Source organism: Haemaphysalis longicornis, unplaced genomic scaffold, assembly GCF_048455015.1.
Source record: "Haemaphysalis longicornis isolate Haplotype H1 unplaced genomic scaffold, Haemaphysalis longicornis Haplotype H1 scaffold_12, whole genome shotgun sequence".
In the NCBI taxonomy this organism is placed as follows: Eukaryota; Metazoa; Arthropoda; class Arachnida; order Ixodida; family Ixodidae; genus Haemaphysalis; species Haemaphysalis longicornis.
In genome coordinates this window covers 64,533,498-64,640,255 of record NW_027526225.1, presented here as the reverse complement: position 1 = coordinate 64,640,255, position 106,758 = coordinate 64,533,498, and the positions used below count along the sequence as shown (strand labels likewise).

At 46.1% G+C, this 106,758-nt stretch overlaps 3 protein-coding genes across 3 annotated transcripts; 1 reads left to right on the top strand and 2 right to left on the bottom strand.

Moving 5' to 3' along the window:
* Positions 1-5,959: 5,959 nt before the first annotated feature.
* Positions 5,960-38,596, bottom strand: LOC144162773 (PP2C-like domain-containing protein CG9801). Its single transcript, XM_077693428.1, has 8 exons — positions 37,940-38,596; positions 26,591-26,818; positions 24,799-24,887; positions 23,899-24,036; positions 21,544-21,725; positions 18,805-19,006; positions 15,582-15,883; positions 5,960-12,229 (listed from the first exon to the last, which is right to left on the bottom strand). The coding sequence occupies exons 1-8, from the start codon at positions 38,077-38,079 to the stop codon at positions 11,807-11,809; spliced, it is 1,704 nt and encodes a 567-aa protein (XP_077549554.1). The 5' UTR covers positions 38,080-38,596; the 3' UTR covers positions 5,960-11,806.
* A 207-nt stretch (positions 38,597-38,803) lies between these two features.
* Positions 38,804-43,686, top strand: LOC144162774 (poly(A)-specific ribonuclease PNLDC1-like). The gene is made up of 3 exons (XM_077693429.1): positions 38,804-40,258; positions 40,923-41,117; positions 43,166-43,686. Exons 1-3 carry the CDS (start codon positions 39,326-39,328, stop codon positions 43,613-43,615), a joined length of 1,578 nt encoding a protein of 525 aa, XP_077549555.1. The 5' UTR covers positions 38,804-39,325; the 3' UTR covers positions 43,616-43,686.
* Positions 43,687-46,580: 2,894 nt separating this feature from the next.
* Positions 46,581-105,258, bottom strand: LOC144162772 (ubiquitin-protein ligase E3C). Its single transcript, XM_077693427.1, has 20 exons — positions 104,693-105,258; positions 101,822-101,875; positions 97,561-97,635; positions 93,342-93,455; positions 88,177-88,283; positions 85,192-85,438; positions 83,578-83,721; positions 81,483-81,674; positions 78,929-79,272; positions 75,913-76,064; positions 69,062-69,231; positions 63,895-64,002; positions 62,433-62,505; positions 56,235-56,329; positions 53,993-54,203; positions 51,456-51,640; positions 50,393-50,578; positions 49,436-49,594; positions 48,310-48,567; positions 46,581-47,003 (listed from the first exon to the last, which is right to left on the bottom strand). Exons 1-20 carry the CDS (start codon positions 104,756-104,758, stop codon positions 46,833-46,835), a joined length of 3,111 nt encoding a protein of 1,036 aa, XP_077549553.1. The 5' UTR covers positions 104,759-105,258; the 3' UTR covers positions 46,581-46,832.
* Between the last annotated feature and the right edge of the window lie 1,500 nt (positions 105,259-106,758).

Sequence of the window (106,758 nt, the reverse complement as noted above, 5' to 3'; positions counted from 1 at the left end):
CGGGCGCGAACGCCGTTGCCGCGCAGCTGGACGCGGCTATGGAAAGTGTGCGCGTGCGCTCCAAACCCTCTGACCCCATAGTCTTGGTTGGCGACTTCAACGTTGACGTGCGCAAGAAGAGTGGCGAGTGGCTGGTCGAGTACATGCAGACCAGGCACGCTATGCATTGTCTCTCTGCCGGCTTCGACACGTGCCCCATTACCATTCACGGGAGTTGCATTGATCTGGTCTTTACGCGAAACTGTGACGCGCGTATGCTTTTCAAAGACCATTTGACCGTGCACTTTAGCGATCACAAGGCAGTGATTGTGGCCGTCAGGTACAACGATAACACAAACAGGTGCTGATGAATAAATGATTACGTTCACACTCTCGTCATTAATTACGCCATTACTCGCAACACACTCATCGGTGCACCCAATGCATTCGCATTTCTGCACGATTCCCTTCGGGGAGGTGCGGGGGAATTTTTTTTAATTTGGCCATGGCACGCGTAGCCCGCAACCTTGAACGGGACACTGCGGCTCGTTTTGCTATATACGCTGACGGCCTTGAGCTGACCCCAGAGAAGACAGAATTTCTCCTGGTCCAGGGCCAGCACCAACCGCCCGCCAACATGCATCATACTAGCTATCATATCTATCATGCATCATACTATCGGCGACACACCCATTGCCTCACACTGTGGCCATATGCGTCTACTAGGTGTTCCCCTCGCCAGCCACAACAGTGCTCGGCAGCTGCGCAAAAATTGGAAATCAATGCTGCGCCTAATCTCTCGCCTTTCCAACAAATTTGGCGGCGCTAATCAATCGGCGTGTCTCACACTCTCAAGGGCAGTAGCCGTCGGTCGTCTGACCTATGGCGCTCTGGCTTATGACCTCTCTTCGGTTCACAAAAAGCACTTAGCGGTGCTTTCCCGGGTCATGCTTCGTACGATCACCGGACTTCCGAGGCATACTCGCATTGACGCTCTTGAACGGGCTGCCCCGGTCCCCCCGATGGAAGAACTCCTTGCGGAAGCCGTACAACAACACCGGCTTTGGCTAACTCTAACACAACAGGGGACTGCACACTGTGCGTGGGACGAACGTGTACCTCCAGTACTTCCATCGGCCTCACCACCCCCTCCCCCTTGGTTAAGCCTGCCTGTTACAGTTGCTCACCACGAACCGGAATTCCGCGTTCCCGTCGTACTGCTCGTGAAAAGGCCCTTCAGCGTGTCCTCGCAGCGAAATTGCCGGACGAGGTCGATATTTTTACAGGTGCTAGCCTCTCCCCTTCCCATATGGGTCTGGCCTGGTGCTGCCCAGCTCGACCAGACCTGGACGGCTCCCTCACACGTCACGCTTTTAACTCGTCCCCCCCTGGAAGCGGAACTCCAGAGCATCCTTAGCACACTGGATCATTTGGCCTTCACTACTGCGAATCCGCCACCTCCACGCATCCGCATTCTCACAGACTCTCACCAAGCCCTCCAAGAGCTGCGCAAGCCCTTCACCGATCATCCAACAGTGCACTGAATCCAACACATGACCACCATTCTGGCCGGTAATGGGATCACTACCCATTTGGCATGGGTGCCGGGTCACACGGATCCGGACGGGGGCAACCAGGCTGCACATGATGCAGCACCGGAGCGTCTCGATAGTACACCTCCCCTGGTTGACAACGCATCGCCCTCCTCCCCCTGCCCTCGCCTTCAACTTGATCACGCACGCCAGGTACGGAAGTGCCGTCTTTCTTCCGTTACCCCTCCTGGCTACCTGGCTGTGGCTCCCCCGATGCCTCGCTCTGCGGAAGTATTCGTCAACAAAGCTAGGGCCAATGCAGCTCTCACACCCCACATCTCTAGAAAATAGATTTACCCAACGGGGTCCCCACCTCCTTACTGTCCCCACTGCCGGATGACCGTATTCGCCACCCTTGAAGACTTAATCTGGTGCTGTTCTGTGTTTTCACTGTACCGACCTATCCTCAACAATGCTATGCCTCCCGATGCCTCAGAAGATGACCCTCCATTTGAAGATCCCAATTTTATCAGAGCCCTTGGGCTGTTTGGCGTAGAGAGTGGTCTGTCAAGATTAGTGTAGACCGGGGCCTACTCCGGTCGTGAAAATCCCATAATGGAAGATCTTAACCTTAGCCTGGCCTCCGCGGCCTGAAGGGAAACCCTGTGCGGTCTTCATGGGCGCATCTCTGTAACTGGGCTACTCCTCCCTTTCCCCTCCTTACCCTACCCCTACTTTGGCCGCATGGCCTCCCCTCAATCAATAAAGGACAACAACAACAACCTCCACGGGAACGACATGCATCATGTATTTTCCCATTTCACTGCAAATGTCGTCGAAAGATGGCATTCTTCTGTCACCCCTACAATGTCAATGCTATCTTCTCTTTCCCTCCTGCCTCGCTCCTCCGAGGCTTGCTCAAGTCGATTCAATTTTTTAGTTTTCTACTGCTAGCAGGCCACCTATTGGAATTTTTTTTTTTACTGTTGGATTTGGATTGCTGCCATGAGGTCTAGGCTCGGGTGTGAGCACTTTATGTATTTTTGGGCCAAAATGCTGCTTTCAACGCCTATTTTTATTTAATAACGCAAAAATCAAGCACAAATCTATTTTCAATTAAAAGAACACATCTAGTACCACTTGAGCATTTATGTTTTGGCTCAAATGTGCCTAATGTTTTCTTTCTGGCTAACAATGTTGACCGGTATGAAGTGTGGTACCAGATGTAGTGGCTTGGAAGGGTTGGCCTATATTGACTTCTTATTGCATAATTTTTCGAACTTGTAAAAAATGCGCTGGCAGTGGCGAGGAGGAAAATTGTTGGTATAGGTCGGCGGAGATGATCTGCTGGATCCTACCTGCATACAGCTCGGCTATAAAAATTTGGGTGGAAGGAATGAACTACCGTAAAATACCAATCAAGTTCCCCCACCCATGCAAGCGGCCCCCTCCCATAATCAGAGTATTTCGAGTTTCGAGCCCAGGACCACTTCTGACTGCACTCTTGTCACACCATATGCCATTTAAGAGAACACAGCCTTCTGCACACACTCGCCATTTTGTTATTGCTATCTGACAGTGCCAACTGTGTTTGCGATTTCATCACAACGGTGTTTCGTGACATGCATTAGTATTGAGATGGGAAGAAAGTTGGAGTCGTGGAACGGCATCGCCACGCCGGAAAGAAACATTCACGCGAAATCTTGCCACTTCGGATTAGATCGAAAGAGGATATGCGAGCGGGACAAAAAGTACGAGACCTTGCCGCAGCGGAACTTTGGCAAGGCTAAGCTTTGGGGAAAGCTGAACAACGGAGTGCCGGTGTTCAGTGAAGAAGTGGATGGCACTCTTTTTAATTTCTGTGAATGAGAAAAAAGTGCAGGGCGTGCTGTAACAGGCTTCTGTCTGACGAGGCTGTTTATATACCACACAGCTTGCAGCTCACAAGTTTTGTTCCATTGAGCCAGTACATGAAGCGATAGAAACAGCGGTTTGGCATTAAAGTGCGTCGTGTAACTAAGCCAGAGGACACCGGAAGATTTCTTGGAGGCACCAAAGGCCTTTCGAGTGCACCTTGCCCAATATCTCAGTAATGGACCAGACGATGGTTAGATCGTCTTAGACTGCCTTAGATGGTTAGAATGGATTCTCTGTATAACAGGACCAACAACAAGAGAGGCTTCACGGTCTTCTTCGTCTTCATTAAAAATGTGTTTCTCTCCAATGCACTGCATTTATTTTTTCTTTTTCTGAGAGGGGGAGTAAGGGTAATTAAGATTTCTGCACCACCAGTTTAAATTACGGGGCAGATCCAGACAAGGGCGCCTTCTTCGAAATTCCCTGAACTATTTCCTTGGTATTTTACGTTAGGGCATCGCAAGACAGAAACTGCTGGAGGTCAATTGAAGAAGACATTGTCCCTCAATGTTGCTCATTTTCCCTATCATATCGATGTCCGCTGGAAGTGCATCTTAGGGTTTGCTCCGTTCCTGTTTTCCGTGCTCCTGCTCATGTGCTGGACGTATTTGGTGTTCTAACGTGTGGACGGGAATCAATGAAAATCAGCGAAGTTAAAGCGGTTCATTTGTGACAGCCCTTCTGATGTGCTTCCTTTACTGCACTTCCACATTTAATGACAGCATTAGCTGAAGCTTATAGCATATTGCACTGCGGTTTTGGCTATGACATCTGCATGTAAACATCTCATGTGCAGACAATATGGCTGCCATTAATTAACTCGATGGACTAACAAATAGTGAACACTGCTCACAAAATTTGTTTTGTTTTGTTAGGAAAACTTGCTAAAATATGTATTTGTAAGTGAGCTTGTTTCGTGATACTATTATTTGACTGAACACAACAGTATCAGTGTTAAAATTGGCAACCGAGCATTTGCAGTTTGATAGACAAATATATTGTCACCATTATTGCACCAATTGGTGCAATAATGGTGACAATATTAATGTGTTTCTTATGCATTTTGCACATTTTAGCTCTTCCCAGTGTCGTTTAAAAAGGGACGCTGAACTTTCCTCACCGCAGCGCAAAGACGGAAACAACGAAATGATTTCCACTGAGATCCTTCACCAACCTACTGCACCCAAGAAGGCAATGCTTACAAAGACTGTATCAACAGGTGGTCCACCGGTTTTGGATTGGCCTGTGCTGCAAAGCACCAGTACCTTCCCACCAACAGCTGATGCTCCAAAACAACAAAACAGATGATTCGCTTAGGCGTGGTGCCTGAAGTGATAAAGCTCACAATCAGAAAAAGAGGTCTGGTAAGGAATTGAGCACATATCGATCCCTGTCAAAGTAGAGTTAGCTAAAGTACTTACCCAATGCGTTTAATAGCTTAAGGCCAAGTAAACTACTCAAGTGAGCTTGCTACAACAATATTCCAGTACAAAACAACTGTAACAAGTGAAATTATGTGATAATATATGACAGCATTCATACAGATATGCCACTTGCCCCAGAACTCCACGGTGCTCCACCATTAACCCAAGCAAAAGCTGTGGCGACCCAAGAGCTTAAAGGGGCCCTGCAGACAAAGCACAAGTTTGGTTTATTCGAAAGATTGCCTCGTTAGAATCATACTGACACCACTTTTAACGCACACTTCGCTCAAATAAGCTTATATAATTATAAAAAAAAGGAACGGCCATGCGACCAACCAGCTCATTTCCCGCAACAGAACCTATGATGTCATATGTGCCAGCTGTGCGATTGGCTGAGGCCGGCAAACGCAAACGCAAATTAGGCACAACTCATAAGCTTGCCGAATGAGCTATTTGCGCTTAAATGTTCATCTTACAGCAGTAAGATGCAGTAAATATTCATCTTACAGCAGTAAGAATGGTGGGGTAAACTATGAAAGTTACAAAAATACACGCAAACATAGAAGTACCAATGCGCACTGCTGTTGGTACTGGGCGCACTATACTTTTTTTAGCTGCACAGCAGCTTGCAGCTTTTAAATTGTGTTACACGACACTGGCCTGGTGTAAGCAACGTTGTCTTACGTGACCAAGTTTGTCAAGCATACCCCATGTTTCACGAAACGATTACTTTTTACTGAAACAAAAACAAGCCAGGAGCAAATATTGTCAAAAACAAAGCAACCGCGGACAACGGTTCGCGTGCCTGACTATGGTAGCGCCATCTGGGAGGACTGCCAATAAGCAAGGTTACAGGGCCTAATGACGTACTGGAAATTCATTTGAATACCCGCACTTGTGACTTCATGGCAGACGTCACCAAACACATAATCTGGCGGGAGAATCAAAATTTTAACCTAAAATGATTTCATTCTCACTGAATAGGGCATCGTTTGCTGATGGACAAGCGCTGGGGGCGCTATAAAACACGAAATCTTTCGAATAAAACAGACTTGTGTTTTGTCTGCATGGTCCCTTTAAAAGCGACGAGTGAGAACACAAACCAGGTTTTTTTAAAAGAAATCACGCTTGCTCTTTTAATTCAGCTGTGGAAGTCAAAAGCACAAGCACAGGAATTCAAGCCACTTCGTTACCTCGGGGAAAATCAGCACAGGGTTATCACACGAGGGGGGGCCACAACAAACTGTACACGCGCATAGAACTTCCTCTGTTGCTTTCTCCTCTTCCGCTCAAAAACCAGCACAACGCATCATCACAGCTCAAACGTTTTTTCCATGTCTCACAAAAACATTACTCACATCCTCTGTCTGGGTAGCCTCAGGGTTAATAGTTCTCTTTCTATGATTGCTCTATCAACGGTACCTCATGCTGAGACTAGCAGTTTGAGATGTCCACGGGAGAGCTCCACTGGAGCGCTCCATTGTAGAGCTCCATTGGAGAGCTCCATTGCAGAGCTCCACTGGAGGGCTCCATTGGAGATCTCCCCTGGAGAGCTCCACTGCAGAGCTCCATTGGAAAGTTCCACTGGAGAGCTCCACTGGAGAGCTTCATTGCAGAGCTCCATTGCAGAGCTCTATTGGAGAGCTTCATTGCAGAGCTTCATTGCAGAGCTCCATTGCAGAGCTCTATCGGAGAGCTCTATTTCAGGGCTCTTTTACGATAATAGAACTTTCCCTTCGCGTTCCACAATACAGCAATTTGATAGCCTCAATGGCATGTTAATATCGGCGGGAACACAGCCTATACACAGAAGTGTAACTCAAAGTAAAATACAGCATTTAAACGGAATGAACAGTTAACTGGTGCGTCTTGGCACAAGGTACCATTAAAACAGCTCACCACTTGTAGCATGAAAACTAGCAAGAGCATCACAAGAACAGGTCGTACATGTTAGCAGCGTGGAATGTGCACGTAAACACCGAGTTGGGCAACAAAACAAGGCAGTATATGGAGCTGAACAAGCAAAACAAAAGGTGAAATCAGGCAGATAAAGATATGCATTCGACAAAAAATATATCTGTATTAGCAAGCCTCTCTAATGGCAAACAAACGAACAAAAAAAGCAAGATTCACTGCGTCTTGCACGTTGAATCATCTAACAGCAATAACTAAACAATCCAACCGTATGTATATTTATATATGTATATTGCATACGTAAAAGCAAGCTGTAGTGAAATGTCGCAAAAAACATGGGCTGCATCCAGTGCGAATATGTAAATGAGTAGCGTTTGTAATAAGAGTGCAAAGACTCTGTCAAACTTCATTGCAAAGGAGTAAACGGCAGAAAAATTTACTGCTTGAGACATGCTTGCATAAAAGACAGTGCTAAGAAAAAAAATGAAAACAATGCAGTGGCTCAATTCAAACCAATTTCTAGACTCCGTGAGATATGCATAAATATACTGCTGCAAATAATACATCTTGATAAGAAGCTGAATGGTAATGTCAGTCACACTCGACTACTTGAAGGCAAAGTCAAATGCAAACATCTACACTGGTATCTTTGGCATTTGCCTTTGGTCTTGCTGGCAGTCAACATTCATGGCTGAAGCAGACTTTTGTTTGCATGAGATACAAGTTTACAGCAGCTGTCAGCAAACAAAGGCTCCTAAACGTTCCTTGTATAATAAGAATGTCTAGTGTTCTTAAAGGTCTCATTTGTGGAATTTCATTTTAAACGCAACTTTTTTACCCCGGAGTCTGCCAAATGAACTCTATGTAGGCGCTTACAGAGATGTGGTTGGCCTCTTTCTTGCCATGTATCAGCATATTCTACACCGTTTATCTATCATGAAAATGTGCTTTTTCTGCTTTGTGGAGCCGTTTTTGCTAAATATGGGTCGAACGGACAGAAAAATTGGCTTTACTGAAACGAATAAACTAGTACCTCCCACCATGTTCACACTGACAGAGTGCTAGGTTTCCTCTTAATGAACTTTACAATAGCATAAAGGAAGTAAGTCGTGTTTCTAGAAAGTTCCGCAAAGCCTCCCAACACAACATCGGTCGAGAATCAATGACCTCGGGCAAGAAATGCAAATGTTGTTAATGCCGATAGGCAGTGTTCTTTGCTTGTTGGCCAAAGTTCTGCACAAGTGCACGTCGAGTATTTTATACAGGGTGCACAGATTGCAGCTGGTAACACAAACTGTGTGTTCGACTCAGAAATGACAGCCAGTTGCAAGTGAATGTGGTCTCAGTAACTGCCTCCATGAACTAGTCACATAGTCGCAGAAGAATATAGTCACTGTGCATGTAAAAGTCATCAGATGGCATAAGACATGACAGAGCAGAATTGACAGGGTAGCATTATGACAGAGCAGAATTACGACAGATCAGAATTGACAGGACAGAATTACAACAGAGCAGAATTGACAGAGCAAAATTACGAAAGTGCACAAGTGGCTTGTCATCTGCATTTGCGGGTACCTGACAGCAGTGCAAAAACGCCACTAGTCAAGGAACATGAAGCGACGCCACTGTCTTGAGCTAGCCACGAAAGTCAGGTGCCCTTTGCTTCACGTAGATTGAATTGAATCGTTGGCACAGTATTTTCTTTTTCCCATTAGTGATCCCTGCCTCGTAATAGCCTTGTGGTTACGAAAGAAAATGTGCCCAGTGTCTACGGGCTTTTGCCAAATTGAAGTAGATCACACTTAAGCTATCACTTTTGCTAAACAAACCCTTTTGGGTAATGACACATTCGCAAAAACAAGAAAGTTTAGAACACCTATACATTTTAACCAAATTATAGGAAGCCACATTTCATTTAATACTGCGGCTATAAACAAGAACTTGCATACTTCTTACAGCAGCGCATGCGTTCAATACAAGCCATATAACATAACGCAGCAAAGACATCTCAACAACAAGAATTTACCACAAGGTGCTCATTTCGGCAATTAACAAAACTTTCAGGCGGCAATACCATGCCATGTGTTATCTTAAACAGCACTTAACAGATAAAACATTTCGTCTGGAATAAAAATTAACTATTGTATTCCACTCATTGCAGACACAGCAAAACTTCTTAGCAAAAATTCTTTATAGCAATTTAGCTCAGACAGTTCAATATTCCATTTTAAAAACAGATTCACGAAATAAAACGCACTATGGATCAAATCCCCACAACAGATTTCGCAAAAGGCTTGCTACTTTTCCAATTTGAAAAAAAAACAAGGACGGCTGCACCAAATAACACCAAAAAGCAATCTAGTAAAAGACTGTTTGCCTTATGTGATATTCCAAGCTTGTTTCCCACCTCAAATTTAAGTGAATCAGATAGGTTTGACCCATACAGTGCAAAAAATGGCATAAAAGATAGCACAAGGGTAGGCAGACAGAAAACTTCACAAATTTGACAAAGTGCAGAAAAAGAATTATCCAGTTCTAACGAGATCTCTCCCTACATATCGTGGTATAAATCAGCTGCATAATGCTCGCGAAGTGCGCGAAATTCAAAGAAAATGTGCTTCTGAAGCAAGGCCTACTAGGCTTTGCGCTGCAATGAAGTAAGCCTGGCTCTTAATGAATGTGCTTTCTGCAAGTGGTACTAGGTCTTGCCATCATACTAACACGCAGAGTCTTTTGTGTCAACACCAACAGTATTTAGCAGAGACCACGTTTCTGAATGTTTTCTACGCATACCACACACACACCACACACAGACACACACACACACACACACACACAAATAAACATTGAAGGGAGATTTTTATTAGTCTGAAGAAAAAAATCAGTGAAATGCTGATGAGAAAAAAATCAAAGTGGATGGAAACACAGAAAGAGTAAGGAAAAGTACAGCCTTCCGTCCAACAATAAAAATGGTTGTCAACAAACTCACGTGCAGCGCTAAAATACGCTCAAAAAGCTAACATGGAAGTCGAGAATGACAACGTACCATCGCAACGCAGATTGACGATGATTCTGGGGTAAAAAGAACACAAAAACGCGCACACCCACACTCTTCAAATCGTAAGGGTAGGCCCAAAGTAAAACTTTCCAAAACAAATTAGGCTGCCCATGGGAGTCGCCAAGTGCACTACGGACGGATCACAAGTGAATGACACGTAATAACCTCGCAAAGAGGGTTTTGCGACATGCATGAAATGAGAATCGCTTAAGACCAGGCTTGGTTGAACTACGAACTGTGCAAAGTGCTACTGCATTCTAAAAGGGGCACATGAAAAACAGCTGCGCTAACCGCGTGCAAAATAAACCTGCTCCACAACCAGCTTTTCGTTCATTGGCACCTTGGGAAACGCTTGCGCAGCTAAAGCACTTGAATGAATGACCTTCGACTGTACAGAGTGTACTAACGCACGACCCAAACAACCAAGCAGCTGCTAACTGACACGCACCTTCCAACCTGTTTATCATTTCTCGAAACCACACTCCACAGCACCCTGTCTACCTACAAGTGAAGTAGTGAATAGGGGAAGGGGGTCTGTGAGCTACGAAACACAGTAAGACTTTGAATAGGTGAGAGCACATCACTAAGACACGTTATTATGCTAGATTGCTGCTTAGAAGGGAGGGCGTGAGCGACGTCAAGAGCTGAATACCCACAAAAGGGAGGTGGTGTCTCTGTGGGTATGTGTCTGAAACCTTATGAGTACACTATGGTTGGCACAGTTATTTGATTAATTAAAATGCGCCGATGTAGCTAAAAGTCGACATGTGACGGCACTGACACTTTTATGGGGATAAAAATGGTCCATCAGGAGCCTGTGCACCTCCCTCTAAGCTGTCATCCGTCGCTCAATTAGATCGGCAAACTAGCGGGCATAACTGCGATCTTAAGACCTAATAGAGAATGAAATGAAAGATGCTCCATTTGACTTTCCGTTACGACACACTCGAAATCATCCGCTATTCATCTAAAGTGCAGAATCCATTTGTACGATATCCACTGGTAGCCACATGCTAGTGCTGCATTTTTAAAGAGTGCTCAGCTCACGTGCAAGTGGCTTTTTTCCTCTGAGAGCAGGCTACAAAATAACTACGCTGTGTTTTTGCACTAAACTTGTACTTGTTCCACATATCTGCGATTTCCTGCCTACTTGGTATGGCAAGAACAAAACTGCCTGCACCACTAGCAATGGCCAGGGCTGTCTCAAGTGCAATATACAGAAGTGGAAAATGTTTAGTACTGCTTTACAGAGCACCAACACTGTTTTCCTTGTGCATCTCTCTTTGCGAGCATTTAAACCAAGCTTACACGCACACTGGACCAATAGACACTGGCGCAAGCAATAGGCTGCTTTTTCTTGTTTACTTATCTTATGACCAACCAGAAATGCAGTGGTTGCACGATGGGTTGACAGCAACTGCTCAGATTGTCTCATACTGTACCACTATCCATTTCTGGTAATGTTGCATTACAGCAACATCAAGCACCGCACCCGCGCACTATCTCATAAAACCCAAGTCTGCTTCCATCCGAACCACCCCGCGGGGTTCAAATCCACAAAAGTTTGCATTCCAAACAACAAAGGTGTCCTCAAAAGTGGAGCCACAGAACAACGTTCGCACTCTACGTTCTCGAGTCACCCCATAAAACCAGAAGAGACTATCCCGAGGACGTGACCTTCTTGTACACAGCCACTAAGATACTGTGGGCAACGAAAAATGAAACAGAAAAGAAGGGTGAAGCGGGTGCCAGGCTCCTCTAAGGTGGTCCAAGCCTAAAGGTCGATTCTCGTCAAAAGGCTGACTACAACACTCCGGAGAGAGGGTCAGTTGTCGAAGGAGATGACAAGATCGGCTGTGACAAGGGCAACCACTAGCAGGCGACGGGGACAACCAACCGTAAAGCAACAGATGAGGAGGTTGCCGTATCAGAATGCCAACCCCTTCACTGAGCACACAAGCGGACGATGTGGATACGATAGCTCAGATTGTTGTCTCGTAAGGCAGGTTGTCCGGATAGTCCTCTTGTTGGCTCGGCGTGGTCGGAACATTCCGGTTCGCGCGGTCCTCACGGCCATCGTAGACGTCAGTGCCGACGCCGCCACCCTTTTGCCTCCAGCGGCTGGTGTCGGCTACGACTTGTGGTCTCCTGCCGCCCACTTGGTAAGCGACGAGAGAGGCGTGGTCGAGCTTACCGGGCACCATGGCGAGTCGGGGACCCGCGCGGTGGCGCCGCTTGCGAGCCTCTTCGCCCGGCGCGGCGTCGGCAGCGTAGAGCTCGGGGTCTTCGAGTATGCGTCGCTTGGCCGCCGTCAGCTTGGTGGCGAAGTCCACCATCCGCTCACAGAGGTCTTCGGCCGAGCTGCACGCACCGTCGCCCTGGTACAAGCCTTGCTGGAGGAGATCCTGCACAGAAAATTTTTTAACTCATGAAAGAAAGAAAACGCGCAACGAACTTTCCATTTTCATTGCCTTGTGAACTTTTATTTAAAAATATATATATATATATATATATATATATATATATATATATATATATAGGGAGCAATAAAACTAGGAAAATGGTAGGGAACACAATAAAAAAAAATTTCTTATATACATACATATAATATATATATTTATATACAAAAGTGGCAATATATAAATAATTTAACGTTAAAACTGTCTCCCAATGGAGCTGATATAAGCTTTATCCTTCCTTAATGCCCAGAAGTGCAGTCAAACTTCACCTTAGGGTGCCACTCCGTGAGCTGCGAGCTGCTTGCTACAGGAGTATTATTTCGCCGGCTTTCCTGGACTACCTATCTAAGAACTGGACATGCCCATTTACCATGGTTAGAGCGGAGTTTCAGGGCCCCTTTAAATGTTCATGATTATATTTTTGCCTTTAAAAGTAAACCTAGTATTTTTCCTTTTCAATTCACTGCTGCTTTGCCGCATCTGTATTCTTGGAGTTGTTACGGGAACACAAATTCACTCCAATTAACTTGTTTGTCCTTCAAGACAACTGCATCATCTTTAGCTTCGTGGCAATATTATTGTTATACATTTAATGTTTGAGTGCCAAAAAATTAAAGGTATAATAACATTATATTCAAATAAAAAGTCTTTACGACGACTACTACTACTATGTACTACATTTATTGTTTTAGAAAAACATCTACATATAACATGTCACTAAATAAATAAAACCACTCACAACAATGTACTATTACTGAGTGAAACAAATAAAATAAGATTAAATAATGTATTAACAGAATACTTGTAATAAAGGAAAACTGTTTTATTCTCAAATAATTTGATGTATTTTGATGCCTATTGTTTTTAATATACTGCTTTAACTACATATTAACTAAATCTCGATGATACGAATCTCGTGGGACCGCAAAAAATATCCATATCATCCGAAATTCGTATGAACCAACACAGACCAAAAAATTGAGCACTAAAAAAAGTTTTCGTTTATTTCTTTTCTTACTTTCACATGTCGTTTTTCTGCTTTTTTTAAGCCTCCACGTCGCTGAGAGGTCCTTTCTAGACTTTCATATCCTCACTCGCAGTGCCCAAGCTCACTACAGGAATGTTTTTTCCCGCGATTCAAGTGCATCGGCGTTGCGCGTGCGATATTTTCATGCTCGCGTCGGCGATTACACTGCTGCGGCTGCCTGCGCCTCGGTCAGAAAATGACGCACGACGTGCGTGGCAGTGGGAGGAGCCTGAAGACTTGCGCCAATGGGAAGGCGTGTGCCTCGGGGCGGCAGTTTCGAAGTGCTCGAGACAGCCAACTGGCTCCACCGGAGATGTTTAGGCTTAGCACTCCGGCAGATATTTCATGGGCGCTTTCACTAGCGGTGCGGATGATGTACCGTTTTCGCCCGCATTATCAGCTCCTTTACCGCACAAGCAACTTCGTGTGTGCCTTGAGCGGCATTTAAAGAGCGATTAGAAGCGGTTGATCGAGCGCCCCGCACCAATTCGCGACCGAAGCCGCCGCCATGTTGCCGCGGCCGGCCGCGCCCCGCGCAGCGTGCGGGTGGTTTCACGGCGCCGTCAGTGCGCCCGTGGAGTGTGTGGCTCGGTTCCGCGAGCAGAGAACAACAGCCACGCTGGTCGTGGAGAAAAAGCGACAAAGAGGGGAGACAGAGCCCGTACGTCGCCGTCGCTTGCTCGCTCGGCAGTCGGGCGCCTCGCCAGCTCGTTCACATCATCCGCCTGGCCGCACAGGCCCGTTCGTAAAAGCCGAAATTTTTCCCATCGCAAACAATGAAATTTCACCGGGACTTATCAGAAATTCGTATCAGAATCGTATCATCGAGATTCCAGTGTAGATCCAAGGCTACTCTACGAATTATGTAGCTCCACCATTGTTATTATTATAACTACAATTATCTACAGTTATGCCTGGCTATAACAGCCTTCTGCCAACAGCAATATGGGCTAGACAGCGGGCAGTAATGCTGACATTACTGTGCGGATCAATGCTGACCAGGTGAAAGCTGGGGAAAAAAAAAAACAAAAAAAACGTGGAGGATATTGAAGCCCGCTCATGTGCAACGTAAGTCCGTTTATGTGCAGCGTGTTAAAGACATATTAGTAGAAATTAAGAAGAATTGGGCGTGGACAGTGCATGTAATGCGAAGACAAGGTAACCGTCGGTCATTAGGGGTAACAGAGTGGATCCCTAGTGAAGGCAAGCGTGGCAGGGGGCAGCACAAAGTTAGGAGGGCAGGTGAGATCAACAAGTTTGCAGGGATAAATTGATCGCAGTTGACCGGGATAATTGGAGATCCATGGAGAGAGGCCTTTGCCCTGCAGTGAACGTAGACAGGCGAATGATGATGACCATCATTATGTGTAACGATGCAAAATCAAGTGCACTGCATGGTGCTTGCGAAAGTTGTGTGCGATTTGATCACACACATTGAGGCCAAGCAGCCAAGGTATGACGAAGTTTCATTTCTGTTTATGCAATGCGTCCTTCAGAGTCCTGCAAGAGGTCATTGCTGGCCTAATATCAGGCCAGCACATACTCTTGCCAGCCGATCTACTGACCACTGAGCCACTATGTGTGACGTTAGGCTTAACGTCAGGCCGGCACATGCCCACATCCCATCGCCCTGCCGTGCCGCCAACAGTTCGCTGGACTCTTTACCAATGATGATGCCGTTGCCTGTAACATTAAGCCTTACGTCCCACTGGCAGATACTTGATTCCCTCCTTTCTGCTACGGCAGAGAATTGGGTCTTGCTATGGGGCCACATGACACGTCACGACCAATGGACCGGCACATACCGCAACCAATGGGGAACCCTTTTGCTGCTCACACCATTTTCAAAAAATCCAAATTTGTAGGGTTACCACACTGAAGCTACACCTGGGCGATGAGGCGCGCCATAGTGGAAGGCTCCAGATTAATTTTGACCTCCTGGGGCTCACTCAGGCGTTTTCACTTTCCGCCTCCATCTGAAAAGTGGCCACCGCAGCCGCGAATCGAACCCGCGTCCTCAAGCTCAGCGCACGATGCCTTGACCACTGCCACACTGCGGTGGGTCGCCGACACCGTTTTGTCGCTCCATGAGCCCCCTGTGCTTCCACATGAAATCTGCGACTCGCTAACCCTTGTGTAAACAAGATGGCAAACAAGCAAATTGTAAAAATGAAAAGAGCTGAGCATATGTGATGATAAAGCAGCTTGTTGCCCTGTTTTGTTTCCTCGGGCTTTGAAGTCATGTTGCCCATGCACCACCCTCAGCCTCACCTGCATCCGCAGCAGGGTCAGCGCGTGCCTCTGGTGCGCCTCGACCTCGGGGAGGGGAGGGAGCGGCTGCTGCTGCTGGGCGTTTGCGCCCTCCTTCCGGCCGCGCTTGGCGATGGCGAACTTGCCCACGACGGGGTCGAAGTTGTCCGAGATGCCGTCCGAGGTGAGGAAGATGATGTCCCCCGGCTGGGCCACCGTCATCGAGACGGTCAGGTTGTTCAGCTCCGGGTTCTGGCCGTCCACGGGGCCCAGGGCACCCAGGGCGTCCCGCATGTCTCGCATCGAGTGGATGTCGTGAGACCCTGAAGCGTTTGGTGAAAGTTCGTCAAGGCTCAATAAAATAGTTGTTTGGGCAAGTTGGCACACTCGAGGGGCTTAAAAATAGTGGTGTGCGAATACTCAAATATTCGAATATGAATCAAATAGTACTTCCGCAAATAATTCAATTCGCTAATCAAATACCCACTATTCCATTTTTCGAACAGTCGAGTGGAATTTCCCAACATTCCCTAGCGTTGCGATAGCAAGAGATGTTGGCGCACGCTAACGCACTGCTGCTACACCATCTGCTCAGCAAGTTTCATCCAAATCGTGCTGTCGCCGTGCGTGCCTTGTAGAGGCTGTAAATTTTATCCCGCCTCATGGAGTAATCTGCAATTGCGTTCACAAGACCTTTTTTTCGAGCCATTGCCATCGACTCTGGCCGCCATTTTGAATTCTGCAACCGGATGTTTACATGTTAGGCCAGCTTCCGGTAAAGACCACTGCTGTTTTGACAGCGCTTTAGTTAATTTAAAATCAAAAGCGGTTCTGGCCGTTTTTAAGGCATTTGGTATATGGTTACCGCATTTTACTGGCTTTATAGACCACAGTGGATAGCGCAGGCTTGTCCACGGCGACTGTAAGGCGAGCTCTCCTACCGCTACGTATTATTCACGCTTCACGCTGCCCATGTGCTTCCGAAGAAGTGCCTCATCGTGGTCCGTGATTGTGGTTGTGCCGTGTTCTCGCATCCGATTGTTCATGCCTACAAAGTGCTCGCTTCCGAGTTACGAGGTGCTCAGTGATGGAAGCGGCATTTTACTTCTCGGAGCAGCTGTTGGAGCAGGCAAAATTCCAGTTTGGAGCAGATGCCAAAATACTATGCTTCAATACAGGTATAATAAGGGTGGATATAACTCACAAGAAAACCGTTAAAGTTTTTAATATTTATTATGTACCATACTGCATGTAAAAACCACCGATCAAATGCAGTAGGCACATCATTTCAAAAATTAGAACTAGATCTCTGTTGCCTTCAACTTTTGGATAAAAATACTTGAGATACATCACTAAACTGTCCTAGTTTTAAAACGTACCCACTTGCAGCCAAAAACTAAAACAGGGTAAACACAATTAGAGCAAAAGCCACAAAACCACAGTCATCTTTACGTCACGTTTTAAAAAAACTGAACATTTTAACTTTTAACTTCCGGGTTCGTCTGTATATGTAGTTCGGGTACACCACAACAACGTTGGAGTTGGACTGATGCAGCATGCAATAGAAAATGATTGCAGAAAAACATCTTGAAAAAGACAAAGCCGAATAAGACTAACTCTACAATGTTAACAATGTTAACACACCACAAGGAACCGTTCATATGTTCTTTGTGACAAACATGGCAATGCCCCAGGGCGGCCGTAAAGCCATAAAGAAAGCCATGGACGATCACAGATAACGAAGGCCATGTCTACAGATGCCCAGACACATCGCAGCAAACTCAGTTTACAAGCGGGTTTGACTTTGATGTTTAAATAACGGTGACACTAGACACAAGCTTATTGTCAGTTTCGGTTTTGCACCAGAGAGTTAGAAGTGCTACCACATGCTTTCGAAATGCCCCTTCGGCGCACGTTTGGAGCAAAAATCCCTTAAAACAACCATTTGGAGCAGCATGGAGCAGAAGTTTCGTCTTGGAGCAGTTTGGAGCAATCGGAGCAGCACTTCCATCACTGGGTGCTGTATAGTAGTTACCTATGATGGCAGTACAGCAACTCCAGTGCAAGTCTTTTTTTTTTTTTTTTTTTTCTCTCCAAATGTGTATCGTGCCCACTCTGGATTGCAGGAGTACTGCCGATACGAGTTGAAAAGAGCGTTCTACGGGTTGAAAAAGAAACTTATGTCTCCGGAGCATGCGATGTAGCTTGTGCTTTTGCACAAAAGCATATGAAAAATCAAGGCCTGTAAAAAAAAATTGGATTTGATATTCGATTCAGTATTCGGCTTTTTTTTTTCTGAATTCGATTCGATACTCGATTCGAAAGTTACAATTGGGCATTCGTACACCCTTATTTAAAAGCACTGCAGAGAAAATAGGAGACACACATAGTGCACCGAAGAGAAAAAAAAAAGAAAGAAAGAAATAGAGACACAAAGAGGAGTTTGCAGCAATTTTTTGCAAACTCAGGCCCAGGGTAGATGACCTTCATCCTGGCTGCGCTCATTGCTCTACTCCTCTCAAGTGATTAATAACTGATTATGAGGTTTAACGTGCTGACGCAATTTAGGCGATGAGGCGCGCCGTAGTGGAGGGCTTCGGATTAATTTTGACCCCCTGGGGATCTTTAACATGCGCCGAAATCTCGAACACACGGGCGATTTCGCCTTTTCGCCTCCATCAGAAAACCGGCCGCCGCGACCTCGAGTTAATAACATATGGAGGGATAAAATGAAGAACATCAGTGGAATGGAAAGTGGAATCATGATCACTCTGTTCCGCTCCCAAATAATGTGAGCAGTAGATTGATTAGTGTGTTGACGAATAGAATGAGCAGTTTATTGCATAGTTTATGAGTATGCCCTTCAGTTGTCCTTACATTAAATTTCTCATCAATTCCTTCTAAACAGCATTTAACTCTGACTCCCCCCCCCCCCCCCCCCCTTTATTTTTTGTAATTGTTCTCTGGGATTTACAAAAGTCCACACAGACTCAAACAGGATGATGCAGTAGGGTCCAAAAGCCGTCTCAGCGGGAAGGCACATGAAAAGCAAAGCTGATTCATGTGCCTTGCAATGGACCACCCACGTAGGACAATGCAACAGATCACTCAAAAGTATTTAGAAGGTTCAAAACAAGCTGCTGTGATCCGACGCAAACTCTTCTCATTACCAACAGCTTCAAACGCATTCTTTTATTTTATTTACGCATGCACACGTCGTTGAGCAGGCCACGTCACGACTTACCAAGTGTAATCTCACGGACACCGTGCTGCTGGCTGTACACATACGCGAGGCTGTCGCCAACGTTGCACACACACACGACGTACTGGTCCGAACCGCGGAGTTGAACCGCCACGGCCGCACACAGTGTTGTGAGCATGCCCTGCTCCTGCAGGATCAGGCTGTGCGCTGCTTGGAACGAGCGCAGCAGGCACACAAAGACCTCCTACGAGACGAGAAAAAGATGGAACCAAGACCATAAAGCTCTGCTCTCTAAGCTCACGGAATTGTGAGTGAAGGCCTGAAAACAACTGAGTACAGTATAACACTGCTAAAGTATGTGGTCGTGGTCGTTTGATTTTATTCCTTGGCAGTGACCAAAGGTTGTGTGCTTTCAAATATATTAAAATAAGGTGTGCCTATACATATACACACACACACTTCAAGTATTATCGCATCAAGCCCCAATCCAGACCAGCACAGTGCCTTTCAAGTTCAAACAGGGTGGCCAACTGAGCCAGTTGGCGCAAGGTATTAACAAAATGAGTTGAAAGTCAGCGCCGGTCTTGCTCCTTTTCGCCTTTTTCTGTCTCCGTTGTTTTGCACTGTTCCCCCCCATGCCTTTAAGAGGGGAACAACTTTGCTTAATTTTCAAGTGAACTCTGTGACACTTGTCAGACTTGCTGCTATTTTCCCACTGCTTTCAAATATGTCATAATTTTTCGAGTCAGTCAATTAGTTGCCAAGATAACTAGAGACAATTAGCCATTTTTTGAGGAACAATAGACAAAGCAGTGTTAGTCATAAAACTGTAATCTCTCTAATGTCCAATACTATATATTCTCTCTATATATATTGCCCAACAATACTCTCTATTTTCCAACAATAGGATGAGCAGTTTTTTGATGCACTGCATGGAACTAATTTTGCAGCTAATTAAACTTTGGTGGCACCAGTGGCAAGAAACCATTCTGAATGCCCATTTCAAACACCCAAGTTTAATGAGCTGTAAACTTAGTTCCAAGTGGTGCATCAAAAAACAGCTACTCTTATTGCATTCACCAGGATTCATAGTATTGGCATATAGAGATTACAGTGTTATGGCTAACACTGCTTTGTCTATTGTTCCTCCAAAATGATTAATAATCTCTAATTAACTTGGGAACTAATTGACTGACTCGAAAAAGTATGGCATATTTGAAATCAGTGGAAAAACAGCAGTAATATGGACAAGTTTCACAGAGTTTACTTAAAAATTAAACGTTTTAGGAGCAGTGTCCTCAAACTCTGTGAAACTTGCATTCTTGCTGCTTTTCGCCCACTGATTTCAAATATGCCATTATGTTTGGAGTAAGTCAATTAGTTTCTAAGATAAACAGAGATTATTATTTTTGGAGGAACAATAGACAAAACAGTGTTGGCCAGATAAACAGAGATTATTAACTACCGTAATTACCCGATTCTAACGCGCCCCCGATTCTAACGCGCACCCGATTTTCCTGGCAAAAAAAACGAAAAAACTTGCACCTCCGATTGTAACGCGCACGGAACTTTGTGAGCAAGAAAAACGAATGCGAGAGAAACGGGCGATTTATTTCTCGAAGTAATCTCACTCATCCTACTCCTCGTCGCTCTCCGCTGACCACAATATCTCGGCCTTGGTGCTGTCAAGTGCATTCGCGATGCCACACTTCTGAACGAACGTTCAACCATGGTCGATGGGATTGTGGCCCACGCCTCGCACGCCCATCCCGAGAGCTTCTCCAGAGGTGCACGCTTCAGCCGATCGCTCGTTTTGAACGCGTGAGAGCCGCTGCTGCCATTGCTGTTATCAAGCGCACAAGTGGAACGATTTGACGATTTGTGTGAACGCCGATAGAAAAGCCTAGGCACCTGTGCTTCCTGCGTCCGAAAAATTGTTGCTAAAAGCTTTGGCGCCATCTTGAGATGGCGATGGCGATGGGTGGGACGAAATTTCCGCTGTTTCTGCAGTTTCGGTTTCGCATCCGATTCTAACGCGCATGTGATTTTTTTTTTACCTATTTTTCCGGAAAAAAAGTGCGCAGTAGAATCGGGTAATTACGGTATTTTTGGAGGAACAATAGACAAAACAGCGTTGGCCATAGCACTGTAATCTTTACATTTTTCAATACTGTGAACACTGGTGAATGCAATAAGAGAAGGAAGCGGTTTTTTGATGCATTGCTCGGAACTAATTTTACAGCTCATTAAACTCTGGTGGCACCAGTGGCAAGGAACCATTTTGAATGCCCATTTCAAACATCCAAGTTTAATGAGCTGTAAATTTAGTTCCAGCGGTGCATCAAGAAACCAATTTTCTTACTGCACTTACCAGGGTTCATAGTATTTGAAAATGTAAAGATTACAGTGCTATGGCCAACACTGTTTTGTCTATTGTTCCTTCAAAAATAGTTAATAATCTCTGTTTGACATAGAAACTAATTGACCAACTGAAAAAAATAATGGGATATTTGAAATCAGTGGGGGGAAAAGCAGCAAGACTGACAAGTTTCACAGAGTTTACTTAAAAATTAGAAGAAACTGTTTCAAGAGCAGTAAACAAGGGAGCCGTAGTGCTTCCGAAATGTCATTTGTACATTTTGACTTTGGTCAGTGAATAGCAAACCATTTCAGGCCCCCCTTAAGTTCGCCCTACAACAGGAGGGTGCCACTATCGAGGCAACAAGGACGCACTTGCGCTCTTCTTTTCCTGGCCCTGGCAGCACCCCAAAGAAGACCCACCTGAGTGGTGTCGATGGTGCCGCCTTCGCGATAGAGTGCCCGGTTGAGGTAGTCCACGCACCCGTGCACCGCACATCGCGCCGCTAGGCACGACTTGTCGCCCCAGTTGACGCCGTCGGCCAGCGCCAACACGGCGCTGTTCTCCCGGACGCAGATCGCAAAGGAGTCCGCAATCGGTTCCCCTGAAAACCGTGAATGGGACGCAAACAAAAATGATTGATTAGACCCTACAGTGAGAATGTGGAGGACTCGAACGTAAACGCCCGAGCCTTGTTCTGCATTTGCTATGCGGAGTGGCTGGCAAGTCTTGAAAGCACAATCCCCTTGCCAAAAGTGAAACATCGTCATGCCAGCCAACTCAAGCCTGTGATTTTCTTTGCTTCGGCTAAATGGAGGTGCCCCGAGGAAAGCCGTAAAGTCATAGCCGTAGAGGAAAAGCAGGGCTATGACACCTTGAAGCAATTTCTCGGGACAAGAGGGCATGGCCTATGGTCAATTCAGGCTATTCTTCATAATTACCGCAGTTTCCAGATCATGATGCTAGACTTGCCTTTCGCTAATAAAAACAGCGGCACTTCCATGCGCATAAGCACAGGCAGTTCCATCACAAAGGCTCATGAGGCATTACTGTTATAGTGCACGAGCATGAGCGTAGCAAGTTCTGGATTTTGGAGAGTGCCTTTACAAAACAAAAGTAAAGGAAACCAAGGTATCACCACCCCATGTTGTAAGTCCAATTCAATTCTATGATAAAATGTCAGTGATTCCTTTAAATAAAACGTTACAAAGTTTACATCGAAAGTTTGCAGCCCCCACCAACAAATAACAGTACAGCAATGCTTTTCGGTTGAAAGGGTGAAGTACTCATCGAAGATTTCGCTGCACTAGTTCCGGAAGTGCTTTAATCTCAGTCGTTGCACCTTATCGTGATTCACAGGCAGCGCTCGAAAGTATAGAGGGAGCTCACAACATTTTCCGCACTCCTACAAAAAACGTGTAGATGTAGAAAAAAATTAAAATAAAGCCGTTCCACTCAATGTGAAAGCTGTCAGAAGTGCAAAGCACTGATTCGCCATAATGGGCTGCCACACCGTTATCCGCTCACTGCTACCACCCAATGCAATTCAAATTTCCCGCCTTCACTGTGCTTCCGCACCCCCAGCCTGAAACTGCGTCAGCAGGAATCCTGTTCTTTTTGTGCTTGCTTTTCCTCCCGCATGTGCCGGCATTGCACTGCCACCTTTTTTTCACTTGCTATCGTAAAACCCAGCCCAACGAGCGTTCCCAACTAAATGAATGCGGGCGCTGCCCCGGTTAATTACGTACATTGCCTCAAATGTACCTGCAGTTTTCTTTGCGCTAAACAACGGTGAGATGTATGACAAGCGCCAGCGGTTCATAAACTGCTTGGCTTTCGAGGCCTCTGGGTTACGCCGCGACGACGGAATGCCATGAGGCTCTACTTGGGTCCAGCGAGCAAGCTACGACGACAAGGCGCTGCCCTAAAGTGCTCTGCACCTAAAAATATCTTAGCCACTCCACCCTGCAATGGTGGTTGACCAGCAAAGCTTTTCAGCACACAACACAGAGGTGACACAGAATTTAGGTAAAAGCGACGAGGAACTTCGATTTGTTTTTAAGAAAGACATACACACACTTTTATTTTGACTCTACTTGTTTTAAAAGATGGCACCTATTTATAACTTATCTACCTAAAATGAATATCCCAGTGACGAGATGTATAAGCTTGAAGACTAAGTCATGTTTTGATCTTGAAAATGGCACCTATTATTAACTAATCCCTTCAAGATGCATATCCAAAATGACGAGATGGGTACACTTGTAGTCCAAGTAATTTTTTTAACGGTGTGTTCCCTTGGTGGTGACTGCATGGGATGTTCGCTTCCCAACGCTTTGTGCCATAGAACACCTCGCACTTCAAAATTACGTGGATCCTTGGGAATTCTTGTTCTCGTACATGACAAATACGCGGTAGACTAGCCATATAAGCTTCGCTTTAAAAAAGCGTAAGGGTTGTTCCGCACGAAAGTGGCATCGGCACTGACCTGATATGGCCTAGAATGTGAAGGCTAAACAAAACAGTCAACTCATAACAGAACTTGTCCTGTGGTTATTCTTCTGTCTGTCTCATCTGTCGCGCAGCAGTTACGTAGTTACAAAGAGTTAACTCATAGCTGCCCATATGATCCCGTTAGAATTCGCATGCTAAGTACCAAGTAATCATCAGTGAACGAACAGCAACAGTTGACAGTTCCTAGTTCAACTCGAGGTTATTACAGCAGTATCTTAAAAAAAACTGAAGAATACACACCAGAACAGCATAACCATGCATACCTGCATTTTCTTTGGTGACGGGATGACACTCGTAAAGTGTCGTGGCGATGCCGTAAGCGAACTCCGCCGGTTGACACCAGTTGGAGACGCCGGCTACCTCTTCGGTAGCTGTCTCAGCTTCTTCACCAGTTACGCAAGCTGAATAGCAGAAAAGAGAAATTGTGGTAAGCCTACCAAAAGTGTGCAGTAATCAACAGCAGTGCTTTCTTGAAAGGTGCTGTATGGAGTATATTAAGGGGGCATATGTCCTCCAATTTTTATCATCATAACCATAAAAATAAATGTTCTTGGTTTAAGGCCAGGCAAAACTATTTTTTCTGGTTCCCACCTGGCAAGCCCAAACTTCAAATGGTCTTAAGTTTTACTACAGACCAGACAGAATGATACTGTTAGTCTTATTGCACTCCTTGATTTGTGTACAGTTCACTGGTACCTTGTTCAGCTGCATCACACGAACAGTTTTTTCACAAAAGCTGTCAAAAAATCAAATATAGAAATACAAATAATTTGAATGTAGTCGTTTCACACAAAAATAGATTTTATATCTACAATCAAAATTAAAAACTACATATGTCCTCCAATTTTTATCCAACTGTAAAAATAAAGTTTTTGATCGAAGACCCATGTTCCCCCTTAACCGCGGCTTTTTGGGGGACAATCCTCCCATGGCAACAGCCAACAGGCTAAGAAAGCAAGTGTGTAGTTCAGTCATTCAACATGGCAAACGTGCAGTCGTAAGATTTACCTGTCCGCACAGTTAATGCCACAAAACATGGCTCATGCTCTAAAAATACTCACCAGGCATCGCTTTAATTTCCAGCAGATAGAGATTACACAAATGGGTGCAACAACTTTTGACATTACACAGGAAACCCGTTTGTGCACTTCTGTTCTGCTTACCTGTGTCTGCAACTCTTGGACCTTCAGTTTTGGATGAAAGGCAGGTTGGCGCTTTGGCTTTAGGCGTTCCACCGCTCCTATCGAGATACCTGCGTAGGAAATGGAACCTGTCAGTCCACTTGTGTCCCCACAAGTTTCAGCGTAACAGATTTACTAAATGGTGTGGCCGTCTTTGTTACATGGGCAGAAGGTGCTATGAAGCCAAGGTTTTTTGAGATTAAATGCTTTCATCTTAATGCCAAACAGCTCAGATTATCAGGATGTTTCCCTGATAATCAATAAAAGTTGCCAACAGAGTTGGTTTATCAGTTTGTTCTATCAAAGTAGGTAGTAACAAAGTTTGCTCTTATAAGGTTGGCTCGAACAAAGTTGGTTCAATGTTACGCAAACCTAGCAAATGCTTTCGAAAATCCACGTTAGCATAGGTGCAATGAACATCTACGCTCACGCTAACCCTTTGAAGTCATCTAACTGTACTTCTAGTCAATGATTAACATTTCCCAGCAGCCCAACAAGACCTAATAGCCCGTCAATTAAGTTGTGAAAAGAGCGCAATTTCTGATGAATGATTGTACGCTGTAGCTTCACTATCAACTTCTCTTTACTCCTGAGAAAAGGCAGCACCATGGTGGAGACAAAAAAAATTTTCATCTCGATGTTTTACATGCTAATTTACGGGGAGACATGGCTCTTAAAATTTCTTTTTAATTTTTAAGTAAACTCTGTGAAACTTGTCAGTCTTGCTGCTTTTTTCCGCTGACTTCAAATGTTTCATTACTTTTTTAGTAAGTCAATTAGTTACCAAGATAATTAGAGATAATTAGTTATCTTTGGAGGAACAATAGACAAAACAGTGTTAGTCATAAAACTGTAATCTTTATATTTTCCAGACGCTGGTGAGTGCAATAAGAGAATCGTTTTTTTGATGCACTGCGTGGAACTAATTTTACAGCTCTTTAAACTTTGGTGTTTCAAATGGGCATTCGAAATGGTTCCTTGCCACTGGTGCCACCAAAGTTGAATGAACTGAAAAATCAGTTCCAAGCGGTGAATCAGGAAACCAATTCTCTTACTGCACTCCCCGGGGTTCATAGTATTGGAAAATATGGAGATTACGGTTTTACGACTCATACTGCTTTGTCTATTGTTCCTCCAAAAATGACTAATTATCTCTAATTATCTTGGCAACTAGTTCGCTGACTCAAAAAATATTGGCGCATTTGAAATCAGTGGGAAAAAAAAGCAGCAAGGCTAACAAGTTTCACAGAGTTTACTTAACAATTACAGGAAGCTGTTTTAAGAGCAGTGTCCCCCCTTAAGGCACGAAAACACCTTGCCACGACTTCCACCCCGCTAGTCGCATTTACTGAAGGTTGGCTAATGATTTCACAGACAGTGAAGACAGACTTCAGAAATAAAAAACACCTGGCCTGACTTCCGGCAAAACAGCTGTCAACTTCAAGAGCAAGTTCTAATGTGAAAGACTGTCCTTTATTGTAAGGCGTGATCAGAATACTGGTCGTCACCATTAAAAGTGCTTTGAGAGGCACCTGGAAAGAGCGTCACTGAAGACTCATTGAAAAAGAAAACACGCTGTAAATAAGCTATTTTACCTTGTGGGTGCTAGAGGGCCCAAATAATGGCTGAATGGACCAGTAGTCAGACAGGGAACTATACACATGACCAGAAAGGGTTAACCTATTTCGAAATAAGAAGAGGAACTGGAGGTTAATAGCACATTTTCCTGGAAATCCATGTCCACAGAACGCAACACTACAAAGCAACATCTCACCTGGACGCGAGATTCTCATTGCTGCCGCAGAGGGAGTCGTCGTCAATGAAGTCGACCTGGTCGGTGACCGTGAGGGCTCGCATCGGTCCCCGGTTGACCTGCGTCAGACCGCCCGACGGCCCCGTGTACGCCGCCAGAATGCGCTTGGAAAGCGGCGCCACATCCCGGTTGGGGAGGTCGTAGCACGACTTGGAGTGCACAATTTCCGGCTGCTTGGGTAGGCCTTCCCTGTAATCATCATCATCATAATCATAATAATTGTCATCACCCAAACCTTTCGTCTACAGCTAAAAAGAAGACTCCACAGAAGCAGCAGTATTCGGGGAAAGGTTTCGGACTTGCGAAACTCATACTTACCCAACCGTCAGCAATGTGTATATCTAGACGTCCACAAGTCACCTATTTCTTTCGCGAAAGGTGTGCCGCAGGGAAGCATTTTGGAGCCCTTGCTCTTTAACGTGTATATCAACGACATAACAAAAATAGGTACAACTGTAAAATTTATTATGTACGCAGACGACAGCACTATACTTATTTCCGGTCCTGATGTCAACAATTTAGTTGCGATATGTAACAATGTGCTTCGGAAGCTATCCATTTGGTCACAGTCGAATCAACTTAGCATTAATTTCAATAAGACTAAAGTAGCTGTATTCAGATATAAAAATAAAGTGCGCTTAACATGCAAAGTAACATAATTTATGAGGATAAAGTTATTGGCATAGTAGACGAACACAAGATTCTAGGCGTTACATTTTCTTCACACCTAGGTTGGGATACACACATAGTTAACCTTTGTAATAAACTGTCCTCAGACACCAAAGTATTATTACGATGCCGGGATTTCCTTCCCACACAAGTCAACCTGCAAATTTACACTGCATTATTTGCATCGCATGTTAACTATTGTAGCCTTGTGTGGGCTACGACAAATAAGAAAAATTAAATAAGAATTCCGCAGTTGCAAAAGAAAATGGTACGAAACATTGCCAATATTCCGTATTTGGCATCAACACAAACTGCTTTCTAAAAATATAGCATCAAAGTAAGCCACTAGTACAGGTTTGGTATTTTAAGTGCATTTGTTTTGCTTTTGCATCAAACGCCCTAAAAAGCGTTTTTATTTCACTCTCATCCCTAACAGCAAGGGATGCTGAATCACGCACGTGCAGCACAGAACAATGGGCAGTGCCACAATTCCGCACTAATTATAAATATCAGGCTCTGCACTTCAACATTCCCACCACTCTAAATGAACACAGACATACAGGTCACTTTTCCCACAAACAGTTGCAGCAATACTTCGTAAACTTGTAGTTTCCATCACTGTTACAATCATTGTTGATGTTTTGTATTTATGTGCTATTGCTGTTGTTTCATGTCTTCCTGTGTGTAGAACTGTCTTTTTGTGTTAATTTGTACGAATTGTGAATTTTGATACCGTAATTCTTGTATAACTTTTTGAATTCAGCTTACTGTGTTTTATAACTACGTACCAAGGATGTACTCTTTCATTTGCTTTTGTTACGAGTGATTCTTTTTCTTTGTCCCTGCCAACCCTAGAGAAAATGTTGCTGGTCCTTGCTGGCCACTGCTGGTCCCAGTTGGGACCAGATGGGACCAGCAGCGCCCAGCTGAGAATTTGGCCATAAACCAGCAGGGACCAGCAACCATTTTCTCTAGGGAAGTGAGGGTAGGGTTTCTTCTGGGCCACTGCCAAGCTGTCTTCAGCAGCTTTTAGCCAGGACGACCTTCCAGTTTCTTCTGGAGAAAATAAAGATTATCTTATCTTACCTTACTTCCGAAGATTAAACAGGAATGTTAAAAAAAAATACCGACGAGAGTTTTTTTAGCTGCTATTTTGTGCTCCTTGTCTACGCAATATATGATAAGGTTGTTTCTTGTGTTCCCCTTTTCCAGTTCATCTACTTCGTTTAGAGTCACTTGACACCTTTTTTGATGCCAGCAATGGTTGATTTTAAGCGTCAGAAGTCATAGTGCAGGAAAGCGTTTAGGGCTGCATGGTTTTTTTTCCCCCACTTGTGGCATTTTCTGCATTAGTAAGCCACTGCTGCTGTCACAGTGCAGTAGTTGTATTCACTGCACAGTAACCCACTAACAGAGGTCAGCTTGTTTCTATTCTTTGGTGTCCCCTTAACGCCAGCAAGAAATTCAGATTAGGAAGGAGTTTCGCAGAAATGTGGCGACACGATCTGTCTTAAAGAGTGTTTGATTAATCTTCAGCCAGGATTAAACTTCACCAATGTGCCCATCTCTCCGATATCAAAATGCAGGGATGGGCAATTTTGCTTAACATGCTGCATTAAGGTTACACCTATATCAGTACATTGCATTCGCTGTAAACGAATAAATTTCCCGCTGAAAATTTTCCAAGCTTTACAAGAGTTGCTAAGAACCTGAATCGCTTACTTTGAAAAGCAACAGCCTAAAAAAATTCCGAGACATCACTTAGTAGCCAAATTCCCCTGTTCCAGCAAAGTTGCACTTTGAATAGAAAAACCAGCTTCAACCAGAGCCTACCACAACCGCCAACGGCTTAAAAACGGAAACCAAGTCGTCGTTGGAAGGATGCCGGCGCGACGGTCCAACTAACCATTTCCTTTTCAGCACTCTTTGAAAAGCAGCCACCTCGGAAGAAAATGGCAAGGTCGTTTGTCACGCTTCGATGATCTGGGGGGCTCGAAAAAGGCGGCCGTGAGAAAGGCAGTTCCACAAGCACAGACTGAGGGCCTAAAAATGGCGACAAAAAAGCACGGCGCAACTTTGACAATTTCACTATGGGACGCAAGACTCCCTCTTCAAATTCAGGCCAGAGGGAACGACTAAAAACAAAAACCCACTTTCTAGATTTCACATATGACATAACTTAGTCCCCAAGCTGTTTGGTCCCCAGAAACCTACGTGTCAGTGAAGAGGTTTCGGCCCTCAATAGTGAGTCTACGGGGTAAATGCCGCTGACAATAAAAAGTTGACACTGCATCAAAGCTGGAATTTATTTGCCACATAGATTAACACATATGTTCCAAGGCACTTGATTATGACATTGTTTTATCCCCCGGCAAAAACTAAAAAGAAAGAAGGAAAATATGAGGCCATGAGCAGCAACACAATGATATCCAACAATGCTGGGTCACCAAAAAAAAACGTGAATGTTATTGCTCATAACTATATGTATTGAAAATTTCAATATATGTATATGAAGCTATGCAATTCAATAGCTCTCAATAAACGAGCTTTACTGTAAATTGGCTTGTACTGTGGCTCACAACATTTCTAAGGTTAGCATTCCAGGCTTTTCCAGTTTCATGCCATGCTACGTTTATTCGAAGAAAACTTTTCAATAGCCGAATTTAACTCTCATAATCAGCCGCAGTTTTCCGTACTTCCTTCCAAGTGCAGCCTTACTCACACCTGCTCACACTCGTAGGCAAAGAACTCCTTTCTTGCATACATCCAAAAAAATTCCGGAACGGTCTTAGAACATGACATGTGCATACGGGGTTGTGAGTGGAAGTTCACCCCACCCCCCTTTTTTTACCTACACCTGTTCAGGGTCATAACCATTATATATTTTAAAGAGAGGTGTGTGTTGAAGGTAGTTCAGTTCCCCCTCCCCTTCACCTGAACACCTGTTCAGAGTCCTAACCACTCCTTCAACAAAAAGACTGACCTAAACATTCCTGCAGACAGATGCCAGGCTCCATGCGCCTATCTGAGCTGCCAGACAATAGGTTGCTTGTTTCCTGGCAAATGGTTTCAAGGTTTCACTTTACAGTTCCCTTCCAACCACACCTATTCAACTTTCTTCCATCTGAGCCGAACACCCTAGTGTGGGGGATCGGGTAGCCATTGTTTTCAAAACAGGCAATGCCTTTGTGCAGTTGGCAGGAGCTTTAAGGCCGCTGCTGGGCGTTGCTGCTGTGTCTGGCACAAAGCCCCAGCTCCTACTGAGCTGTCGCTGATCGATTATTGATCACTTGGCAAGGAGCATCCTCACGCGCTGCTGAGCTATCATTTAAAAACTAAAGCAACAATATGAGAGATGCGATTTCACCACAAGGGGAAACACCCGAACATGCTTTCTGCTAGCCTTTTTTTTAACCAAGCAAAATTCTCCGTACAAAGTGAAAATGCAGTGACGACAAAGCTTGGAAGTAATTTGTAACCAAGAACAAATATGCCGCCAAGGTGAATAATTTCATCACAACAAAATTCTGCTGGTTTTGGTGGCAACTTGCTTCAAAGCAGGTTCTGCTTGCAAAGACTTCAAAGCAATTGCCAAAACATAGTTGCAAACGTGAGATAGAATTCCCAGATGCCCTTTACAGCAAATACCACCCTCACACAGCTCATCACTACACTGCAGCAGCTTTCAGCTGTGCTTTGGCAAAAAAAAGACGCATCTAAGATGCCGAGACTGTGCGAGTTTTGACAGCCTTTTTTTTTGTTTTGCTATTAGCAGTTCTTTGGAATACATTACCCGAGTCATATTCCTTGTATCGTGTATGCGGCTGAATAATATTTGCATTGACATGAGCAAAACCTCAACGAGTTTCTGAATTTCTAAAAGACATTATTAAAAAGAAACGATTTGTTCTTAATTTGCGATATTGGAAGTGGTGTCACAGTTTTTCAGTCCGAATTAAAAAAAAACAAACAATAAAACCAAAAACTAAGGCTTGCACTTATGTGCGCCCACACAGTTCCATATATGCAGTGTCGTGGTTTAAGATACAAGCTCACACAAAAAAACCCATAGCTCATGTTACGAAGAACTGGGGCTGGGTTACCATACAGTGTGGCAGACTGACGACAGGTGGAACATCTAATTAGCAAATGAATTTTTAGGAAGGGAGGTCAGCAGTAGAGGAAGATGAAAAACTTCAGGAAAATATGACACGAAAATTCGAGGAGGGCAAAAAAAAAAAAAAAAACGATTCGAACTCAGTTTTGGAGCTGTTGCAAGTCTACATATCGTTTCTGCACATAGAATAGCTGTATCCATGCATAAATAAACCTCTGCCTAGTGCTGCCGATGCCAATCAAGACTTGAATTCTACTGGGCGCCGGAAGATAACCAGCGGGGTTGATTTCCCGCGGAATCTCTTGCAATTGGCTAGAGCGAAAACACCACCAAGACTGCGTGACATCAAGCAGATCCCGCGGGGAATCAACCCCACCGGAATTACGGCGCCCAGCAGAATTCGGCACCAGAAAACCACGTTCTACTCAACCGTCTAACCGGCAATAATGCCAGTCCCTGCCTAGCCGTCTTTGCTGTGCGACTCAAATGTCATGATGAGAGGCAAAGGCTGCCCACGTCGCACACACAGCTGTTCGTGCCAGCACATGGCAACCGCACAGCTGCTGCACCTGTTTGCAGGCGACACGCAACAATTCCCGCTCGTTTACCCGTCACACGTAGCAAGCTGCGACCAGGCTACGCGTCCTTTCTTTTTAATAAACCTTCCGGGGCTGTGCTTCAACTTCCCATGCACGCTAAATAAAAGCCTGCTGTGCGCTGTCATGATTAATCTTTTAATAGAATCGCTCGGTTTGCTATACAATGGGGGAAGATCGTAGACCAGGAAATTCCATCTTATTCCTTTTGTCATTTGAACACGATTTTTAGCAGTGTAATTTTACAGTGAATCTTATAGTTCTAGTTATCTCACTGCAAGAAATTATTTGAGGCACAAAAACCACAGCACTTGCTGCGAATTTCAGCATCGGCTGAAATTCGCTTCGTTTAAAATTATAGGTTGATTGAAGCTGATTGATTCATTGAAATTGTTGGTTTTTGCAACAATAGGTTGCGATCATTTTACCAGCTGTTAATCGAGTTTTGGCTGGTATTCCCTTGTTGGGTATGTGTTACTCATGTATGTAAGTACAGTGATGGGCAAATGTGAATGTGAGTGGAACACAAAGCATGTCAAAATTGCTTAACACCCTACATGTAGGCAACAACCTGTGCAAGAGTGCCAGCTGATGATGGCAAATGACTTCTCGTTCCAGCTTTCCTCTCTCTCTCTATCTATCTATCTCTCTCTCTTTTTTTTTGCAGAAAAACTGGTGCGTTGCAGAATCAGGGTTTGGGGCATTTTTTCCTTCGTACATTATAAAAAGATTTTTGCGGCCACCACGTATCTAAACATTTCCATTTCTCTAACCTTACGATTACAATAACTGTGCACACAGTAGTAAATAAAACATGGCACAGGCATTCAAGCATGGTAATGCTGTACCACGTTTCATAAGTCAGTTTTGCATGCAATACTAACAGACATACACAACTTTAAGGTTTCAAAGCAGTATATCGCCGAAAAACTTCAATCCAAATAAAAAGGAGAATGCAAACCCAAAGCCAAAAAATTTCAAATTAGAAAGGCTACCTCTTAAAGTACTGCGATCTAGGTTGGACAGCAAGTATTGGTACCCGACAGATAGCAAGATAACGGACATATTCATTGACTGTGTTGCCGATATTGTTTCCTTTGCGACGAAGCAAGAGGTTCGGCTAATGGAATGTTGGCTGTTCACTATCTTTGACTAATAACTTTGAACTGAATTTTCTGAGCTGTTCTTGTGCAAATCATGGCACATAGACCCCAACACAAAAACAGCACAATATGAGACTGGCGTCTTACAAAGCCAACAATACTGCTTATTGAGAGGTGAGTGAAGTTTACTTGTTGCAATTTCAAATTACAGAAAGGCTTTTGACGCAGCAGAAACCCCTCCAGTAATGGAAACATTGAGAGAACAGGAAGAAAGGCGTACACAGTGCTCTTGGAGGACGCCAAAAGAAAGGTGTTCAGATCCCTATTAGTAAAGGTGTCAGATGTGGTGACACCACCTCACCCAAAATCAGTTACATCATGTCTAGAAGGAGCTTGATTGGAAGTAGCCAGGGATGAGAGTAGACGGAAAATATTTCAGCCACCCGAGATTAGCAGATGACATCATGTTCAGTGGTTCTTCAGGATACTCCAAGAGCTGCTCAAAGGATTCAAGGATTCAGGATTCAGAGGATACTTCAGGAGCTGCACTCAGAAATCCTTGTCATAGGATTAATGGAAGTAGTGTTAAATAGACGTGAAGAAAGTGCCCCCTTCAACTTAGCCAATTAAATACTAGGAGACGTGGAGTAATAAAACTAACTTGGGCAAGTTGTGAGTGCCGATTTATATACTACGAAAAGGAAATCAGGCGTAGAATCACTAAAGGGCTGGAGCAAGCATTCAGCAAGCATTCTAAAGTAATTAAAAGTAGGTTACCTCTTTCACTAAAAGAATGGTGTACAACCAACGCATACTGCCAGCGATGACTCAGGGGCAGAAACTTTGGACTTACTCAGCAGCACACTTACCGAAAACGTGGGTCTGCTCAACGGGCCATGGAGCGAATAATGGCAGGAGTAGCACTTAGGGACAGGAAACGAGCTTCCTGGATCAGGGAATAAACTCAAGTAGATGATATCAGAGTTCAAATAAAGAAAAAGAAATGGACTTGGGCTGGCCATGGAGTGAGACGAACCGACTACCAGTGGACAATTAGGGTAACAGAGTGGATACCAAGAGATAAGTCTATAAGAAGGGGAAGGCCAATAACTCAATGGAGGAATGAAATAGCAAAATTCGGGGGTAAATTGCGGACCCGAGTAGCGCAGAACAGGAGCGGATGGAGGTCAATGGGAGAGGCCTTCGTCTTGTGGTGGACATGAATAGGGTGATAAGAGATGCTCTAATCTGTACAAGAATTAACCCAAGAATTTAATGACACATTGTGCAATACCTCGCAAAGTGCCAAGCTTACGCCATTACTACACAGTCAAAGCCTGATCCACCAATATTAATAAACCCCGAACACAAGATGTGCATTGGTTTCTACCTGCCAAAACTTTATCATCAGTTCAGGACACGCCCCCAAACCATAATCCGTAAAACCACTTTTTAGCCTTAATAAAGCAATGCTTTGAGGTGGCGTAGGTATGCATTTATGCCCTGTCTTTCCCCGTGCTCCATCTACTGTTTTGACGCCAGAAAAAAAAAAGCATCCATTTTAATTCAGCCCCAGCCTTTCACCGAGCTCTGGAAGTACAGTCACAAGTCACAAAAGTATAATTTAACGTACTGTGAGCGTGTAAATTGATACAGATGTCAATATTAATCATGAAAAAGCTAAAAAAAAATTTTGACGTCTGAGGTAGCATTAAACTAAGCTGCGAACCAGGGTGACACACCTTCAGCTTTTTCACAAAAAAGCAACAAGTGCTTTATAGTTTACATCTCTCGAGACTCAGAAATAAATGCAGGCTCAAGACTTTTGCTGAACAATTCAGGCAAGAGATCACGCTAGTTGAATAGAATGAGAAGGAGTTTGTTATACTTAATTATAAGATAAGAAATTATTAACAGATGACAATTTCACAGAAACATAAATATTAATGCTAAATTATTTATTACAATATGTCAAACTGTTTTAATGTAAGGTTCTCCATGGCTTGCCCCTATGAACCAAACACTAGCCAAAACAAATTTCTTCATAAAGATGCCCGAGATTTGTTAATATCGTACTGAAGAAAAGTGTGGTCCTTTGCAGGGCCACATTTGCTCTTTTTTGTGCACAACACCTCATGCCAAACATTCCACTTTTCTTAACTAAGGGTGCTCTTTGCCCTTAGTCAGCCTTGCACCATAAAAATCCAATCATAATCATCACTTTTCGTAACTTCCATGCTGCACGGAGACTTCCTTGGAGATACGGTGCAAGCGACCAGCAAGGTCTGGCAAGGGCCTTATCCAGACAATGTGCGTTTGGGCATCCATGTCAAACAGCCAGCGACTGTCAAGGAGAGATTACAAGCCAAGGATTCTCAAGTCAGTATCTCCACTCCCAACCCCCCCCCTGCTCAAGCTACGTCCATTGCACTCTTCACAGATCTAGGTTGGACAGCAAGTATTGGTACCCGACAGACAGCAAGATAACAGACATATTTATCGACTGTGTTGCCGATATTGTTGCCTTTGCGGCAAAGCAAGAGGTTCAGCTAACGGAATGTTGGCTGTTTCACTTATCTAGTTCCCAATGAATGAATTGCTTTGGCTTCTTTCGACTGCTCCTTCACGCTAGTGCAGCAGAAGATGTGTGTTCCTCAAAGACTGCTTGAACTCACCGTTTGCGAATTTTGCCCTAGGCTTTATAAAAACTTCACTCTGCCCCACATTAAAAATTCTTCTGAAGGTTAGAGCATTAGTCTGTGTTGGTATAACACTTGAAATGCACGAAAATATATGGTTCCAGGGGATATTTTTTTCTTCTTATTTATGGAAGTGCCAAGACCTCAAAAAGGCACTGCTTCCCGCACAGCACATGCTAAAGCCTAGCCTTACTATTGGCGGTGAGATCTTTGAGTGGCGCCCCCTGGCTTTGACGTCAGCTTAGGGATTCGCGCCGCTGTCGTCTGCTACACTCCGCTTGTGAGAGGCAACAGTGCCTGGGCTAGAAATCGCCCGCTTCGTTGCTGTAGTGCGTTAAAAAGCGTATTTCTAGCGACTCAGTTATTTTACCAGCTTCTGACGCATCTGAATAATTTGAAGCTGCATCACCCACAAGTTTGCAATACACGAAGAGATAGAGAACAACTTTCTTCAGAGTATCAGTCAGAAGATCGTGTGTAAGTCGTCCTTTCTTGCTTATTCGCGAGGATCAGTGATCAGAGCTTCTCGATAAGTATTCAAAATGTGTAGGCTTTCCTGCAGTATTTTTGAGATGCTCTATTAAGACTCAACAGTCTAATACTACGTACCAATCAGCGGCCTCTACACGCTCATCGCACAGCAGGAAATAAAGCGGCTTTCATCTGTTTCTTTCGTTGTTGTCTTGTATCGGATTAATTTTTCGTGCTTTTTTTTTCTGCCCAACGCATTAATTTTTCTGCGCCGTCACCAACTTCTTATTAGGAGGTTTCGGGATGTTTGGGAGCCTCACAAAGGTCGTGTGGATATTTCCTTCATTTTGTATGGCATACATTCCCTTCTTCACAAATTGGCTTTCATTACGGCTGCGTACAAGAAGGTGCATATCCGCAGCGTGCTTTGTTTATTCACATGCAAATACAATGAGAAGGTTTGTGCTACGCCACCGCGATCGCGCCCTAAACAACGTGGTTTCTCCCGTAGCGGTATCCAAAACTATACTTTAATTGACACCATGAGCTAGTGTATGCGATTTTAAGCCTATTATTATGATAAAAAGTTACCCACACGCCAATTATGGTGCGGACAAGCATCAGACGTTGACCGAGCGCAAAGAAACAGCAGGGAGAGTGATCCTGAGTGAAGCAGACGACAAATGCGAGAATCCCTAAGCTGACGTCACGGAGGCGCGCTTCGCAGCGCCGCCTGTGTTCGCGCTCACCGCCAATTAGGTACACAGCTTGAAAATAGCCATTACTAAACAGCTTTACATACAGCTCGAATTTTTGTTCGAGCTCAAACACAGAACAAAAAGAAGGTACCATAAATACTTTTTACAACAAACTCGCCTCATTAGAAGAAAAGCCGCTCTATTCGAAGTGTGCCATGGTCCCCACTAGAGCACTAGAAGTCAATCATATCCGTTTAGAACGGTCTTGCTTACAACGTTTTTGTCACACGGAATTCGTTATAACGAATTTACTGCAACTAACGGAAAAAAGTGTGAATGTATTAAAAGTGACGGAAAAGTAGAGCGCCAAAACGAATTAACTGCCAGCTTTTCTTCCGGCGATAATACCAAATGCAAAACACGTTCATGCAAGACTTCATTCATTCGTTCGCGTTGGCAGTTGTGTCACGTATTTCGTTGGAAAAGTACGTCGTGGGGCACCGTGAATGCAAGCTAACGGTCGCGGTGGTCACGCGCGCAGCGCGGAATACCGATTGTTTTCTTGAGAAACCGCTCCTTGGAATTTGAGATACCCTCGCACTTTGTCCAAGATCGGTACAGAGGGAGAAAAAAAGAAAAAAAAAGCTCGCGCGTATGATGCGTCAGGCGCGCCATCCGCTTTAAGCGGCTGTTCCGGGTTGGGGGCCGTTATATCGGTTAATACGGACACCGCCACCGCGCGCGGGCGAGGTTTTCGACCCCGGCGCAAAAGAGATGTCGCACCATCAGCGCCTTTTAAGCCCCGCCGCCCCCACGACAACTCAACGCGCAGTCGAGATCACAATTGGTGCGCCGCAGCGGCGCGCTAAAAGGCGGCCACCACCACGGTCGCGAGAGACCAGACTGGTTTCCAACAACAACGTTTGTTTACACAGGGCGCCGTCCATTCACACTCACCCGTTGAGATATCGCTGCATGAATGTGGCCGTCGCCGAGGTCGGCGACGGGCACTCGGGCTTGGGATCGGCGCCCGTGCGCTCCGTGCCCGTCGACAACTGGCGTAAGAAGTCGGCCAGTTTGTCCCGTAGGGTCGGCATGTTTGTCGGCCTGCCCACACGCTCGCGGCGCAGTCGCCTTGCCCTGTGAGCGCCGCTCCAGTCGGTGTCAACCACGATGCAGGGCTAGCTGAGCCTCAGCCAGCGGCACGCATCTCGTGGGCGCAGCGAGCTTCACGCCCCGAGCGCGCACACTCACGACCACAAAAGCCGCTGCAGAGCGGTGGTGAAACGGTGGTTCGCCCAGCGAGCGGCCGCACACACCACGACGCTAAGCGAGCACGCACGCACACTCGGGAGAGGATAAACGACAGCGCGCACGGCGCGCACTCGAGAAAGACGACGGCGCTGCTTCCCTCCTCCTCATCACAACCACGGCCACTTGCCGACGAGCTACGCGGGCGCTTTATGCTTGCTTCGGTACCCTCCGTCGCATTGAAGCACAATCAGAATAGACAGGGAACTCAGGCAAGTTGGGCAAGTGTGCCTGGACGACTGAAGACACTGAGACCATGGAGGAAAGAAGCCGAGACTGATGCTACCGTTAGCTTTTACCTGTCATACGGAACGGGCGCAACGCTGTCTTTTGATTGTAGTTCTTGTGTTAGCCACCAGGTTTGACACTTAAAGGGCTTCAAACAAAGTTTGTAGCGCGGTAAGACAACCAAAACCAAACTCTGGCGAATTTTGGGTGGACAAGTAGTGCCATCACTTAAAAGTTCTTTTTATTATTTTCTTTAAAAGAAGTACATTAGTGACGTTATCTGTGCTGGTCCGCGCTTGTTTCCGACTGACTAAACTTGCGCGACCCCAGAACTCATGCCAAAACTGCCAAAGCCATGTCAAAACTTCTTGATCCGCACTCGGAGTGCGATTAGTGGCAGTGTTTGAAACGTTCGTTCTGTGAGTCACTCGTTTCAAGGTTTCAGCCATTTCAGCATTCATTACCCTCTCTGCGGATTCCTTGAACCAGGTGACGATCAGATGTCACAGTACGCGGCTATCGCCCTCTCTTTTCTACATAAAGAAATAACACCTTTGCATCTCGCTCAACGTCGCCGTGGTAGACGCAGCTCCAGGCCCTCTCACACAAATATGCCGGCGCCCATGTGTCACGTGCGCGAACTCCCAAGACGTGCGATTTTCAAAGCGTGAAGCGCTCGAACGCCCGCTGGCAGCATACTTGTCGCAGATTATTTGGTTTTAAAGCATTTGCACCAGCCTAGATTACTTGCGCAGCTTCAGCGAGCCGTGTGATGAGAGACGCTGTGATCGACCAAGGCTCGACATGAGTGAAGTCACGACGTCCAACTTCGAACGCCTGTGCCCCGAGATCGAGGCTGCAATCGCGGGTGCCGCCTTCATTGCTGTCGACACAGAGTTTACGGGCCTCGTACGCGAACCTGAAGCAACGCCTAGCCTTTTCGACAGCGCCGAAGACCGCTACAACAAGCTGCGTCAGAGCGTCTCCAGCTACATCATATGTCAAGTGGGGATCTGCACGTTCACCCCTGTAAGTGGAAAGAGCTTGTACAAAGCGCAGGCTTTCAGCGTCTATCTCTGCCCGCGTTCCTTCGGAAACGTCGACCCGCAGTTCAGCGTGCAAGCGTCTTCGGTGGAATTTTTGTGCCAGTACGGCTTTGATTTCAACAAGTGCTTCTACAAAGGCGTCCCGTACACGGACAGGTCTTGCCGTAGGGCACTGGACGCCTATTTGAGGAAGGAGCAAAGCCGGGATAAGCCGCAGTTGGCGGAGATCTACGATCGCGTCCGTCGATGGCTGGACAACAACAACCGCTCGGAAGGCGGCGGCAAGTCGCTGATCCTGGTGCCACCCGAAGGCCTGGCAGTACCTCTGGTAATGGCGGACCTGAGAGCTCGTTTCCCGGCTGTCGAATTCGACATGCGCGTCGAAGGTTTGCACCTGACCCTAGCTGACGACGTCGGACGGGCCGAACACAGTGACGAGGCCAGTAAAGGGCGCGAGCCAAGCGAGGAGGAGCTACGCAATTCCCTGCTGGGTTTCAGCCGCTGCTTTGAAGCACTGGTTGCGAGCGGCAAGCCGCTAGTGGGCCACAATGTGCTGATGGACCTGCTGCTTTTTTACCACCAGTTCTGCGAGCCCTTGCCCAAGTCGTACGCTAAGCTGAAAACTGCACTCAGCACGCTGTTTCCAGAGGTGTACGACACAAAGCACATAGCTCTGGAAATGCGGCAACAGGTACGTGGCCGCTGGGTGCACAGGACATAATAATGCAGCTCTTCCATTCTGGAGGCCAACATTGGTGTTTAGTACGCCTTTTCAAACGTTAAAAATTATTTGTCAAAAGTTTTCAATGTGGTATGTGTGTCCCAAGCTAAGCGCGGTCTTTCGCAAGGACAGGATCCAACCCCCAATTCAGTTCTCTTGCATTATTAGGAAGGAGTCATGATGATACATTGTGACATAGGTGAGGGCAGATTTTGCGGTGGGCCGTATTCTATAATAAGGGGGCGAAAAATAGCGGGCTAGTGTCGCTGGCAGCCAAAGAATGCATAACGCCTTTATTAGAAAAGGGTGAAAAAATTTGGGGATGACCACACGCAGGGGAGCTGTGGATTTCACATCAAATGGCAGTGGTGGTGGTGGTGATGATGCTCCACAGTAAATCACACCTAATCAGGGCATTGGTTACTAATCATGGTAAAGAAAAACATTTTCAGCTTGCTACAGAGTACATCATTAGCAGCTAAGGCTGTAAAAACAGCAATTGGCCGTGACAAATACTGGCATCTTTCACTCTCCTCTCAGTATCATAGAAGGAAACACTTCACACCGAAAGATGCATTCGTGGCCCGCGCGTGAACGTGGTCCTAACAGCTGCCTCTGCATGTGTGATGTGCAGGTTCAACCCTGGCTTAAGAACTACCTGGAGGCTGGGGACCTGTTCTCCCTGCACAAGGCTATGTGCGAGCTGCCGATGCCCTTTGCACCCCATGCAGAGGGCACACCGAAGGGTTTGCGAGCGCACGAGGCCGGATGTGACGCCTATGCGGCCGGCTTTGTCTTCCTGCGACTGGCCCACATAGCCGCTCACCAGGTAACTACTGTCGCTAGCGCTACAGTCTGTGCTAGTTGATGTTAAAGGGGGTTGCTCAATTGGCACGATCCTGGTAGTAGTGTGGCAGTACAGGCTAGTTGGTGCCACATGTGGTACCAACTAGCCCATAGTGCGACAGGTGGTTCGGGCCAGCTGGCACTAGAGGTGGGTGTTTAACAGGCATAACCTGGCAGTAATGTGTCAGTCTGGGCCAGTTGGTACCAGATGTGGTACCAACTAGCTTGTAGTGCGACTGGTGATTTGGGCTACCTGGAACTAGATGTGGGTGTTCAACAGGCATAACATAACAGTAATGTGTCAGTCTGGACCAGCTGGCACCAGATGTGGTGTTAACTAGCCCAGTAGTGCATTAGTGCAATAGGTGGTATGGGCTAGTTGGCACGAGAGGTGATTAATCATCACTAGGGCCCCACTCTGTGCTAGTTTGTACTAAGGGTGGTTGCTCACAGCAGTAGTATGGCAGTCTTGGCCAATCCGTACCAGATGTGGTATCACTAGCCCACTGGTGCGACGATCTGTCCAAGCTAGCTGGCATCAGAAGCCGTCGCTAAGGGGTACAGTTACAAAGGGAATGGTTGCACACAACGGGATCAACTGCAGGCCTGTCGTGCACGTCCGTCAACTCGTTAATTGTTTGTGTAACGTTAAACTGCAAAGTTTCCTTCTAGGTTGTTGTACCAGAGTTCTTCGATATATTGAAATTACAAACGCTGTGTCTATGTGCCAGCCGATGTCACTTTAAGCAGTCCACTAAAGTGATGTCCGGCTGGATTATCTTGCCTAACACCACGTACGGCACTGCTTCGCTGTCCCCAACATTTTTAGATTGCCTAACCTAGAAACATTGACTTTCCTTAACCTAACCTAATCTGATCAAACAAACAGAACCAATCATTGAAAGCTTTTAAAACTGAGTAATAATGTAATCGAAGGAAATAATCATTGGAACAACAAAAACTAAAAACTAAAATAAAAATCATTCAAGTAGTGGATTCAAACTTCGACCCTTGGGATCAAGAGGCCAAGACGTCACTGCTACACAATCACGGCAGATAATCCACAGTGCGCTTGCCCTGCCCTAAAGATACGAATGCTGACGGACATTCCAGAAGCTGCATGCAGCACTGTGGAGGCTGCATTGTTGTCAAAAGTCCGCCCACTGAGGGCGCCCAACTCACTGAAGGAAGCGACAAAAGGCACTGGGGCCTTGCGGTTCTCCCTGCCCAGGGGGGCAGACAGAAATGTCCTTTTGAGGCCCCCTTCGCGGTGAGTTAGGCATCCTCTGTAGGTGGACTGTTGACAACGATGTAGCCTCCACATTGCTGCATGCAGCTTCTGGAACGAAGTATAGATGGTATTTACTGAAAAGTTTAGCTGTTAATTGGCAATTGACAGCTTGGCAACATTGGAGATGGCCATGGACATGGCTGAAGCACCGCGGACATGGCACGGCTTGTGCCAAAGTGCATGCAGGCCGCAGAAAAAAAACACACCGGTGTGCGTCGTCTGCTCCGTTTCAACTCCATTGTCAACGGTGGTGTCAACAGATATGTTATTAATCGCACTCACATAGGAGTTGAGGCATTACTTTGCGTTCGGTGGGGTAGAGTTCCAAACGTCCAACACACATCATGTGCTTAGCACGGACAAGTACCGCCGTTCCGCGGAGCCCGACAAACCAGTAACAGCGCACTCACATGGTTGCCTGCATGCTTGCCTTGCCAGTGAATAAAACCTATAGACACTGCAATTCTTACAACTCCCTGTATGGCCCATGTCAGACATGACCTTAGATTTCGGTCATTACTGATTGGCCTGCTACCTGTCATAAGTCTTGATGTTGGGCTAGTTGGGTACGAATATTTAGCACTTCAAAAACAGCGCAGAGACGAGTTTGTCACTTCTTCCGTCCTTGTCTCTGCGCTGTTTTTGAAGTGCTGTGTGTCGGTGGGGAGTTGTACCATGTAGCAGGGAACTCACCAAAACCCAATGCCACTGTGTTGCGTTTGCTGCCTTCCGCTCCCCAGCTTTCGGAAGTTCCAGCTCCGACGCTGCAACCCGTGAGCTGGCCCCACCTGCACACGTCCATACGGCCGTTTGTCAACCGCATCAACATGATCCGCGCCCAGTGCCACCACGTCAGCCTCCACGGTCCGGATACTGTGTCGGAGGCCAGGCCTCCATGGATGTGCGTCCGCTCAACCGGACGCAGTGAGGGCGAGATTCGGGGCGTGCTGGCGCGGTGCGGAGTGGTCGACGTGCGCTACCTCTTCCCCGGCTGTCTCCTTGTCGCCACGGGGAACTTCACATGTGCCCGAGACATCGTGGACGCCTTCGACGAAGACCCCGCTGTCAGGGTCTTGAAGTACAGCCGGCTGAAACACGATCCCGGCATGCGCAAGTGGCTGTGGGCGGGTGCGTTTCTGGGACTGGCGATGAGTGCTGGGTGCGCCTTGCAGTTGGCACCGATGCTGTGATTTCAATTAACGTTGTGTGCTTATCTTGCGTTATTTATTTCAGAGAAATAAAGCTCTTAGATCACGTTTTATTGGCTGCGTTTGCTGCTCGGTTGCCTCTCTACATTGAGGGCAAAAATACATGCCTTTGCTGGAACATCTTACAGTCACCTGCTGTTTATAAAAAAATCCACCCCACCATATACCTCGGCATATGGCACATGCAAATGCAGAAAATGGCCAGTAATATCTACTGTAGGCAATCGATTGCTAGATGTAGCTGGTGGGTCAGTAAAACATGTTGCTGGGCGAGTGAGTTCACGTTTCAGAAATAAGATTTAGCACAGCGAAAGACACAGACGGTGAAAAGGATGGGACGGGCGATCTGGTGGGCCATCTGGCATTACGGAAACAAAACCGTTTGGGCTTTTACATGCTAACACGTGTCTATGCAGGGGATTGGCCCAGAATTAACAACAGCTGCATGCACTGCGCTAGGAATTGTGCCTTGTTTCCTTGCCTGTTTTATTCGGATGTGTATTTCTACCTTCCTTGTGCTTGAGGACTTTCTTAGAAAAAAGTGATGTGCGATTTTTTTACGGCGTACAGTATAGCCTACTTATAGCAAAGCCAGTTTTAACGAAATTCTGCCTATAAAAAACAAATCTTCGTTTTCCATTACCATTTGTATACATATATTTTATGTTCAGATATAACGAAAAACATATATAATGAACTAATGTTAGTTTACCAATGTGTTTGTTATAAACGGGCTAGGCTGTAGTAGCTGTTAGTGACACTTTGGGGAAGGTCATTTCAACTGAGTCCTGATTACTCTATCCCATCATGCACCACGGCACCGCATGATGGCTCATCCCCACTTAAAGGCCAACTGCAACCAAATTTTCGCCAACAAAGAATGATGTAATCTAATAGTACTGTATTTTCGCTTGTGTTACCCACTCTTGCATATAATCCGCACCCCCACTTTCAGCCCGCCGGAAAAGAAGCAAAAAATCCTTGTGTATTGCCCACACATTTGATAAAGGAAAGGTTGCCCCAAAGCTGCTGCTCAAGCAACACATCACATACTGTGTAGACTGAAAAAGCATATATTTAGCAATTAGAACACACTGACTGCAAGGTAAAAGTCACAATTCACTATTAAAATTCAGTTGTTAGAGTACACTCGCTCTTGTTCTTTCTTCCTTGTCCTTGTATGCTTTACTCAATCGTTGCCATGGAAAGCTTAGTCAGTGTTACTGCATAGGAGCTTCGCAGCACAATGTGCATTGCCGTGGAGCTACAATAAAGGAAAAACCCCGCCCACGTATTATCCGCACCCCTACATTGCCACTGAAATTTTCGCATTTTTTGGTGCGGGTTATACACGCGAAAATATGGTATACAAAAAAGAGTGCTAACTGCAAAACACTGCATTTCAAACAAGAATGTGGGTTACGCAAATGGCTCACGAAGTTTGGTGTTTTTGGAACTGAAACTGAAAGAAAAGGGGTCTGTTACCGGCGGCCGGACGTGACATAGGTGATGGAACGAAAGCGGGCATGCAAGTACTGGCGGCCGCTCACAGCAGCCTCCAAATGCGTATGGTTGCGTCGCGTTTTGCGCTGTTATTTCCACAGAACCTCCGCTAACATTTTGCCTTGGCTCATGAAGTTAAGCGCAGTTCCGACTGTGGTGCTATCAGCCGACACAAAATGACTGTCAGCAGTTATTCTTGCCTTAGCATACTTGCTGGAGTAGCAATCTTGGTCACTGTGAATAGAAAAAGCAGGCCCGGATTTTCAAAGCTGTTTGCTTGTATGATATTGAAAATAAGCTGCCCAACCAGGAAAAAAGGGATTGGCCATGCGACTCAATAGCTCACTTCTCGCACTAGAACCTACGACGTCATATGCACAGCCGTGCGATTGGCCGAGGCTGGCAAAAGCAAACGCAAGTTAGGCAGGGCTCCGCATGTAGAACGAGCTATTTTTGCTTAAGTGTAATGCGTATTCATTTTATAGCAGTAAGAATTGTGGGGTGAAACAATGGAAGTTACGAATAGAAGTGCCGATGCGCATTGCTGTTGGTACCATGTGCACTGTTATAGCTGCACAGCAGTGCGGCGCTTTGGGGTTGTCTCAGATGACACTGGCCCATTGGCGTAAGCAACAGTGTCTTACGTGACCCTGTTTGTCGAACCTACCCCATGTTTCACGAAACGATTACTACCTACCGTAACAAATAAAGCCAAGTGCAAATACGGTCAAAAACAAAGCAAAGGCGAATAGCGCTGGGTAGCAGTATGGTGGCGCCATCCAGGAGGACTGACGGGAAGCAAAGCTCTGCAATCCACTGCAGAGTCTAATGACGCACTTGAAGTTCGTTTGAATACCCGTCCTTGAGACTTCATGGTAGACGTCGTGAAACACGATTCGGCAGAGAATCAAAATTTTAACCTGAATTGATTATATTTCCAGTGAATAAAGCATCACTTGCTGCCGGAAAAGTGCTGAAGCACTATAAAATACCAAATCTTTCCAATAAAACAAACCTGTATTTTGTCTGCATGGGTACTTCCCAATGGGTAAAGTGCGCAAGGAACAAAAAGAACAATGGGAGGAATGTGGAAGGCTTGAGAAATGACAGTGAAAGAAATTGATGAATTAAATACACTGCTAAACAGCAACCAACTGTCGTAGATGCAATTCGGCTTATATATGGTGTGGTTCTCGTCGATTAAAACTGTTCTGAACCACTCAGGTGTTCTGCGAACGTCACTATCGGCTGAACTCATTTTTGAATGAAACTGATTGATTTCAAGACTTTTGCACATGGAGAACGGCTTCTGTCCATCTTTGGCCAATCCCCCCTTGGTACGTCCCTCGAAAAGCTAGTTTTCAGAGCGGCGTCCGACACGATTGTAAGGAATCGTGCCACCAACACAACTGATCCCAAACAAACAGAAATGATCACTCAGAAATGCATATTTCGTAAATCTTTATTTCATTTTTGTATACTTCACCGTCTCGCGTAATGCACAAACAGCTTTTCCAAGGCTCTCGGTCCGCCATCACGCAATCGCCGACCCTATATCACAAGTTGGGACGACACCGCTCCCAACAATGTCCACGTTTTGAATGCATGGGTGACTGCTCGCACGGGTTTCAGTGGCGCACTGCCAAAAGGCCGCCAGTCTAGTTGCGCGCATCGCATATGGACCCCTGTGGCACCGTTAGCTGAGCTCGAAGCCGGCGCCAGATTCGATGGCGTAGAGCAGCTTCTCGCGCAACTGTGTCTCATCTTTGATCTCCGGCAGCTTGAGCAGGTTCATGCACGTCGAAGCCGTTGGGAGCCGGCCCGGCTCTGGACCCGCTGAGTGGATGCAAAACTGGGGCACCAGGTCCTGGCAATGGGACAGAAGGCAGTGTTTATTGAGGGAACCATGACGAAGTAAAACTCTGTTGTGGTTGAAAAGTCAAGCAGCTTACCGTATTTTCGCGCGTATAACTCGCACCAAAAATGGGAAAATTTCGGTGGCAAAGTATGCGTGCGGATTATACGTGGGGTTTTTAGTGCAGCTTCACGGCAATGCGTGTTGTGCCGGGAAGCTCCTACGCGGTGGTAACACTGACTAAGCCTTCCATGGCAGCGACTGCGCAAAACATACAAGGGCAAAGAAAAAACAAGCACAAGCGCACTCTAAAATTTTATTAGTGAATTGTGACTTTTGCCTTGCAGTCGTCAGTGTATTCTACTTGCTAAATATACGCTTTTTCTGTCTACACAGTATGTAATGTGTTGCTTGAGCAGTAGCTTTGGTGCAGCCTTTCCTGTATTAAATGTGCGGGCAATACGCGAAGATTTTTTTTTTCTTTTCCGGCGGGCTGAAAGTGGGGGTGCGGATTATATGCAGGGGCGGGTTATACGCGCGAAAATACGGTACACCTCACTCAATTTTTTTGCTCCATGGAGAACGATGCTGCTGTCACTGAGAAAGGAGATTTTAAGGGGGGAGGGACATGCCTGTTAAAACAGTTTCTTTTAACCTTTAAGTAAACTCTGTGAAACTTATCAGTCTTTGTGCATTTTTCTCACTGATTTAAAATATGCTATTATTTTTTGAGTCAGTCAATTAGTTCCCAAGATAATTAGAGATAATTAGTCATTTTTCAAGGAACAATAGACAAAACAGTGTTGTTCATAAAACCGTAATCTTTATATTTTCCAATACTAGGAACCCTGGCGAACGCAATAACAGAATCGGTTTTTTATGCATTGCTAGGAACTAATCTTACAGCTCATTAAACGGTGTTTGAAATGGGCATTCAAAATGGTTCCTTGCCACTGGTGCCCCACCAATGTTTAATGAGCTGTGAAATTAGTTCCAAGGGATGCAGCGAAAAAATGTTTCGAATATTGCATCCACCAGGGTTTATAGCATTGGAAAATATAGAGATTACAGTTTTATGACCAACACTGTTCTGTCTATTGTTCCTCCAAAAATGGCTAATTATCTTTAATTATCTTGGGAACTAATTTACCAACCGAAAAAATAATGGCATATGCGAATCTGAGGGAAAAAAACAGCAAGACTGACAAGTTTCACAAACTGTACTTGAAAATTAAAGAAGTTGTTTTAAGATCAGTGTCCCCCTTCAAAGCCCGAAGTCTGAAATTTTGAACCGTGTGCCCCTCCCCCTGGTGCGCACCTTGAAGCCCAGCAGGGGTGGCCGGGAGCAGCTGGTGACAAACTTGAGCAGCAGGCGGCGCTGTCGCTCGTCGAATCCGGCCAGCACCTTCCAGAAGGCGAGGATCACCGGGTGCTCGGGCGAGTAGCCGCCCTCGTAGTGGGTGTGCTCCCTCAGGTCGTCCACGTCCACCGGGCTCTGGGCGCCCGACACCAGCACCTGCAGCTCGTGGGGGGCGAACAGCCGCAGCCAGTGGCCCGGCAGGAGCTCCTCCATGCCCTGCATGGGTCGCCCGTGACCCGTCATCATCACACTCCCTCAGAACATGCGGCAAATTAGTAATTACCCAACAACAAACACTGATTGTGATGCGCACTGTCTTATTATGTATATCATCGTCGTCATCCGCACCATCATCATCATCATCACTTTGAAAGGGGCCATGCAGACAAAACACAAGTTTGGATCATTCGAAAGATTTCGAAAGGAATTTCAGAATGTCCAGGTAAGTGCCACTGCTGTCCTTTGCAATACGCAAAACAAACCATAAAATTGTGCGTGCGTGCATGCATGTGCATCAGTTCCACTCTGCCAGTATTTTATTCATCTGACCCCTCCACTAATTTCGATTGATTGATTGATGGGATTAAGGCGTTGAGGCAGTGCAAGCGATGAGGCGCGCCGTAGTGGAGGGCTCCGGATTAATTTTGACCACCTGGGGATCTTTAACGTGCGCCGAAATCTCGTACTCCACTCCACCAATTTCCAAAGCCTGTTCACCACTCCTACGACTTCACAAGGCAGGGAAAGTACTAGGGAGCCCAGCTTCCTAAAAAAGAAAGCCTGAAAAGGAGTATCCCCACAGGCTGATATACAGATGTACAGATGATGTACAGATGCTGATGTACAGATGTACAGATGATATGCTATAATGACGATGATGTACAGGGCACATGGCACATTCCAGGATGAAACAGTGTGCTGCCAATTAGTGCCAACAGAGCTAATGGGTGGCACACTGTTTCAGAAAGCTGTAGTGGCACTACCACCAGTACTTGGTGCTTGCTACTACAGCTCTTACTACACTATAGTCCAGTAGGTACTCTGTGCTACCGCAGCCTCAGGCGGGAATCACACGAGTCGTCACCTTGCGGAAGGCGAGGCACTGCTGCCGAAGCTGAGTGTTGAGCAGGTGGTCGGCCAAGAGGTGCATGTACTCGATCCGGTTCTCCCCCGTCACCGCTATCGACGACCCGCCGGGCTTCAGCTCCTCCACTTCGCTGTGGCCTAGCTGGCTGGTCACCACCTGCAAAGGGGCGATGACAACACCAGGCCAAATGATTGCCAACACATTCTAACTAACACAGGTTTGTTGGCACAGAAGCTTCTGACAGACTCATAAATGAAACTTTGCGACTCGTGCTATAATTCTTCGAGGCAAAGGGATGCACTGATGCTCATATCGCTACATGTCATCACCATTAGCTTGCTGATTGTGATTATTGTAAACACACAACTGTGACTCGTGGCTAAAACCTATGCTCGTATAATCACTGCCTGTAATCATCATTACCTTGCTGATGTGGTGATGATACCATTGTAAGCAAACAGACAGGACACTTGTTCGATACTGACGCTCGTATAATCGTTGCCTGTCTCATCATTATTAGCTTGCTGATATACTGAAGGCGATTATTGTAAACACATCTGCGACTTGCGCTGGATACAGATGCTTGTACAATCACTGTCTGCCATCATCATTATCTTGCTGATGTACGAATGATGACTACTGTAAAAAAAATTTGCGACTTGTGCCTTACTCATGCTATGCAAGGAATAACTGACATTTGCATCATCTTTAAAACCATCATCATCAGTGATGATACACCATAACGTGTTACTTATGATCAAAAAGGCACAGAGCCCGTGGGAAGTCCTAAAACTACTTACATAAAAACTGGCTGCGTGCATACGGACAGATGGAGACATTTCCTCCACTGCTTCGTTCCACCAAAAACTCCGCTAAGTTAAAATATCACGAACAGCACGAAGCAACAAGGGTAACCAACCAAGCCACAAAGTGAACAGACGAGAGCGATCTTACCGTGAAGTCGAGGTTGAGGTCAGTGACGTTGCCGTGATACGTCTTGAGGAAGAAGAGGTTTCGGTAGACGAGCGGGTCCAGCGACGCCAAGTGGTGAAGGTCGAGGTCGCCACGACCGGGTGCCACCCACTTGGCAAGGAAGAAGTGTGCCAGGGGCAACTCCACCAACATTCCCTCGTAGAGAGCCTGCATACCAGTGGGACAAGGAGCATGCACATGAATTCCGGCCAGTGCATTTGCCATTACTTTTTCTTTTAGCGACGATGGGGTGCAATCTCCCATGCTGGCTTTGCGCGTATATCCCTTTTTAATTGCAGAGCACTTTAGGGGCTCGCCATGTTGTCGTAGCTCGCTCACTGGACCCAAGTAGAGCCACGCGGCGTTCCGGCGGTGCGGCGTAATCCAGAGGCTTCAAAAGCCAAATGGTTTATATAGCCATAAGCGTTTGAAACTTGTGAACCGCTGGCGCTTGTTATACATCTCCCCGTTGTTTAGCGCAAAGAAAACTGTAGGTACATTCGAGGGAAAATATACGTAACTAACCGGCAGCGCCTGCGTTCATTTGGTTAGGAACGCTCGTTGGGTTGGTTTTTACGACAGTAAGCAAAAAAAAAGTGGCAGTGCAACGCCGGCACGTGCGGGAGGAAAAGCAAGCACAAAAAGAACAGAACTCCCGCTGGCACAGTTTCAGGCAGGGGGCACGCGAGCACAGCGAAGGCGGGAAATTTGAATTGCATTGGGTGGTAGCAGCGAGCGGATAACGGCGCTACAGCCCATTAGGGCAAATCACTTTCTCTGCACTTCCGACAGCTTTCACATTGATTGGAACAGCTTTAATTTTTTTTATCATCTTAGTGCAATCCCTGTTAGTTGAGCTTCTGGTCGCAACATTCCAGTACAAAAGCACTGTACCAACCTACCAACCTGATTTCACCTCTGCTCGTATCAAGCCTCCCAGCTAGCCGAGTATGTGTTGCTTCGAGAACCAAACAAGCCTTGCTAGGTTAATGAAAGGTCCAAGCGTCGACTCCCAAGCAATACCACTGAGAAACTGCCTTCTCACCTTGGCAAGTAGGCGGCCCACGAAGCCATAGTGACGTGTTGCCTGGCCAGAATCGTAGCCCGGCACACGGCCAACGGCCGGGTTCGGGTAGAGGCGCCGGTCGTGCATGCACTGGAACAGGCCTCGGTTCGGGTCAAAGGCTGTCTTCATCAGTTCGGCTAGGAACTCGCGCAACAGGCCGCCCCCTGAAAAGAGTGGAGGCAAACGAGGGGATTGGCAAACATGAGGGATAGGCAAAGAATGAAGGGGGGGGATCGACAAATGGAGATTGACTGTCTAGTTTGTACATCTGTAGCAAAAAACCCAAGCTGGCAGGGTCAGAGACCGATTTTTTGCGAGAGGAACCGACTCGTCTCAAATCTGCTTGAATTGAATGTAACTGAAAGTTAGTCGGGTGAAGGTTTCTAGCCTGGAAGCATGTTTGACAAACCTGGCTGCCGAGAACCACCCCTACTATACTCAGTTACAACTCAAGAACAGCACCACCTCATGTAGTGTATCACTCCGCCAAAGCGCCGGACCCGTGACGTCGGTGCGCCTGCATTTTGAAAGGGGTTTGCTATGAATGCATGATATCGTCTGCCTTGTCTCACGCAGTTTGTTTGTCGTCACTGGAGTCGTTTATAAGCATATTAAGTCCAAAAAATCACGGGAACGGCTCACACCATGTTCAAAATATTCCCAGTAACGCCCTACTTGCGCCGCGCGGAGAAACATCCGGCTACAGTGATAAGGCACAGCGGCAACTTTTGGTGCCGTTCTTAAGTTGTCACCGAGTATAGCACCACCTACTTGTTTGCTTAGAACATTCCTTCTATTCTCTTGAATATCTGCTGCTATGGCTCTGTTCTACCTCAGTGGCGTAGGAGCAGAGTCATGGGTTTGAGTCCCAATGATTCAATTTTTTTCCACAAAGACCAGCCGTCCTCTTTTAACTGCAACATGTTCTCCTAGGTCATTTCTACTCATTCTTTTCAAAAATAGGAATAATTTGGTATCTTTTGAATTGGTTTAGCGTACCAACTCATTTATTGGTCCTGTGATTCTCGTACTGCTGAGTCCAGGGATGTGGGTTCGGTTCCAGCTGCAGTGGCCACTTTGTAGATGGAGGTGAACAGCAAAAATGCCCGCGTGTTGCGATTTCGGCGCATGTTAAAGATCCCAGTGCGGCCAAAAGGAATCTGGAGCCCCCCACTGCAGCACACCTGATAGCCCACGTATAGCTTCGGTGTGTTAAACCCCCACAATATTAAAAAAAACTAAAGTCGTTCCACTCAACGTGAAAGCTGCCAGAAGTGCAGAGCAGTGATTCGCCATAATGGGCTGTAGTGCCATTATCCGCTCACTGCTACCACCCGATGCAATTCAAATTTCCCGCCTTCGCAGTGCTCGCGCGCCCCCTGCCTGAAACTGCACCAGCAGGAGTTTTGTTCTTTTTGTGCTTGCTTTTCCTCCTGCACGTGCCGGTATTGCACCAACACTTTTTTTCGCTAACATGAAAACCAACCCAACCAGCGTTCCTAACTAAATGAACGCAGGTGCTGCCGGTTAATTGCATATATTTTGCCTCAAATGTACCTGCAGTTTTCTTTGCACTAAACAACAGGGAGATGTACGACAAGCGCCAGCGGTTTACCAGTTTCAAACGCTTAACTCTTTCAGGACCGCTCCATAGGCCATCGATCGCATATGATCGATGGTTTCGCGAGCCTGCAGAATACAAATTTTCGCTCGATTGGAACACCTAGCGACACCTAGGAGATAGTTTGAAAACTGGAGTTTTCTCTTTTGTGAATTTTCTTTTTTTATCGCCAGGTGGCAACGCATCAGATATTTTATTCTGACGGGCAGTGGTTTCGAATGTAAACAAACGTGGCGTCATACCCACGCGAGCGCGATAAGAAATCCGCCTCGTCTCGTCTCGCATATCTTCGCCTTCTACTCTGGATTTTAACGATGAGAGTGGCAGTGAAGAGTCGGAATGCGGCTTTAGAGATAGGATTTCAGCTCGAGTGAGGATTCAGGTGTCGATCAGCCTGGAACATCAAATCGCGCTCAAAGGTGGGTGTTGGTTTCGGATTCAATTGGCTCTGGAGTAGATATGTGCGCTCGAAATATGTTCTGGCTGGTTTATATTTGTTCGCTAGGGTGTTCACTACCTATGCTGGTGATCTCCTGCCACCAGCGCAGAAACGGATCAAGTTTTCGCCGAGACAAGAGCCCGGCGTGTACCTGGGCGACAACGTAGCCATGGCCCTAGTGCCAAAGAGATACAGTTAAGGCTGAAAGTTGGGCAAGTTGGTGTTGATTTAGATGCATATTACCAGCGAAAAAACAGACAGGGACGAGGAAAGAAGCAGACGGGACACTCGCTAGACTTCAACTGAAAAGTTTACACAAGAAACATGTAATATATGAAAATGCCAATAGACAAGGATTATAGACCTTGTCTGAGAGGAACCAACTCATGTCAAATGTGCCTCCTGAATAGAATGTAATTGAACGGCAGAGGCTTTGCACATGCCCCCCTCCCTCACCGTCTACGCCGGCCTCCTCCAGCCCGGCCACGTTGACGAGCTGGACACGCAGGCGCAGCTTGAGGTTGGGCTCATCGGCGAGCTTCTCGAAGGCGTCCTCGTAGATGTAGTCCCTCCGCACGAGCACCTCGATCTGGGGGCCAAGCAGGAAGTGACCCTGCTCCCCCCTGTGGTTCTCGGACTTGTCTCGCGCTATCAGGCTTTGCAGCACCTAGAAGAGAAGCGGAGGGAACACGAGGGAGGGTTACCCAGTGGGGAGATAGACATACAGTCTACGCCCGTTACAATGGACTGGGGGGACATGGCCCTTAAAACTATTTCTTTTAATTTTTAAGTAAACTCTGTGAAACTTGTCACTGTTGCTGCTTTCCCCCCCACTGATTTCAAATATGGCATTATTTTTTTTAGTTGATCAATTAGTTCCCGAGATAATTAGAGGTAATTAACCATTTTTTGAGGAACAATAGACAAAGCAGTGTTGGTCATAAAACTGTAATCACTACATTTTCCAACACTATGAACCCTGGTGAGTGCAGCAAGAGAATCAGTTTTTTGATGCATCGCTTGGAACTGATTTCAAAGCTCATTAAACTTCGGTGTTTTAAATGGGCACTCAAAATGGTTCCTTGCCACTGGTGCCACCAAGGTTTAATGAGCTGTAAAATTAGTTGCAAGTGATTCATCAAAAAACTGATTCTCTTATTGCACTCACCAGGGTTCATATTGTCGGAAAATGTAAAGGTTAGTTTTATGACCAACACTGCTCTGTCTATTGTTCCTCCAAAAATGGTTAATTACCTTAATTATCTTGGGAACTAATTTAACAACTAAAAATATGCCATATTTGAAATCAGTGGGGAAAAGCAGCAAGACTGCCATGTTTCACGTAATTTACTTCAAAATTAAAAAAGTTTTTTTTAAGATCTGGAAAACAATGTCCGCTGCAGCCGAAACATGCAGTATCTGACCGGGGGAAAGGGGAGGGGGGGGGGGGGCGTATATGAGCGCAAAAGTGGGTAGTTTGACCGGAACTTGGAAAAGGCATAGCACAAGCGATCAAGTGTGTAAAGATGCATGATAAGCTCAGAAAATAAAGCAAGAATATAGCTAGGAGCAATTATTAACTGGCTCTAAAAATCAGTCGTGGCCATCAGAATTAGCTAGGCTTTTTTAAATCTTTTCGCGACGAGGCAGGTTTACCCGAAACCGTTCGTCAAGCAAATCGGATCACTGCCTGACGTTCCCTCCAAGGCAGCTTCCACAGTTTTTATGATTTTAGACTGGTCATTGAGACAGCTGATACAAAATCATCTGATGGACAGCTGTGAAGTCGAAAGTTAGACCAGACTGCGCACGGCCACCGGCAGATTGCATACAATAGATGGGAACCAACCCCCCTACTTGAGGCATTTCTTACCTTTTTCACCGAACGGGATGAGAAAAAGACCGAACTTTACTGAACCCGAGTTTTTTATTACATAAAAAAGCTGTGGTGAGGGCAGACTCGACTCCAGGTGCACCACTTCGCGCATTCAATAACACTGTTGTTCAATCTCACTGGAGTCGCGTTTATCGGCAGTGGCCTTGTTCTTGACGGCCAAGCGGACCGTCTGCTTAGATAGGCCTGTACTTTTGGCTATGTCGGCCTGCTTTACGCCACGTTCGACAGCGTTAATTTTGCTTAGTTTATACGACAGTGAAATCAGCTACCCTATCACTCATGTCGCTAGACAGAAAAAAAATAAATAAATAAAAAACCAAGGCCACTGGCACTTGCTTGGCTGCACCAACGACCTGGCTGCTAACAATGTTGCCAGGCATAAAAGTTTTCTTGTCAAACTATACAAAGGAAGTGCATTACGGGTTGCGGCACTGTGGAAGTCCACTTTCAACATTCAGTCAAAATGATTTTCGCCTAAAATTTAGTAGGTTGTAGCCGATAGTCTGCTATAGCCGGGTTCGTTGTGAGCGGAGTGGACTCCACTTAAAATGCGTGGGGTCCAAAAAAACCAACAGAAATGGTCTGCTGTAACTGGAAGTTCGTTGTTGCCGGATTCGCTGCAATGAGCGTAGACTGTATAGGGAGGGAAATACAGAATGTTGTATTGTTCGTTAGCTTCCTAATGGGCAAATGAAGCTCTCCAGAGATCCACAAGCTTTGTAGTCTAGAATTGCACAAAATGCAATCAATGAAGGTGCCTTTTTCCATTCAACATGCTGTAGATTGAAACAGCACACTTACCCTGACGCGAACTGGGAATGGGACGGCAAAAGGCATCTCCTGGAGGATGGCCGCGCAGCGAAGCTCTGTTGTTGCGAGTGGAGGCCCACCTTCCTCTGCAGAAGCCGCAGGCATGCAATCAATTAATCGAATAAAATGAATCGGCCAATGTGATCGCCCTTTGACTCAAGCCATGCATTGGGCAGAAGTGACATTACTGGATGATAAATTGATCGATTAAAAAAAATGACAGTACAGTAGAACCTCGTTACAAGAGACACTGTAACAAGAGACACTTGGTTATAAGAGACACTTGAATTAAAGCAGTTTGGTTGGTTTTCCTATGTTCGCCATGTTAGCAACATTGCATACAAGAGACCTTGGTTACAAGAGACGTTTTTTTGGTTCCCTTGAGTGTCTCTTGTAACGAGGTTTTACTGTAGCAAGAAAAATCGCCGTCCGAGCATTTACAGTTTCAGTGCAGTACTCTGTGACATAGGTTCACTCTTGATTGTGCTCAAGGTCTACAAATCCTGTATGTCCTGCATTAAATAACCATTTTTACGTACCACGCACTTGATGTTTGAAATCAGTCCCTGCACGAGACAGTATAAGCAGTCATTTAAGACTTGATGAGGCCTTAACGTGCAACAGAAGAACAACAAATTGTGCCTTTAAAAAAAACAGCGCCTTGTCTTGTCAATCTTTCTTTCGTCCCATTTAAGCGCTGTTGTTCTCTGTCAAGTATGTACCAACAAGCCCACGCTACCACGCCTTTTTAAAGTGTGTCATGGCTTCTGAGCTGAGTTGAACCCTTAGGAAGCAACTAAACAAAAATAAAAACTTAATGGAACGAAGTTGTTATTTCATATGCTCAGAGACCTTTAAAAGCAGCAAGTTCACAGCCAATTTGCAAGCAACTTAAGCGCAACTATTTCTCCTAAAATTTTAGCTGCCTTATGCGCAACAAGTCTTTCTGAAATTTTGGCTGCCTTTGAATTTGAACAGCCGGCTTTATTCCAACGTAAAAATGAAGGAAGCTCACACTAACGCGTCAGACTTGAAGGTAGTGAAGCTGTATGCAACCTTCAAGACCATCACGACAGTTTAGGTCCACGATTGCAGTCGATTTGCTCTTTTCTTTGCTGCCGCAACGACCTTTACTCCATCATTGTTGCTATAAGTGTGAGCTTCTTTCATTTGTTTTGGAAGTGATAATCATTGGACATCACATTGGAGGAGCGTACGCCATGACATGTCTTTCTCTTTCTGAGCAAGTGTTGCCGTGACTACGGCGACCACTGGAGTTTTTTTGGCCAGACTTGGCCGATTTCCCCAAGTGAGTACCGTATTTATCCGAATCTAAGCCAATAGTTTTTTTGAAATACTGATATATCAAACTCCAGGGTCGGCTTGGATTTGAGGATTTTGAAACACGCGCCAATTTCCAAGTGGAATTGGGGGAAGTGGCGCGCAGCTAGCGCCACCCAGAAAATAAAGTATTGTAGCCATTACTAGACGAGCCAGTAGCCACTTAAAGGCCAACTGCACTCAAATTTCACCTCGGCCAAATTTGTTTTTAATGCGTAGTAAGTACCCCCAAATAAGCTGAGACACAAGTGGTAGCCCCGTGAAACGCCTCGTTAATCAGTCAGAAGCGTTTAAAAAGGCTCCGCCGCAGACCACTCTGCACCTGCCGGCGGATCGCGTAAACAGCCATGACGCGCCTGTGACGTTCCAGCCTACGGTGGCTTTTTCCTCTGGCCAGCCACGCAGCGGGAGAACCGGTCGAGCTCTGCTGCCCCGTGCGCGCGTCGAGCTTGCGCGCACACATTCTCCCGAACTGGTGACCGTCCGGCCGCTCGCTGGACGGCTGCGACGTCACTGCAATGGCCGCGCTCTCCTCGGTTTCGGTTTCAAAATCGCCGACTTTTGCTGGCCGCTTGCGGCGTCCACGTGCGTATTTCAGCTGTTATATTTTGCATGTTGCTTTCTTTTTAAGCAGACTATACGGAAATAGGGTTTTCAAGAAGTCGAAATTTTGAGTGCAGTTGGCCTTTAACTCTTTCACGACGGCGCCATAGGCGATCGGAAGCCGGCGTCCGATGATTTTAAATCTCCCGCAAAATCTGAAACCCGCGCTCCACAGAAAACTATCGCCATCTGGTGTGTTCATTGGCAACTTCTCTTTCAATTTCGGTTTCGTTTGTTTGTGTGTCTCGTGTGGTGGCGGCGTAGCAAGAGAAATTTGAACCAAAGGGGGAGGGGAGGAGGAGGAAAAACGGCATGGGGTTCGCGCCGCGCTCCACACAGTCGGACTGCTGTAGCAAGCACTTCGGCAGCTCCTGCTGTCGATTTTTCTGATTCCAGCAACAGTGAGGGATCAAGCAATGATGTGGGATCGTCAGATTTCAGTTAGGAAGACGAAGCTCCGGTTCAGGTGCCTCGCACTTCAACAAGCGCTGGCAGGTAATTTCGTTGTGACTCCACGCTGTATTTATAAACAAAACGTGCTTCTTATCTGACGACTGCGGTTTTGATTTTGTGTTTAGGGTCTCGAGAACGTACGGCCGGGATATTTTGCCAAATGCACCGTGCCGTATCGCGCTATCACCTTCAAGATAACCTTGCGCTCGTGTCAGATTAGCGCTGCAGGGTTCAGGTGCGACGCTTGTCGAGAGCGCTGGATTTTTTTTTCTTGTTTTTTACCACCGAACTGATAAGGATTTTGTGCGAAGACACAAAAGAGTATACAGTAATTACCTGATTCTAACGCGCACCCAATTTTCCTGACAAAAAACCGAAAAAGCTTGCACCTCCGATTGTAACGCGGACGGAACTGTGTGAGCAAGAACAACGAATGCGATAGAAACGGGTGATTTATTTCCCGAAGTAACCTCACTCATCTCACTCCTCAACGCTCTTCGCTGACCACAACATCTCGTCCTCGGTGTCGTCAAGCACGTTTGCGATGCCACACTTCTGAACGAACGTGCAACCAATTTCGATGGGATCGTGGCCCACGCCTCACACGCCCATCCCGCGAGCTTCTCCAGAGGCGCACGCTTCAGCCGAGCGCTCGTTTTGAACACGTGAGAGCCCCTGCTGCCATTGCTGTTATCAAGCGCGCAAGTGGAACGATTTGACTATTTGTGTGAACGCCGATAGAAAAGCCTCGGCGCCTATGCTTCCTGCGTGCGAAAAATCGTTGCTAAAAGCTTCAGCGCCATCTTGAAATGGCGATGGTGATGGGTGGGACGAAATTTTCGCTGTTTCGGTTTCGGTTTCGTATCCGATTCTAACGCGCATGTGATTTTTCGACCTATTTTTCCGGAAAAAAAGTGCGCGTTAGAATCAGGTAAGTACGGTACTTGGATGCACATTTTACAAAGACTCACTCACCCTTGAGTGCCCTCGCGGCGTGGCACAGCCGTCAGTTGCGCTAGGTTGACGGGCCCTCAAAAATCCAAAACTTGGTTTACACTGTTGATTTATATATTGAATCATAGCCATTGAACGTAGGAACAATTTGTATATCTTAAAATACCTGAAATAATTTTTAGTCTCGGTAAAAGTGCCGATTTGTGTTTTTCGTATACTTTTCTTGGGGGCTTTTTTTCTGATTACTTGACAAATAAACTGTAAGTAATTGTACCTTTAACAAAACTGCTGCTTTGTGTTTGGAAGAGCAATCTATAAGCTACAATTTCATGCATAGCAAGGCTACGTGTGTCCAGTAGCTCAAGAGAAAAAAAAACATTTTGTGGAAGCACTTAAAATCGGCCGTTTTTCCGCCGTAACGAAAGAGTTAAGGGGCCATAGCTGGGGGCGATGCCGCCATTTTGAACTGTGCGGATAGTGGCCTCGGTGCGGCGTGGCGTTTGGTTTTGACAGCGCAATGGCACCAAACAAGCGGTGCCATTATAGTGCCGCTTTTAAAAGAAAAGTTATTTTAGCCGCGGAGTTGTCGTCGAACGTTCAAGCCGGGCGGGACTTTGCGTGGATGAAAAAAATGTCCTTCATTGGAGGACACAACGGGAGAGGATATTTGCATGCGCCGCAACGAGGATGGCATTCAGAGGCTAGCAGCGACGATGACTCAGAATGAGCACCGCATCTTCATGTTCAATAAACGTGTTTTCTTTTTGTGAACGCTGACCTCGCCTTTTTGTTCGGCCTGCATTCAAGGCAAGTATTTTTTTTTTTTTTTTTCGTGGCTTCGGACTTTTGGGGGTCGGCTTAGAATCCGGGCCGGCCTAGATTCGAGTAAATATGGAATGCTTGGCTGGGTGGTCGCCACAAGGCACGCACGCACGAGCGCTCGGCATTTTCTTGTTTTTTTAACTGCCAGGCGGTTGCTGCGAGGCACGCGCTCACATACGTTCAGCATTTTCTTGCTGTTTTTAGCAGCGGAGACGAAAAATAACAGTTTGCTATAAACAGCTTTGCTGTTTAAAAATACAAAAATATTATTCAGCCATAAGTACACAATTCCATTTAAGCACACTTGGGTAGCCATATTCCATACTGATTACTAAGTGCATTGCTTCAGCGAAATTATTTTTGTTATGTATCATGGACTCAGCAAGCAATAAGCGAAACCAGAGATGGCACGTACAGTCCCGCCATTTCAAAAAATATGCAACACTCCTGACAATACCACCCAAGGTAGCTACAATGACGAAAACAGACTTGGCTGCAAATATTTTAACTTCAAGGTAACAATTTCTAGTTGGCTTAATGGGGGACACTGGTCTTAAGGACAGAAAATTTGCCAAAAAATCGATTCTCTGTGTTAATTTTACTTGCAGTCTACAAGTCCCCAAGAATGTACCTGCAAAATATCATACGTGTATCTTAAGTATTCACAAAGCTGTTACCCTTTGAAGTCACCTAAATGACCATTTTTGCCGATGTTTACAACATATTTTTTCCCCACATGGTCAGCTGTCGGGTACAATATCTTGGGATGTACTGGTTTGATTAGCATCATTTTTGCTGCACTCAAAAGCTTATGAACTGAACAGTGCGATAGAACCACAAAAGTATAGAATTTGTTTTTTGGCACAAGATTTTATGCAGTTAGTTTCACAAAAACATTGGATATTTATGACCTGACCTTTATGAAGTTTACAGCGTTTGCAGAAACAAGGCTAAAATTACTCCTGTGGTATAGTTGCACTCCCTGGTCCTTCTAGAGAACAAAGGCAGGATTAAAGCTACTGGAGTATTTCATAGGTAGATAATGAAAAAATTGCCTGAAACAGAGTGGCATAACATGTTGCACAACTCTAAAGTTACACCTCATTGACAAAAACTGACTTCATATTTGTGCTCAGGATGTTAAAATACACTAATGAGTAAATCTTAAACACATAGGTTAAAAAATAACAAAAATGCCTTCAATACCAGTGTTCCCCCTTAAACACCGATCAATTACTGTGAGCATGCAGACTTAATTTAAGTACTTTTCACAGTATTCACCGTTTTTTTAATACACCTCATCGAAATACGTGGCATGCAGCAAAACTGACATCCAAGCTATTTTTGTCCGGAATGATTACGTGACAAGAGCATCAGACTTGTTTAAAAATTATCCCAGCTTAGCATCGTGAACGCTGATGTTACCAGCGAGGCGGGCCTTGGATTCTCTAATCGCAAGGCTGCAAAAGTATAGAATTTGAGCAAGAACTCCATAGAACTCCTCAGAGCCAGCAGATAGATTCCCATTTATGCCAATTCATTTTTGCCGTGTTCCACTGCTCGCGCCATCTACTGGCACTGTTTGTTTCTTTTAAACTTGGAACACTGCTACGAGGGTTGGCCGCAAGCACTTTTTGTTTTTTCGCGGCATTTTTTTATTTTCTATCGCAAAAATCAAGCAAGCATGTATTTTTAATTAAAAGAATGATGCGAATATCACATGTATTGATGCCTTGCCTCAAATATGGCTAATGTTTTCTTTTTGTTCAACAATGTTGACAAGTATAAAGATAGCCACCAGATTTAGTAGTTTATAGACGCTTTGCTTATATAAGCGTCTCGTTCAAGCATACTTTTAACTTTCTCACTCGGCTATGCCCTCTCCACATCGCTGCAGCCACATTGCCACATTTCGTCACATGAAAGAGAGCCTCAACCAAGAGCAGCTTCGCGTTTAAACAGAGTATTTCATGTGCCCGCAAAAACTAGATTCCCGTGAGGAGGGCCATGACGCACCGAGCTGTTTCCTGGACATTGCAGGAGCCCCGCACGTACGTAGTCGTGGAGTTTCCAGGCTCCAGTCTGCCACCTAGCAAGAAAGGGTTTTCACAGGAAGCTCAGTGAAAAACAGCTGCTCAGTGCGCAAGCCTCAATGAATGAATACGCAGTACTAGTGCACTTAAAGGGGCCATGCAGACAAAACACAAGTCGGTTTTACTCGAAAGATTTCGCGTTTCATAGTGCCCCTAGCACTTGTCCGGCAGAAAATGATGGCATATTCACTGAGAAATTATTCAATTTAGGTTAAAATTATGATTCTCCCCCCAAATTGTGTGTTTTCGTACCGTCAGCAATGAAGTCAGAAGGGCTGATATTCAAACGAACTTCCAGTGTGTCATTAGGCTCTGCAGCCTTGCTTGGTGTCCGTCTTCCTAGATGGCGCTGCCATACTCAGCTGCGAACTGTTGGCCGCCGTTGCTTTGTTTTTGACTATATTTGCACCTGGCTTGTTTTTGTTACTGTAGAGTGTAATCATTTCATGAAACCTGGGGTATCCTCGACAAACAGGGTCACGTAAGACAATGTCGCTTACGCCAATTGACCATTGTTGCGTAAAACAACTTCAAAGCGGTGGAGTGCTGTGTAGCTAAAACAAGACTAGTGCGCCCAGTACCAACAGCAGTGCACATCGGTACTTCTATGCTTACGTGTACTTTCGCAAATTTTATTGTTTACCCCACCATTCTTACTGCTGTAAAATGAATGTGCATTACGTTTAGGCAAAAAAAACTCGTTCGGCGAGCCTGTAAGCCCTGCCTAATTTGCATTTGCTTTTGCCGGTGTCAGCCAATCGCACAGCTGGGCTGATATGACATCATAGGTTCTGTTGCAAGAAATGAGCTAGTGGGTCGCATGGCCATTCCCTTTTTTCTTAATTATGTAGCTCATCTGAGTGAAGTGAGCGTTGAAAGTGGTGTCAGTGCGATTCTACCCAGTCAGTCTTTCGAATGAACCAAACTTGTGTTTTCTCCGCATGACCCCTTTAGAACATAATCCTGGTCACATATCTCCTAATACCATGTTGGTAATAAAACAGGCTGTTGATGATATGCATTCATATCCTGCTACAACGAAATAACCATTGTTCGCATTAACAATATTTGCATATTACACTGCACTGGGAAAAAGAAAAAGCCATCGCATTAAACTGGAATCGCGAAAGAAATTGACATACGTCGCATTTTGCTTGTCTAGTAGCAAATGCGGTTGGGGAATTGCAATCATTGAAAAGGTCCACGGGCACACCGAAAGCTTCGTAAAAATGCGTTCAGAGCATGCTGCTATAATCATTTGAATCCAGTAAAACTTCACGCAGTGAGCAAACAACTTGGGTGGCTGCTAACGAAAGTCCAGCCATAAGAAATGCAGCTGGTTGCTTGTAGGCACAAGAAAGGCGGCTGTGCGGAGGGACGATTACCCGGTCAGGAGAGATGTGTGCTGTGCGAGGCGAGACCCAGTGGCCCTCCGGACAAAAGGAGCGCCGGGAATCTCGAGCGTACAGTTGCCGGAGTAATGACACCACGCACTGCGTGACAAAAAGAGATACAAATTAAAGCTGTTCCATTCAATGTGAAAGCTGTGCGAAGTGCAGAGCAGTGATTTTCCATAATGAGCTGTAGCGCCATTATCCACTCACTGCCACCACCCAGTGCAATTCAAATTTCCCGCCTTCGCAGTGCTCGCGCACCCTGTGCTGAGACCGTGCCAGCGGGAGTTCTGTTCTTTTTGTGCTTGCTTTTCCTCCCGCACGTGGCGGCGTTGCACTGCCGCTTTTTTTCGCTAAAAACCAACCCAACGAGCGTTCCTAACTAAATGAACGCAGGTGCTGCCGGTTAGTTACGTATATTTTGCCTAAATGTACCTACAGTTTGCACTAAACAACAAGGAGATGTATGAGAAGCACCAGCGGTTCATGAGTTTCGAAAGCTTATTACTTATAAACTGCTTGGCTTTCGAAGCCTCTGTGGGACTCCGCGATGACAGCCGCTACGACGGAACGCCGTGCGGCTCTACTTGGGTCTGGCGAGCGAGCTACGCCAACAAGGCGAGCCCCTAAAGTGCTCTGCACTTAAAAGAGGAGGACGGGTTGTCATTGGGGGAGACCGAAACAGCACTCGCTCGGGCGCCCAATAAAGTCATGGCATTGGGCACACCACAGCCCTCTCTTGTGAGTCACCAAAAGCACATGGTGCGCGCGGTGCGCGTGGTGTGCTTTCGGAAGAAGCTCGCTAGTTCATGGCCATTTAATGGTAACTCACTACCATAATTCTTGCGCCGTGGTCGCGACATTGCGCATGAACAGTGCGATGAGGTCGTGGTAGGGCATCGGCCATGTCGGCATCATTTACAAGCTCTGTGAAAACTGCGTTCTCTTCTAGCCCGAATATGACTTTATCGTGCCGCTTGCGCACTGTCGTTGCTTAGCAGACACTTCTCAAATGCTTCTTTTTCCGTGGGCGAGACCTAGGATTGACCTGGGGCAGGTCTGAAGCAGAACTCGAAGCCGTGCTCGTCTCAAAAGCGTTCTCTTCAGCATCCTTTTCAAGTCGTGAGATGTTTCCAGTTATGGGCCCTCCGACATAGGTACTTCAAGAAGACAACCTTACTTATTTGCGTCACATCCATGCCGTCCACCCTCAGCCAACTGGGGCAAAAGCAGACGGTTTTGGAGGAGACAACTTATAAATTCCGCGCCTGGTTGTTCAGAACTACCAAGTGCCTCACTCTCTTCTTTCTTTATTAACAGATGTATAGCGCAAAAAAGACGAAGGACAAAGAATGCACGATAGCGCTTCGTCCTCGTGCATTCTTTGTCCTTCGTCTTTTTTGCGCTATACATCTGTTAATAATGATCGACCAACTAGCCCAACAACGTACTTTACTAGACTTTATTGCTACTTATACGGGCCCTTTTTCGTGTTCTATGCTTAACCCGCCCCTTCTCGTTCTGCTGGCTTCCAACGCTCAATGTCAGGCACGAGCGCTTGCCTTCTGCATCAGGAAGAAATTCCTCCCGCCCCAAGTTTTGGCCCTCTTCGGTGGCTTCCAGCCATCCGTAGGACACGGCACAAGGATTTGCAGGATCTTGCGGACCGAATGGCTAAGACAAGCCCGTCTATATAGGGACTGTCTGTTTGTCCGTGTGAGCCAGCGTGAGAAGGCTGCAACAGCCAAGGTCAAGTGGCGTGAATATTGCCGGCTGATCAACTGGACGACCGAGTCGCAGTGGCAAACCACCCTGGGCTTCCTCCGGTCAGCACAGCCAGACAGGACCCCGCGGTCTGGGAACCAAGTTGACGTCATCGGAAAAATAGCGCTTCGTCCTCGTGCATTCTTTGTCCTTCGTCTTTTTTGCGCTATACATCTGTTAATAATGATCGACCAACTAGCCCAACAACGTACTTTACTCTTCTTTCTCCTCTTTTTTTATAGAAAAGGAACGATTTTGCGAGCACAAATGTATTTTTACGCAGAAACACTACTTCGTCACGTTATTGTGCTAACGAGGCAGTGGTAACAACAAAGAGATAAATGAAAGTTGCTCAGATCTTATCTTTTTGCCTTTCCACAAATTTTTTGCCCACACAGCCCCAAAAATTGGTCAACGATTGCGCAACCTTTCTCCCACTATCGAGACCACTTACAGCAAAGTATGCAGGAGTGTAAAAATGCCGTCGCAAACTTTATGGATGAGCTTTGAATGTGCGGGACACTGCGACTGTGTACAGAGGTACAGTAGAACCTCGATACAAGAGACACTGTTACAAGAGACACTTGGTTATAAGAGACATTTGAGAATGGTTTGGTTGGTTTTCCTACGTTCACCATGTTAGCAACACTGCGTGCAAGAGACATTGATTTGATTGATTGATTGATTGATTGTTGGGTTTAACGCGCCGACGCAACGCAGGCGATGAGGCGCGCCGTAGTGGAGGGCTCCGGAATAATTTTGACCACCTGGGGATCTTTAACGTGCGCCGAAATCTCGTACACACGGGCGTTTTTGCTTTTCGCCTCCATCAGAAAAGCGGCCGTTGGGCCGGGAATCGAACCCGCGACCTCGTGCTCAGCAGCGCAACGCCTTAGCCACTGAGCCACCGCGGCGGGTACGCGTGCAAGAGACATGGTTACAAGAGACCCTCTGTTACTAAGGGCAACTTTTTGGGGTCCCTAGAGGTAATTCTTCACTATTTATTTTATTTTATTTATTTGCTTGTATGTCAGTTTTACTGAAATCCAAGACTTGATGAAAGGGGGTCTTTATATGAGGGACCTCGTGGAAAACTGCCCTGAAGATGAAGCTTGGGCCTGCATCCAAGAGACCGCAGAGGCTCCAGAAACCTTTGAGGAGTTTGTGTCTGCAGATGGGGACCTTGTGTGTTCGGGGGAGCCTAGAGATCATGTGATCCTAATGCAAGTAAATGGTGCCCTAGAGGACGAACCAGAGGAGTAGGATGATGACAAGGGCATTGTAGGGCAGAAAGTGTCGGCAGTTGAGGCTGACAATTGCCTAAAAGCACTTCCAACGGTTCGGCGAGAACAGGAATGCTTGCAGAGTGAAGTGTTCCACCTACAAAAGTTGGGAAGGAAGCTAATACAATCTGCAGTCCCTGAAACTACTACGAATGACTTTCTTAAGCCACAGTGAGAACTTTTTAGTCGACCTGTCTGAACACGCTTTGATGCTGATTTATAACGACTCCGCACAGTATTTAGAATTTTTGGTTACAAGAGACATGTTTCCCGTGTCCCTTGAGTGTCTCTTGTAACAAAGTTACAATTGGCTTACCCCCCTCTCCAGGACAAACTACGGAAAGCAAAGAATGCAATATCAGCTACCTTACCACTTAAACCAACTATACCTATGTAAAGTACAGCCAGAAAACCTAACGCTTAAATCGTGGAAGCAATACAATGTTGATATGGCGCTCTTGAGCTAAATGTGCATACGTGTTATCTGTACTTCCATTCATGCTTGTTTTTATGTTGTACCATGGCGCAAGTTGTGAAATTCTCTAGGATGTAAATAAGGTGCATATTTGTTTCGTATGAACTATGCATTGTATAGTGTACCATTTAGAAATTGTTCTGCTCATTTTTTGTTTCATCTGTTTTTTTTTGTTTTTTTTTCCGTTTTTCGCATTTGGTTGGTTGACTGAGGTTCGACTTGTTTCTGTTCATTTTTTTTTTCATTTTTTTTAACATATGACACTTGCTTTGTAATTAGAGAACGGCAGTGCTGCGCTGCTATCGACACGTGTACACGGGGTAGGGTCCTCGTCAAGCCAGCGCCTGTGCTGGCTTTTTGACCCTCTCCTTGCAACGTGACATGTAACAACATAAATGAATAAATTTGAAATTCGAAATTTGAAGTTTTACTGCATATAGTGGCTTCAGAATTTTGCTGGTAAACGTAAGGTCACACGTGAAGCTCTGGTAGCATCGTTGCACTGGTTTGTGGACCCCGCTGCGACAACTTGTTCTTTCACGGACCAATAGCTAACTAAAATGCTAGGTCATGCGCAAAATGTTAAATGTTTATGTTTACAGGAGGTTACAGATTACAGAGGAGCACACAATGACACACAATGCACTCATGAACTGCGAGGTTCCAGGCATTCATGTTAAAAAATATTGCCAGGACTTACAAAAAAAAAAAAAAAGAAAAGAAAAGAAAGAAAACAGCGCAGCACAGCCATAAAAACAACAGAGTTCAGTAATTTACTTCAGTGTCAGCTTAGGTGTGTTTTCTGCTACTCCCTATTATTACGATTGCTATTAGTTATTCACTTTTTTTATTGTCCCGTCTGCCTTGTTCGTATGTTCTTTCTGCGCTGCTAGACTCACGAGTAAGCCATTTCGATCGTTCTGTTTTTGCGCAGCTTTATTTATTATGTTTGTATATTTCTCTTCAAATAGTTGAACATTTGCTGGAATCGATAGCATGATTACTGGAGTCTCGGTATGTCTCACTGCTGTGCACTGTACTTATGTGCATTTGAGTGGGTACTCGTATACAATGTGCACACATGTCAAATTGTGTAGTTCTCTTTCTGTGCAACCAATAGTATCCCTTTATTTTATTTCTTTGCGAGTTCGTGCATTGCCTTGCATTTTTTTTTTTTTGTTTTCATGCACCACGCCAAATGCCCCCCCTTAGCTGTTCCGGGGACGCTAATACAGGATTGATTATTTTATTGTTATTAATGTTGCTATTAATATTTATGTAATAACATGTATCATATTTTTCAATTATAATGCAGTCACGATTATAAGGAACGGGTTCAGTTTGAAGAGTAAAAGAAAAAATCACCATATATATGTATACTGAGCTTCGAATACAAGGTGGGGTATGACTTTGAGACTACGGAATTTGGAAAAAACTTCGCCTTATATTCGAATAAATGCGGTAGTTTCCTTTGTGTGCAACCACATGCATCCAGTTAATATTATTTTTTTGCAGACATATACATCATGTCTCGCGTGTTTTAGTATTCGTTTCCGTGTGCAAGCACAAAGTCCCCCAGGCTGTCGTTCTTGAGCACACATTGATCGATCAATCGGTTGACCAGTTCATTGATTACCTCGAACATGGGCCTCCACAGGGTCTTGATGAACCGCACTTGCTGAGCGCTCATGCTGCTCCGGGTGTCAGGAAAGCAGAGCTCCAGAAGGCCCAGGCACAGCTCCCGAAGCTGACCAATCAGGGCCACCAGCTCGGACAGCGTGAACGGCATCGGACCACCTGTCGCCGCTGTCCAAGAGTCCACAAAGTTCGTGAATGGACGTTAGATTCAACAAGAATTTATCATCAACATCCACCATAACCTGGTTAGTGGGCACTCAGTGGGCACAAGGACTTGGTGCCAAGGACCAAGGAGAAAAATGTGCAGAGAAGGCAGACTTGCAAGATGTTTTGGATGCGTTTGACACAATTAAATTACGGTATTTTTTCCTCTGCGTAATTATAACGATTCACTGTCAAACTTTACTATTACTGCTGCATTATGAGGATTTAACTCAAAATATTTCAACCTGTCGGAGACTTTACAATCAAATATAACTTAAAGGGGCACTGACACAAAATTTTGAAGGCGAGATAACTTCGGAGATAGATTGTTGGGAACACATATACATTATCTGCAAAATATCAGCGGCGAATACAGCCTAGAGCATATTTAAAATCAATTTTAAAGTGTGCGAAACGCAACCGAGCAGACAGCAGAGGACCACGCGCAATCGACATCCCGAGGATATTGTGTAAATAAACAACGTCCAAATACGTCACGAGTTTGTGTTTGCCGCTTCCGCACTGCCGATGCTTTTCGCCGGCTCGCCGCTCCAATCGGAGGGCCGGAGGGCGGAGCTTCTGCTCTCGAGAACGAACGACCCGATCGTTGGCGGCGGTGGCGGAGGCGCCGTGATTTCGTCAGCTCATCGGGCAGCTGGCCGCGACCAGAGTTCTACAGCGATTCCAGGCACTCTGTTTCTATTACTGTTTATTACCACTGGATGCGAAAACGCGCCGGAGGCACGAAAAGCCCACTGAGGTAGCCGCACGCTCGCTGTGCAGGCGGCGGCCACGGCCGCGAAGTGGCCCAGGCCGGCGCAGGTAGTTCGAGTGATAGCTTGTTACCGCTGCACGAAATTGTCCCCAAGTCCCCATGGTGGCTTACATGAGAAAGGAGTTAATGATGCGATGGCGGGTTGCATTAAAAATTGTCGTCTGCACCGCTTACGAGAGCGGCACTCGAATATCCGCCGCAGTGCTAAGCCGAACACATCTGTAGGCGGACCTGTAGGCAGACCGGCTGGCTGCTCCCAGCGCGCGTCTTGCCACCCACCGTCTCGAGCGTCGCACGTCGTTCTTTAGCCGCGGTAGCATTTACACTCGCTGCGCCTGCGTCACATCCACGGTCGCTTTTTAATTAAGCGCCGCACGAGATCAGTACGTGGGGGCATTCGCAGAAACTGCCGTCGATGCGGATTCGACAGTGCTACGGCGGCTCTGCTCTGTGATATCCCTTCGACGGTCACGTGGTCAGCTTTGTTCACACAAAATCCATCGTTTCGCGGCACTCGCTGAAACCGAAACTGCGACTGGCCGCATTGAAAATGCCTCTAATTAAACAACCGTCGCACGCTGAAGCAAATGAGGTTTCTACAGGTTATAAGTAGGCCACTAGCTACTTATCGCAACAAAAAAAACAAAATGCAAAATTTTTGTGTCAGTGCCCCTTTAAAGTGTCAGCGACGACCCTCTCAAACACTGAGATTGTCAAGACCCTGCATTGTTTCAAAACGGAGTACAGTTACAGTGCCTCCGAAATTTTTTTCCACATAGCTCCGTTCCAACACACTGTCCAATCACGCACCCTTCCATTATGTCCTATGAACAAGTAAAGATTGTATGTAGGTGCCACATATGTAGGCTGAGTAGGTGCCACACCAATGCCAGGCCACTAGAGTGCCCAAACTGAACGTTCACTTGCACACTGTGTTGTGAGCTCTAATCCCTTGTGGTGTCTTTTTGTCCAAGTGAAGGTTCGGCATGAAATACAGTCAAACCCCACAATAATTGAAATCCAGCAAGTACGAAACTCCCAGAGCAACGAAATATCTTTGGATCCCCAGCGAACGTCCACAGAAGCACGTGTATTTCATATCCCGCAGCAACAAAATGTTTTTGGAAAGCGATCCCGCGTTGACGAAATTCGCTGCAAGTCCGGTTGCATTTTGTCCACTCATTTGAGGCTAACAGTGTCCAAAAAGTGCTCAAATGCAATTTTTTTTTTACTCAAAATGTGTAAACTTCTGCCACAGTATGCTTGCATGGCTGCCACCATTACTGTGTACATAAAATCTCGTGCAGCAGGCAGCCGTGGAGGCAGCCTAGCAGCGAAACCACCAGGGGGCGACACATGGTGACTCGAGGCACGTCTTTGGCTTCGGCTACGCTAGCTGGCTACTGCTGAATGGCACGCAGGCGTTCGTACTGCGTGTGGCAATTGGCACGTTTGCACCCAATCAAAAGCGGAATTTTTTATCGCTACCAGATAAGGCAGCAATCGATGCCCAAGTCAGTGGCCCAAGTGGAGGAAGGAATGATAGCGCCGACAAGTTTAGAACCACCCGCAGCTCACTCTGCCATTTTGAAAAGCAAGGACGCCACTCTTTAATGGCGCACGTGCGCAAAACCAAACAGCCACGGCTGAGGTTTTTCTGGACGTCAACAAAGCGGTGCTCACTTAGTTTTGTGGACAGCATTGGAACAATGAGGTGCCACTGCCTGGCAATGTTCACCAGCAGAAGAAGCTGGGCTTCGCTTGCATGCTCGGACATACTCGGTGCCAAGGACCAAGGAGAAAAACGTGCAGAGAAGGCAGACCCGCAAGATGTTTTGGATGCGTTTGACACAATTTGGTCATTCTTAGGCGCGCACGACTACAGTAAAGCCCGCTTACATCGAACATGGATATATCGAATTATTGCTTATATCGAACCCTTGTATAATTCTGGTAAAAATTACATTCAATTTAAAACTTTTTATATCGAACGCGATTTTGCTCCCATTAGATATATCGAACTCTCCCACGCGAGATTTTTCGCTCTGATGATGATGATGATTTCTATTGGTTTCCCCTTTGTATCGGGGTGATGACATGTCATCTTACCAAAAAAGACTAATATACCTATGTTTTACACTTTTGGTTCAATACTAGCGCTGCTTAGGGCAGGCACAAAAAGCTTATTAGGCACAAAATACTTTTTTTTTTCTGTTACAAGTGGTAACTGTCCTAGGCAATATTCCCCTCTCTGCTTTTCGTCCACCAGCATTCTAATCTTCTTTTCGTCCCCTCGACAGCCTTGAAGTTAACTTCCTCTGTGATACCTTTAAATCCTAGGGCTTCTGACAGCCCAATATTCCCTTCATGTAGATTTGGATGGATACCCTCACATTCTAGCACGATGTGCCGCATAGTTTCTGTTTCTTTTCCGCAGACCACGCATACCCCATCATTTTGTGAATACTTCCCCACAAAACTCTTAGTTCGCAGGCAACCTGCTCTAGCCTCAAAAAGCAAAGCACTGCCCTGGGAATTATCGTAGAAATTTTCCTTTCTGATGTTCATCTTCTCAGCCCTGTACATCTCTAACGACGTTTTGGCTTCCATTTTTTCCCTCCATTTATTCGTTTCAATCTGCCTTGCCTCTTTTTTGGTTACCTTGGCTGTTTTGGATTCCCCACTGTTCTTTCCGTATTTCATCGTTAGCCTTCTAGTCTTTCTTAACCACTGCGTGTCCACGCTTTTCAAGTATAGGTATCTAAAAACCTTAGCTGCCCACCTTCGTTGATCCATTGCCCTCAACCTCATCTCAAAGCATATTTTACTCTGAGCTTCTCTAACTTCAAACGACGCCCAGCCCATATCTCCCTGAACTGCTTCGTTAGTTGTTTTTCCATGCGCGCCTAAGGCCAGACGTCCTACCGTTCTCTGGTTTACTTCAAGGCGTGATAGAACGTCTGATTTTAAGCAGAGTACAGCATTCGCAAACGTGAGACCCGGAACCATTACTCCTTTCCACATTCCTCTTACTACTTCATATTTGTTATACCCCCACAGAGCTCTATGCTTCATTATAGCTGCGTTTCGCTTTCCCTTAACCTTAAGTTGCTCCTCGTGAGTACTTAAGTAGCTATCCCCTTCGTTTATCCACACTCCCAAATATTTATATTCCTTGACTCTAGGTAATTCGCCTTGCTGGATAGACACTACGTCGGTGGTAGCGTCATTGAAAACCATTATTCCTGATTTTTCTGCACCGAAATTTAACCCGAGGTCAGTGGCTTCCTGGCCGCAAATATTTATTAGCCGCTGCATATCGGTTTGGTTATCAGCTAAAAGAACAATGTCGTCTGCGTATAACATTCCCGGAATATGCTGTTGTACCACTTCGCCTTGCAGCATATGGGTTAGGCTAAACCCTACTTGACTTTCTTCCAGTTTCTTTTCTAACCCTGCCATGTAAAGCATGAACAGTATTGGGCTCAAAGGGCATCCCTGTTTCAGTCCCCGATGGATGTTGACCTGCCGGGCGCATTTCTGTCCTTCCCAAGTAAGGTGCACTCTATTGTCTTTATAGATTGCTATAAGGAACTGTACTAACTCGTCATCTAATCCCTGAAGTTTCAACATTCTCCACAGCCGTTCTCTGTTTACGTTGTCGTATGCCCCTTTAATGTCCAAGAACGTAATCCATAGTGGTCTATTCTGTGCTTTCGCAATTTCAATGCATTGCGTTATCACGAACAGATTGTCATCCAGTCGCCTGTCTTGTCTAAATCCATTCTGCAGTTCCCCAAGTATTTCATTTTCTTCCATCCATGCTTGAATTTCTGATTTTATCGCCTGCATTACGAATCTATACACCACTGACGTTACTGTGAGTGGTCTGTATGACTCAATACTGGCTTTGTCTCCTCTGCCTTTATATATTAAATTCATCCTACTCATTGCTCTCCTTAGGCATGAGGCAGGCTTTCCTGCAACACATCGGCGCGCAGCGGTGGCGCGGGTGTCGCAAGCGCGAGTTCGGGCACGTTGGCCGTGGCAGAGTGGACCAGCTCCACGCATGTATGCCGTTGGAACCGAAAGCGCCACATTGGCCGCTGCGGGCTGCGGTGTCACCGAACTTCAAGTCCGCGCCACTCGTTGCGCGCACTTGCTCGGTTCGCTGGGTTGGCCGTTATTCGCTTGTATCTATGCTTGTCTCCGCTCTGTCGAAGACGCCGAGGACTCCGTACCGCTTCCGAGCACGAGCGAAGCCGTCGCTGCCGTGGCCCTGCTACGGCGATACAACAGTGTCATTGAGGGCAGCGGTCTTGTGCTTGTCGACTGTTTAGATACCGTGGAGCAAGCAGTCACCAGCAAGTACACGTTGTGCTCCAAGAAGCAGGCTACACTCACGCAGTTCTTCTGCCCCAATAAATGATTGTTTCCTTTCCGAGAAAGTGTCATATCAATAGTGAACTGCAGGGTGGTAAGAGCTCAGCGTTAGGTCGTGACTCCGTCGGCAAGATTGCTCTCATAAGTTTTTTTTGCTTCACTTTGTATATCGAATTTTTGCTATATTGAACTATTTTACAATCCTCGCGCTGTTCGATATAAGTGGGCTTTACTGTATCACTGAAGCCCGTCTTGCAGTGCACGATCCGAGCTGCAATGTTACTGCAAGGTAAGGCTCGCAAAGTACTACAACCGACCTTCGGAAATAAATTTTCGGTTTGTGGGCGATTTTCCTGTCGTTTATGTTCATTCTCCCAGCAACGAAATTCCCGCAAAAGCAAATTTTTCGGTTTTCCCCGGCGGATTCGTTGTTGCGGGTTTGACTGCACCACCTCGTATGTATGTACGTGTTTATGGCACAAGGGCATCGAGGCCAAAGGGCACCATGTCAGAGTGAGTGGTCTTTCAGTCAGTAAAATACAATTTTAAAGGATGTGAGGAGGCTAAAACATAAATCGTTGGTATGGGATGTAAAAGGCTCTGTCAAAAACATTGTGAAAAAATGTAAAGATCCTGGCATATTAGTACATCTTGGAATTTTATGTGTGGTAAGTAATAAGTTTTAAAAATCCGATATCTTGAATGTAAGTTAAAAGGCCATTCGTGGGAAACATACCTGCTAAAAATAGCGAAGGGTGTAAGGGTATGGCATATCCAGGACATGAAGCCACTTCTACAAAAAAAAAAAACTCTTGCAACAATGGCAACAGGAATGGGACAAACAAATAAAATCCTTATCAATTTACATTTAATAAAACCACAGTTGGGTCGATATATTACACAAAAAAAGAAAGATTTACTGAAATGTCTATGTGCAGACTGAGAATTGGCCACATGTATGGTACTCATTCTTACCTATTAAAAGGCACCGAACCACCAGTACGCAACAGATGTGGAGGATGGCTCTCAGTTCTCCATATCTTAATGAATGTTCAGCATTTGAAGACGCTAGACGCCGTCACTTTCCTGAGATTTATAGATACGACTGTACCAACTCGCCCGAACCTACACCTTATTAAACTGTGCCCAGTTTTGCCGCCAAACTGTTCTGACAGATCGTTCAATCGCGTGCCGTTCCATCACATCGCCGAGGGGGACTGATTGATTGATTGATTGATTGATTGTGGGGTTTAACGTGCCGACGCAACGCAGGCGATGAGGCGCGCCGTAGTGGAGGGCTCCGGATTAATTTTGACCACCTGGGGATCTTTAACGTGCGCCGAAATCTCGTACACACGGGCGTTTTTGCTTTTCGCCTCCATCAGAAAAGCGGCCGCCGCGGCCGGGAATCGAACCCGCGACCTCGTGCTCAGCAGCGCAACGCCTTAGCCACTGAGCCACCGCGGCGGGTGCCGAGGGGGACTCACGGGGCTCGTAGAACTCGACGTCATGGAGCGTGGGCAGCAGGTGCGCCAGCAGGCTGCAGAACAGGTTCACATGGCTCGAGAACCGCTCGGCTAGGTCGCCCTGCGGGCAGACCCCCGAAGACAGCATCTGCAGCACCGGCGTCCCCGTCGGACTACCGGATGGCGAGAAAGAGAAGGGCACGCGCAACACCGTCATTCTGATGATTGCAGAAAATCCTAAATTTTAAAAGCTGCAATCCAACCTAAGTCAACCCAAGCCAGTATCCAAAAGTCCTATCAGTCTCTCAGTTTCAGGCTACTGTATGGCAAGAAAAAGAAGTGCTCACAGAACACTGTCATTTTGATAATTGCAGTGAATCCGAAACATAAAAAAATTACAATTCAAGCCCAGCCAGTATCTAAGAAATCCAAGCCAGTATTTCAACTTCAGGCTTCGGGACAGCATCATCATTTTCATGAAGCAGAAAATCTTAAATTTTAAAAGTTACAATTCTAACCAAGTCAAGCCAAGCCAGTATCGAAAAGCCCTATCAGTCTCTCAATTTCAGGCTAACGTATTGCAAGAAAAAGAAGTGCTCACAGAACACCGTCATTCTGATAATTGCAGCGAATCCCACACATAAAATTACAATCCAAGCCAAGCCAGAATTCAAGAAATCCAAGCCAGCATTTCAATTTCAAGCTTCCAGACAGCATTGCCATTTGGTGATCACAGCAAATCCACAATGTCAAAAATTACAGCCCAAGTCAAGCCAGTGCCAAAAAGATCATCCACAATGTCATCCACAATGTCAAAAATTACAGCCCAAGCCAAGCCAGTGCTAAAACGATCCAAGCCAAGCCAGTATCCAAAAGTCCTATCAATCTCAATTTCAGGCTACCGTACGGCAAGAGAAAGTGCTCACAGAACATCGTCATTTTGATAATTGCAGTGAATCCTAAACTTTAAAAAATTACAATCCAAGCCAAGCCAGTATAAAAAGTCCAAGCCAGTATTTCGATTTTAGGCTTCCGGACAGCATCATCATTCTGGCAATCACAGCGAATGCACAACGTCAAAAATTACTGCCCAAGCCAAGCCAGTGCCAAAAAAAAAAAAATTAAAGCCAAGCCAGCATCTTAACTTCAGCGCTAAGGTGGCTATAATTTTCGGGTGTCAAGACAGGCCACTGAAAGAATACCCCAAAACACACCACTGCCCTGCAATGGCACTTCCTACAGCAATCAGCTCTGCAAGCCTTCTGCTGCTGTTCCAGAATCCCACCCACAACTCTGCTTGCAAGCCACAGCGCTGATCTGGCCCCTAATGACCCTGGCAAGGAGAACGGTGTGTGGTTCTCCGCACCTTTTTATTCTAGCTACCCTACATCAGCTGACCTCATGTGTGCGATGGTAGGTTGAGCTTCAAAGAGCAGTAGTTGGGTGTAAGGAAAAATTAACACTCATATTGGCAACCTTCACCGCTCTCCTTGACTAGGTTTTTCTCTTTTTCAAGATGCCATCGGACGTTTTCATGTACACGTTCTATTCCATCAAGAATTTGTCAACAGTGAGTCCCAACCCAGCCCCTCCCCCCCAAATTCTCTCTTAACTACTGCCAGCGATCCCTGGTCTTTGAAACTTTTTTTTTGCTTTCCAACCACTTTTGATGAAACTTCATGGGCTTGTTCAGGTTTTTTTAACTGATTTCAAATATATAATTAGTTTTGATGTGAGGTAACCAGCTTCCAAGCTAAAAAAAATTTTCCTGGATTGTTCTTGATAACAATAGGAAAAAAAAACTATTCAATGAAAGATTACCAGTTCCAGGCTTGAATAGATACCAGATGTTGTGGAGAATAAAATGTGGGAAGCAGTTTTTTTTGTTTTTGTTTTACAATCACATACATGTTTACATCAATTCTAACTGCTAGGCTCAAACTACTCCTGCTAACCAATTAAAAATAAGGCTAATTAAGCAACTACTGAAACACAAAATGCAAAATCTGCTTCCCGTATTGCATGGTTTAAATATTAAGCTTCCCACAGCAAAAGAAATGATCTTCCTAGCTGCACTACATGCTGGGATGCACCTCTCGAGAATTTCGTACCACTGCTATACCACTCATGGCAAAGAAGTGGGGAATTATGGAAAAACTGTTATTTCTTTGTAGAAATTGGGCCTCTGTGGCTTTTGTAAGTACTTGGTACTGTTTCACACACAGATTTTTCGGAGGAAAAACTGTGCAAATCAAGAGAAAAGTGATGCCTAAAAAAAAAACAAAAAAAACAAAAAAAACGCTTTTTTGGACAATTTTTCGGTCCCAATGACCCATGTGCCCCCCTAATGGAAACACTGTCGGCTACGGCTACAATTCGGCGCAGCCAACTTACACAAGCAGCAAGAACGGGCACACTTTATACTCCATTAAAAATTAGTGAATGAAGGATAGCGCCCAACCCCGCCCTCCAAAATATTACTTCACTCCCACCATAAATCCTACGCAGTCCACAGCTAACCTCACGGTTGTCGGCTACGGCTACGGCTCATCCCGGCCAACTCCCACAAACAGCGAGGGAGCACTATTTCTCAAGCTGCTCTCGAATGTTGTCATGTTCAAGTTCTCTTCCATCAGAATTTGTCAATAACGAGTTCCAATCCACCCCCCACCTTAAATTCTCTCTCAACTCCTGCCAGCGATACCGCCACGGGTGATCAGCTACCGGAAACACTGTCGGATACGGCTACGATTCGGTGCAGCCACCTGTCATTACAGGGCAGTGGTGTGTTTTGGGGTATTCTTTCAGTGACCTGTCTTTACACCTGAAAATTCTAGCTACCTTAGCGCTGGGGTTAAGATACTGGCTTGGCTTGGGCAGAAGCAAGAAAGAGTTCACTTTCTACTCCCTCAAAAATTAGTGAATGAAGGATCCCCGTTCTCCAAAATATTACTTGACTCCCACCATAAATCCCACCCAGTCCACAGCTAACCGCAAGGTTGCCAGCTACGGCTACTGCTCGTCACGGCCAACTCACACAAACAGCGAGGGTGCACGGATGTCGCTGAGGGCGTCCCACAGTTCTCTGATGAACCTGGCCCGGAAAGCGAGCGTGTAGAGCAGCCGAAAGTGGTGCAGAGCCAGGGTGCGCTGTCGAGCCAGCGCCCAGCCAAGCTGGCACAGAGCTGAGAGGTTCTCGCGGCTCGAGGCAGCCGTCTCGACGAGGGCGTCCACGGAAGACGCAGTGTTGAGCTGCTCCAGCGCGTCGTCAAGCGCCTCTTCGGTGAGCGAGGCGAACACCGAGCCACCGCCGTTGGTCGACATCTCGTCGCCCGCACTGCTCTCGTCAACGTCGGATTCGTCCCGGTCATCGCTCTCCACCTGCGTTTCCAATTCGAAAAGCGGTAGCTGTCATCACCAAACCATGCGTCAAACCAAATCTGAGCTCGCGTGCTGAAAATGGTTGCCAGATACTTGGTGGGCTAGGGTGTTGACGGAAATTCGCTCCTGTACATCCACTTTTGAACTACAGTCAAACCCCTTTACAACGAGCTCCAGTTCAACTTAATATTTCCGGTTCTCCGTCAGCTAGCCATAGAAGTCAGTGCAACAAAGTTCTCGCCACAACGAACCATTTGTCAGGCTTGTTTTCGCTTCAATAAAAGTTTCGCTCAGTGGAGCTCGGCTTGAAAACTTTACTATAAGATAAGCCATGAAATATACTTGCTCGAGGAACGGTTTGCGTACTATCGATCACCAGCTCCACTTTACTTTGTGATTATTTCAGCTCTGTCCAACTTTAAACGGCCACTTACACAAAATTTGGCGCATTGTGCTGCACTTTGAAATTTTTCATTATAAGTGGACTGAAATTGCACTGCAAGTACCGTATTTACACGATTGTAAGACGACTCGAATGTAAGACGACCCCCCCACAATCGCATCTCAAAAAAAAAAAAAAAAACGTGCGCATTTCACACAAGGGAAATTTATTCACGTGGTTGCGGAGGATTACTCATCGTCGCGTCGTCGCTGTAGTCGTCCTCGCTGGTGCTGCTGCAGTCCCACAGCACGTTGTCGTCAAGTGTGAGTCCACACTTCGCGAACGACCGCACCACGGCATCGCGTGGTACGGCCGCCCTAAAGCCCTCCATCACGCGAGAGCAGCATGGAGGGGCTTTAGTGGACACAAGCGACAGGAGCACGCGGCGACGCGCCCGCTTAGAAAATTGTATAAGCTCAAAGAGAAGCTCTTCCGTCAACTACCAGTACCCCCCTACGGCGGCTCTTCCATCGATTATCGGTGCTCCCTCAAGAGCCGTGCGCTCGTCATAAAGGCACTCGTAATGCGCGCAGTAGATGCTAAAAAAAGAAAAGCTTTTGTATAAGCACGCGGAAAACTATGCGCTTTGGGTTGAGCGGGAAACTATTCGAGATGACAATCGAAGCAACCGGCAGCAGCCACGTGCGATCGTGATTAAAACAACATGGCGGCTGACGGAAGCAGCCGCTCGCACATGGATGCGCTCGCAATTTCCGTGAGCCTGTTACTCGCTTTCACGAAGCATTTTGTTCGTCTCTAACACGACTGGCTTTATCGTCGTGGTCTCTAATAAACAAAATGAGTATTAGCGAATCCCTTTATTCAATGCACGGTGCAAACGTAGCCACTATCATATCACGTTGCTTAGTACACTTCCGAACGCGATAGTGGGAGGTAAGTCGCTCTAGGTCCAACTTACAAAAAGTGCATCATTTTTATTGACGCCAGAATGTATGAAATGGTTACCGTAACCATGGAAATGAGCGTGCAAAGCCGTTCACACCTCGCAGCACCCCTGATTTCTTGTCTCTCTTGTCGTTGCAAGCGGTACATGGTTCGATTTCGATTCTAAGACGACCCCCCAACATTGGATTGTCAAATTTGAAAAAAAGGGTCGTCTTACAATCGTGTAAATACGGTATACGAATGGCCGTAAAAAATGAAGAGTCGTTCGTTATAGATGAGATTTCAATAACTCAACTCGTTATAGCCGGGAGCAACAACTCAAACAATATTTTTTTTCTCTCGCACTTTATGTTTTTTTTTTCAACATTTAACACCATCTATCAACAGACAAAGGATCCCAGACCTTCAAAAATTAAAGAAGAGAGGGCAGCACGCACTTCTGTGAGCTAAAAAAATATTGTTTACGCGTGTGTCAACTCGCATCGGGCCCGGGTGGCTCAATAAACTAGTAACAGGCTATTACAAATGATAGCAATACAAACTTTACGTTATTTTCTTCACTTGAACCATAAATCATGCTCATGAAGGTGGCTGTCTTGTTCAAGTGATATACGAGCAGCCAGTGCCCAGTGTTTACCAGTGCCCAGAGTGTCCTAGTGTCCATCTTAATGAACCAGATTTTTTTTCTGACTTCATATTTGTGATGTCGGAAGTCCTTTTAGACCATAAAAAACTTGCCACACGCTTAAGAAAAATAATAAAGTTTCGGGCATCAAAGGATTAAAACCAGGTTCGCTATAAGTGGGCTACACTGTATTGCCATTATTTACTAGTTAATGATCCATGCTAGTAATCATCTTACCTTTTTCAGCGTGAGGAGACAGGGTGACAGGTGAGCTACAGCTGCAAGGAACAGCGGCTCTGCTGGCGACGAGAGCCTCAGCAGGGCTTGGAAGAGCCACGGTGATGGCTCCAACCCGAGCAGCGCACGGAGCAGAGGCTCGCCGGGCAGCGGCCAGCGACTGGCCAGCGCCGGGAGCATCACCCGCACCACCTGGAAGGTGTCCACAGACGGACTCCATTCACACACAGCGCCAGCACTGAGAACCGACCATCGGTACGTGTCTCAATAGAGATTCTGCTGCGTCAATTTCTGGGATCGCCGCATTTGTGACTTATGGCCCAGTTAGGAAAGCACCTACTGTCCATACATAGCCTGTAGGTAATTGTAAAGGGCTTCGTTTTCGGCCGATGTTTTCTTTTCTGAGTTCACCATTTTTGGGCCGTAATGTTCCCTGCTCCACGAGCGAGTTCGCAGAACGCGTGCAGACTGACAATGACGCGCTAGCTAGTTCTCATTGGCGCGCTGTTGCCATAAGCACCAACTGCTTGCGGGCAGTGGGCAAAGGCCAGAATCAGCAGACCCTTGGCCTGGTGCAACACGCTTTTTACGATACAGGCATGAGTGAGGCAAGCTCCAAATATGGGGGAAAAGCACATGGAATTTGAGTGTCTGCGGTGATGCGGAGGGCATTCATCCACTGCGTAGGCCTTGGCAAGTGATTGCTATGATTCCAAGCTGTCCTGGGAGACTTATCTTAGGCATTTTACAGCCGACAACATGGTAGAAGCGTGGTATGACGATTATTGAGATATCGAGAATGCCCACCCAACGATAACGTCGGATGTAAAGCATGCTGTTTTACAGAACCGAAACCGAAACTTGTTTGAATACTAATCTTGGACATCGTCCAACCACGGTGCACCTCCTCCCGATGTCACAGCCTTTAGTTAATGCAGCCACCGCAGACCGCACATGGTAGTTTTTCTTCTTTCGGGCTTTATAAAATAATTACTGACTTATCGATCAGATAAACGATGAGAAGTGTGTTAATTTGAGCCAGTCGACACAGTGCAAGCAAAAACGGGAGCTTGACAAATTCACTTCAGTGTTCCTTTAAGTATTAAAGGGACCCTGCAACACTCTTTGAGCAGTGCAAGTAAACCTGCGCGACACTTAGCTTACACTACCAGAAATACCTGAGCCAAATATTACACGTGCACGTGAAGCGGTGAGCGTGCAAGTCACTGTGAAAGACGCGGAAAAACCAACCGTGCTCTCTTCAGTTCTCCTCATTATGCACCTCTGCCATGGCCTAAACAACGTCATTGAGGCTGTGGCTGTCGTATTGGCTGTCGCTGGTCAACTTTGTGGCTTATTTCTTGTATTTCCTATGACGATCCGCCGTCGGCGGCGCTGCGTACAAACTTCTTCTATGGCTGAACCTGTAACGCACAGTTTTGGCGTTTCTTTAGTGTTTTGAGTCCACGTGAGATTTGAGTGACGAACTGAATACTCCCCTTTCAACGAGACCACTCGACAACAAACGTTTATTGCTTCAAAAACGCCCTACCAGCCCGAGTGGGCGCTTGCGAGTAGGCATCCATGGCTGCTTTTTTGTGGCACCAGGCTGGAAATAGACCCGTCCACGTTTCGGAGGAAAGGAGAAAACTCCACTGCCTGTGATATATCGAAGGGCACCAAAGAGAACGCCGCAAGCCACCTCCTTTCTGGGAGAGAGCGCGCAGCTTTCGTCGCGTTGTCCGCAGTCAAGTTGAGAGGGAACAATTATGCGTGAATTCTCAATGCGCATAGTTTCGGTGATAGCGAACGGATTTTCATAATTCTTGTGGGAGGAGATTGCTGCGACAGTAGACTTTAACCCAAAACACATTCCGAGTAGTCGATAATAGGAGCTGCAGGGTCCCTTTAAGTAAAACAGCCACCCACTGAAGTTGGGTACAACAAGAGAGGTGTGCAATTTCAGCGCTTCTTTTTTCAAGCTGAAAAAGCACAAGCTAGTGCAACGTCATATTTTGTTCAAGATGGGTTGGCCAGTGATGATTGACAATGGCGCTCTCACGCTATTGGGCAGAAAATGCGCCCGGGGGTGTACCTGGGGGCAGTCGCCGAGCAGGCCGCTCAGGAGGCAGGTGATCATCTGGCACTGGTAGGCGCCGCATTCGGGTCCACCTGCCACGCTTTGGCTCAGAGGCTGCAGCATGAGGTCAACCAAGGCCTGTGCCTGGGCAGTCAACACCTGCAACAAGTAGAGCAACGTTATTGTTTTTAACGTTATTGTTTTCCCTTTTAACAGCAGAGCTGTTTGAGGCTTTTAGTTCGGCTGCGGAGCGTTACCAGAAAACTCAGCCCAGCCGAGCGCACGTGAGCGTACATCTTGTTGTTTTTCCAGCCTTGCACCACTACTGCAAGCTGCGCCAATTTTTCACAAACTTAAACCTTCTGCCACTACTCAAACTCTTTTTATTTTTGTCTGACTCGTTGCCTCGTCCTGTTTCCGCTACACTATACCTGCATTTTTTTAATCCCTCCTGCTAAGCATAAAGCTATCTTTACCGGCGCAAGCACTGGTCACTGATTCACGACTTCCACTCATCTAGGCCCACAACTTCAATCCCACATTACAGCACAATGATTGTGCACCCTTCATGATAGCCATCGTGAAATCTCGATTTTATTTCCCCCACGAATTCAACAAGGGCTTCCCAATCGCAATGCATCATGCGACGAAGTAAATCAGGGCCCGTGCTGATCCCAGTGAAGTGTGTATGCTCACTTAAAGGGAAACGCAAATTTAAATGCAATAATGGCAAGGCCCAGAGTATATTTGCATGATGGCAGGAAGCATTTGACTGAAATTGAAACAGAAATAAATCCTACTATCAGTTGCAGGGAGAAAACCTGCTCAACACTTTTCTGTCACACCTACACAAGTTGACAGCAGTTTAGCCGAGTTTTCAGATTTGAATATTGCACTCCCCAAGCACGCCTATACGACTAGATGAATTGAGCGCGTAATAGACACTTGTGTCTGAATTTTAGTCTTCCCTTTCATTTTTCCACAGAGCTGCGGTTTTTTAAAGCACCTCAGAAATTATGTGATTGGAAGATGGCACATCGACTGTTTTCAAATTATAATTTCGCCGTCTCTTACCACTTGCGAACAGCAAATTTATAACCTACTCATAATGTCCCCCCTCTCTTCTCTCTCTCAAGCAATGAATCAATGAATCAATCAATCGATCGATCGATCAATCAATCAATAAATCAGTCAATCAATCAATCAATCAGTCAATGAGTCAATCAATCAATCAATCAATCACTCAATCAATCGCCCGCTGCGGTGGCTGAGTGGCTAAGGCATCGCGCTGCTGAGCACAAGGACGTGCATTCGATTCTTGGCTGCGGCGGCCACTTTTCTGATGGAGGCAAAAAGTAAAAACGCCCATGTATACGAGATTTTGCCGCACGTGAAAGGTCCCCAGGTGGCCAAAATTAATCCGGAGCCCTCCACTACGGTGCACCTCGTGGCCTGTGCTGCGTCGGCACGTTAAACCTCATAATCAATCAATCAATCAATCAATAAACAAACCAACCAACCAAATAACCAACCGATCAACTAACCAGCCAAACAATCGACAGCACCCTGAAATCCCTAGAAATCAGTCTCGCAGCTGCAATTTCATAATTTGAAGCCCGAAGAACTCGCCTGCGGCACGCTGTCTTCCTTGGGTCCTGGGTCGGGTATCCGAAGTACCAGCAGCTTCCGCAGCTGGCCGAACAGATCGCACCGCTGGGCCAAACGGAGCCACAGGTGCTGCAGCCACGACCTCACGAGCCCTTCGTGACGTTCCGGAGTCGGGCCTCGGAAGCAGCCACCATACACTTCCGTGGACCCAAACACCTCCACGAGGCGCAGGGCTGTCCCAACAGGAAAGCCCGGCCGGGACAGCGCCCTGCGAGAAGCCAAGACCAAGTCTTCAGCCAAGCCGGTGCAGTAAAAGAGACAGGGGAGCCAGCTGCCAGCTTGCAGGTGCTTGGGTGGGAACAGCACTTGCAAAGCAATAAGCAAGTGCCTCCTTACTCACATTTCAGCATACAGCAAGGACAGAGCTTGTCTCAACTAAATTCCAATGCAATCAACCTCAAGTTGGAATTTTACCCGGCGAAACTACAGCTGGGCTGCAAACAGACGGCTGTGTGTATAAAATATCCTTACACAGAAGAATTCTTTGTTCCCGCCTCTATAAGAAAACATTCAGCATCCTTTCCTAAAAAAAGATGATTAAGAGAAGCGCGAAAGCTAAAGTCGCAAAGGTCCAACCTTCACAAAGACCCAAAACGCAAAGAAGAACAAACCCATTCGGCGATTCTACACACACTAAGTAAATGCATCTGTGGACAATCTCAACGTACACCGGTACATGGTTTATAAGATAAAGGTATACTCCTTAAAGTAAAGGTAATTGTACTCCTTCTTCATGATTGATGGGTGTATTGTCTCATCTAGAACCGTTCATTTTTGGAGATTTTCAAGTAGCCATTTTGACACAGTGGCAGCCCTGTTTCCCGTGCGCGCCGTGTGTCCAAAGATCTCATCAGAGCTTTTAGGTTCCCCAACTGGTATACATATAGGAGAATGTATTAGTTTCTAACGGGGCGCCATCGGCCCTACTGAGAAAGCTTTCGCTTCAAAACACCCGGTGTGGCCCGAAATCGAACCCATTGCCTCAAATCATATTCAGTAACCTAACACCTTATCTACAGAAGCCACTGCAGTGAATCGCATTTTTGGCAAAATCATTTGTACATACTACAAAGTCCCTTAAACCTGTGCTCCACGAGCATTTGTAAGGACATCTAAGTTGAATGGCCTTCGAAATTTCAAATGCCATTCGAAGTGGAAGGATTTCCGCCGATCTACGCGATAATTCTCGTCGACGTGGCGAGGTACCCGGACAAGCCGGGAGCCTACGCCGTGGCGGTGTGTGCGGCGACTACCGGAGAGCTACTAGCGTCATGCAGCGTGCGGGCGCGAAGCCCGGGACAAGCGGAGGAGCTGGCTATCGCGTTAGCCCTGACGGACACACACTGTACCACGGTGCTGAGTGATTCGAGGAGCGTGATCATGAACTTTGCAACGGACAATGTGTCCCCGCGCGCGGCCAGGGTGTGCGGGGCCCTAAGACACAGAACGATGCCGGTCACCGTGAAGTGGTTCCCGGCCCACATGGGGCCGGTGAGCACCGGAGAGAACCGCAATGAGGGAGCGGACCGGGCGGCGCGTGCGCTCAAGTCGCGACGCGTGCCCGAGCCCCCGACATGCAGAAGACGAAGACCACGACGAGGTGCTGCCCATCACCTCCTACCGGGAGGTGTTGGAGTGGTACCGGGAGGGCAGGCGAGTGTACCCGCCGCCCCACCGAAAACTCACGAGGCAGGAGGCGACGACGCTACGTCAACTACAGACCCGAGCGGTGTGGACACCGGTTGTTGCAAAACACGTGTGCCCTGAGGTGTACGCGAGTGATGTGTGCGCGGTGTGCGGCAAGGGCCGGGCGACCATGGCGCACATACTGTGGAACTGCAAAGTGAGCGAAGGGACTACGGACGCGTTGCCACCGAGCCTGGAAAAGGCGGTGGCAAAGGTTGACTACGACGCCCAGCGCGAGGCCGCCCAGCAGACGTTGGTGGCCCTCGAGCGACAGAGGCCGAAAGCGCAGCCCTGCGAAGGGGCGGTGCGAGTAGGCAGCTGAAGCCGAGCGGCCCGCCAACGTGACGTTTAGGCCGCGTCACAACTTGCCGGAAATAAAGATGTTGTTTCTCTCTCTCTCTCTCAAAGGCAGTTGAAAGTTTCCGTATTTGCCTGCCATGTTTTGGTGTCACCACTGCTACCCTGTTTTGTTCTTGAGAAACATTTAATTTTAGAGTTAAATTGGCAAAAAAAAAAAAACAATTATGAGTGACCAAATATGATAACAATCTACAAGCGCGCACAAAACATGCACTAACAGCCAGTTTTTTTTTGTTTTTTTCTTCGCAGTGCCGGTGTTGAGAGTACCAAGTTACCTTGTAATCGTAGAGTGAGTGATAGAGAACAAAAACAAGTGAAAAAGTACGAAGATCATGCACTTTAAACAGCAAGTTTAGCTCTTAAATAATCGTTTTTGTAATAACGGCACGCAGAAACTGCACCAGACAGTATGACCATTCGTGTTTCAAAGGCTTTTGAGAACCTCAAAGGTCGTTGGTGGTGCTCTTTTGACTGAAATGGCATTTCAAACAAAGGCCTTTGAACAACGTTGTGTGGCGGCTCAAAGGTGAGTCAAATGACATTCGACTCAAAGGCCTTCAAAACGCTCGTGTAGCACAGGTATTATACTAGTACCACATAAACCGAACTATAGGTCAACCCCTCAAAGGATCCCGCAATGCTTTTTCTATAAGCTTTTCAAGCACCACACCAGTTTTTTGTGTCATGCAGAGCTAGAAGAAAAAAGAAAGATCAATATTAGTACAGAAATAAAAAGTTGCCAGATTTTTTAAATTTCCAGTTCTTAAATTTGAAGACACATTACGTTCAGAATAAAATGTCCACAGGGCACTCAGAAACCACTCAGGCCCATTTTGCCTACCAATCGATGACAAAAACGTCAAAAAGCAAGCGAAGATGGAGACGGGGACAGCGACTCACGCGACATTGAACGAGAGAAGACGGCAGATGCGGAGACGCCACACGGGATCGTCCGCGTGGCTCGCCACTTCATCCTTGCGAAGCAGCACTTGCTTGCTCAGCCAGACCTGGCACGAGAAAAGAGAAAAGAAGCAAATGAGCAAGGAAGAGACAACAAAGACTGTGCAGTAGAACAGACCTGGATGGATAACTTGAACTATCGTATTTTCACAATTCTAACGCGCACCCTTTTTTGCTAAGGTAGCCTTAATATTTGTGCGAGTGTGACAATCGGGCTCAAAACACAAAAAAAGGCTTTAGAGCATCCAGCAGCATTGCCATACGGAACGGACGCAAAGTCTCTCCAAAATCCAACTCAATCCAATAGAAACAATCCGCCAACCCCACGTGAGTGAATTCCGATGAACTAATTCCTCAGTGGCATGCTGCATACCTTGGTCAGCTGTCGTACATTTTTTTGTGCTGTTGCAATCAGCCCGTCAAGCCTAGAATTATAAAGATCAAGGCACTTGAAATCGCAAACAGCCTCAATGTTCCCCGCAATAACTTTATTTCCAGCAGCAGCTGGATTAAGCAAACTTATGAAGTGCACTCATTTTTGGCTTCCACAGCTGCATACACCAAATAAAATCTCCTTCTTCCAGCTGCATGGTGTCATGTCTTTTTCATCTGCGCGGTACAGTCAGTATTAAATTATTATTATTATTTTTTTGAAATTTTCCTGTGTGAACTTGCCCGCGCGTTACAATTGGGGGCACATTATAACCGCACAAATACGGTACTAGTAGAATCATCAAAACAAGATGGATGGCCTTGGAGGAGAGTTTCCTGAGCATTAGGTTTCTGATTTGTGTGCTCGAAATTCTTCCGCTCATTATTTTGTGGCGAAGCTATGTTATGCAAGGTTTCTTCTAACTTTAATTAGTGAACATACATAAATTGCATACGTGTCGAAGAAAAAAAAAAAAGAACTGTCTTAGGGTTGATACCTGTCAGAATTCTATGCTCTGCCCATCTCACTGCTCCTTATAAATTTTCTAATTACAATTCTCTGATTACATTACAAGCATCAAAGTAGTAAATCTTAATGTAAGTGCATAATAATCCTACGTAACAATAACCCCCAAGGCCAACCTATGCTGTGGAGCCCACTTCAAACAACTCTAACATCTTCTAGAACATCTGTAACTTACTTAGACAATGTTAACACAAAAATAAAGAACAGAAGCCAGTGTGGTTGGAAGTAGCTGTTTACATGTCAGTCCAAGTTGCAGTTGTAGTGGAAGGTGAAGACTGGATAACTATCTCCAACAAGAAATGGGCATCAGGATGTGGGTGCTTGAGACATAGTGGAATGCCAAAGTTTGCTAATTCTCCAAAAACCCACTTACAAAGAGAAAAACAATAAAGACACCAACCTGGTGCTTTAGAATAGCATGCAAGAAAAAAAATCCAAACAACCTTATTAAACGCCGAAGAACTTACTGCCAGACCCATATGTGCTGCAGTATTATTATGCAAATACAGTGTAGAACATTTATAACATAACCGCTTATATTGCGGGACCGGATGTAACACCAGTTTTTGTGACCACCAGTTTGCCTCCCATAGAACTTTATGCACAAGGATACCGCTTAACATGTGGTTGGCCAAAGCACAATACCGTTTTTAGTGCGGTTTTTTGGTGGGTCCGCTGATCGACTGGCGCAGCTGGGGCATCGTTTTAGGGTTGTGAGAAAGAGAAAAAAGACGCAATCAGCCATCTGACTTAGCGCACGCTCCCTGCTCTCCTCCAACTTCGATACGCAAAAGGAAAAAATAGGCACCCTCTAGTTTGCGTATTCCGTTTGCCCCCGCGTGATAACCACAACACTTGAAGCACCTCGAAAGATAGCGAGCGCCCCTCCCCTACCATGCTTGCTAAGTTGTTATTAGAATGTTGCACAGATAAGCAACCGCCTGTTTCCCTTTTCAAGCATCTGGAGATAGCCAGCCGCAACGCCGTGGGTTTCCACTACTCGTGCTGATAATCAATCGCCTTCGGCATCGCAAGTGCAGTGGGGTGGAAAAAAAAAAAAAAAAAAATCCCGGTTGCATTTTTATCACATTGTCCCGCGGGATCCGTTCAGTTCATGGACGCTAAGAAACACAGCCCTGCTCCTTTAAAACACAAAAACGAAGGAAGTTAAAGCCGCGTGCGCTATTTGTAAGACCTCGCAGCAGTGGCTGATGCGAAAAAGAAGAGAAAATAAAGACTGTGCTTCTGTTTTTAAGTGCCGCATATTTGAATGACGATAAGCAAAGAATTACTTTGAGCTAGGGAGCGATGTGGTTGGATTCGCACACGTTTTGTTTATGGTGCGGCGGATTTTTGCGGCTTTCACGATGTACGTTATATGTGGTCTACACTGTACGTACATCCACAAATATTTCCATGCTGCTTTCTTTTATATGCAATCTTTTATGCAATGATGTCCTAAAACTGTAGTAAGATTTATTTACATTTTTAAAAGCTAGACCACACATTTGTGTGAGCACACTTGAGATTACCACTACCATTCTTTCGTAATATATTTCCCAAAAGCGTCTCTTCTAAGGGGTCCCTTCGGACTGTTATTTAATACCCCTGCTACACTGGGGTCCAAATGTCATTTGGACCAAATGTCATTTGACTCAAATGGGTTGCTTCAAATGCCATTCAGAATCCGCCGTGCTACACTACGATTTCGATGGCATTTGAAAGCTTTCACAACTGTTCGCTGTGCTGTAGTGGCGCTGTTGTTGCCCCGTTCCGTTTTCGTACACTAATACAACAATCAAACTTAGGAGCAGTCCGAGGCAGTAAAATGATATCAAATTAGAACAGACACCAGTTTGGACTCTAAATATGGCTGTCTTGCGTTGTTTTTGTTTGTGTTTTTTGCAACTGACCCACTGGTTTTGAGAGTATGAAAATTAAATATGTTGATTTCGTATTTTAAGTAAATAAACAGTGAACAAAGTTTCACAAACAACAATATTTTGTTTGTTTTATGTACGGAAGTATTATATTTTTTATTGCCGATCGAAGACGCTGCGTCCGAGAGTGCTGGAAATGGCATTTGAAATCTTAAATGTCTCTCTCGGTGCTCATTTGGCTCAAATGTCATTTGAGCCAAATGGCATTTAAAAACCTAGTGTAGCAGCACAACTTGGCATTTGAGCCAAATGACATTTGGTTCAAATGACATTTAGACCCCAGTGTAGCAGGGGTATAACTCTGAGACCTCCTACTGTAATGTCTTAATTTCATTTGACATTAAAATATTTCATGTTATAGATAAACTAGAAACTAAATTGTTCTACACAGCAAACAGCATCTTGCAAGTTTAATCATTGACAACCACAGATATTCCACCCCTACCCTATTAAATGTGACGTAATAGAATTTTTTCATGCAATTAATTTTTGTTGTTGTTGTTCTGAGTTCCAACAATAACTACAAGTTTCCCAATATCCCTTTCTTGCGCAGAGTGATGAAATCGGCACTTATTTCATGGCAAACATCAACTTTTTGTTCATTTGTTTGCACGGTATACTCGGGGGCAACTTTCTGTGGCAGTGCAGTCAAGGCTACACAGTCGAACCATGCCGGTTCACTGTGCACCTGGAAAGTAGTAATTCAACAAAATAATTCAGAAAGATCTAGTTCTTATCTTTTAGCCTTGGATTGATAATGCCACTAAATTACTCGCCAGAATACATGAAACAGAGAGCATTACTTTTAGGGGCAAAGCCCCTTAGGGGCTGGGGCTGTTGGCGTTTCCTGTTGTCATCATAATCGTCGTTTCATGTAGTCACGGTACTAAGACACCGTAGAAACTTGTTTACGCCTCCCACTAGAACGCAAATCATGCTAAAAAACACCGGGACACTCGTTTACGCCTCGCGCTAGAGAGCTTTGTGCTTCAAAGCCACGAGACTTTTACAGCAAAGCTGTATACCTCCACCACCCGACGGTTTCATCTCCATTGGCAAAAATGCCAAGGCGCCAAGAATACACTTATACATTGCACGCTTTGCCCCTAGTAGAGATGGCCTGGGATTTTTAGATTTTCGGATTTTTTTGGTTGCGGCTGTCGCCACTGGTGTTGCAATGGCTCTCTTCTGAAAAAAAAAAAAAAAAAGAAGGAAAAAACATGGCGACTGGCCAATTTATTCTCTGTGTAGCATTTTCGAGAAGCTTCAAAAGCAAAAGCTTCAAAAGCTTTCAAAACAAACGAAGTGAGTGGTTTGCAAAGTGTACGCCCAAGTGAGGCTGATGCAACTGGGACTCTCCGTCATTTCCGCAAGCTGTTCGGTTAGCCAGTTTGCCAGCGTAAGTGAGCATGTGCGTAAGCGCGCGTGCATGCTGCTCTTTAGGTATACTGCACCCGCCCTGTGTATGTACGCTACACATGTCAATGGTGCTGCCAGTTTTGAGCTTCAGAAGAGTTTCCAAATGCGTACATGCCATCAAAACTGCAGCGCTCACAGAATTCACTTCACTTCTGAACGATACAGAGTTGGGCGGCATAGTCCACGGTCGGTCTGAGCTCTCCAGTCAAAGCACTGGCTTGTGTTTACAAACAAATGAAGTGTGGGGAAGACGACGTCACTATGCTTGCATGCTCGGTGACCATGGTTCAGCGCACTCAACTACTACGGGGCTCAAGCAAAGAAATGAACTATATCAAATGCATCTCTCTCCCGCCAAAACTGAAACCGAAACCAGTTAATTGGGAACTACTTTGGCGCAGTAACACAGAGCAGTTAGCTCCTCCTCCCTCTCCCCCATAGCTTTCTCTCCATTGCTACAGAAAGTTGTCCCCCGAGTATAGTCATAGACATAAAATATTACTGAAATCCATTAAATTGTGCCCACAAACTATTAGTCTATTGTAAGAGCCAACAACCGCAAATTAGTAAGGAGGACGGTGCAAGTAAAACAGCCTGCTTTGAGCGCACCTTCATTGGTAAGGTAATTAAACAGTGTTTACAATTCAGTTCAGCACCTCTTTTCTAAAGGACACGAACATCGAAAGAACATCTGTGTCGACAGCTTAGTGAACACTAAGCAGAGAAGGAGACATTGAGAGAAAGGTCGAAAAAAAGAGGAAAATTTCCGCAGAAGATTTCCTACTTACCAGGCGCTCAATGTCGAGCTCTGTGCGGTAGAAAAAGGTGAAGCAGCGCAGAAGCGAACCCAAGTCACACGAGACCCGCGAGGCTGCGTCAAAGTCTTGCCGGAGTTCACGGGCCTGCCGAGAGAAGGCACAACAGGTGAATTCGCTTCTACTTTGAAGGAGGAGTGGAAGTCACTTTGAAGGGGCCATACAGACAAAACACAAGTTTGGTTAATTCGAAAGATTGCCTCGTTAGAATCACACTGACACCACTTTTAACATAAGCTTCGCTCAAATAAGCTACATAATTAGGAAAAAAGGGAATGGCCGTGCGACCCACTAGCTCATTTCCCGCAACAGAACCTATGATGTCATATGTGACAGCTGTGTGGTTGGCTGAGGCTGGCAAGAGCAAACGCAAATTAGGCAGGGCTTATAAACGAGCTATTTGCGCTTAAATGTAATGCATATTCATTTTACAGCAGTAAAAATGGTTCGGGAAACAATGAAAGTTGTGAAAATGGATGTAAGCGTAGCAGTACTAATGTGCACTGCTGTTGGTACTGGGCGAACTGTGCTTGTTTTAGCTGCACAGCTGTCTGCCGCTTTAGAGTTGTCTTACAAGACACTGGCCGACTGGCGTAAGCGACGTTGTTTTACGTGACCCTGTTTGCTGAGAATACCCCATGCTTCACGAAACGAATACTTTCTACGGTAACAAAAACAAGCCAGGTGCAAATACGGTCAAAAAACAAAGCAACAGCGGACAATGGTCCGTGACTGAGTATGGTAGCGCGCCATCTGGGAGGACTGACGGCATGCAAGGTTGCAGAGCCGAATGATGCAGAGGAAGTTCGTTTGAATTCGAGCACTTATGACTTCATGGCAGACGTTGCGGAAACACCCGATTTAGCAAGAGGATCAAAATTTTAACCTAAATTGAATAATTTCTCAGTGAGGATGGCTTCGTTTGCTGCCGGAGAAGCGCTGGGGGCACTATAAAACGCGAAATCTTTCGAATAAAACAAACTTGTAATTTGTCTGCATGGCCACTTTAAGGGGGCCACGAAGTCAAATTACAACCTTGTTCAAATGGAAAGAACTAGCCTTAAGATAACTCACTCAGCTTTACCCCAAGCTTGAATGCAAGAGCTACTGGAAAACTTTCCCATTTCCCGCAACATTGCATCAGCAGGGACGCCATAGAGGGCAGCACTAAAAACAGTCATCAGTGTGTTAGCTTTTTCTTTTTTTTTGCGAGAGATTGCCCTACAGCATAAGAAAATATTTTAATTTGTACAACTTTGCACCCGTAGCTGCATGTTAGCATTTACCGTATTTACCCGATTCTAACGCTCACTTTTTTTCCGAAAAAATAGGCCGAAAAATCGCATGCGCGTTAGAATCGGACACAAGCCGAAAGTGCCGAAACAGCGTAAATTTCATCTTGCCCATCGCCATCTCAAGATGGCGCCAAAGCTTTTAGCAACAATTTTTTCGGACGCAGGAAGCATAGGCGCCCAGGCTTTTCTATCGGCGTTCACACAAATCGTCAAATCGTTCCACTTGCGCAATTGATAACAGCAATGGCAGCAGCGGCTCTCGCGCGTTCAAAACGAGCGGTCGGCTGAAGCATGCACCTCTGGAGAAGCTCTCGGGATGGGCGTGCGAGGTGTGGGCCACGATCCCATCGACCATGGTTGAACGTTTGTTCAGAAGTGTGGCATCGCGAATGCGCTTGAAGGTACCGAGGCCGAGATGTTGTGGTCAGCGGAGAGCGACGAGGAGTGAGATGAGTGAGATTACTTCGGGAAATAAATCGCCCGTTTCTCTCGCATTCGTTTGTCTGGGTACCGAAATCCCGTGCGCGTTACAATCGGAGGTGCAAGTTTTTTCGTTTTTTTTGCCAGGAAAATCGGGTGTGCGTTAGTATCGGGGGCGCGTTAGAATCGGGTAAATACGGTAAGTAATATGATTAAACAGGACTGGAGGCCTCACTGCAGCCGCCCAGTCATGTCTCTTGGCGGTGGCTCAGGTCAGCAGCCACAAATTGCACAAACACGATTCTGTGATGCCATAAAGACCTCGCCAGAAAGTGTCGGGCGAGTTGCATCTGCTTCATCTGTTTCGCTAAATGTCTAATTGCTTGAAGTTTGCAATAAAACTGCCATTATTTCTACCGGGACAAATGAGTCTTTTCAAAGAACCAAACTTGTATTTTGTCTTAATTAACAGCGCCCATTCGCACACTTCAATAGAGCAAAGAAAGACAGCCTTAACCGTAAACTGCACGGTGGGGAGCAACCAAGTCAGTTATCAGTCATTTACTTGCAGCAGGAAGTTGGGAACCTTGATCTCTAAAAAGTGTGATGGTTATCGGCGGGTTACTACTTATTCCATGACGATGATCATCATCGTCTTGACCTTTTCCAAAGCCCATTTCAAAGATTCTGCCATGGCCTACACACACACAGTGCAAAAGTAAAACCATTACCTAAGAACACCTGGAGACATCAAACTCACTGAGTGACTGCACAGCAAGCAAAAAAAAATAAAAAGAATTGGTGCCCATTAAATGCTTTTCCCCACAAAAGCCTGAATAGACATTTCGTAGATGGTAACAACAAGTTAAGCTCACATTTAGCTGTAAGGCCATATAAAATGAAGGATGTCTAATACCCGTGCCACACGAACACGAAAAATAACATTAAGTGCTTAATGCCTTACGCCTTAATGCCATTAATTCGCTGCTACATGCTGAAATCTAATGCCATTCGCTATAATGTCATTTTTGGTTTGAGGAGTTCCACACAACTAATTCCCTTCACGAACGCATCAAATCTGCCTACTCTCGAACGCGATGAGCACCAAATGAAACCAACGAAACTCTCAGCACCAGCGTGTTGATGCGGAAACGTAGCTGAACTTCGAAATAAGACGATTTTTTGTGCACTCTTGGTGGTGAAGTTCTGAAGAAAACGAAGTTCACTAAAATGGCTCGCACTATTTTTTTAGAAAACAGTATTTTTCATAACGTTTTCTTTCCCCAAAAACATTTTTAACCGTTGTACGTTTTTCTCTACGTTGAAAACTTTTTAAATATGAGTGGTCATTATCACCATCTTTTTGGTCATTATCACTATCATCTGTAAACTGCATGGTGGGGAGCAACCAAGTCAGTTATCAGTCATTTACATGCAGCAGGAAGTTGGGAACCTCGATCTCTAAAAAGTGTGATGGTCATTTAATGTCTATGCATTTTCGCCTGTATCACAGCCCGTCCAAATAATGTCATTCGGTATCTTAGGACCCAGCAACACCTACCATCAACTATTAGGAATGTATTTTGGGGTAGAGTCTATTGTCCCAGCAATCTCCTCCCCAGAATAATGAAAATCCATTCACTATCACTGAAACACGCGCGATGAGAAATCGCGCATAATTGTTCCCTCTCAACTCGACTACGGACAACGCGACGAAAGCTGCATGCTCTCTCCCGGAGAGAGGGGCAGCTCGCGGCATTCTTTTCCGCGGCCTTCGATATATCACAGGCCGGGGAGTTTTCTCCTTTTCTCCGCAATGTGGAGGGGCCTATTTCCAGTCTGGTGCCACAAAAAAGCAGGCATGGGTGCCTGCTCACAAGCGCGTGCTCCGGCTGGTAGGGCGTTTTTGAACCAATAAACGATTGTTGTCGAGTGGTCTGGTTGAAAGGGAAGTATTGAGCTCATCACTCAAATTCCGCACGCACTCAAAGCACAAAAGAAATGGCAAAACTGTGCCTACAGGTTCAGGCATAGAAGAGGTTCGCACACAGCACTGATGATGTATCGTCACTGGAAATGCGGGAAGTTAGCCGCGAAGTTGACCAGTGACAGCCGATCGGACAGCCATGGCTTCAATGACGTCGTCTAGGCCATGCCAGAGGTGCATAATGAGGAGAACTGAAGAGAGCGCGGTTGGTTTTTCTGTGTCTTTCACCGCGATTTGCGCGCTCACCGCTTCACATGCACGTGTAATATTTGGCTCGGGTATTTCTGGCAGTGTAAGCTAAGCATCGCGCAGGTTTACTTGCACTGCTCAAAGAGTGTTGCAGGGTCCCTTAAGGCCTTAAACACTTAATGTCATTTTTTGTGTACGTGTGGTGTAAGTATAAGGTGCCAATTGAGTCTCCCTCCAGGGTGATAAGAAGCACATAACCTGTCACACGCACTGCAAGATTTGAAACCATGCAAAACCTTACCAGGTGCAATCTGCTGAGGAGACCCCTGGCATAGGCTTTGATCTTGAGGCCAGCTTCCTCCTGACGCCGGCATTCCTAAAAGAAGGGCAACATAATGAGGATGTCAATCTTAGACTTTGCAACCGTCAACATATCTCGTTATCCCAGTGAGCATGCAACCGGTGCTAATGTTTCTTAACTTTGCTCATAACACACACAGAAGAAAAAGAAAAAAAGAGTGCGTACACATGCACAGTTATATGCCTGTGTCCTTTTGTCATCCGGATCCTTGGGTTTTTAATTCTACCATCAGAGTTCCCCAACATCGCGAAACCATTAGCCTCGTCAAGCACTGCATAAGGTTGCAAAACACCCGCAAATATCAGCTGCATCTGCGCATGAAGTTCAGGTGAACTGTTTCCAGGACGCAGCCGCCTCTACCGATCCATACTTTGTCCAAATAAGAAAAAGTCCCCCCCCCCCCCCCAAAAAAAAAAAAGTTAGGGGGGGGGGGGGGGGCGGTGGGGTACAGATGAGTTCAGTTGAGTGATGAAGTGAAGCAGCTACCCCCGCAGACAGTTTCCTCAAAGTTTGTTTCATACACAAGCATTTTAAGTTTACAATCACTCAAGTGATAGAGAAATGTGCGGCCTATATATAGCCTCCATAGATTATGAGAAAGCATTTGACTCAGTCTAAACTTCAGCAGTCATTCAGGCATTGCGGAATCAGGGTGTAGACGAGCATTACGTAAGAATACTAGAGAATATCTGCAATGGGTCCACAGCTACCATTGTCCTCCATAAGGAGAGCAGTAAAATACCTATAAGGAAGGGCGCCAGACAACGAGACAATCTCTCCAATGCTATTCACAGCATGTTTACAAGAAGTATTCAGAACATTGGATTGGGAACGCGTGGAGTAAGGATTAATGGAGAATACCTGAGTAACCTCAGATTTGCTGATGACATTGCCTTGCCAAGTAAATCGCGGACAAATAGCAAAGCATGATTACCGCACTGGACAAGCAGAGTAGAATCGTGCGCCTAAAAATTAATATGCGGAGAACTAAAGTAATGATCAATAACTTCGGGACGGCACAGCGGTTTGAGATAGGTGGCGAGGCAGTGGAAGTGATAAGCGAATATATCTACTTAGGCCAAGCTGTGACCCCGGAGGTAGAGATAATTAGGAGGATAAGAATGGGGTGGAGTGAATACGGCAGGCATTCTCAGATAATGAATGGCAGCAGCCTACCATTGTCCCTGAAGAAGGAAGTGTATTACAGCTGCATCTTACTGGCACTCACCTACGGGGCAGAAACTTGGAGGCTCACTAAGAGGGTTCAACTTAAATTGAGGACTACTCAGCGAGCAATGGAACGGAAGATGATAGGAGTAACGTTAAGGGACAAGAAGAGAGCGGAGTGGATCAGGGAACAAACGCGTGTTAAGGACATATTAGTAGAAATTAAGAAGAAGAAATGGACGTGGGCAGGGCATGTAATGCGAAGGCAAGATAACCGTTGGTCATTGAGGGTAACAGAGTGGATCCCTAGAGAAGGCAAGCGTGGCAGGGGGCAGGACAGAAGATTAGATGGGCAGATGAGGTCATGACGTTTGCGGGGATAAATTGGTCGCAGTTAGCACAGGACCAGGATAATTGGAGATCTACAGGAGAGGCCTTTGCCCTGCAGTGGGTGTAGACACGCTGACGATGATGATGATGATGTGTATGCATGTCTGAATGGCTGCTTTCTATTTCATCAACAAGCACCCTCCCACACAGAACCACGTATGACAGTACACTCAGCCCACACCTCCCCAGAAGCAAGGGACATTCCCACACATGCTTTACACGCCACGTTAAGTGTCTATATGCATCTCTTTCACAAGTTCTCTGTCGAGCTCACTGCCATTACAACCAGTGCCTCTACCTATCATTCACTGTACACTTAGCACATGGCAGCGGCATATCCTTTTATCTTTTCTTTTGTCTATCCCTTCCTTTTCTCGATGCAAATTTCGCCTCCCTACTTGAGCAATCCTCTCATCCACTTGTTGGAGGCACAATTTGGAAGCATGCACATCTATCTTAGACAAACACAACATTATCACCGCATTGCAGTGGCGCACACAAGGGGAGACCAAAGGGGCCGCGGCCTCCTGCAAAAATTTGAGTCAGGGGGAGGGTATGATAAATAGGACGCTTATTCTGCCTAATATCTAATAATGACTACTGATCATCATTTTTCTGTCCGAAGTAGCGAAACCATGAAATTGATGGAAATTCGACGTCTGCTCCAACCCAACGATCAGCCATTTTGCAATGCCCCTCAAAAAAAAAAAAAAAAGAGCAATGGCCGACATCCTGCCCTGCGAAAGTGAATGTCCAGCAAAGCTTTTGTAAACCACTACCCATGCTGATCTGAGAAAGTACGAAATCATCTTCTTGGCGGGCTTGTCCCTTGCACTCGGCTTCTCTGGCGTCAGATCCCGATGCATGCGCTCGGCCTCGAATCACGTCAACCCCCTTTTCGCGAGCAGCTGCAAGCCTAGTCTTTACCACGAACACATAGGGGGGTCCCATTATTCATAGGTGCCTTATCATCTATCGTGCAGTTTCAATGCTTGTTTTGGGGTTTTTAAGTGCGAATGCACTTTATAAGCGACCCCAAACCATCCACCGCCGGCGGCGGCGGCGGCGTCGGCGGCGTCCGCAGTGCTCCTCTATATTTAAAAAAGAAACAGCATCCGGCGCCAGGTTTCGATCCGAGGACTTTGCGGCCGCAGCGCGCCGCGCTACCGACTAAGCCACGGAAGCCACGCTGATATCAGTGTGAGTAACGCGCCTTATATCTTTAACGCATTCAAACTACGTCGTCAGCGGCGTGCGTTGGCGACTCAGCGGCGTTATAGCGGCTTGATAACTGCGTGGTGTACACGTGATACTACAAACCCGATGGAAGAGATGGAAGAGAAGGCGGCGAGGCGGTGGGCTGCGGGGGCCGAGCGCAAGCGCCGCAAGCGGGCCGACAACCGTGCATTCGCACTTTCACATTCTCCCCCTCGGGGAAATGCGGGGGAATTTTTTTTTAAACAAATACTCAACTCTATGCTGTATGCCTGATTGCAAAGAAATATTGTGCTGGGCTTCTCTCGCAGCAAATGCCAGTCCTGCCTAGCCTGACGAATGCACTCGGTGTCTTGGCTGAGAACTGCTGGATCCTGCCTGGGTTTTTTTTTTGTTTACAAACAAAATTTTCTGACCAACGAGAGCTGTGCTGTAAACTATAATCAGAAGGTTAAGTAGAGCGCGCCCATTAATTCCTTTTTTTTAAATTTATTTCTGGTATGCTTCCGTTTTGTTTTGTTTTTACTTTTTTCTCCTTTTATTGCTCTCCTTAGACATCTTTTTTTTTTTCAAAAGGAGGGGGGAAGGGGGATTCCGGCCCCTTTCGAAACAAAATCCTGCGTACGCCACTGCCACATTGCATCTCTCCTCTGATCGAACGCAACAAAATACCATTTGTGGACATAACGCCGCAAAGCAGCAAATGAGTGACGCACAGAGTGGCTAGACACTACTAGTACAGTCTTCCTGAAGTCTCTGGAAGTGGTTGTTTTAAAGTTCGAATACCTACTGGCAGGAAAAAAAAACAAAAAAACTTCAGCTTCATTTGAAAACAAAATTGCACAAACGGCCCACATGATTTCCCTCAGGACCAAAAAGAAAAGTTTAGGGTCACACAACGTCGCTAGTTGTAAAGCTCACAATATCCTTTCAGTGAAGGCTCTTCTACAAACACAGTTGTAACAGAAAAAATAAGTGTTTTGTGCTTAATAAGTTTTTCCTGCCTGCCCTAAGAGCAGCACTAGTATTAAACGAAGAGTGTATAACAGGTATATCAGTTTTTTTTTAGTTTTTTTTCGGTAAGATGACGCATCATCACCCTACTATAAAGGGGATATCACTATCAATCATCATTGTGACTTCAAGTATGACGCTGTTCTTGTGATTAGCTCGCAAGTAGAATATGCAGAAACCAAACTGAGATCAGTAGCAGTGTACATAAATTCTAGCAGAATGCAAAGCTTTTATCTACTGTAGGCAGTGCCATGAACAGCTACAACACAACGATCTTGCAGTGTTATTAACATTGAGTTACTTGAATGCATTGCAAAAAAAATAAAAAAAGAATCTGCGAGCAATGTATTTGTACCATACTGAAGCGCTTGGATGTAATTTTTCTGTTCATGCGAAAGTACTAACAGTACCTCACCTCTCGATTCTGCCGTTGAAGGGCACTCTTCCGCAGCAAATCGTCCAAGCCAAGCTAGAAAGAACAACAACAACAAAAAAAAAAAGAGCATGAAACACTACAGTGTACCACTTCACTTCTTCGTGGTAAAGAAAGAAACAAATTTCCCGGAGTTGAACTGTCAGCATTGTGTGGCTTTTTGCAATATCTCCCACTGCAGTAGGCCTTCATTTAGAAAGCTGCACAGTAACACTGTAGAATAAATTACAGGCAACAGCAAAAACGACTCGCTTGGTGAATAACATCAAAATTAAGGGGACGAGACAGCTTGAGTGTATCATTGGCTGGTATAAATATGCACTATACTCGACAGCTACAGCTCTCTGATAAACCGCAAAATGACGAAATGGAGGCAGGTGTCGTGGCCAAAGACCTTTTTCCATGCTACGGCGGGTGAGACCACAAAGTGCAACAGCCCTATTTGTGGGGTATGGCGAAAGCTCTGTGAACAAGTGTTGCTTAGAGGCCTGCGATTGTGTAAGAAATGGTTATGACAGCTTATAACGTAGCTGCTAGAAATTACTAGAGCCTGCCTCTTGGCTTGCGACTGTCCATTTCAAAAGTAAACGTCGTAACAAATCGCAGGGAAATGAGACACGAAGGACTTACTGCTGGGTCATTGATTTCAAATAGGACAAAGTGCTTCTTTAGGCGAGAAGATACACAAAGAAAAGTTTCAGTTTTATTATTTGTGGGAAAAGCAGAACTTGGTCTTCCTTTACTGTCCTTTGAATTATACAAGCTCAGAAAAATTGATTGATTATGCGGTTACACGCGCCAAAACTACATCTGTTATGAGGTGCGCCATGGTGGAGGGCTCTGGATTAATTCTGACCACCTGGGGATATTTAACGTGCGCCAAAATCTCGAACACACAGGCGTTCTTGCTTTTCGCCTCCATCAGAAAAGCGGCCGCCGCGGTTGGGAATCAAACCCGCATCCTTGGGAAGCTCAAAAAAAAAGAGAACAATGTTTTGCAATTACATTACCAACACAACATAATATCATCGTGAAGTCAGAAATGGTGTAATAGTAACTTGCCCATATGCAGAAGCAAAGATATGTTAGCATGCATATGCAGATCTCCATGCTTATGAAAGCAATCCAGCTCACACACACAGCTTTTGCAAGAGAGGGGAAAATGAATGTTGGATTACATTTAGAGTGACAAGCGTCCCATCATTCCAAATTATGGTGGTGTTAAAAGGGGGCCATGCAGACAAAATACAAGTGTTTTATTCGAAAGACTTAGTGTTTTATAGTGCCCTCAGCACTTGTCCAGCAGCAAACGATGCTTTATTCACTTAGAAATTAAACATTTTACGCCAAAATTTCAATTCTACCGCTAAATTGTGTGTTTTCATGACATCGACAATGACGCATCCAGGGCAGGGTCTTATTATTAAAGATAGCCTGCTGACCAGGGCTGCTATCATCTCACGGAAGGTCGTTTGGTTATCTTGTTTATCGCTCACTTTCATAGATGGCGATGCAATATCGCTGAAGTGCCACTGTTCGCACTTTGCTTCTGGCCGGACTTCTATACCTTCCGTATTTATAATTAGGGTTCATACTAATCGTTTCCTAAAATGTAAGCTCTGACTCGACAAACATGGTCACGTAAGTGACCGTGCCACTTATGTCAGTTGGTCAGTGTATTGTAAGACAAGTCCAACGCGTCCGACGGCTGTGTTAGGCAGTGTCAGCTGGCAAAGTGCCACACTAACTGCTTTGGTGTTTGCGCATTTGCTCGTAACTTGAATTGTTCGCCCCAAATTCTTACTGCTATAAAAGGAACGCGCCCTAAATTTAAGCACAAACAGCTCGTTTGGCAAGCTTATAGGCCCTGCCTAATTTGCGTTTGCCAGCCTCAGCCAATCGCACAGCTGGGCATATGACATCATAGGTTCTGTTGCGGGAAATGAGCTAGTGGGTCGCATGGCCATTCCCTTTTTTCCTATTTATATAGCTTATTTGAGCGAAGTGTGCATTAAAGGTGGTGTCTGTATGATTCTAACGAGGCAATCTTTCGAATGAACCAAACTTGTGTTTTGTCTGCATGGCCCCTTTAACGAGCAAATGTTGGGCGACCATCATGTCAGGTAAAACTGAGCTAAACCATATACGTAAATATATACGTTATCCTTAATACCGGCAATCGTAAACAGCCTTTGTGTGAACAAGTTGAATGCGTCTGTTGTAGTGAAACGAGACGCAAGCCCACGTCGGATCACGCCGTTCATGGCTCGAACCCATTGCGTGTTTAGAAAACAGAGGCAGACTCGGATTTTCTCCCAGTTCCACAGCTGTCAACACGAGCTTCGCTACAATTTTCACTATAATTAGTTCATGTCTGGCGGCTTAGTAATCGCGTACATCAAAAGGCTTTCATGCGGGTGTTCTATGCGCCGAAGCTACGCCAGGGATACGAGGCGTGTTGGTAGTGAAACACTACGAAGTAAAGGGAACACCCGAGGTTCTTTAAACGGCACATGGGCTTGTTTTTTGTCTCTAGCAGAAAGAACGGACGCCGCGGCCGGCAGTCGAACCCGCGACCACGAGGAAGAGGAGGTCAGGTTGAACACGTGAACTAAAGATGTTCTTAATCGCGTCGCCACTCCGGCAACCTGAAGCTTTTGCGGGGTGTCCCTAACCTTGAGACACTGCAGGGATTTCGCAGTAAAAGTGCGCTCAACAAGTGCTTCAGTACGCACACAGCTTCAAGTACACTGTCCGCGTAACGACCACAGGATGTTGAAAACGACTTAGTCACGCTCGAAACAATAACGGAGCCAGCTAATAAACTCGTCACCTGACCGAGGCTGCGCTTACCTTTTTGCTTGCACCACCCAGCGACTGCTGAGGTGTTTTCCTGAAGTCTCCCTCGAAACTGTACATTGTGCTTCGTCTTGATGACTTCACGCTTCCTCGCGAGCCTCTTCAAACCGTCACCACAGTCGTACCAAACGTAATTGATCGTTGTATTAGGGACTTCTCATTGAGGCGGTTGGCACCTGACGAACACGATTCCCCGAAAGGACCAAGTCCGTAAAAGCGCCAATGTCGCAGCGTCTATGTCATTGTGACAGGCTCGTACTTTTCCAGACGAGTCGGTCACTATTTACGTTTGGTCGATGATCATTCCTCCACCGGCCTTCGCGGCAAACGAAGTCGATGCTCGGCCAAATGTTCTCGAGGCCGAAGTCCCCGCAGTTGAACGTGACAGTCGGGTAAGCCGGCGATAGCGACAGAGGAGTGCTGCCTACGCAAATGACGATCCCACGAACGATTTTCACCACAGTGGAATATTATAAAAATAAAAAACGGCTCAAGGAAGCTCGCGACCACAGCCAGCACTTGCGCTCCAGCGCCCGGTAGCAGCGCCGCAAGCACCACCTGTCGCCTATTGTATCCATTTCCGCTTCCGCCAACACTTCGCGCGCTTTTTAAAAGGAGAGGGAGGTGCTTTAACTAATTCGTTTATGAGAGAGAAAAGACTTTATTGACTAGTAACGGTCCGGTGGCGCCGATGGCATCATCCGGGCCAGCCCTAGGAGCTTCAGGTCAGGCGTCCAGCGCTCGGCCCCAAGGGGCTCGCGCCGCCTACCCGCTGCCTCTCCAGGGCCTCCCGGACGCACTGGAATTTCTGGGTGTTGTAGTCTGACGAGGTGATAGCTCTTCGCACTGTCACTGGTAGCTGTCGGATGCTTGAGGGTGCGGGGTCTTGGGGTGTGCACTGTAGTATGTGGGCCAGCGTGCCGCGAGTGGCGCGGCAGACGGTACACGCGGATGTCTCGTAGATTGCGGGGGCTGTGGCGGCCCAGTACTGGTGTGAGCACAGAGTCTGTCTGTATTTGGCGATAGAGGGTCCCCTCGCTTCGAGTGAGGTTGGGGTGTGGGGCCGGGAACCGTCTCCTGGTGTCTCGGTACCACCGTAGTATCGTGCCATAGTCTTCTAGTGGTGTTGTAGGTAGCAAGTAGGGCGCATCTTCATGGGATCTCCTTCCGGGATTCAGGGGCATGGGGGGAGACCTCGCCTGGGGGGCCGCCCGACTGGTGAGTTCGGAGCAGATGCCCGACCGGTGAGTTCGGAGCAGATCGGAGCAGATGCCATGTGCGTCCGACATGTAGTTGGCCCCCGGCTTGTTGGCACACTGCGTTCCACTGTTGGCGGCAGAGAGTTGCGCAGTATTTTTCGATTTCCCTGTTGAGTTGGGCAATTTTCTTGCGTAGGTTTCGGCTGCTTCGGTACCGCTTCCACCTGCGTTGCAGGGACTGTCGAGCTTCGAGCATGTGGGCTAGGTGACTGTCTACACTGTCCACCTGTTCGGGGACTTCGACGGCCCGCGTGGTGCGCTTCTTGACTCGTTGGAGTGTCTGTGTCCACTCCGTGATGGCCTGGATGTTGTCTCTGCCGTCGAGGGTGTCAAGCTGTTCGAGTTCGTGCCGAAAAGCGTCCCAGTCCGTGAGATGTTGCGTGCGGCGTTTGGCCGACAGGACCACTTGACTCGTAGGGACGAGGACTTCGAGGATGTAGTGGTCACTCCCGAGGGAGTGGCCCGTATGGCTCCATTGGGCTGCGGCGCAGTGCGGGGCCGGGCGGTGGAAGGTGAGGTCGGGATTGGTGTCCCGTTGCACCGAGGTGCCGATGCGGGTGTGGAACGTCGTGTCATTGAGGAGCAAGAAGCCGGTGTCGGCTGCCTCGTCATGCAGTGACCGTCCTTTAGCTGTCGTTCGGGGGTAGTCCCATGCTTGATGTGGGGCGTTGAAGTCACCTCCGACGAGCACTGTGTTGCTTCCAGCTAGTTGGATCAGTCTTCGAAAGAAGTGGCGGAATCTCTGTCTGTAATGTCTCGGATTGCTATATGCAGTGACTACGAAGATACTTTCTTTGCTCT

Bases quoted from the DNA above. Each gene is read 5' to 3' on its own strand.
- LOC144162773 (XM_077693428.1), bottom strand. From the start codon at position 38,079: ATGCCGACCCTACGGGACAAACTGGCCGACTTCTTACGCCAGTTGTCG. The intron at 15,884-18,804 runs GTAAGTCGTGAC...CAAACGCTTCAG, and splicing joins TGTCCGTGAGATTACACTTG to GGTCTCACGACATCCACTCG. The intron at 12,230-15,581 runs GTGAGGCTGAGG...TTTTCTGTGCAG, and splicing joins TGACCCTGCTGCGGATGCAG to GATCTCCTCCAGCAAGGCTT.
- LOC144162774 (XM_077693429.1), top strand. From the start codon at position 39,326: ATGAGTGAAGTCACGACGTCCAACTTCGAACGCCTGTGCCCCGAGATC. The intron at 40,259-40,922 runs GTACGTGGCCGC...TGTGATGTGCAG, and splicing joins CTCTGGAAATGCGGCAACAG to GTTCAACCCTGGCTTAAGAA. The intron at 41,118-43,165 runs GTAACTACTGTC...TCCGCTCCCCAG, and splicing joins CCCACATAGCCGCTCACCAG to CTTTCGGAAGTTCCAGCTCC.
- LOC144162772 (XM_077693427.1), bottom strand. From the start codon at position 104,758: ATGTACAGTTTCGAGGGAGACTTCAGGAAAACACCTCAGCAGTCGCTG. The intron at 69,232-75,912 runs GTGAGTCCCCCT...ACTCTTGGACAG, and splicing joins CGTCGAGTTCTACGAGCCCC to CGGCGACAGGTGGTCCGATG. The intron at 47,004-48,309 runs GTGCGCACCAGG...TCCCATTGCCAG, and splicing joins CACCCCTGCTGGGCTTCAAG to GACCTGGTGCCCCAGTTTTG.